The sequence below is a fragment of the Diadema setosum genome, chromosome 18 (genome assembly GCF_964275005.1).
Source record: "Diadema setosum chromosome 18, eeDiaSeto1, whole genome shotgun sequence".
Taxonomy (NCBI): domain Eukaryota; kingdom Metazoa; phylum Echinodermata; class Echinoidea; order Diadematoida; family Diadematidae; genus Diadema; species Diadema setosum.
The window spans coordinates 123,943-268,121 of record NC_092702.1 but is presented as its reverse complement, the minus strand read 5'-3'; the positions used below and the strand labels follow the sequence as shown (position 1 = coordinate 268,121).

Here is a 144,179-nt window from a genome sequence, read left to right as displayed (position 1 = left end):
TTGCACAATGTGACATATCAAAACTTATCTATTAACTGTTATTTTGTGTATGGGGAACGAGGGATTGCCAGTTGAGTAGCACCAGCTGATTTCTAATCCTAACCTGATGCCACAAAGTTCAGTGGGTAAGCATTTCTAAACCATAAGCCCATTCTCATTAGGAATATTATATATGGCATTGATATGTCTATGTTTCACCTTTCCATTTTCACTGCAAGGAGAACTTGAAAAGTTATGGCCCAAGTAAAAAGATGTTTGTCATTTTATGAGCATGGACAATTGGCACATCAGTTTACTGCATATGATTGTGATAATGATGTAAATGATGCAATGATCTGGCTGAAAAAAAAAGCTGGAAAGGCTCCCATTTCTTCTATGGCAGTGATGGACCAGAGTTATGTCATGTTACAAAAATTTGAAGGCTTTTGTTTTTCCTTTTGCAGTGAACATTCTTTTTGCATATATAGAGACAGCAAGTTCCTCATAAAGATGAAGAAAGACATCATACTCCTTCATGTTTTTGTTTTTTTTTGTTATTTTCTGGTGATGCTTTGGTAGCTTTTTGATCAGTTGCCTTGCAACGTTTACCGGTACTAAAATGTTTGCAATATTTTCTGATGTCATAATTTTTCATGTCTACAGTGAGTGGCCCTGATGTATATTTTAAATAAAGACATGCCTATTGAATTCTATTGCATGTATACCTGGGTTATTTGTTGTCCTCAAAGAGTAATATTATGTTGAATTACAGTTAACATGCATTTTTTATGTCGGCTGGTTTTTGTCTTATAACAGATTAAAGATTCCATGCATGCAATGTCATTCTTTTGTCAATTTATGTGTCAGTTCTGTGCTAGACCTTAATCACACTTTGTGTTGCACTCGTATGATACTGTACATTATGAAAAGAATATTGATATCCTGTCTGATATTGGTTGATTGTGATAATATTAGTTTGTAGACATAGGATTCTTCCAGTGGCCCGACACCCGTGAGGAATCAATAAGAGCTGCAGAGAGGGAGGGAGACCGGGAGAGAGGGGATGGGGGGGGGGGGGGGGGAGGGGGAGGGGAGGGGAGAGAGAGAAGAAATAAACCAACAACAAGCAAACAAAGAAGGAGAAGACCAAAAGTAGTTCAGTGTCAGCTACAGGGAGCCAAACTCTTGACTTTTCCCCCAGACGTGTTGGTACTCCATGGATCCAGGAGCTTGGTTGAGAGCTGTTTGCATGTGAGCCGTATGCTAAAAAGAAAACAATCCTTGTTATACACACAGACTAAAGGGAAAAAGATGTTTGCACTTACCGTGCCATAAGCTTATATTCATTGCTGACACATTAATTTGAACATTTTTATGCTTGAAATGTTATTATATAAAATGTGCTCTGCCTAGTTCAACACAATAACATTAGGCTATTTCAAAATAAACATGTAAATACTTGAAGGCAGGCAAATCATTTCATATATATTTTTACAATCTTATGAAAACTTTTGTCCAGTTTAACTGTTATTTCAACAATCTTTAGAATTTAAGTGCACAATAAAAGACAAAGATTAGGCTTACCTGTAGGTAACAGGAGATTCCAGATAGAAACAAATTTGACCTTGAGAGCTCGAACAGATCAAGCCAAATTGTGGAACTATACAAACAAAACACACATAAAAAATTAGACATTATGCTCTTTTATAGCATATTGCATGAAATGGGGATGTGAACCTTTAACCCATTGCTGAGTCTGCTACAACATGCATATCCCATAGATGCTTGCCAGAGTGGGACTCATCCTCAACAGGTTAAAGAAGCAAACTTTGTGTCTTGCAATTAGATTCAATTCATCTCTGCAACTTTTTCTTGCAAGAATGCTATGTTCTTGCCTTAAAAGTACAATAATAACTTGATATCTCTCAAAACACAATGAATATTTTTATCAGAGCAGTGCTAACCTTATACATAATGCTTACCTGTATATATGTATGAAATGTTGAGTGTACACCATCTTTTGCCCTGTCCATGGTAGATCATCGTCTAATGATAGATGCAGTATACTGCCCTCTATAGCCCACAATTATGGGGCTTGTCCAGCCATCAAGTAATTAGCCATCCCCATGTTGTACACCTGTGACATACATACGTCAGTGTGGTACTTCAGGATGTGTTATTAGTTCCCAAGTGAGCTATTGGCTGTGTTCTCATGCATGGCCATTGCTGCCTCCCAAACCTTTTTCATCATTATCATTTGGTGCATACATGCATCACGTCCATGTGAGCATGTGTTGCAGCCCAGTAGATCCCAGTGTAGTGCAGGAGTCGTTAGCATGCGTGGGTGTTGCAGCATAATGTGTGAATCGTGATGGCTGTCAATATTAATACATGCACACCACCACTACCGGTAGATGGAACAGCAGGTTTTACTCAAGGCAGACGCTGCAGTGTAGAAAGCCACTTTTAATGGCTGTGGCTTTACCATGACTACACAGTCTTGTCATCATTAAAAACACTGGTTTGTGTGTGCCTGTCTGTCTGTGTGTATCTGTGTGTGTCCGTGTGTGAATGTGCAGTGTGTATGTATGTGTGGATGTGAGTCTACCTATGTGTGTAGGTTTGTATGTGTGGGTGTGCATGTTATCTGTCTGTGTATGGGTGGGTGTGACCGAGGTTGTTTTTCTGTTTGACTGTAGCAAAAAAATTGTCATATGCAGGGCCTGCATGCTTGTAACATTCTTGACAGTTCAAATAATTGAGACTCGCATTCATATGAAGAGATTTTGATAATCATTAATTTAAGAGAAACATAGCATACGACCTGTATCCGGGGGATAATAATAGTATATGTGCATTTCCAGTGAGAATGCACATGGATGTCATGTATCTGCTGATAGTATCACAGATGTAATTCATCTTTAGTGATTGTTTCTTTCACTTGAATTGACATATCGATGTCTATTGTTATTGTTATTGTTATTTTATTTATTATTATCTTTTTTTTTACCAGCCGGAGAGAAAGCTGTATAGAAATAGTCATTTGTTCTGCTGCTCATGCAGAATAATTGCATTGTAAAGCAAGTTGTGCAGAAAGATGAACTGTCTGGCTGCATGGCTGATACAGTTATAGAGTGGAGGTACAACCAACATGTAGATCAACAGCAACACTGATATGTAAAAGGTTGGTTAAGCCAGCTAATGTAGTCCAAGGTGCTTGTGATAGCAAGCTGAAGTAGACAGTCTGGTTGTAATTGCATTCTGTACACTCTGATTATGGCACATAGTCATTATACTGAATATTGTACACACTGATTATGACATACTGTATTGTTGCTGGGGTGACAAGACCTTGTATCTGAAATTTTGGTGAAAATGACTTTTTTGGATTAATGGTCAAAAACGGGTTAAGTGATGTCCTGTCCAAATCCCAACTGTCTTATTCCAAAAATGAAGCCACCACAGCATGTCAAAGGAAAGGCTATCCCATTCACTATAGTGCTTTGGACGCCATGTTTTTTGGCTCTCCTGAACATTTGACATTTTGTAGATACGAGGTCTTGTCGCCCCAGCGACGAATAGTCAATATACTGTATATATAGTACAGCACAGTGCATGTCTGTGGTCTCATCAAAATTCTGTGGAAGTGTTCTATCATTGCAGTGGATGGTGATGATACAGAGTGGAACAGCAGGCCAAGCACTGATGTGGCTTAGTGGTCAGTTGTGACTTCTTATGACACGTGTCCACTTATAACATGACCACAAAACATCAGTATATCATTATATATATATATATATATATATATATATATATATATATATATATATATATTCATGGCTTATCTCAGTTTGCTATTAAAATGATGGGTACCCTGAGCACTGACACACCCTCATTTGTTAAACTGATTAACCTGTGAGATGAATGAATAAATTGACTCAGAAGGAGATGTTACTGTCAGTGTCTGTGTATAGATACCTGTCATCAGAATTCATTGGTTTCTGTACACCCTGTAGCAGTGTGAATATGAACAGCTGGCTGCCTGGCGCTGGTCCTACATCACACTGGCCTCATATTACTGCAGGATTCCACATCCGCTCTAGATGACGTGACAGCTGATGTCCCTGTTGAAAGCAAGCTCACACACAGGCACACATGGACACCATCACACACACACACACACACACACACACACACACACACACACACACACACACACACACACACACACACACACACACACACACACACACACACACACAATTACAATGAGACACACACTCACTATGACACACACCCACTTACACATAGACTCATACACATGCATGGACACAGGCACACAATACACACTTGCACTCACACACATACACACTATTATCCACCAACTAATGCATGAGGGCACGAAGACAAACAGACAGACAGACGGATGCATGTATACAGCTTTCATGCTGGACTGCATGTTATTTGGCCAAGCCATGTATTATAATGGCTTGGTTTATACAGCTGTACTCCTGCTGTTATGCTTATTACCCACTATAAATGATAAATGTGCAATATTTTGTGATATTGTATTGGTTTATTAACTACCAATCAGCGATTGGATGGCTTGAAAGTGTGATAGTAGACCATTTGTAATCTTTTGTCAAAAGCAGAATATTTAGAATATTCCCCCATGGGAAAACATTTTATGTAAGCAAATAACAAATGATGGCAAATGTTACAAAATGAAGTTTTTACCACAATTAACTAGGAATAGAATTTCATGTCACATACAAGATGATATCCAAGGAACCTATAATTTGTTATGTGTGTAGAAATTTGATTTAGGTAAGAAGGGAGTATCGAGTTGCATGAGCTGCAAAAGCTGCAATGTGAATGCCATGGCTTTGTGAAAATGCTACAAATACTCTAGTAAATGAAATATATGCTGACTCTTGTTTGGGATACATAAACCCTAGTACAGATATACTGTAAAGACTGTTATTATTGTGTGCAGATATTTTTGCGAATGAGGAAGTCACAGACTTTTTGTGAAATGTTGTTTTCGCGATTTTGACACGGAGGCTATTATAAAGTGCATTAATATGCCTGTTTGTGCATGATATTTTTGGGCAGTTAAACTCTTAGCCCAACAGTAACTTGCAAAATTCGCAAAAATCAAACCCTGGTAAAAATAAGAGCTTTTACAATATACTAAACATACAAATATGTACATATGTATGCATGTGTTTGTGTGTGTGTGTGTGTATGTGTGTATGTAAAATCATATATTTCATGCCTGCATCATGCATCTAAAAAAGAAGGAGAAAATCTTTTTTATCTGTGATGCATGGTTATTTTTTATTTTCATTATCATTATTATTGTTATTATTATTATTATTATTATTATTATTATTATTATTATTATTATTATTATTATTATTATTATTATTATTATTATTATTATTATTATTATTGTTATTATCATTATTATTATCATTACTGTTATTATCATTATCATTATTATCATTATCATTATCATTATTGTTATTATTATCATTACTATTACTATTATTATTACTATTACTATTATTATATCCTTCAAATGTGTTGATGTTGCAAGATTTGGTACCTTTTTCTGTACTACCTCTCTTTATTTTCAACTTAGCTAGTTTTGAGGTTGATAAGTTGCTCCAAGGCAGAAGAAATACTTGTAATAATGGTGTTTAAAGACATGTTCATTGATGTAAATGGGCTGTATCACTTAACGAGGTCAAAGGTGAGGAATGGCCTGATAAATTTTCTATCATGCATATCGTCGCTGGGGTGACAAGACCTCGTATCTCAAAACTGTCAAAAAAATTTTTTTAGCTTAATGGTCAAATAATGGGTCAAGTGATGTCTTGGCCAAATCCTAACTGTCTTACTCAAAAAATGAAGCCACCATGACATGTCAAAGAGAAGGCTTTCCCATTCACTATAGTGCTTTGGCTGCCATGTTTTTTCGCTCTCCTGAACATTTGACAATTTTGAGATACGAGGTTTTGTCACCCCAGCGACGATATGCCACCAGTTGAAAGTCCCTCTTTTGATGTTCGTAGCTACTAAACCACATATTGATTGATAGATTGGACTCATTTAACAATTTGTATTTGCATTAATTAAGAAAAGATATAAAGAGGTTTGCACTGCTAGTGTGCCTTTAACAGAGACTTTGCTGTTCTAGTCTATTTCACATGTTTCAGCCATTTTGATGGAAGCACAGAAGTGTCGAGTTCACTGGTAGTTAGAGGTGACATATAACATTTGATGCCATGTAGTACAGTAGGAACATATGCAGGAGATTCGAAACCACAGTCATTATGCTTCAGGCACTTGTGAGGAGAAAATACTTGAAGTTGAATTGATTCACAATTTTACAGCCCCATTTAGCTTGTGGTGTAGAGCACTCCAAAATATGAGTCTGTTTGAGCAGACTAGGCAACACATGCAGAGTCTGTGTATGAAAAGGGAGCTATTTCTTCCCAATTAGGGAGAGCTGCCATGGATCACTGATCACAGCTATTATGTCTAATTGCTGGGAGAAGGTACTTGTGAAATTTTAAAGGCAAGCGAATTTCAGGCTGGCCAGAAGGTGGAGACCACTCATGTGTGTTGACTGAACAATGTATCACCATGATTGGCCTTAGATGTATGAGACTGACTATAAGGAGTCTGGATACTGACTGTCATATCTGTGGTGGTGATGATGATGATGATGATGATGATACTTTTATGTAGCGTCATGTATCTGTAGAAACATTCAATGGTCACAGATCATTGGGTGCCTTAGAAAAATATGCTGACCATTTTTCTCTATTCCTATCACTTGTTTCTCCTTTCCCCATGGTATTACATACTTCCAGAAAAAATGAAGATTATTAGTGTAATGTGATGAAATTGAAACTACTTTTTAGTGAAATGTTAGCAATATTGATAATAGAAATAATACTTATGTATGTATGCATATATATATATATATATATATATATATATATATATATATATATATATATATATATATATATAAACACATGTATATATATATCATTTTATTTTCTCTGTATAACACAAGTAACAAATATTACTATTTTTTTATCATCCAAGGTGTGTAATATCAATTGCTGTGAACAATATACTGTGCAGTGATCTGCCTGATCTGATGAAGGTGTGTGCATATATATGATTATATAAGAGTAGATATAGATATAGATATACACCTATTTATGCATGCATGACTTATTTTTCTTTTTTTATCAATGACACTATTATGTACAGTACAGGTCTTCTTGGGCCCGTTTCATAAAACTTGTCATCAGTGACAACTGCCACATTTCTATTACAAATTTGCTCTCAGCCAATCAGATGCAAGGATTTCTGTAGCTTGTCACATCTATGACAAGTTGTCACTGATGACAAGTTTTATGAAACGGGCCCACATATCTTAAATTCCCACTTGTGTGTGTACTTAGTGAAGATATAGAAGCTGTTGTTGCTTTGGTTGATAGTGTAAACACTGTTTGTAGGCCTTATGTGTAGGAAACCGAATCAGACTTTCAAGGGAGAAGTACTTTGACACCAAGGTAAATCTTTTATGGAATGAATTAATATGATATGAATTGTATGAATTATATGAATTAAAAAAACTAAAACATTTCATTTTCTTACACAGGTATGCAATGCAGTAGTTGGAAAGAAATTCATATGAATAGGAGTATTCTCAATGTCTGTCAAGATGTAACAGACTTTATAGACAAAACTCACACTCGCATTCACACGAGCAAGGTACATGGTAACAGTAGATATTATTTTTACACCGTATAACAGTTATGATGTTCACAGAACAGCAGAATGCACTATCAACAGTAGCAAATTCATATTTTGGAAACAGTTAATTATTCATGAGTAAGTTGCTCTTGAGCTGGAAACATTGCATAGAATTATATAGTGAGGAAGGCGAATGTCAGTGAAAAAATGGGATGCTGACTTGACTTTTACCCCATGGCATAGCTCTTGTATGGAGGCACAGAGCTTCTCTTAGGATCAGTAGACTTGGGCATAGGACTTTGTCTCACATAACACTTGACCAACGTATCTCAAGAATTCACTTGTATCAAGGTTATGGAGAGTATGGGTTGCGTGAATGTGTATAGCTTCACCAGCACAAGTATTGCAAGTAAACACACTTCACCTCCTCTGGGGGCTTATTATGTGGTATGTATAGAAACAGTGGGAAGTGAGTTGTTCACTTCATTAGACAGAGGGGCTCGACGATTCGTGGATGTGTTTTAACATTCTACTGATTCCAACGGCGTCAGGTAGGGAGGTTGGGGGACAACAGAGACGTTTAATTAACCTTTGCTTTCTGCATTTTTCCTCCGAGTGGTTTGAAGATGATGACAGATATTTGAGTCTGGCGACCTTTCTCTTGCTGCAGTGGGCTAATTAGAGCACAGTGCTAGCACTGCTCCTCATCTCCATAGTCACCCAAGAGTTGAAGCAATGAGGTCATGTGATGTACCATGGCTGACCAGCCAAGTCTGTCACCCAACACTGTGTGGCCATCACTGTGTGGCCATCACTGTGTGGCCATCACTGTGTGACCATCACAGTGTGGCCATCACTGTGTGGACCATCACTGTGTGGCCCATCACTGTGTGCCCATGACTGTGTGCCCATGACTGTGTGCCCATGACTGTGTGCCCATGACTGTGTGGCCTACGACTGTGTGCCCAATGTGTTCATCTTGGTCACATGACACACACTGCAGAAAGTAACGCACCTGTCTAAATTATTGTCCTACTCCACCTGGTAAAAGCAGAGCACACTACTGAAGACAAGAGGGTATTATGAGAAATGAAGTGAAGTCTGTGTCTTCTCAGGCTTGTATGCTCCTGTTTGTATTATCAATAAAAGCACTTAGAAGCCTAAGTGTGCTGAACTAAGAGAGAGCACTCAAGATGCTATGTGGAATCAATGGCATGCGATCCAGGGAACAGATTGAGTATAGTAGGAGATGTTCCTCACCAGGTCCAACTGACTTCGGTTGTCACAAATGGCAAGCTTTTACTGAAACTGACTTGTCTGCCCCACATTAAACAAGAGAAGAAGCAGGGATGTGGTATTGCATTCCTGTCAAATGTTTTCTCTGAACCAACAGAAATATATCTCCTCTGTTATTTAGTTCACATGGCCATAGATTTGGTGGCGCAGAATGCTTGCATTCACAGAATGCCATGTCTGTGGAATTTTACTCTATATGATTGTGGTTAAACCTAACTTCAAGATAACAGTATGGCATTGTTAGTGCCACTGTAATTACTACAAGCTAACTCTTGCCCTTGATGGGTGATATTCATTTAGATGTCAAATATGGCCCTGGAATAGTGTTTGCTATGGTGTGATGTATCAAGGGCAAAGAATATGTGGCCTTCCACATCATGAGAAGTGTATCTACTCGCATGTTTATGCAAACCACAGTATCAGTATAGTTCATTATTTCTTTTTTCTTCAGTGCTTTACATTTCTGCCACTTCTACAGTCAAAATGTTTAATTACAGCATGCCTGCCTAATTCCTGCAAAATAAACAACTGAAAAATGCATACTTTGTATGTCATCACCAAATCAAGGTCATGATGATTATAATATGTCAAAAGAAAGTATGTCATTGGATTCAGAAATAAGACTTTTTCTATCAACCATACAGTCTATCATAATATCCACCTATGTGATAACCACACCATACATGGCTGTATCATCTTGTCCACAGGTACTCTGGTCTGCACTGGAAGATGCCCTCTGCTGACTTCTCTGTTTTTTTTCTTCAATATTTGCTACAACAACTATGGTCAAAAGCCAGCTGTCATTGACTGTACACCCTCAAGTTCCCACAAAGCAATTCCAATAGATGGAATATATCAAAATACAATGGCAAACAGTGCTGCTAAGTCCTATGTTCCAGTGGATTAATACATGATGAGCATCAAATGGAATTATTGAAAAGTTTTCACAGAAAGGACACAATAAAGATGAAGAGAATATAAAAACACTTTTTTACACTAAATTCAAAATAATATGGATGGACCATAAGGAATTTCAAGATTTCATTATTTTCTTTGTCAAGCAATGAGGCAGGAGAAGATGTGAGGTTGTGGATGCAGGCTTAGAGTGTTCATCACATCGACATGGTCGAGGGAATGGTGTCATATTACTTCAGTGGGGTTGTATATTTGAAAGGAAGTAACATTATGACTGGTGTTTCTCTCCTGCGACCAGCTGATGCTAGTGTCCTCCAGCTATCTCAAGTTACTGTCTTCATCTGACATCTTAGGGGACACTCATTACCTACTCTTGTAAATCACACCCCCTTCCTGGGCACGTCGAATCAACATCCTCAGTTTATCAGCCGTTTCTTGATTAGGTCTCTTCATGTCTACTCCTTCTTGATTAAAAACGCTCTGAGTATGCATGTCGTCTCTTGGTTATGTGAGTCACTGTAGATTTGTTAGCCTAAAGATGGTTAACATATTCACTATGCATTTACTTTGGCTTTGGAGCAAATTGTCATTTATTTCATTGAGAAGTCATTGAGAATGGAAAAGATGATGATACTTGGCATCTAATGCATGGCAATGACAGTTCATATTAACTCAGGCCATTCTGTGAGAATGAAATGTCTTGTAGCAATTTAAATGTCACTAATTAAAAAGGTTGCTCTTCATTATGCTTATCCTAAGAGATTTGTCTAATTAGCTACATTTTGAGTCATGACAGACCTGCTATGTGGTGCAATGCAATTATATTACAATATTCCATATTTCAATATACTTAGTAAAGCGGTGCCCCCAAATTTCTTTCTTCCCTTTGAAATGAATACATGTATTCTCTCTTAATTTGCATCTGTTATTTTTGAGTGGTCTGATGAAAAGGTAAATAACAGTTGTTGATATATTCTCTGATGTGAACTGCTAGTGAGTGTGATGTACACACATCCACACTTTATTCATCTTATAAAAACCTTATTGTGTGCTCTGTAAGGCTGTCTTCTCGAGGAGTTGTTTGCTTTTTTCTACCTAAATTGTGATTAAACGTCATTGTTGCCATTAGATGTAGTGTACATTGTCGTTTGTTGGGTGAATCTTGTGCTGAAGGGAATGTATTAGATGTTATCTAATTGTGGCTGTCAGTTTTATTGTAACTGATTGATACAGAAATCTTTCATCACACAACTTTTGAATTAACAGTTTTGTTTGAGTTCTTGGCTGCTTATTTGATAGATATCTTATTTTCAGTGGGATATGAATCTCCCAACAATTTCAACAGAAGGCCCAATGTAAAATGCCTGCTGGCATAATTCTAAAATGCAGCAGCATTGTAGCCAGACTTGTGATGCATCATGTTATCTGGGACTCTTGCAGTTGTTGATGTTGTTGATATTCCAAGCAAATGAGAGACGATGCAATTTAGCTGAAATTGATGAGAAAGAGGCACTGCAGGAGAAAGGGGAATGGAATCGACTAATACAAAGCTGAAAGATGATGTGGGAATTGAAGTGATTTTCTCTAATGCTGTGAAGGATTTGATTTGAAAAATTATTCATCCTTCTGTCTGTGCAATTCCATAGATGTAAATAACTGGCATATGAGTCTCTGTGATTGCCTTCAACATCGTTGCATGTGAAATGCACTTTGACATTTCAGTCATTTCTGTCTTTGGCTGTATGTGGGAGGTCCTAACTACAGAGCATTTTTCTTCTCCTTCAATCCTTGTGCCATTTACTCATGGGATTTGAAGAGATCCTGATGCAGTGCAAATATAGAATCTGGAGGAGGCTTTTTTCATTTCTCTTGCTTATTCTGGATAAGTGCAGTCTATCCAGCCAACTAATGGTAGTAAAGCCTTGGTTAGGGTGTGTTGGTTAGACTTGGGCTGCCAGGCTGCTGCCATTTAGCTGACAATCATTTGGAAACCTCAAGAATTGTCTTAGCACAAAAATCTTTAACTAAAACTTCATGGGCCAGATGTCTGAAGTTTTTACCTGACAACCTCAAACAATGTCAGAGAGCTGCCAAAATATATGACATAGTATATGTACAGTAAATACAAGGAATATAAAGCTTATGATAATGGAGGAGGGAGTAAGAGTTAGTATGTGATAGAACCAAACAATTAAATCTCTACAGTATCCATGCAGTTATGCTCATCTATATAGAGCAACATATCATTCTCTTTTTTCTCATTCTGTTCTTGACATCATTAGTCTCCTAAATATGATCCATGGAGACTGTATGAACATGTTATTTTTTACATATGTTTCATGAGATTGTGACTTTCACATCACTAACAAGTAATGAATTTTTAACATATTAAGATACATGTACAACAGTAGATGATTTGTCATTACATGCACGTCATTGTTATGGCCTTAAACTTAATTCATACAGAATTTTGACATTTTTTAAACTATACATACATTTCTGATTTATCTTGTTTTGCATTTATTCTAATATACAGTGAGATGTTTGGATGTGTAATCGAATGATGTAACATTGATAAATGTCAAAATTAAGTGTAAGGGAACTATACAATCTTTCAAGAGGATCATTTATGAAAGGCAGATCTAGATAGATAGTGTCATTCATTCATTCATTCTTTCATAGATTAGATAGTGTCATAAGATTATATCTTTAATTAAAAAACATCTACTGATTTAATTCAACATCAAGTCTCATATTCTGACATCCCTGTGCAATTTAGAGCAAAAAGTCTAGATGTGCAGTGTTGATAATGTAAACATGCTGTTCAATTGCCCAGCCAAATTCAAGAGTAATGTATTAAAAAAAATGACTCTTTCTAACTGTGTTTTGTTGCTAATAAAGGCATATGTGCTGTCATTCTGCATGTCATGCTGCTACTAAAGCCAGGGATCATCTTGGTCCTTCTTAATTTGTCTATGTATACTGGTGGTGTATGCTGATGTTATGACCTTCTCTGACAGTCATGGACCAGTGTGCACCAGCTGTCACAGTGTCCAGCGTGGAGGTACATATTAGACCATTATATCCCTATGGTTACATGGTAGATCATCATTTCACTATGGTTACATGGTAGACCATTATATCACTGGTTACATGGTAGACCATTATATCACTGGTTACATGGTAGACCATTATATCACTATGGTTACATGGTAGACCATTATATCACTATGGTTACATGGTAGACCATTATATCACTATAGTTACATGGTAGACCATTATGTCACTATGTTTACATGGTAGGTGAGTATATCACTATGGTTACATGGTAGACCATTGTATCACTATGGTTACATGGTAGACCATTATATCACTATGGTTACATGGTAGACCATTATATCACTATGTTTACATGGTAGACCAGTATATCACTATGGTTACATGGTAGACCATTATATCACTATGGTTACATGGTAGACCATTATATCACTATGGTTACATGGTAGACCATTATATCACTATAGTTACATGGTAGACCATTATATCACTATGTTTACATGGTAGACCAGTATATCACTATGGTTACATGGTAGACCATTATATCACTATGGTTACATGGTAGACCATTATATCACTATGGTTACATGGTAGACCATTATATCACTATAGTTACATGGTAGACCATTATATCACTATGTTTACATGGTAGACCAGTATATCACTATGGTTACATGGTAGACCATTATATCCCTATGGTTACATGGTAGACCATTATATCACTATGGTTACATGGTAGACCAGTATATCACTACATGGTCTTCTCTCCAAAGCTTTGATACATCATGGAATCATACAAACAAGATGTAACAACAAGAACGAATCTGAGACATGCAGCAGACTGAAATCCTTTTATCCTTGTTATGTCATTTGTCCTCTTGATGTACTCGATGACCATATAAAAAGGAGAATAAATCAAGATTTCAAGAAACTGGTTGAAGCCATGACTGCAGCATATTTTTTCTCTTTTGGGAAATGTATCAATCATTTTAACTTGGCCCTTTCACTTGTGTCCAGAATATCTTGAGGAGGCTGTGGTATCAGAATATCGTATGTCAGATTTTTGTTAAACCATCCATTGCAAAAACTGAAATATACTTGAAATTTCCCTATCTTTCCTGGAATGCTCTAGCATCCATTGTAGTTGCCTGTAAGATGCCAGAAGCATTTGTGTAATCAGGAAAATGGGACTCATAATCCTCAATTGAAAATATCAACATATTTATGGAATGAGGTTTCATTTTGTCTATATTGAGAAATTTCTGCTTCACTTCTGATTTTTTCTTTATGCACAGTAAAACTAAATTAGAACACAATATATATATATATATATATATATATATATATATATATATATATATATGTATATATATATATATATATATATGTATATATATATATATGTATAGAAGGTCCGATATAAGTGAAAAAAAGAAGAAGATATTTATGCTGATAAAGGCTCTTGTAGTGTTTTTTTTTCATGGAAAGTATCATAAGAATTGCAAAATCAATCCTGATCGTTTCACCAAAATTTCTACAGACATAGAGTTGAATATCATGTTTGTAATGATTTTACTTCATTTATTCATTATTATTATTATTATTTTGTAGCAAGAGCCACTCACCAGGCGTGGCTGATGCTATATTCAAGTTACTGTGTACAGTCCTCGTTGCCCCTAACTCTTAATGCTTCATCCAAAGTCCTACCCACATTGAACACAGTCATGTGTCTGGTCATAGTGGACCTACACAGTAACTGAGCCTTCACTTCCTACAATCTACATGGTACATGTTCGTTTTTGTTGTATTTTTTTTCGCTCATTCATAAAATTTACACTTGAATAGACCAACCTTCATATCTGATTCAGGAATATGGTTTGTGTGTATTACTGTAAGTCCTACTGAACTTCTGTACATCAAAGATATCCATGTGATGTGATATGATATGTTATGATATAATATGATATGATATGATATGATATGATATGATATGATATGATATGATATGATATAATATGATATGATATGATATAATATAATATAATATAATATAATATAATATAATATAATATAATATAATATAATATAATATAATATAATATAATATAATATGATATAATATAATATAATATGATAAAAAGATTTGCTCTCAATCTTGCAGGAATGTATAAGTAATGAGTAACATGTTGCATCACAAAGCCACTTTGTCGTCAAAAGGTCAAGAAATGGATGTTTTATTACATTTTTTTAACAGTAAAATGTGCATCATACCACTTCCAAGTCTTCTGTTGGTTTACTTACGAAATGTCAAAAGGCTTTGCTTGATTGAACTGGCATTGGCGAGACTGGGAAGGATAGAGCAAATAGGAAACAATATTCCCCCCCCCCAAAGTTTGATGCATCCATTGTCACCATCACATGAGATGGGTAGATGATAGTCAGTGAGAGTGAAACCAGCTGTGTGCCATACAATGTCCTCTCTACCTCTACCACCGTCCTCAGCGGAGGAAACCAGTGGACCACGAAAGGTGCATCTAGTCACTGCCATTAATCCTCCGGTCACGTTTCTCTAGACCCAAGAGCAATCAGGAGCAGCGCTGATGAGATGAATTGGAAATGGGGAGAGTGATGGAGTGAAAAGGATGGAGAGAGAGGGAGAGAGAGAGAGAGAGAGAGAGAGAGAGAGAGTGATAGACAGAAAGGGAAATAGAAGGGTGAGAGAGAAGAAAAGTAGGGTAGGAAAGTACATATAGTACAGTGAAGGTATATAGGTAAACATGACAGATAGATAGAAAGATAGATAGAAGATAGAGATAAAAAAGATAGATAGATTGAAAGATAGAAGATATATAGAAGACAGAAAGGTATAGAAGGTAAAGAGAGGAAGATGGAGGAAATGATATAATGTGGCTTTTAGAAGACCAAGTTTGCGGAATTCATGATGTAGGATATTTTGGTAGGTTATTTTACAAATACAAAAGAGAAAAAGGTTTAATAGAGCTTGAACAGAGGAAGGTAGAGGAGCGGATCTTGCAGTTTTCACTTTTCCCTCCCATTGAATTTCTACATAGCCCATAATATGAAGCCAATATTGCACTTACAATCAGGTGTATAAAATAGTGGATAAGGAGAAAAGGTAGATTAAGATCATAACTTCAAAAAGTGTTCATGATGTGGGAGGATGATAACTGTTGCTAAAAACTTATGAATATTTTTACAGTTCTACTCTGTTCAGGACTAGTGAATGGTTCAATTCACTTTAAAAATGTGAAGGAAGCTAAGCCATGTTTTTTGGATGTTGTCTTTTAGGGGAAAAAATCACGTGAAAACTGCTTTAGAATGTAGCCTAAATTTGACAGTCATTCTTCTATGAAACATGCATTGCAATTAGTTTATATCATAATTATTCTGTAATGCTTATATGTAATATCTTGCTGTAATATATAACGACATGGTTTTTATCAAAATTTTCCTGTTCATGAGAAAAATCATTCATAAAAAACATGGGTCCACTGATTACTATTTGCTTTTTGCACACATTATCTCCCTGCTTAATCTTCTGCATGTAGATCATTTTCAATACACAGAATGATATAAAAAGCTTATTATATCCATGTGTGGAATCGGTCAATTCAAGCACATGATAGTCATGCCCAAAGTCAAGGATAGTAACTCATGTAGCTATCTTACCATGTCTAGGCAATAATTACTCCTTGTGTAGGATATAGGGAATGTATGTATGTATATATATATATATACATGTGTGTGTGTGTGTGTGTGTGTGTGTGTATCTACCATTGTTTGTATCTTGAACGTAAATGAATGTGATATGTGAGCAGGTCCGGCTATTTAGATTGAGGATATGGGATTCCTTGAGAACTTTGAAGATACTGTCATTACAAAATCATACGATAAAATGAGGAATGTTTGCATGCATTTTGATGTCCCAAATTTTAGGGAGAGCCAAGATCAAAATGCACATGAAAGTTCTTGTCTACACTATACTGTATATGCATTGAATGTGAAAGGTAATTCATGAAACTTTCTTGCTGTGAAAAAGGCAGTTGGCTTCAATTCGCAAAAATCTCATGCCATGAAAATATCGTGTTTTACAGTATCTTATGTAGGCCAAAGTGAATGTCTATGTATGTAAATATAATATGTATGCATACTGTATACATGTATGTCATTGCTTTTACCATAGACATTTACCAGTTCTCTTGCAGCATTGGCAAGTTTCCTTGTGTTCTTACAATGTGGTGCATCATCTTATTGTCCCACCACACAATAGTACTTGTGTGTTTTTTTTTTAACAATTGCTAATGTGTTGTGATCAATAATTTGTATGCTGTTTTGAACAATGTCTATAATGAAATTGGTTCCTGCATTTCAGAGACTGTGCTGAATATTTCTTCCTCCCTCTCCACCTTCTCTTTTAGCCTATCTATATGTTTATCTTTTCTTCAACTAGTCTTTTTTTCAGATTGCCTATTTGTCTGTCTCTTCAGTACTGCATCAGCACTATCTGTTAGTGTGTGAGACTGTTATGATAATATTTTTCCTTCACAATTTCCCAGCTATGCTATGATCATTTTCCCCCCTCACAGTTAGTGAGACATGGTTGTAATGTACAGACATACCATGACATACCACAGCCCAGAGCCTCACTGATTCACTTCCATTAGGCAAACACCTCTCTCCCTCATTCCAAATCCCAAATGTTTGCTTTTCCTTTTATTTTTCTGTCTGCCTCTCAAGCTGGCCCAGATGTGATCTCCCAGGAGATCACCCAGGAGATAGGATGAGGATGTTCTCTCTGGTGAAGATGGAATCCTCTCAAAACAAGTCTGCCTCTCTCCTCTATCCTCTCCCTATCTCTTTGTTTTTTCCTCATTGTTTCATCTCATGCTGCAAGAAACCAATGTGAGAATCAATCTTTCCCTTTCCCAGCATGTTAGTCACTTCATCAGTCCAGTTATTAAAAAGATAATCATACACATATTTTCTCTCCAATCTCTGCTCTATATGTTATCATTGAAACTAGAGAAGCAATATATACAATGATGGAAGTCATGTTTGAACTCAGACATGCTTTATATGCGATGTGGTTTGGATTGACTTGCCCTGCTGAATACTGACTTACCATCTACTCAGGATCACTCACTCTAATTACTACTGTCACTCCTGCTGTGCCCACAATCCATGCATTTATTCCATTCTGACCTGCTGCATCATTCCTTGTGTAGGAGGGTTTATATTTCATAGTAAGATGTAGACTTATTATGCACAATATCATTTTAATATATGAAGATTAAGTTAAATTTACCAGTTAGTAATGTGGAAAACACTTCACCAATATCTTGTTGCATTTTTGTTTTCAAATGTAATCTAATTGTTAGTATTTTACCAAAAGAAATGTGTTTCTTTTCTGTATTGATTTATTTGTTTCGTCTGTGTGATGACAAATGGCAAATGATACATGTTCACTTGCCAATCCATCAATTCTCAGCCCACGGAGTATTGATCACCTTGTTAAAATAATTGAAAAGATATAAAACAACATAAGTCATGTAGATTTTTCTTTTTGTATTTCTGATGTGTAGTATGCTCTTGGGGAGTTAAAAGAATTCTGCTCCTTGGCACATTGGAGATTGAAGAATATTCACAACCTACATTCTATAAGAAATAAATGAAGCATCATATATTTGATGTAAACAAAAACTGAAAGACATAACCAAGGCTGATTGATGTAGTACCAAGCCTGATCAGGGATGTGACCAAGGAATTTGAAAGGTCATATTATTGGAGAGCCTATTGTCAATAATGCTTCTTTGGGTGAATAAAGCCAGTCTCAGAGAGAGTAAAAAAAAATGCTGTTAATCACCATGGTAACTACCTTGCCCACTCCCATGTACGTCAGTATCCAATTGTGGCAATGTGGAGGACTGGGGGATAATGTTTGGAATGTGGACATGATTCCAATATATGAAGGCAATGGGAAGAATAACCAGGCACCAAGGTGCGCATGTTTTGTATAAAGCACAGAAAGGGAGACACTACCTTATTGATGCATACAGAAGCAATATACAGTATCTTATAATGTGCATTACATGTCATTAGATTCCAGTTTGAAAATATGAACGTTCTTCAGCTTGGTAACATTTGTTTGGAAGTTGTAGATGCAGTTCCAACAGTACCTACAAAGCTAATCAATTGCAATTGAAATTTCCTAAATGCAGAGAGAGAGAGAAAAAAAACAACAACAACAAACTTATATCCAACAAGGTATCGTCAGATGATCCATTGGCCTGCCATGTAATATTTATATAATCTCATGTGCTTTCAAGTGAACTGCTGAAAGAATGAAGTCCAAACAATTATGCACCATTCCAGAGTTGTACTGTAAAACAATCATAGCTAACAGAAGATAGCTGAAGCCTTCATAAACAATAAAAAGTATGTCTGTTATAGAATGGCCTCAGATTGATTGGAAAGACTCTACTACATCCCTTCTTCTCTGATTGCCTAGTTGTGGACCAGGAGCTTTATGATAGGTGTGATTTATGTCACTTTCAGGGTATATCTGATGAATGTTGTGACTTTATGACAGAAACTGACTCATAAATCTGACTTCTGTAAGTGTGATTTTTGGATCCCTCTCATGTGTTAGGATGAAACGATGCAGTAAATGTCTATACATCATCTCCACAGCAGTGTCTTTATGAGAGTCAAGTAGTCAACTCTATGTGTGGATTCCGAGATGCTTGGATTTATTTCTCTTTACAATCTCCTACAAGAAACTATTAGACTTGTTGGCAGAATTGCTGCTACAATATATATAACTTGCTGCTATAGTCAAATGTCTACCTAAAATGAATATCAAAAACATGTGCACATGCATCATTGAACTTTGATCAAATGTGAATAATAGTATGGGTAAATTTTTTGTTTTTGCAAATGAACTTAATCACTTGGGATTAAATTGCTGTAATATCAACATATGCATGGAATAACATCCCATTTTATATATTTGTAGTAGGTGGAAATTGTGTAGATACATTTTTCTTCCCGCATGTACATATTTCTTTCAAATTCCCACTAAATGCATTTGTCAATTTAACTTACACAACTGCTGCATTTTTACTCACATTGAGCATTGTACTTGCGGTTTTCAATAGTGCTGATACGATGTGATTTCCCAAAGGGGGGGGGGGGGGGGGGAGGAGCTATGGTTTATCAGATAGAAATGGGTCCAAAAGTCTACACTGATGGTTTTTCTGTTGAGCATGTTTCTGAAGCAGTGTGTGGATGTTATACCTGCTATTCTGCATTCTGTCATTACACCGGTCACCCAGACTGAAGGTGATTTAGGCTGAATCTTGATGTATTTCAGCAGTCAGAGGGTTTCTCTCACCAATCAACGAAGCCATCCCCACCCCACCCAAAGAGAGACTCACAGAGAAGAAATCCCTGTGTGAGATCTGACAGATATCTCTGAAACATTCAGGATTCTAATCTGGGCTAATAATGTGTATGCATTACCTCCCCCTCCCACACACAGGCCTACACATGCACACACACATATACACGCACATGCCATTGTTGTATACTCAGGAACTAATCTGAGACATTCCAAATTGCCTGAAAATCAAGCTATTAAAGAGAAGTCATTGTGTTGATAAAAGAAATGGCTGTGTCAATTCAACATGTTTTATCTTGGAGAGAAAATGTGTTTTGGTGTGATATAGAAAAACATAGCAACATTACATTAAAAAAATTATATATATACATATTTCTATTACCCAACAGGAACATACCATAGTACAGCAACACTTTTTGTACTGCCATTTGATGGTAGTATATGCAGGACTCTACATGAAAACAATATCAGTGAGGGAATATTTTTGAATTTGTATGAGTAGTTATAAGGTAAATACTTATTACCAGTAATCATTATGTGTAATGATCAATATCTGTGAGACAAGACAGTATTCAACAGTGTGAAGTAGTATGATATGTTCACATATCAGTGATAAAGAAAAGAAACAATATATTATGATACCATGGGACACTGTCCTTATCAGTGAATATATTATGAAAACACATGGTTTATGTCCTTTTCCTGTGACAGAGACAACAACAACTAGTCTGTTATAGACTTTTGTGTTAAAAACAATTGGTTTCTTAATTTCCTAAATCCTTTCATTAAAGAAATTGAAACTATGGCGGAAATTGTATTCAAAGTTACAAAAATGTGTAATGCTCTCTTCATACCATCTTTATGAGAGAAATATATACCCACACACATGTATATAAATTATATAGATACACATGCATTATGTAACACATGTACCTTTGTACCAACATACACTTGTAGCTTTGGTTGGCACACATGTTAATGTTTAGTATCCGCTTAAATAAACCTATATTGATAGAAAAAGCTAAATAGTAAGTAGAACATGATGTAGAGAGACCTGAAACTGATGCATAGATTTTTTTTTCATCTTTTCCTTCATACACTTCAAAGTCTTAAATATTTGCAGGCATGTCAAATGACATAAAGGCAATCAATACAGAAAATTGATACATAGGATGAGGCAAATAACCTGACATGCAATTGCCTATTGGAAAAGTCTTATGTAGATACAGGACTGAAATAAACACAGATTGTATTAAATTTGTCCAAATTTGTTGTCTGGGTATCTACCACGTGTATACAAGCTGTGATGAAGAGAGACTGCCAGTGACTTTTTTTTTTGCCTGATCCAACATATGAATTTCCTGTATTGATTGTCTTTACCGGATCCATATGTAAAATGCATTACAAGGTCTATCCAAGGTGTGCATCTTATGAACTCAGCATGTCACATTTTGGGCTAAAGGTGTGTTTAATTTGAAGACGAGCTTCTAAGAGTCCACTGAGATGTGGTTTGATGGAATAGGCTTTTATCAGACCAACGCCCTACTGTGACCAGTCATTGCTGTCAGCCTTCAGGGGAGAGAGGTGGTTTCTCCATCATTCTAGCTGGGATAAAATGAGAGGTACTGTTACTAGAATTTTTGTTGTCTGGAATGAAACTAGCAGAATATAGAAGCAACTGGAATACTTTTGCTTGTTATACGTCTCACTAATTACTGTCTTGATACTGCGGAATTAAAACCACATAATATTCATCTTACCTGGCTGAGAACAAAAAGAAAACTTGCACAAAATATATGCAGAAATAAAACAGTGAATAAACCAAACCAAACCAAAAATAGTATCAGGTCACTGTACCTATGGTATGTCATGGGGTGTCAGGCTGTAACTATCATAGATGCGATAATCAGGTTCTTACCCCATTGAGGACGAGCTGATTTTGCTTCAACAAGCATTTCCCATATACACTTGCCAGAGTATACTCAGGACTCTTCCTCAATGGGTTAAACATCATTTGTAGGAGCAGCATATTCTGTTAAATTGGTCTCATAGCAATAATGTGTCCAGAAACTGATTGGATGTCCAATAAGATGTCTTGCTCACTGCTTGTTTAGAATCATCTATTTGGTTTTACTATTTTTAATCAAATATTCAAGGTTTTGCACAATTATTCTCTTTCATTAAACACAAAACTGAGAAACAACATAAATGACAAATGTTTGTCTTCTGAACTCTTGAGATGATGGCAAGTGCTGATTTAAAGCCAAGTTTCAGACTTAGTGAATACATGTCCCCATGTCTTTAAAAAGGTGCAAAGTAGGAAATATTTTTCATGTCTTATTTCCCAAGAAGAGTACAGGAATTGTCCTTGAATTGTGAGTCACCAAATAATTATTAGATACAAAGAAAAGTTAGTACAAATTCTTATCATCATGGAGATGGAGGGTTAGTGAGCACAAAGACCGATTCCCATGTAGATAGAGTTAGGAGTACAACTGTACATGTGCTCCTGTTTTCTGCTGATAAGTGGAAACCAAATCTCACCAAAGAGGCAAAAAGTCACCTAATTCCTGACTGTGTTTCTCATGTTTACTCAAGAAATGGCTGCACACCTGGAAAGTAATCTACCACAGTGACAAACATGGATGAAATTTCATCAATGTATCCTTGGGCAGTGCTGCTATTTGGGGAAGGAAATGGAAAGTGTGTGGGCTAGAAGACAGACAGTTAGAAAATGAGGGAGAGAGAAGGAGAGGTAGAAGGCATTCCATTTCCTGCAGAGACTAAAAAATAGGCATGTCTTTGAGTTAGTGATTTATTTCAGATAGCATCTAAATACCTGTTAAAAAGTGTAGAAAGAAGAGCAAATGTATGACTTCTCAAGGAGAGTTGTATGAAGAAACAAACTATCAACGTTCAATCTCATTAACAAAGTTTTATGTGTCATGTTTCATACTCACCTATCATTTACATCCTCGTGAATCTGAATTTTTCTCTTGACTGTGCCTCAAGTAGGCCTATGTGTTATGCATGGAACAATATGAGACATGTATAACCATCCAGCCCCAGTGCAACTGATGTCTTCAGAGGCCTCTGCTGCCTACATCATCTTAGAGATGCACCAAACCAGACAGCACAAGGTATTATGATGCTCTTGAATATATTCAGAGCTTGAAGATTCATGACTTTTAAAGGTAGGAGGTTGTTACATGTATTCAATATGCACTAGTGGAGGATGTTGAATTCAAATGGTGATTTGGTATTAAGTGTAGTCTAGCTCTACCACACTCTCCTGTGGCATTGACATTTTGAATCTCTGGATTTATGTTTTGAATGTCTGTGATGTTTCAGACAGAAAAAAAAGGTGTTCAGGTCTTTGGTCCTTTGTTTTCATTTAGCCAAAGCCCAGTATATATCGCAGGGCATGCAAAAACATTTGAGATCAATGACATGCAGCAAAAGCTTAAGTTTAATTCATGTTACTGTGTGTTCTTTTATTATTCAGATAGTGTCAGTGCCCAGAGGATATCTGTGTAGTATGCATCCTGTATGAAAAAAACAAAAACAAACCAACAAAACATTATTTGCACCAGACAAACATGAGATGTCTGTTTTCTTGAATCTATCATATTCCATCTGTCATTGCTTCCACTTTTCCTTATATTGTGTAAACTTAACATTTCGGGTGTACAATGTTCCTGTAAGGATGAACATGATCTGAATAGAGCATGGATGTTTTGATCCCAGTAGTACTATTGCTTACCATGCAGTTAGAGGACAAGTTCACCTTCATAAACATAAGGATTGAGTGAATGTAGCAATATTAGTAGAACACATCATTGAAAGTTTGAGGAAAATCAGACAATCCGTTCAAAAATTATGAATTTTTGAAGTTTTTGTGCAGTCACCGCTGGATGAGAAGACTACTGCAGTGTATGATATTACATGAGTAAAACCATATAAGGAAAATATAAAGAGAATTTCACAAAATTTCATTTTTTGAAAAAAGTACACATTCCCTTGACTCCTTACTGACATATGTTATGGGTAATATTATTCCCCCTGCCTTTAGAAAGAGGCAAGTCAAGTGCTCTTTTATCATGTGAAAAAAGTGAAACTATGTTGAATTTTCTTTACATTTTCTTTATACTGTTGTACGCATATGACATCACAAGCTGTAGTAGTCTCCTCATCCAGCAGCTTCAACACAAAAATTTTAAAAATTCATAATTTTTGCATCGATTGTCTAATTTTCCTCAAACTTTCACTGATGTGTTCTACTAATATTGCTGCATTCTCTCAATCCTAATCCTTATGTTTATGAAGGTGAACTTGTCCTTTAAAGGGATGGTACAGTACTGGTGGAGATGAGAATTGGGCTTTTAACTTTTTGCGAGATACCAAGAAAACACTTATGATATAGTACACAGCATACCATTTTAAGAGGAATTCAAAGTTTATTTGATGAAAATCGGGTTTGGAATGACTGAAACATCCAAAAACAAATTAAAACAAAGCGATTGTAATAAAGCTTGGGTCCCACACTTTATCAGAATCGCTCTTTTTTTTTGATATCTCAGCCATTTCAAAACCAATTTTCATCAGATAAATGTTGAATTCCTCATAAAATTATATGCTCTTTCATATTTCATAAGAGGTTTCTCATTATCTCTCCAAAAAATGTTAGAAACCTGAAATTAGGTCTCAACCAAAACTATACAATCCCTTTAAGATCCTCGGAGTGTTTTGTATTTTATTTGTCTGTTTGTTCATTCATGGTGCTTCTATCTGATAACATGGCAGGACAATTCATGGAGAATACTATTTGGCAAAGTCTGCTAAAGTTCAGGCAAAAAAAGGTCATGACCCTAATATTCTAATGTCAAATAGTTTGAATAATGTCTAGAATAATAATGGTTATATCTTCAACTTTGCGATCACTGTAAGTATGAAAGATTTTATAACTAAGTTGTATGAAGGTCAAATGTCAAGGCCAGTTTCCGTGATGCCACTATTTATGCAATAACTTACAGAAATATACAATGAAGAATTAGAAAATTGTGTGTATATAGATTGGTGTAACAAGGTACCACACTGGATAGACAGTAACCAAATATGACAAATGCCAATGGTCGAAAGTCAAGGTCATTTACAAAATTGTCATAAGTAATACATTCACTTGATCAATAAATTTTTCATTTATCTGACTTGATGCATAGTTGTAATATGATAGTTCTGATAAGAAAAGTGGCAGTATACCTGGCAAAGAAAGGGAATCAAAGGTCAAAAGAATCCCAAAGTCTTGCATTCATATATTAGTACAGATAACATATTTATCATCACTGATATACTATGCAAGCATATCTTTATCAATGTCTTTCATGAAGCACAGATGACACAATAAATATACATGAGATGTCTAAGAAAAGGGATCGTCACTTTAAACAAAGGCTAACCTAAATTTAGCAGAAAGTGATCTATAGATTTACCTTTCATGCAATAAAGAAAAAAATAAAAACAATATAAAGATACTTGTCTTGAAAAACATTGCTGTATACATCTCAAATTCCATCTCGTATCATATCAGTTGCCAGACCTTGTTTTCTTGGCCTGACAACAGTCCACCCCCAAAAACGAACAAACACACACATCTAAAACACAACAAACAAACAAATCGAACAAAACAAAACCAAAACATCAACAACAACAAAGAGCAGAAATAGTTCAATTCTTGAGAGGAGGTTCTCTTGCTTCATGTGATCACATATAAACCTGTCATAGCCCAGAAAAGCCATGGTTTTAGAATGCTTCTAATGATGCATGGCTGCATCAAGTAGCCATGTGTTTTCATTAGCCGTCATTACGTCAATAGGGATCACAAAAAACCCTTCACTTGACTTCTGTACACGCCGCCGTCACACACTCTCTCAGTCATTTGTATGCACTCCTCTTGATTAGATTGCAGTGTTCATAGTCTGCTTAGGTTGTTTTTTTTTTTCCCACCGGCAGGCCGGGGAGGGGGCACTTTTTGCCATAAAATACAGTTGAATTAGTAATCAACAGTCACACTAGGTGTATGGATGCATTGTAAGACAAGGATCTCTTTTCAGACACCATTTGTATGTGGCTAAAACACTGAGTGATCAGTAAATGTTTGATTTCTGAGAATGCAGTGAATCCAAAATAAATGGTAAGGATGTGTGGTTTGCCAATATTATAAGACTACATAGCTATAATTGTTGTTGTGTAAAGAATGAGCTAAATTGGATGAAATTGAAGGGGAATCACAAATCTACATATTTGATATAACTATTACTGCCTTGAAGGTAATTCAAACAGATAAAGTAGCATGGATGTAGCAGATGTAATTATTTCAAAAGTCCATAATGTAGATATCATTCTCTGACAGTTACTCAAAGACTTCTTTGGGCTAAAATAATTGACAAAGTTAATTAGCTAGCAGCTTTTGTAGGTGTACTGCAGTTGAGGGGAAAGAGATCACTCAAAATCTCTTGATCTCTCACTAAAAATCTATTGCAATATGTACATGGTTGGTCTGTCATAACTGATGATCTACTCATAAAGTATAGCTTCTCATCTCACAGAAACTGTAAGATATGTAAGGCATGAAATGTTTAAATCCTGATGATGATTTCATATCTGATTGCTGTACGGGATTTAGCTCATAAAGGTATTTTGTACATTCTATATAGAACAGACTAAAATCTTGGAAATGGAAAATAGGGAAGACAATGTCTCATGTTTCTAAAAGAAAATGTGAGTGGCTAGATGTGGTTTAAGACCTCAACTTGAAAATGAATACTTTATGATGCATTGAGATAGTGAGTTTGATTGATAAGATGCCTTCAGGTTTGATTTTCATTTGTTTAGATTTCAGCCAGGATGGCCATCTGTTCTCTATGGAAGACTTGTTAGGGGATTTCACACCATGTGCATACGTCGGTATTTGGTTTGTGTCCAGATCATTTGAAGTGCTACTGGAGCTGAAAGTAAACACACAGTCGTGGTAATCATAGAGTTGAAATGAGATTTTGTGTTTGTTTCATCGTTAATCAGGGTGACTCGATGCTGACAGTAGCTGTGGTTATTACTGGCTCAACGGGGAGTCAATAAGGAATGTATTTTATCAGATCTTTGTTGTTCTGCCAGTGAGTTAACAACTGGAGAATAAACTGAAATCAGAAACTCGAGTTAGCAAGAAAGACTGTAGTTCAGCACTTCGAATAATGTTAGCAATGATACTGCTCTTTTTTTGAGCAGCACTTAATTCAATAAAATAAATAACAAATTCAAAGGTCAGAATTATTCTGTGGCTATTTCATCTTTGTTATAGTGTTTACATTAACATGAAATGATATAAAGTGATTCTTTTTGGTATACATGATTTTTGCTGTATTCTACTGACTGGTTTGGGTAATTGTGAAAACAATGCATTCCACTACAGTCAGCATTGTTGGTGTACTCTGAACCTTTCTAACTCACACACAGATAGACAAACAGACACAGACACTAATAAATATCTCAGTGTTAGGGAAAAATAGAGAGAAAAGATGGACATATTTTGAGTTGACAGACTGAACAAAGGGTAATTATAATTTGTGAAATGTTGCACAGCAGCTTGCACGTAAGAACATCAATTAGGCTGATTGCTTTTGACTTTTGTGTAAGATGTGGAAGGATATCTATCATGATGCCTCGTTCTAACCATTCAACTGTGATGTATTCATCACTGTAAATATGCCTGTCTGTCATGGAGTCCTTGATGTTGAATGAACTGTGTCTAGAGTTTTACAGTGGCACCTAGACTGACTGCCTGGTTAATATCTGTATATGAGAACAAATGTCCAATCTCATGATATATCCACTGTTACATCCATTCATTGGTGATCTCTATAGCTCATTCTGTACATTTATTATTAATACAGTCCAATATAGAAATGTCAAGTTGTCAACTTGACAGTATTGTGTTCTTTACAAGGTTGGACATCACTTTAAGCAATGAAGTTTTATATTGTTTCTCCCATGTCTTGTAAACAAATTATTAAGCAATGCATGATGAGTAATAACCAATATAGGTTGAACTGTTGCTTTAAGGAAGATAAAACAATCTCTTTGAGACTCATGATATGAATGTGAATATTCCTAATTTCCACCCTGTATTGAAGTGGTCAGATCACAGTTTGTTTATACATGTAATGGATTATTATCATCTTATCCTTATCATCGATTGTTCATTAAGCCACCCCAAAACAAACAAACAAACAAACAAACAAACAAACAAACAAACAAACAAACAAATAAACAACAGTCAAGAAGTACACAGACATCATGCAAATTGTATTTATCAATAGAGGACTATGGTTATTATTACCAAACCTGACTGTACTGAATCATGCATTGTGTGAGCAATGGAAAACTGAAGTGCAAAATCAAAACAATGTAGTACAATGTATGTTGTAAAAAAAATAAAAAATACAATTAAAGGCTAATGTGACAATCCACATGGTAATAAGTAAAAATGTGTGCTTGTTTTGCAATGTGTGGATGTTAACCATTTGGTTATTTGTTCAATGGCATGTGTATTTCCGATCTGTTCTGTTCACATTGTATGGTGTCTTTAAATGTTACAATAATACATGTATTTCCATTGTGACTATGATACTCTGTAATCGCAAATCGTTAACATACATGAATTTTATGAAACAGGTATACAGTTGTGGTGAGTGATGGGTGCCTTTTGATGAGATGGGTCATTCTGCCTTGTTTATCATAAATAGTCTCAAGTGTCAAATTTTTGCAAGAAATTGATTCATTTTGTCTCTAGACTAATAGACAATACCTTTCCTGTTTTTGAACAAAAGTGAAGATATCGAGGATCACCTCTTGTTGTCACTTTTAAGATAAGTGGTACTTTACAGTCATTTCTCCCCTTATCTATAGGCCTATATTGCATGACGGCAATTTAGTTCTCTGATCAGCTGAGACAGTGTACCAGGCTTACTAGTAATGACATAAACTAGGTGAATGAGACTGATGTAAAGCAGGCATGAGCCCTCTACAAGCTTTGCTGATGAATAGATTGCTGATTGGTGTTGACTGATCATGTTTTTTCTTTGCTTCTCCAAGGTTCTGGTAATCAACTGTCTTGATGTGATGTTAAATGTGTGCTTTCTGATGATCATGTCATGCCAACAGTGTCAAATCATCAAACCCAGTTGCAGTCTAAAATTTTAATCATTTTCATGTTCATGTTTTTAAAGACTTGTAGTTTGAAATCATTGACTTCCATCAAAAGGCATTAATTTCTGTGCAAAAGTGCAGTGCTATACTGCATTCTTAAAACAGGAAATTCACTCCTTTTTTTTAACAGACTTCAACTAGCACAAACTATACACTGTTATTTTGATGTCTCAATACTAATGTTGGATAACTGTACATGTATGTCTCGGCTTTGTACATTTTGGAGTAAGTTTACCATGGCACAGAAAGTATAAACTGTAGGCCATACAGCAGGTAAGAACATAGTACTAAATATCTAGTTTTCATGTCATCATTTGTAAAGTTACCTGGGATATTTAGAGTGGAAAATCTTATGAGAGGATTTTGACAAATACAAGCTGCCAATATCTGATGCAATGTTCCATGGGTGAATGTGACTTTTTCTGTTTGTCTAGCTGGATTGATAGTTAAGAATCATTCTCACTGAAGCACAAAATGCCATCCTTGATGAAATATGGTCTTGTCGTAAACATGATGACTTCTACCTGCTATCATTTCACAGAGCAGTAATCAAGCTTGACGAGGCAAGGGTTAATTTGGCTTGGTTTACCATTAGGGAATGCTGTCATGTGAAAAGAAATTTGTGTGGAGAAGTTCACATATGATGTGATGTTATGGCACTGAAGTACAGTACCTGACTGGATGTTTTGTGTATGAACCTAATTTCATGTTTTCTGTTTCAACGATACATAGGCCTATCATGCAAAGTGGAATGTATATGTTTTGCTGTTTTTAAGATCATTAACACAGTGTGACTTTTTTTTTCTGTTCGTATGCCGATATCTATTGATTTCTGCTTTTAAGCCACAATGGGTACAGCTGCTTGATCAACAGCTCATTTTGTGTGTGTGTGTTTTTCCTTCACTGCCAATGTTAACAATGAATGGACCATCTGCCACACAATCAATTAGATGTTCTCGCCTTTATTTTCACATCTTTTGTAAAAGCCATAGAACATTATTTTCATATATTCAATTTTCTTCCTGTGAAAGCTTATAACAAGTTATCACATCCACCTGTGAAAAAAGAGCCTTTATGCATTTTAATACTGCATGTATTAGTTGTTCTTATAGGAACAACCTTCAATATGATACATACATCAAGTTTGTAATATATTACTTGACCCATCTGTTAGTGAATGGGGTTATCCAAAAATGTGAATTTAACTTTCCACAGCATAATCTATATAAATGAAGCTGAGTAGGTTTGCATGTTAATCCCATGATTTGTGATTGAGCAATGATCAAGACATGATACATTGGTAAGATAGTACATCTCTCATGTTTTTTATTTCTAACACAGAGACTTGGAATATGAAGCATGTTCAAGATAAATTCGCAAATAAGATACCCATACAAATATACAGTGCAAGTATGGCTGGAAACAATGAAAAGACTTGAATCATGCCATGACACGTAAAACGTGATTTGAATGTATATATGTAAGAAATTTAACATGTTTTACTTAGTACATTTCATCAAAATACATGTCTTTGTCTTTTATTTTGAGTTTGTAATGCAGCATAATTGGTTAATTTGTTGCACATACAGTCTTACTGTTTTTGTTTATTTCTTGTTGTTTTTTTGTGCTGATGCATACATTGTGAAAACATGGTCTGTAAATGTGCTAGTGTTGCCAAAGTGAACTGTTTCATACACAACAATCCCAATTTACTATAACACTTTCTTAGATGCTTCAAAAAAGATATCTGCATGTGTCTTTCAGTACGATTCACATTTCAATTGTATGTGCTTCTGTGGCATAAAATAACATTCTATAATTATGAAGAATATATTTGTCGTAGATAGCAACTACAAGATTATCATCATCAGGTAGTCTTCACTAGATGACTGCTAACCTTTGACTTTCAGACTGACCAATCAGGTGATAGCTATTGTCACGTGACACTATCACATGACCTTCAACAGGTGACAAATTGGCAGGGAAATATCCAAGTGGGAGAGGAGGAAGATTAAAAAAAAGTAACACAAGTTGGTAAGTTGGTGAGGAGGGATTTCAGCACACTTCTTGTCACTAAGTAAATTGTAGATTGCTGATAAACTTCATAACTGCACAGCATGATGGTGTTGAATGGAAGGCTCCAAAGGCTATGGAATAGAAAGTCTGTTGATAAAGGCTAGAGAGCCATCATATCAGAATGAGATTAAGGAGGGAATGTTTAGACACCAACCTGAGTGGTAACTTCATAAAAGTTGTTTGCATCATAGCTCAGGTGGGCATAATGTTGTTTGATGTTACACACACTAAATAGCAAGTGCATTTATGAATGCAGATGGATCTAGTTTGCATGTGATATACATGTTTAATTTCAGAGCAAAAAGAACATTGTCATTATTTGTATTCAAGGTATTGTTTCTGAGATGCTTTGTTTATGCTAACACCATATCCATTAGCTAGATTGGGATGATTGAAACATTTCATTTTAAATCCGGTCGGCATTACTAAAGATTTTGCAATGGATTTATAAGATAGGAAACATCTCCAATTGGAAGATTGTGATCTGTATAGATCTATGCTTGTCAAATCAGCCTATAAAATATTGTCTGCATTAGTTATGTGTAATGGAATGGTGATCCTTTGAGATGGCTGTGTGGATATCTGTATAAGGGTGTGTGGGTGGGAACTATAGACTCCAGAGTTCTGTCAGAGAGGTACAGCACATGGTCAAAGATTGAGGATGTCTTAGGCTATTGATATCTCAAAGTGTCTGCCTGAAATGCTATACAAACCTTCCTGTATATAACTCCTTGGGTGGTGGATACCAGGCATAGGAATCATTGTCAGAAATGATGCAAGTTTGCCAAAAGAAATGAAGCTCAATGCAAGGATTATGTCGGAATATAGGAATTATTCATAATCATCAATAAGAGATAGAAATGATGATGGTGATGGTAATAATAGGATGGTGAGTAATATGGTGATGGTAGAATCCTGAAAATGATAACAAGTACAAAATAATCAAACAGCAATACAATCATTACCATTATAATTGATATCATTGTCACAAGTGTTACTGTTAGCAATAAATTTGTATATTACATGGGTGTACATAATCATTGTTTGCATATATTTGATATTACCTATGTAACTTTTGATATCTTCTACTTATATAACAATACTATAAGACAACCATTAACAAACGCTAAGAATCACAATTTTTGTATGATGATTATAAGACTGATATGTCTTAAGACTTTATGCAGTGTTTTGTTAGGAACTGGGCGATTTGAAAAGGAGGCGTAGACCTGCAATGTTGGCTCCAATATCCCGCTCTCAAAATGGATCAGCTCTCTCCAAGAGACTTCCGAATATTTGATGAGGGACAATACAGGGGGAGGATTGAAAATTTGAATTTTCTATCAATAGAAATTGTTAAGATATGTTTTTAGAGAGCGTGTTTATGGATAGAAAGAGGATCATGCAAAACACTCAAGGTATAAACAACCATGTTCAACCTGTTGCATTGCTCTGTATTTTATCTGTTTCTTGTCATCTCCACCTCTCGCTATCTCCCTCACTTATTGCATCATGCTGGAGTGTATCTATGCTTGTATGTATAACGTGTCCATTATACACACCCACACCCACACACACACACAGAGGGGCAGTATTTTTTGTGGGGGTGGCTTGTGGTGCAGTGGGTCACGGGTCAATGCTGAGTGATTTCATTTAAAAAAAATCGTTGTATTATACTGTTAATTTGCTCATCAGTTTAGCCTTTGATATTTGGATTTCAAAGCCTGCGAACAGCTTAAGAAATCTTTGAATGTGTAATTGAACATCACACCAATGTCATACATAACTTAGAATAGCAGGAAGTTAAAACCTGATATTTATGCAATTGAAATATCATCATACAAAATTTTGTGTCCATCAGTGTTTGGAGTGGATGCCAGCACTGGATGAAATGAGATGCTTGCGACACGAGCCCCAGGGCACTAGCCCCCGCACTAGCCCCCGCACTAGCCCCCGCACTAGCCGCGGTCACACTGGCAAAGCGCTGCGATCTTTATTCGAACAGTCTTCGCCAAGTTTTCTCGTCCGGCCACACTGGCGGCCAAACTTCTCGAAGTTTCAGTTGCGTGCGTCCAGAGTGATTTGCAGGGGTTTTGAAAATTTCTCTAATTTGAGTGGGAAGTTTCGTGAGAAGTTTCACTGGAAGTTTTGGGAAGTTTGTGGTCACACTGGCAAAACTTTCAGGGCCCCATTTCATGAAAGTTGATTCGATAGCAACTCTTGCTGGAATGGCAACTTCCCATATCAGCAGGCAATCAGGAAGCTGGATTCTTGTCGTTACCACCATGACAATCGCCATTCTAGCAAGAGTTGCTATCTTATCAACTTTTATGAAATGGGACCCAGATCTTAAACTTAGCTAACTTCAAGTTATAACATATTACTTTGAAGGGCTCAAAATGTATCTTCCACCATTTGGAATTTGCTTGCAATATACCGCACAGCTCCACCAAAAACTTGGCTGACTGAGGCAATTTGTCCAGATAATGATATGTTTGTAGTATTTTTAGATGAAGATACGAAATGATAGGAGGCGGTATATCAACTTTTAATCCCGAATAGCCCTCCCCGTTAGTAATTCATGTAGGCATGTAGAACGGTGCTCATGTTTATTATATGATGATCGAATCGTGTCCAATCAGTGGTATCGAATTACAGGCAGACTTACGTGCGATGGATATCGTTGTGGCCCAATATATTGTAATCGATGTAATCGAATATGAAATATCACGTAGCAACCATGATCGGGTAATCGTTGAGATTGTATAGTACTTCCGGCGAAACATTTTGGTCAGTTATTACCTATATCTGAAATGATATTAAGACAGCGCTATTTAACATATTCCTATACAGGCTAAAAAAGATGTGACATGTCACAGCAAAAATACACACTTCTGTATGGCATACGAAAAATATGTTTTGACTTTAAACTCGATGTTTTGCCAGTGATGTGACCGCGGCTAGAGATTGAATGTTATTATTTGTGTTTTAATATAATTATGCTTGCATGTGCGAATAGTATGTCTGTGTCAGATATTCTGCCCATGTGTCTTTGTCATGCTTCCTTTAGACAAATTAACTGGCTTTATATCATTTGTCATTCGTTCACCTGATAACACTTGTTTTCTCATTATTTTCACTCTTTCTCTTGCCTTACTCTCTATCTTGAGTTGTCATTCATGCATATCGGACGTGTGGCATTGAATGTATCACTGTGCTGATTAACACAGGAGCCTAGGTACCACATAAAAAAAAACTAAAGCCATTTTGATAAAGGAAAACTGATTTACATTGTCCTAATTTTTATTAACTATAACCATTGTTTTCAAATAACATTGTATTTGACGACGAAAACCATCCCTTCAATCATTGTGACCTTTCGACACACCAAAGCACATTGTATACGAACGTGCCAACATTTTCCTTGCGGCAAGGGTGGAGCATGATCTATAAGCAATACGTTTGGACTGCATGGATGGCATCCCTCTTTGCCCATCCTTGTTCTCGTCACCCTCCTGAGTAAAGTCCACATTCCTCCTAATTTGTCCGTTTCTCCATTTGGACGTCCCACTGACATCAGAGATCGTCGTTCCTCCGACCCGCGTCACCAGACATCTCATGACATTTTGGAGCAAAGCGCGCGAAAGTACAAAGCTCACTTCACGTGCTCCCATGATGAGAAACAAACACACTAAACGTTGATGGACCATTTTACAGGGGAACTATGCCGGCTATGTGCTACCCAAACAAAGGGGGCTAGGCTTGCAGGAACGTCAAGAGTCATATTATATATTGTCTGTTGAGGTGACTTGTCCGATGCAATACACTTTCACTCAGTGCTCAAGTCGGCCTCACATTTGGCGCCAGTTGTAGCCTTCTTTGAGAGTCAAATGGTTAAATTAAATTGGACACGTTTTATTCACTTACATACTAATATCTCCTCTACATGCCTTATGGATGTACTAAAGACAATCCCAGGGTGTTAAAGTGACGTAAATGGCTACCGTTAGACATGACGTTGATCATTCACGAGGAGAGACGTATATGAAGCTCACGCCACGATGACACGTGATCTGAAGAAAGCGATTAAGGGAGGCCACGAACAGGTGAGCACAAACAGAGGCCTTGTTCATCTATGTGTGTGCCTGCATGTGTGAATTCTTCATATCAAAAAAGAAAGAAAAAGATGATATAAAGGAAAGAATATCACAAGAAGATGGCTACAAGGAGAAAGGCATGGGTGGTGTGATCCACCCCAAACAGCTGTCCGTCACCATTATGATTCTGTGGTTACAATGTTCTGGCATTATGCATGTGGCTGCCAGTGTTTACCTCCTTTTTTTTTGGGGGGGGGGGATTGATGTCATATTGGTTCCTCTAGTATCTACATACTGGTCCCATTGAGCAACAACGATAGAATAAAAATCTTCATCGGCTGAATTAAAGGAAACCAAAATCCAAAGAGAAATGTGGATTGAGTGAAAGCAGCAACATAAGTAGAACACATCGTTGAAAGTTTGAGGAAAATCGGACAATCGATGCAAAAGTTATGAATTCTTAAAGTTTTGGTATTGGAACCACTGGATGAGGAGACTACTAGAGGTTATGGCTTCATGTGTGGACAACAATATAAAGAAAAGATAAAGGGAATTCCACAAAAAACAAAATCATTTTTCATGAAGATTACACATTCCATCAACTTGATGCTGACTTATGTCAAGGGTAGCAATTATTCCCCTGCTTTCTGAAAGTGGTTAGTAAAGTGCTCTTTCATTACGCTAGAAAAGTGAATTTTTGTGGAATTCCCTTTATATTTTCTTTCTATTGTTGTCCATACATGACGACATAACCTCTAGTAGTCTCCTCATCCAGCGGTTTCAACACCAAAACTTTAAAAATTCATAACTTTTGCATCGATTGTCCGATTTTCGTCAAACTTTCACTGATGGGTTCTACTAATCATGTTAATGTTGCTGCTTTTACTCAATCCGTTTCTCTTTGGGTATTGGTTTCCTTTAATATCGATGGAATACTGAATTTAAAAAGAACTGTGTAGTTTCCTGACGAAGAACAAAAAAGTTTGCAAGATTTCCCATGCAGAGAAGCTGCCCAGGCACGCCGATGCCTCATCAATACCGTTATTTCTTTTCTGTTACCCGTTTTCACCTGAAGGTGTTTAGCGGTGGTGGGTGAAATGCAATCTATATTTAACGGGAAATGCATTTCGCAGCCATGCGATGGTAATAATACTGATTAGTAACTCTAATGATTCGCCAGCCAAAACCACCTGGGGGGCATTTCATGAAGGAACTTGTCGGATAAAATGTCCGACAAGTCAATTATATCCGACAAGTTCAGAGAAATCATCCAATCAGACTAAAGAATTTCTCTGAACTTGTCGGATATAATTGACTTGTCAGATATTTTATCCGACAAGTTCCTTCATGAAATGCCCCCCTGATCTCTCCTCTCTCTGTCGTGTAGACAAGCCATCATGTGTTAGCCAAAGTAGAACTCATTTCGAAATTATACCACTATAGTCCCTGAAGGAAAGCTTACTAATCCAAAGTGCAACGCAGCGAGGCTTCGTTTTCAGAAAGTGTCGTCAACATTATTTAGTTCGTAAAGTAAATCGAGCATAATACATCAGCACTACCTTATTAATAAGCCTATACATAACCCCTGCACTACTGTGAGAAAAGAGTGTAGACGTCGCTTTGCAGCTCAGCGGGAATGAAAACTTCAACTTTGCCACATACATAAACTCAATATTCTATACAGTGTGCATGTACACCGATGTCTTCCTTGCTTAGTCGTCTACTTATTCCTTCGTACAGCAAGTCTTGTCGGTAATTCAAAAAGCTGAAGAATTTCCGAGGCGACAAACAAGGAGGAAAGTATTATCGTGTAACCCCAACCTGTATTTCAGGCCAGGATGTTTTGAGGGCTTGTTTGGAAGATTGCCCGCGGTCTCTCGTTGTCATAGAAACGACAGACTGCGTAGCACCGCCTACATCCAAAATCTGCATCATTCACCTCTCATTGTTTGTCACTCTCTTGTTTTCTCTTTCTCTAATGAAGAAATCTGTGTGGACAAGCGTTGGTGTGCGTGAACGTGTGTTTCATTATTCCTGTGCATCTTTTAGTCAAATTATGGACCGACAAACGTTGCACATTATGTGGTGTAGTAACTGGGAGGAGGTGGGTGACAAGTGGTATACAGCAAAGCATCTTGTCGTCATGTGAAAGATGGATTTACACTCACACCACAGGGGCTGCGGAACCAGGAGGGTGGGGATGGAGACTGCAGCCCGTTTCCTCCGTTTTTGGCTCTTCAAAAAGAAGAAGAAGAAGAAGAAGAAGAAAAAAAGAAACTACCCCCCCCCACGAACCCATGACTTTCCCAGAGTTCCTCACGGAAAGAAAGGATGTGGTGTGATACATCGACACTTGACAATTCCCGTCCCTTGGTCTGCAGCCCCCTCCTAAAAAAGAAAACAGGAGCAGCAGCAAACATTTCGGTCCCCTGCACCAGAGAGGCAGGAGTTCAGGCTGAGATCTGGAATGAAGCATGCACACTCAATTACACACCACTCACGTTTTGCGCCGAAGGCAATAATCATGACATAATATCTGGAATAATACACGAGTCTTGTAGCAGAGAATCCGAAATTAGTTTTGCAATCCTAAAAATTACAATTTCTAGCTTCGCAGATATGGTAGCGTTGAGAGCACATTTCTACATAAGCAGATATATATATATATATATATATATATATATATATGCTGATGTAAATATGTCATTATATATGTGCTAGTCTTTCTCAAAAAGGAACACTAAACAACCCTCTCTCATCCCACGAACACATCCCATTTGATATTAATGACTTTTCATATACTGCCTTTCCACGAATGTAGTCTTCATGATGTGAATAAGTCAGGAGGGACGGCTGCCGGAGTCGGGCGCCAAACATGTTGCATGCATAAAGCCATTCAAGCCAGCACAGTTTGAGTAAGTACACAGGGTAATTATGCTAAAGTGTCGAGCACGTTGAACTGGAGTCTCTACTGAGACCGAATTTCTAATTGACCCCACCCTTATGGTAGTCTGCATCATGTTCGTACTTTTTTTTTTTTTTTTAACCCAGTCCCATCAATACTACTGTTAAGTGTATAGTGTCTGCGTGGGTGTCATCGCAGTAAACTCTGGCTCCATCCTTGATATCTGATTCAAACCTTGAATCACAACGTGCAATGAATAACCCGATCATGTACTCACATTATAACAGTCGAGATCTCATGACTGTACAACACGAGTTGTCTTCGGCCTGTCACGTGTCTTCCTCAATCCAATGATCTGGCTGACCTTGTGCAAATATCACCAAGGACAGACTGCAATGATAATCAAAACTCGTTACCTTTGTATCATAGCACGATTCTCTTCCTCAATCAATAGTGTGATGGTGAACACTCCATTATGCTTGCATGCGAACTGCCTTTGACGTCACAACTGACTTTGGTCTGCGATACACTTCGTCTGTGGTGGGATGATAGACTACTTGATATTTTTCTTTTATAAGTCACTAATCCTCATTCACTTGCTCATAATCAATGACGATGATATCATTCATAGCTAAAACTGTAAACGTCCACTCTGAAACCATCTCATCCAAAATACATTTACACTCTTTTGAGACTCTTTGGCTAAGCAAGTGAACAAGAACCTTATTACTTCTAGTCGTATAGCAATACTTCTCTATGTGAATTATCTTTTTTTTTGTGGTTATTTTTCTCCCTCGCCGTACCATTTTCAGGGGATGGCGATGAATGGTTATATCAGTCCCGTAAATCCCTCCGAAATTCCCTATTCTATATAGAGACATGGTTCTTTCATTCCGTTTCATCGCCCAACTTTTTATCAGCAGTTGGATTCTAGCTTAGTTTTCTTCCGATTCAGCTTCTTCATTGTATCAGCAGTCAAATTTAGAGTAGCGATGTGTGATCCAGACATCCTCTCTGTCTGTGTCAATTCAGAACAAGAATTGAACTGTGTTTATCCCACCGGGTATGATGTGAGAGACAGCGAAATCAAATCTTTTACCCCTGGGCTCCATTTTCACTCAGACATTTCATCGTGCTTATGCTGAAATTTAAGACAAGAATAGTTAAGGCAATACTCGACTTTATGTTTCATCTTAAGACCGCACGACTCACTGCAGGCTTTAATGGATGATTCATGCATGGCTAGAAGCAAAATGATTAACAGTTGAATTTTTGCGTTTTGTTTCATCATTACCATTCCCAGGATGGTCCATATTTTTTCTCCTTGTATAAGGTGAGTGAATCGAAAAACCGCCATTATTCCTATCCTCGTAAATTGCAGATTCCAGAGATACTTCCCAGAGTGGTGGAATGTAAAGGGGGAAAGATAGATACTGCAGTCTTTGACCAATTGTGGGCTTTTGGAGTGCAAAAAGATATTGCTGTAAAAAAAAAAAAAAAAAAAAAAAACCAAACAAACAACCAAAACAAAACAAAACAAAACATCAACAACCCAGAAACCAAGCAATCCACAATCCACTATGTAAATGTAAATCTTTCTTACAGAGTACCTATATTTTAAGGTACTTGTACTAAAATTTCCCTCCACACCGCTTTCAAAAGATGACATCTTAATTAAGATAAATGGTAGCGTGTGTTTGACATTACTTTTTATATAGATAGTTACATCAAAGTAAAGAAATACGATCAAACTAACTAAACACCTTGTATAAACAATATCATTATTACTCCTTCAGAACATCATTAGAAACCTCATATAGACTATGACCCATGAACTAACCAACAGTCTTTCTTCTTCTGTATCGTATTATAGTCAGCCAGCATTCCTCTCACGATCACATTGTCTGTGTTAGCTCCCGTAGATATGAAGCTAGTCTATCTCTTTGGCTGTACTCACTACACCCTGACTCCATATTCCTCGTTAGAAGACACTGTCCCTATACGTGACGATCATAACTCGTATGTCAATGATGTTGCAGCGCGCCACAACCCACACATACATGACTCGTACCAAATTATGCAATTAGGAAAATGCATTCTTACTGAACACGGTCACTTTTCGTATTGAAAAAAAAAATCTTTTTGATGAGGTACCATGAATGGTGTTCCAAAGATCGTAGTGTCATTACATGATTAGATCAAACGTTGTTGACGCGGTAAACAAACGTGTAATCATTCATGCAATTTGTGGTCTGTGGCTTCCTTCTGCGACTTAATTTCCATAGTAACCACATGCAATGCATTCTCTCGACCCCATACACGTCTGCCACAGTCCTTCAAGGAGGCCCTTTACTAGCCTCTTTTCAAGATACCTTCAAGTTTTCCTATTTGATGTTGGAATCGTGCAGAACAGAAAAGTCAAATTTTGTAACTTTGTTGTACCATTCTATTATGTGTGAAAGAACCATGAATGTATTGTGAATATACAGGGCATGAGAACTGTAAACAAACACTGTATAATCTGGAGATCAAAGTGACACAGCACCTCAAACAGTGAGTAGAGCCGTCATGATAAATAGCAAACTCGAAACAAGACCAGTGTTCATTCCTTATCTCCTGTATAGATGATGCTGATGCATAAGATCTCTACGTTAAGGAAAATGACTACGAAGATGATTAGTGTTCCGATATCACAGAGGACTATCAAAGCCATTCGATTACTTGTGCTATATGAGGTAAATAATCTCCTGCCATGAATATTTTTGACGCGGATAAGGTCTTGATTGATCTTCTCCATAATGTGAGTCTCGCCAAATCCCACAGCAAGGCCACCAGCTGTGCCTCTCTATAGCACCCCAGACGAAATAGGAGAAGGGTATACACTGAGGAGAAACAGGATGAAAAAAAAAAAGAATTGTTTGATTCCATTTCATCCTTCAAATACGACTAACACAAGTAGATTACGGAGGATTTTTTGCTGCATCGCTTGAAAATGTCAAGATATTACACATCTTTTTAGTGTCATCTGAAAGGTCTTGGCAGTGAGAGCCAGTTTTAGCAAGAAGTTGGAATGCGGAAACCGTACGTTGAATCGTAAATACCCTCTGTGGTGAAATAACTATTAAAGTGACTTCATGGTGTAAGATCTATCAATATTCTATAGAGAGATAAACGTCGGCTTTACCATAAAGAAATATTGATTGTGGATAGTGTTCCAAGTGTAATCTCTGAATCTTTTTTTCTGTGAAAATAATGTATTGTTTACATATTGACGCGTATGATAAAGTAGGTTTTCAATTGCAAAAGTTACAGTACAATATTTGATGTTAAACTATAAGGAACACATAAGTTAGTATAAAAATAAAATGAATGCAACGTTCATTAAAGCGCATTCACTGACAAGTATAGTCTTCAAACGCGTAAGATACGGAGAGACATCTCTCATTTCAGCAGAATGCATAATGATAAGATTTATAATAGGCACTGATTTGTGGAGATTATCAATACAGTGTATGTTACATTTCAAAATATTCATACTTATCCGTTCCATCATGACATACTAGTACTGCCTACGGTGGTCATTCTATCAAACTAGAACCCATGGTCCAAAATTTTCAGTCACGTTCTCTCATGCTATCATAAATGGCTTGATTAGGAACATACCCTCGTTCTTCTCTTCAGATAGTGACATTAACAACAGCGTGTCCTGAAAGGCGAACTCTTCCTCTACTTCTCTCCTTCCATTGCATATTTCATGAATTCCTAGTTTAGCCGGGTATTCCTCGAGGAAAACCATCCTAATTGAATTCAAAATGGGTTTCTGCCGACAAGTGATTCACCGTATCAATCTCTTGGGTGTATAAAAAAGGAAATATTAAAGGTAGATGTCTATTTTTCAAAATACCGCGCAGTCAGATTAAAAAAAAAAAATTATACTTTCGCAGTCACGTGTAGCATCCCACTATATTCAGCGAACAAGCGGCGTGTACAATGTGTAAGTGTATGTGTGTGTGATATCAATACATAGCAATCACTGAAGTAAATCAAACTAGGTGATGGTGTCAATGCCTTAGAAATATCTTATTGACATGTTTTCTATGTTATCTTTACTAAAGGTCTTGTTTTGACACGGGGGGGGGGGGGGGTATCCAGGAATTCCGTAAAGGGGAGACGCCTTTACACAATTAAAGGGGGAGGGGGCGCACGCCCCCCCCCCCCATTTATTCGTTTTTATTTCTTTTGTTTTAACGAAAAAAAAAATGAGGGGCGCGCACCCGGTGAGCTCCTCTGGATCCGCCGTTTGCAATGTGACATGAAATAGATAAAGAAAGCTGTGTTTCAGTTTCCTCATAGGGACGAAGAAGTTGTTGCTGAATGAATTGTAGACCTATAACATGGTGTTTATGCTATCTAGTGCACAAACAAGCACTAGTGACTTTTGTGTTGATGATATCGTCTCCTCAAAATTAATTGAGTGCAACTAATGTCTCAGACTTCTTCCAGTTCTTTGATTTATTTTGAAAGCCTACTCGATTATCATAGGCAATCGCTCGTTAAGACGCACTTCACACTGGAACGCAAATCCATAAAGCATTGATGTGAATTATACGCTTTAGTTCTTTATACCAGTTAGAGTCAAAGAAACTCCTTTTATTCGGCCACAGGTTGAGCAAATAGACCTAATGATGCAAGTCAAGGGGAAAATGTATGTATAACATCTATACAATGTAAAGAGAAGGTTTGAGTAAAACTAATCTAGTACTGGGGAGGCTGACCTTGATATTGGTTTTGATTCATTTTCGCCCAGTGAGATAGTTCACTGATGGCCTTTTAAAACGGAAGCACGGAAGGAGTCGCAGAGCTCCCTGGGATATGGGAAAGTGATTAGTTTCATGAGAACATGTCCTGGACAAGGCTTATGTCTGAGTGTCCCCCCCCAAAAAAAAAAAAAAAAGAAACAGAAAAAAGAAGAATGATTGACCATGTCCTGTCATATATATTGAGTTTCCAGTAAGCTGAAGTTAGCGGTCCGATATTACGATGTTGTCTGAACTGCAATCAAGTGATTTATTTCTAAGAGTACTGATGACATGCTCTCACTGAATCAACTCTCTACGAAGTAAGAGAGAAAGAGAGAGAGAGAGAGAGAGAGAGAGGGGGGGGGGGAGGGGAGGGGGAGGGAGAGAGAGTTTGAAAGGAGACGTAAAGTAACACTGTTGCCGTTATTCAAGAGAATCCCATGCAGTGCAGTGAGGTCTGTTTACCTCTAATTACCTCTAATTTATGATTGTAAAATAATGGCAAATATCTGATTCTGTCAAGATACGTATAAAAATGACCCATCACATGCACACAAACCTGTAACAATGTTCATGTCACATTATTGGTCAGTTGTAGCAGGAAGGTCACCTCCCTGGCTGTAACACAGGCACGACGGAGAAAAATTTATTATCACATTATTGTAGTGCATGAGACGCTGGATCTAGTACATGAATAAGGGATATTTGTCAAGAAGTGACAGCACACGTGATTTGACTTTTGACTTTTTTTTTAGACAGTATGTTATAACACAGACAGTGACATTCGGAAAGCATTCAATGCAAAGAGAAGATTGCTATAACACCCGATGCTAACACTCCTACCATACGTCCTAACCCCTCACTTAGTATCACCCCCAAAAATGCGGAACAGTGCTAGAATCATCCTATAACATCAGATGAGCTCTCATCACTCTCACCCTCTGTCTCAAGATAGACAACCCAAATCATCTTCCCTTCTTTCTTTTGATGTCTTACTTGATTTTATCTGCTTCAGATATCTCCTCACTCATTTCTCGCAAGGTGCTAACGCGCCCTGCAGACATTAACAGTTGGTGAAGCTTGTGTCTGGCAATGGCAGAATACACAGCGCTACGGGAACAGATTATAGATGTGTATACGGGAACCGATTACTGGAACAGATTACACGCATAAATTTCGTGTGTAGCCGCAGACGAAAACTTTTCTGCAGCATGAATATTTGGAGGACATTATGGCAACTTAGATTACTGTAAGTCGTCCATGATTTGCCTCAGTCGATTTATGCAGGATAATGAAAGCTTATAATGATACATATTTTGACGCCCCAAAACATGCATATGTAAAAAAAAAAATAAATTACAAAAGACAGCATAAGAAAGCGTATAGAAAAGCGCTAAATTTTCACGTTTTCAAACAGTGTCTCTGAACGGTAGTCTGATGTGTTGTTGTGAAAATGTTTCAGCATGAACCTTATGTATTTTTGACTTTACCATTAAGAGTGGCAAAAGCAAGAAGCAAGCTAAATATCACCGCATTCTTTTAGCAAGAATCGTCTCGAGTGATACCATGCAAGTGTAAGAATGATGGAAGTAAAACATTCGAACTTTACATTTTTATCTTTACTTCAACACAATTCCATCAGTAATTATTGTACCAGTATACACGCAGTCTAGACATGACCTATATGTCAGGGCAGTCTATCCTTTGTTTCAAGGTGGAAACCTAATTTAGCACAGAATATATGTATATAATTTCGACAGATTTACGCGTAATTAGGTAAGCATGAAATCAATTATCAATTATCAATTATCACCTGTCTGCAAAGCATTGTCAGTTCTTTGGAATATTTGGTAATCTTAAAAAAATGAAAATGAAATTGAGCTGAATTCAATAGCATCAAACAATAAAACTAGAAAAGAAGAAATGGACTCGTTGTTTAGAGAAAGAGATAGGCATGGCAAGCTTAGATGATATTCTGGGAAAGCACACATAATAATATGGCCAACCTCGGATTCACACTTGCTTTTACCTTTCGCTGCTCCTCTCACACGGTTCAGTGCTGGGCGACCCTGGACCTCGCTGCCAGACGGGAATTTAATGACGTACAGTAACGTGGTACTCCGGCATGCGGAACGATTCTCCCACTTGGTTAAATGAAACACTCGTGTGTGTGTGTGGGGGGGGGGGGGGGGGAGGTTGAAGTGTGTCTGGGTACACCCCCTTCGTGGTTTGTACAGTCCCATGAGCATTTTGCAGATCGTCACGTTGCTTGCAAGACAAATACCAATACATTGTTAAGCATGCGTAGCACCAAATGAACTGATTTGATTTGCAAGACTTTTCATCATATATTTAATGATTACTGATAGATGTTGAGACTTATTTCAACACCCATACTAAGTTCGTTTGGTTGTACTAACTCCAAGTTTGGCCGTACTTGCCCCGAGTGAGGCTGTAATAGCTCAGAGTGTATATTTCAAGCCACTGGCAATACAGACAAAATATCGTCTTCTCAGTTCCTTTACATGTCATTTTGTTTGCTTGTTTGTTTGGTGTCATCCCATTAGACTGACACTCATGAGTCATACAGCCCACAAGTTCGACATTGAAAACAGGTTCACGAGTCATACAGCTCACGAGTCTTACAGCCCATGAGTTTGACACTAGGCAAATAAAGCCCATGAGTTCGACACTATGTATGTAAAAACAGTCCACGAGTTCGACAGATACAGCGCGGGGCATAATGTGTCGGTCTCGTGGGCCTTGTTAGCTCAGTGTCGAACTAATGGGATGTATGACTCGTGAGCTGTATGCTGCTGTATGACTTGTGAGCTGTATGACTCGTGGGCTGTATGACTCGTGGGTGTCGGTCTCGTGACGTGCGCCCGTTTGTTTCAGGGACAAATATGATATGCTAAAAAGGTTTAGGCAATAGTATTATATATATATATAGGACCTATATATATATATATATATATATATATATTTTTTTTTTTTTAATTATATATTATTGTATTATTACATATAAAGAAACCGTAGTAATTATCATGAAAAGAGAAGAATTGGTCATGTAAAGAGCCATTACTATGTCCGATAAATGCGACTTTTAGGACAACAGATATCAATCTCTGTATTACAAGTATAGCGGTAATGAACTTAAAAGTGGTTATGCTAATGATAATAGCAGTCACAATGATATCTGTGGCAGTAATAGTTGTAGTGGTAATAGATGCGAAAGACGAACAGTTTCTGTTGTCCTTTGAACGTCGAGATCTGCTTACGATGTGAGCAATGTATACTACATCAAAACTTGAGACTGAACCAATCCTATCTATCTACCTAAGATATGAACACATTCTTTAACTTTGTAAGCGATAATTCATCTACATGGAACAAAAAGGGATTTCAAACATCCCATGAAAACCATTGTGAAGCACGTATTAGATGAACCTATCTTACAATGTACATTCATTATTAATATTCTTTTCGCAATGATTCCAAAGTGTCAGAGCTGCCGCTGACTGTTTTCTAAGTTGTTATTCACGCTTTCACCTACCTCTTCATGGAAAACGAAAAACAAAAACAAAATAAAACGACACTCAAAGAAATGGGTCTGAAGAACACCTATTATATGGGAAATATCGAAACCCATCATAGCTGACCAATAATGTTGTTTTCAGGTCTACTGAAAAATCAGCCTATATGCGACTCTGTGTATGTGGTGCATGGTCGCATGTTGAATCCCAAATCTATAACATACATAAAAACTATGAAAGGAACATGAATTACAACTTAAGCATAATGACACACGTCTTCTTCTTCTTCTTCTTCCTCTTCGTCAAATAAAGGCTCTTTTGTGTTTGTGTTTGTGTTTTATAACAGCAGCCACATTAACAGACAGATAGGTGTATCCTATGCGAACTATTGCTTCTCTATTATCTGCGTATTGAGCCTCTGACTACCCAACCCTCTCTCACGCCATCAGTACATGATGCAACACGTAGTGAACTTCAGGCTTAGACCTTGACGGTCAATAATGAAGGAACTTGATAGCATTTCATGAATACTTTGAGTGACAATTGCGTGTTTAGAACGAATGGTTTTGAAGGTCTTTAAGGGATCGTCACAGAACTTTCGTCAAATGATGCGCAGTCCGTTTGGCGTTGATCAATAACGTACTATCTTAAATTCATGCAAACACATAAAAAACACTGTCACGTGAATATGGCCAATTTACATAGCAGCATAAAGATAACAGGAAGGGTAAGAATAAATCATCTCTTACTGGGTTTCTTTCATTGTTGCAGGCTATAGCCTGCGGGTGAGGTTGCCCGACACTAAATATACCAGACTGACAAAACGAACAGGAAGGCAACGTTCCACTTTTGCTCTTTTCCTGACATTTCACTATAATTATGCATTCTCTGTTTTGCATATAGATGAAATCCAGCAACAGTCCATGAAATTGGTTCTATATTTATGCACACGGTCATAATTGTCCAGGCCTATACATGTAGGACCTACAGAGAGTCTGTTGTCCACGTGTTTGTGACACATATTGGTCACTGAATGCAAGAAAGGCTTTACCAGCAGAGCGATGAGGTGAATGCTGGGAACTTTAATCCATTATCAGCAGGAGTCATCTTTATTAACCCAATGGGGAAGACAGCCTGACTCATCTTTTACTCGAGTCTTTGATACCACACAAGTCATCACACTTATTATTTTGTTTTTATTTTATTCTGAATTTTTAAAACTGTGATATATTCTTTTTTTCAGGTGGAGTGGCGATTGTCAGTGACGGGGTGGGTTTGCATGCACTTTGAGTTATGGCGTCGTCTGCCATAAATCTTTAGCTTGTATGTTCCTAATATCTTGGCGTGGGAAAGAGAAGCATTCCATATTATTGCCCTATATGCTGAGACAAGGAGGCAATACTTAGCAAAATTTTAGTTAACAAGTATACAACAAAATTTATTCTAAAATCTGTTCTCATCAATATCCTTACATACAATAACTTTGTAGGCCTATATGAAATATTACTTCGGTATAAACCACTTTATCAGCAATTCATTCGGTTTTCCTGGAATTGCGTGACTGCATAAATCTTGACAATGACCTATGACTGTTTTGTTGTTGTAGTCTTTTGTTGTTTGTTTCAGGTAGGTCCTAATCAATTTCTTAAGTTCATGCTAAGGGAATACGTATCGTGTTTATGCACGTAACGGAACCACGTGCTATTTCCTATTACACCGTCCCACATGGAAACAGGACAAATCCCAAGCATTCACTTAGGGCACAAAAATCAATATTTACTTTCGTTTAAATGTCCCGTTACATTACCATGGCAACACGAACCGGCTTTATTAGCTTGCTGTCTGGTAGCATATAGTATGTGAGTAGTCTGCGCCCGACAGCCAACGCGATCGTAATTTAGAGGACGCATCTATAGCAGCACGCCCGGAGCACTATAATAAAAACCATGTGCTAAGATGGAAACAATTCACAAGCGACACGCATTCCGTTTAAATCCATAAATCTAGATAAAGCCCCCTCGGAGATAGTGCTACGCCGAAATATGATTATTAGTCACTTGATAAATCTCACTCGCCGTAATATAGTGATAGTGCTGGACATTGACACTGGCGAAATTAACAGTTTTCAAAGAGCGTCGGCTGAATGGCTTTGATGTCACATAATTATGAATCATGCCCGCATGTTATGTAGAATGCGTATTATGTGATTAAGATTTGCAGAAACGAATTTAAGGGGAAAAGAAAAACGCTGTCACTTTTTATCTTTCCCCATTATTTGGCGCATATTTTCAGCACGATAAGGGATGGCTTTCAACAGTTTAATGTTACCCAACGAAGCATATTGTCTGAAACAGTGAATAGAGCAGCAGCAATAGGTCTGACTGATCGAGTTGATACTAGAGCGCTTAATTGCGATGATGCTACGCTGCTGTTGATGAATCATTTGGTGTTGCCTCCTTCCCAAGGTAATCTCAGAGAGGTAGTTGCTGTGAAATTATAACCTTGTCCTTCAACTCGACAGAGTATTATCTATAGTAAATCAAACTTATCGGTGAATGATAAACAATATCAGTCGTAATCTCTGAATTCACCTCTGAAAATCACGAGCAATGAGAATGCGGTGGGAACAGGAAAATAGGAATGAACGGGTGTTATAATGTTGTAGTGTTCCTATAAGTTCAAGATTTGACACTGAAACCCTTTCTGATCGCTTGGTTTAGCAATGCCACCCCTTTGCTTCTCTCCCAACAATATCTTGTTGTAGCTACAGATATGATTTCAAACTTTTTCTGCGGCAAGACATTACAACGTACCAGTGCAGTATGTAGTGATTTTCACTTTATTTGACACCAAAACCCTATACTAAAGAACACCACAAGTGAAATCCCCACGACGCTAAACTCTTTGTATTCTCGGGTTTGACTGCAGGATTTGTTAATATTGACGATTGCTGATATCGTCTAAACATGCCATACAAACTACGTAATAACGGTCCTGATAATGCGCTGTCAAAGATACGAACTTCGCTTAAGAAAGTACAGCATTGCTTTGGTGGTGTGGTATTACTTTAATCATTATTCATAAAGTTTCATGCCAATACGATTAAGTAAACCGTTCTCTTTTAGTGGAAATTGTGGAAAGCTGCTTTACATGAATCATTATTTGATTTCATTCTGTTACTCTCTCCATTATATAGATCTCGATATGTGTGAAATCTCATTTACCTACTATAGAAGTAGAAATAATAATTTTGAGCTCAAACAGCTGTGCCAGTACATTACAGGTTTGCTGGCACACCTTCACGTCGATATAGTCTTCATTAGTCCGTTTCTTCCGGAACACGACCTACAGTTTTCAAAGAGTTTATTGACAATAATGTCCAAAATGTCCCCAAATTTATTGTGTCAAAACTTAAGATTATCTTTACAGAGACTGAGATATAAATTAAATGACATCATCCCACGAGACCGACACCCACGAGTCATGTACATCCCACGAGTTCGACATTGAAAACAGGTCCATGAATCCAGCTCGCGAGTCATACAGCCCATGAGTTCTACACTAGATAAAAACTGTCCATGGAACGAGTTCCACAGTGTATACAACACGGGGCTTAATGTATCGGTCTCGTGGGCCTTGTTTTCTTAGTGTCGAACTCATGGGCTGTATGACTCGTGAACTGTATAACTTGTGTATAACCATGATAACTAATGGGCTGTATGACTCGTGGGTGTCGGTCTCGTACTCATATTTTGGTGGTGTTTCATAACAAAAAGCTCTGATGTTTCATGTGAAAGCCAATCAATTGACAAAGGTATGTCAAGTTCATGATGCTGTTGCCCAGCGCCTGCGAAGGAAGTTAAAATTCACCCATGTTTATGCTTGCCCTTACACAGCTGCGTTTGGTGGCCAGTATGCTAAAGTTTAAACTAATGATCTCGTTGCCAACTTGGAGGAGTTGTTTGCGCTGTTTGCGCTACTCTATGATTGCAAGCATTTCCCTTTATGTAATCGATTTTGGTTGTGCTAGAATGTAATAGGGAGAGAAGGTCTACGGACTGTAATAGTCATTAAATTGACTTTTCCCATTCCAAGCAGCCCAATGTAGACTGATACAACAAGACATTGATTTTTGTTTGTTTATTCATTTGTTTTTCTTGCGTTGGAATCTGCCACGCATGCTAAAACATGATTTCAATTTCAAAATTTTCGCAGAGCAGATAAATACTAACTTGCAAGCATAGAGAGATAGTAAAGCAGTTAGCAACGTCAGCATAATCTACATGAAATATGCAGCTATCTTGAGAGATGTGTTCGAAATAGGTTATAGATAGCACCGTTGATTAACGGATAAAAACAAAGATATGTAGATAAGGGGCTCTTCTACTTTGATAGCCTTTCCAAAATAGTATACACATGGGTCCATGCACGCGGGATCTATGTCATAGGCCAAGAGGAATCGGATATGGAACAAATATTGACTGTTGGTAACAGGTGGTCACACAGCCGACGAAATGACTCGGATATGATCCTGTCAGAAAAATGAACGAGTTATCTTTATTTATGATGAATGACAACAACAAAAATTAAAGACATTTTTAAAGTCATGTCCAATGTTTGACAACAGTGAAACTACGTATCTCAAATTTGTCAGGAGAGGAAAGTACTATCCAGAAACTTAGTCTTGGAAGACAAAATGGAAGGCACCAGGCTGTGAGTCCTGGTTGACGGATGGAGCTTTAAAAAGAATGACCTCTTCCATGCATTCACTTCCTCTGGCACGGTTTGCTCACTATACCAACGGCATCCTCCTCGCGGTAGGTCACGGATTTTGGTGACACCGAAATAGCAGCTAAATCCTTGTTCATAACAGCGTACAATGGCAGACTTATTCCTCGTTTTCAGCCGTCTTGATTTTTTATTTCTTTCTTTCGAATAACGATCAGGCTAAATCACACGTCAGTTTCCTTATTGTTCTGCTTGATCTTTTAGTACATGTATCATGAATAACCTGCAGAAAAAAGACACGGCAGAAGAAAGATTAAAGGACAAGTCCAACTTCATAGACATGTGGGTTGTGTAAATGCAGCAATATTAGTACAAAACATCACTGAGAGTTTTAAGGAAATTCGGACAATCCGTTCAAAAGTTATGAATTTTTGAAATTTATGCTCAGGCACTGCTGGATGAGAAGACTACTACGGCTTGTGATGTCACATGCATAGAATGATATAAAGAAAATATGAAGAAAATTTGACATATTTTCACTTTTCTTGCATAATGAAAGAACTCTTGACTTGCCCTTTTCAGAAGGTAGGGGAAATACATCAGTGACAATTTGAGGAAATATGACCTTCTTTTTTTTTAAATAAAATTTTGTGAAATTCTCTTTATATTTTCCTTATATCGTTCTACGCATGTGACATCATACACTGTAGTAGTCTTCTCATCCAGCAGTGAAAAAATTCATAACTTTTAAACGGATTGCCTGATTTCCCCCAAACTTTCACTGATGTGTTCTACTAATGTTCCTGCATTCACCCGATCCACATGTATATGAAGGTGGACTTGTCCTTTAACTTCAATACAGATACTCACCCAAGGAAAATATTGTGAAGCATAAAATTCTTTGAATATGAGAGAGAAAAAAAGAATATTATTTTACTTGATGTTTGCTTTGCCAACGATCAATAAATCAAACTTGAATTCTGTCCTTCAGTATAGTTCAGCTTTTCGTTCATTTTCTTGTCATGTCATCAGATCTATAGGCCTATATATCTTTAGTCATAGGCCCTCTCACAAGTTGTGCCCAGCATAGATAAGCAATTTCTTTTTGTTTGACTCCACGTTTTACCATAATATTCTCAACGAATGGCTTTAGAGGGACTATCAAGACCTTTCTCAAACTCACTACACCCAAGGGCGGCAGAACAGAGATGGGAAAAGGTCGACATGCAAACATTTTCATCTCAGGTTTCCGAGTAGAATAACACTTCTTCTCTTGTCATGCATACGTCCCTTTAAGGGATCTATCTTCTGAAACATTAAAAAAAAAATCTTCTGGAGAAGACCTAGATTTGATAATGATTTCAATAAAGGGTACATATAATGCTTAGATTGTGCCATGGGGCCTTAAATCTGCTTTAAAAAAAAATAAATCTGTGTACGCAATCCATTTAGATACTTTTGTGTACAAAGAATGATAGATTTCAGTTAGAGGGTTTTTTTGTTTGTTTTGTTCCTAACATGCTTCATACACACAACCCCATTTGAATACAAGGTTAAGTCTTTGGCAGAAATACTATGCATGTATAGGTCCTTTACTGCTATGATCAGACGGTGATATTACGTGTTAAAATTTAAGTTTGACATACTTAATTCTTAAATTGTGTGTGTGTGTGTGTGGGGGGGGGGATTCTGAGATGAGATCCAAACAGAACTTCATGCGTTGTAATTTTCCTTAGGATCCCTACATGTTATACGTCTGTTCTATTTCCCTGCATGTTCATTTATACGTCTTGTCCTGCATGGGCAACATATTGATGTGATGATTCTGTTATTTCTGTTGTGTTGTTACATCTTTCAATATTTCCTTTGTTTTTATTGTGTGATTAACTTCAATACAGTGATATGATTGCCAGTGATGACATCCTGTGGTTATGAAAATACGTCAACTCTCTGTTTTTTTTTTTTTTTTTAATCCCAGTGAAATGGTTATAACAGCTCAGTTCAAAAATTCCCTCAAGTGACCTTTCCTGATCAGAAAAATTTGTTAGATAAAAAAGAAATGCCATGAAACATAGGCAGGACTTAAAGGGGATGGCTAGTAACTGATCAGTGGGAATCAGTGGGAATGCTGAGGGATGATTGTTCCAATCCTTGTGGGATTCATTTAAGAGTACATTATATATCTACTGTTGTGTGTAAATTATTTGCTTCAGAACGGTCTCATATTCAAGTAGTGTGCAGATTAATGCCCCGTCACTGACCAGGGACGCATACCTGGAAACATTAAACTGCACATTACTTGAATATGAGACCATTCTGAAGCAAATAATTTTCACACAAGAATAAATATATAATGTACTCTTAAATGAATCCCACAAGGATTGGAACAATCATCCCTCAGCATTCCCACTGATTCCCACTGATCGGTTACTAGCCATCCCCTTTAAAAGAACTGCTTATCTCTTTCTCCAAACGAAGTTTTGATATAACAAAATACAATTGCCGGTCCCGGGGACTTCGTTACAAAGGGAGTCCACTGTACATTGCTAATCCATTATGTCAGGCATGCTGGTTGTCATACACGTATTTCAACATCTCACCTTGAGATGCATGCTGTCTTTAATCTATCAATTCTTTACTAACAGGCACACTTTTACATCGAATGAAATGATTACAAAAATGATAGCTAGGCTAATCTGTCTGATGCTCTCATAATGGCTATGTAAGGGCTGTATGTCCAGTGCTCTCATACTGACATGATTTTGAGTCAGTCATACAGAACGATATGGCTGAATGAAGACTCACGTAATCCTCTTATAGTGTCCGTTTATAATGAAGCAATGATCTATATATGTATCAATTGACCACAAACATGACGCATTGTCGCATGAAGTTTTTAAATAGGAACATCCAGAAACATACACACACAATACACACAGACACACACACACAGACACACACACAGACACACACACACGCACACACAAACACATAAACAAATATCATAGTGAAATGTCATTTCAATATACTGTACATTAATCGCATAAGAAAAAACAAAACAAAACCAAAAACAAGGATTTTCATGCCATGCTATATTATCAGATGAAACCAACACAAAAGTCTTGTACTGAAATGTTTCTCCCTAGACAATGTGTTTAGACTTTAAAGGGAAGGTAAACCCAAAGAGCAATGTGGATTGAGTGAAAGCAGCAACATTAGGAGAACACATCAGTGAAAGTTTGAGAAAAATCGGACAATCGATGCAAAAGTTATGAATTTTTAAAGTTTTGGTGTTGGAACCGCTGGATGAGGAGACTACTAGAGGATATGACGTATGAGTGGACAACAATACAAAGAAAATATAAAGGATATTCAACTAAAATTCACTTTTTTAGAATTATGAAAGAGCAGTGGACCAACCGCTTTCAGAAAGCAGGGTGAATAATTGCTACCCTTAACATATGTCAATATCAAGTTGATGGAATTTGTAATTTTCATGAAAAATTGATTTTTGTAGTATTTTCTTTATATTTTCTTGATATTGTAGTCCTCTCATACGTCATAACCTCTAGTAGTCTCCTCATCCAGCGGTTCCAACATCAAAACTTTAAAAATTCATAAATTTTGCATCGATTGTCCGATTTTCTTCAAACTTTCACTGATGTGTTCTACTAATGTTGCTGCTTTCACTCAATCCACATTGTTCTTGGGGTTTATCTTCCCTTTAACGAAGACTAAATAAAAGCTTTTTCTGCTGAACTACAACAATCACTGTGCAGCTTAAAAAAACATTTGCACTGTGGAGGTTTAACTTTCTTTGGCTTTGTAAGTGTATCATCCATTATCACTATTACTAGTAGCAGCAAAGGCACAAAATGCATGATGATAATGTAACAAACTGATGTGTCACAAATGTACACACAAGTATAGTTATGTACATGTATCAAGGCTGTATGCATGGTTGTTTTAATGTGTTGCATGGTTGTTTTAATGTGTACATTGTATGTACACAGGGTGACCAGCTTAATGGAGAACATTCTATATGATATAGATATACATACAGGCTGACCAGATCAGTGGAGAATTTTCTATGTGGTATACAATGTAGCTACAGTACATGTATGCATGTGACAGGAAATACATTATAGCTCACTCAATCTAGAATGATTTAACCCATTCCAGAAAATTCTAGGAAGTGCTTACATATTTGGCTGAGTGAGGCACTGTCCCTGTAGCCCAATGTGATTGGTAGTTAATTTTGGCAATGATGTTATGCACATAGTTAGACAGTGAGTCATCCAGGATTCCTTGAATTTGGACTTGCTAGTATGTTCAGGTATGTGGCCCCAGGTTGGAGAAAATTACAGAATGTACTAGAAAGGGGTTAATGGATAGTATATAAGTCGGAGAAATTCTGAGGTAGGCAGAGTACCCAACACCTCTGCTCTGAGAGTTACGTCACTTCTGGCTCTGAAGCGACTTGTTATAGTCAGTCCTGTGTTACCTGCTGACCTGCTATACAAACTGTGTTTGTGGAGATAAGGCCTGGGAGACATTTTGCCTGCAGAGAATTAATTTGCCTACATTGGAGATAGACTCCATATTTTAGTGTCAACTGACATTATTACGGCAAAGCTTTGACGGGCTGGATTCCTTGCTGGACATTATAAAGTGAATCATCATTCAACGCATCAACTGGACGTGGTCGTCATAACGTTTGGATTTTGCACGTTTCGCCGTGGACATATATCGTGGACTTTACCCCGGATTTATAACGTGGATTATTGCAACCTGCGCCTCTGGAGTTACGTCGGAGGAATCATTCATCGGTGCATCAAGGATCACTCATCTGTGCATCGAACATCTTTTCTGGACACTGTCAAAGGATTACTTGCTTTCAAATTTGGCTGTAATATGTGTAAGTGATTCCACTACCGATTTATAATTGTTTCTATTAATTATTATTGTACTGAAGTGAAAACCGGTTACGAGTCTGTACCCACAATATCACTGTTAATAAACCGCCTGAACATTAGTTGATTGTTTCTTTTGTGCGATCATTCTCAGAGTGATTTTGGTCGTAACAGATGGTAAAAGAAATGCTGTGAAAATTTATACAGCTCCTGAAACTGTTATACCCCATACTTTTGAAAGATTGAAAATGTAAATTTTCTTTCAGATCCCACATCCCTGCTTTGTTTGTTAGCCAACTCCAATGACATTTTGGTCAAAAGAAGATGACATATTCATCACCCACCAGGCCCCGGTCACAATCCAGGAGAGACTAGTCTAGAATCATCCATCCATACCACAAAGTTAAATGCATAACTTGCTCTGTAAACTCTTGATCTAAAAAAAGAATCTATATACATGTACCCCCTTATATACTTTGTGTATGCGGGGTATATAAGATATAAATCAGTATATAACATTTAGATATTTGTGTGCTCTCCTCAAGCAGGTAAGTTCTGTCTGTTCCCAAATATTTGAGAAAAATGAAAATATATGGAATTTTGCATACAAATACAGAGAACTGCTAAGCACCTTAATCACAGAGTTACCTATTTGGCTTACACTCAAAGCTTTTAGTTCATAACATTTTGTGTCTGATTCTTCCCCTAAACTTTTCATTGATTTACTTCCCAGATTTTTTTGTTTTGTTTTGATACATAAGTATAATGAAATATCCTTACTGATGATGAAGATCATTAGACTCGAATGAATAACCAAAAATAAAAAAATATATACGTAAAAACAAAAAGTGCATTACAGCCACATTCACACTATCAGAAATAGCGGGATAACAATCATGATCCCAATCCCGAGATTTCTTGCAAGCGTTCACACAGACAGAAATGCCTCGCTAATTGCTGACTGTGATAATTTGCCAACGAATCTGCACATGCATGAAATCTGCCAAACAGGCACACACAGTGCACTTCACTGCATGCGCTCCTCTTTGCCCTTGTTCGTCACAGTAACGTGATGTGCGCGCAGTTGTTGTGGTGCTCAAAAGAGGTTAAAGACGTCTTTGTAGTGCCATTGTTGTTGTGATGTGCGCTTAGAATGGTGGGATATAAAATCTTGAGATTATTTGGAGAAGTGTTCACACCGTCATCATGGGCGAATTAGATCGCTAGTTCAGAACTACTGCGCAAAATTTTCAGGATCAGCATTGCGATGCTGATCATGCTAACTGGGGGATTATTGTGTCCACACGTTCAAAAATCTTGATATTGTGATGGTGATACAAATATCTGAGATTTGTATCCCACTAATTTCTGTTTGTGTGAATCCAACCCATTGAGAATGACTACATCCACAGATTACATCTAATGAGGTAATAACAATGCTCGCACTCTTGACTTGAATAAAAATAATGACAGAAGTGACATGAAAGAAATGCTGTAATTAGCCTTCAACATTTATTTTGAGGTTTTCACATCAAGTTCAAAAGCAAACAAACAATGCCCAACTTGTGCAGAAAATGCAACCACAATGTTTCATCTCTTTCTCAATATACACATGAATAAGGATATGAAGATTAGTATAATGCAATATATTTGCACTTTGATTACAATCTGGTTTTACACAAAATGGGTAAATATGTGACTTGTGACTTATCCTGACAATTTGCTGGTATTGCAATCAGAAGTCTAGATCTATAAACCACTGAGAAACATTCAGGGTTAAAGATCTGACAACAAATTATGTTTTCAGCAACAGGAAACAAGCACTGCTCTTTTTTTTTTTCCATCATCTGCCTAAGTGCTAAAAGCAAGTTGTTTTCTAGATTTCATTTGCAACACCAAAGACATTATGTGTATACATAAATTCTAATCCATTACATTCCTTCCAGACCCCCTTTTCCCCTACACACAAATCAGAATGGCAACAGCCACTAGTATTCTAATCAAATCCACAGTAATATTTCTTATATTTTCTGCAACTTTCCCTTCAATATTGCATGTACGTTACATGAAGAAGTATACTAGTATTGCATTTAGGTATAATGAAATTGGATCATCTACAATTAACTTGTGTGTTATATTATGTAAAACAAATCTTCATATTTATCCATGTGTTTATCAAGAAAAGCAGGAATCTCCCTAGCAGTCTAACTGGAACATTTTGATGAACACATAATAAAAAAATGTGAAAAAAAAATACAGAACTAAACTGCACAAAAACAGTGCCTAAAATTTTCAATATCATTACAGGAATGTTGTAAAGCAAGTTCCAAAAATAATGAATTCTCAAGTCTTTCTTCTTTTGCCTCTGTATAACAAAAATTCTGGCAATCATCCATGCTTTACCTGAAAATACAAACACTTCATTCAAATATGTGTACACAATACTATATGCAGTAAGAAGAAGAATATAATGTCACAAAAGTTCTATGAAAATATATAATATAGCTACCACCAAGAGTTGTATAAAAATCTGCCCCCGAAAACCAGGCTACCAAGCTATTACTCTGAAAGTGACACACACGACATAACTGCTATCAATAAATGAAACCTTTTCACACTTTGACTACATCTTTTTTTCTTTTTTTTAACCAGGATTTAAAGCATGCATATCATTGTAAATATCCCATATGTAACAACTGTCAAAGTTAAATATCCCATACCTAAACATGGCCTCCAATTATAAAACAATGAATAGTTTAGTATATGCATGCTTAAAAGCTTTTAATGATAACTTCTTCCAGTTGTAGCTGAACCTCCTATGACATGATTGCAGCAGTCTTTGATTCTTTCTGGGGCACACTGCTTTTCAACTCCCAAATAGTAACTTTAACATATGCAGGCATAGTGTATGTGGTTCCCAAGGCAATTTGCACTTGGGCTAAACTAAGAGTATAAAGTAAGCTTCTGTGACGGATCAGATTATTTTTTAGTTAGTTGGAATACAATATTGACTGTGGACTATGCTATGCATTGACTAGTGTGCAAGCTTTTTCTCCATATATTTCTCAAACTCTTGAGGTCTAAACAATCAATTAAAAAAAAAAGAAAGTACCACTTAAACTTTCTACATATTTCAAGGAATAGAGATGATTTGCACACAATTCTGACATGTATTGTAAGGGGAGGGCCGGAGGTATGCTGAAACGTTAAACCTCACAAGCAAACAAACAAAAACTCAGTTTATGGTACCACTAAGAATGAATCAATTGTGATTTGCACACACCCAGCAATTGGGAAATAACATTGAAGCACTGCTGATGGTCAGTGAGACACCTGCAGCTCGTTCTATGAGACAAGCTAGCAAAGTAAAAACACAAAGTCCATGAAAACACCTCATGATGATTACATATTTACAGTGTGTAAATAAAATTCTAACATTCCAAAAAGCAGTCAAAAAGTTGTATGCAAAAGTTCATCCTTTAAAAATGATGACAATTGTAAAAAGCTAGCAAAGATATCCTTCATATAAAAGCTAAAGTGAAAATATTTTGTTATGCAAAATGTAATAAAATGGAAGAGCTATGCTGAACTCTGCAATAGTCATTATGGCAAAAATTAAACACTGTCTGATTGAAAATACTCAGGTTTCAAATAACTATTTTCCACATTAAAGGCAATGACTGTCAAACTGTGTTTTCTTTTTTTTTCATCTATGCCAATTCAATTGCTTTTAATTCACTAAAGTTTAGATAAATCTTCAATTGACTGAATGTTGTCAAATCATTTAAACAAAACATTGTGCAGTACAGTACAAATCAGGGCTTAGATGGCAATAAGTTAATAGACACTACAAAATTATTGAATCACTTCATATTGCACTGAAAAAAAAACAACAACACCCTCCAAAATGAATAAAGAACAAAAAAGATCAAACACTTCTGGCAGAATCCTCACAGCATAACGTCTACTTCTCACACAGAATCACAGACTAGTGTACAATGTAGCACCAGATATAATAATAAACATATAATACCTACTTTAAGGACTTATACACTACTACCCGCTGTGTACAACCCCAGATGAAAACATTGGCAATATTTCTATCTTCACAACACACAGGAAAAGTAGAAAAGATAACGTAGGCAAATGCACAATACTTACAAAAAAAGAAAGAAACCAACAACAAAAAACTGATTACATTCTTCTTTTTTTTTTTCCAAACCATATATATTAACTCTGTCTTTGTATCAACAACCTAGCCAATAATAAAAAGTTCAATACACGCTCTGGAAAACAGGCAATGTGAAAATTTCTGAAAGTTTTTTTTTTTCTTTGTACTTTTTTATAACATTAAAGAAAAATAAAAAATTACAAACTCTGAATCACATCCATATGCAAATTTGATAATGTTTGTTTATAAATAATTAAAATACATGCATATATATAAATTTCAGTGAGAAAGGATATTTTTTTTTTCAAAAATTTAATACTAAAGCATTTGCAAAATGTGTGTACGAAATTTTATATTCTAAATCATTAAGAAAATTACTTGGTTCTGTATAAAAGTTAAGAGTGACTAATATAGTGTAGCAATTGTAACTGTTACTAAAATACTGTACCAAGAAAAATAGGTATAGATTCAAACATATATATCAAATACATTTGTTCCTTGAGATTATATGCTAAGAACTATGGATATAAAAAGCAAAGAGCTGAAAATTTATCACTTCTCACTACAAATTCAAACACTCGTGCACACATACATCATATAAATTCAAAACCACAAATTCTACAAAACCTGGAAAATGACAAATATCTCATTTGAAGATTGCCAAAAATGTGGCCAATATTCATATGTGTATATATGTATACATATACAAAACACATACTTTGTGAAAACTGCATTCTTCTACATTCCTTTTAAAAACTCATATCCTATTAGACTTATTTTTGCTTGCTTGTTTTTGTTATTTTGTATTGCAAACCACCACTTACATTCACAAGACAAAACAATGAAATGAAGCAGTGGTTAATCATGTACAATACACGTACATGGATATTTTTCTAGGTATGCATTTGTATCACAAAAGATAACACTTCCCAATGATAGGAAGGCATACACTGTATGCTCAAGTACATGTGCTTGCAAGGAAACCACACATCATGCTTTTGTAATCAACTGTTTTTTTGTGATGAAACATGAGATTATCATTATTATTCTTTTTTTAACAATTCACACTCACTACACATGCAACACTACTACCTGTATCTTAGTATTCAAATATTTGGCTATGTTATTTTGCAATGACACTACAAAGCCATATTTTGTCCCCAGCCACACAATATCAGAGTATTTTTTCAAAATTAACATCATAGCTTTGTGTGTCAATCCACATTATGTCCATTAATAACCGAGATATCTTGTACCAATGTTTTGTATATATCAATATCATATATATATCAAATACAATGTATAAGTTACAGTTAATACCACAAACACCTTTTGACTGTTGTTTATATGCAGTACATGAGAGAATCTAATACACGTATTATTTTTTCCTTTTTATTGTTTTTAAGCATTGCATTCATGCATCAACACATGTACATGTAGTTTTTAAAGAGTAAATTACCTTTATGTCAAACTACTTAAGTCCTCAAAATGTATATTCTATTTCAGAGATAAGATTTCTTGCAGCAATTCTACCCCACAGTCATGTTACAACCAAAAACATTGCACAGTAACTTAACAGAATCTGGACAAATTTGTAACATCTCTCTGACCTACATGTATATTGTGTATTGTATAACATCTGTAATGGCTTGAAGAAATTGTGTCCATTATGGGCTTAACTGGCAATAATCTGCTCCTGTGATAATATCTTTGAAATAGTCATGTTTATAAACACATACACACATTCACACACACCCAAACACACTGATACATGAGTATACTATATGTATTGAGCAGCATCTATTAGACATTACCTTCTTAAATGAATGAATGATATAAGGATGCTCTGATATAGAATAGACAGTTTAGACAAATATCCAGTTTCATCTAATGCACTCAAAAGAAACACTGACAATGACTATTTCAACCCACTTCATAAAATGAAATCCTTTGTCCCTGACACATATTCTTTTTTTTTCTCACTGAAAACAAGCAAACAGTGACTTCACATATTTTTCCAAAATAATTTTAGAAATATAGATATATATATATATGAAGAATACATAAAATACGAAAATAATGAAAATGGCATTCTATTTTGTTAGATGTGTACTGTGATTACACAAATTGCACAGAAATAATATTTAAATAGAGGCTTTGGCATTAATGCTCGTGCGATTCAAGAATCTCATCTTCCTGGGTCAATGTCACATAAACAGAACTACTCCAGAAATGTTTGCTACTTTTTTTTTTTTAATTTTTTTTTTCCTGCTTTTGCATCGCCCCCTGCATAAGAGGGAAAAAATGTTATAGCATTTCCTGGATTACAAAACGTCAATGTAAAAATTGTGTAAAAGCTTCCTCAAAAAATAAAATCTTTCATATAGTGTTCTAAAGACTTCTTTGCACAAATCTGGCAAGAATCCACTTCTTGTAAGGGAAATTAAATAGTGGAAAACAGAAATTCCTCCAACAAATACTGAAGTTCTCCAACTTCTGAAATGATCACACTCACTGCTTCAACAATAGATATTTTAGCTTCTCTCTATCTAAAGAAATGACTTTCAAACCCGGCTATGGTACATCTGAAAGAACAACACACCACACACATGAACACAGAAATTTGTAAATGTACTACATTCATTTATGTCACAGCTGGTTGCTTTGCTCCATTCTTGTCAATGCCCTTGGGCTCTCTATCAATCACAAAGAAAACACTTCACACATTATAAGTATACTCCTTGTAATTCCCTCAACACTGAAGTAAATGTGAGGTGCTCATAGTCTGCGTGATCCCACATACAGACCTACCAACGAAATGGAAATGATCGTGGGCGATCACCCCCCTCTTTGACAAGTGGCTTGTGGAACTCTCGGCCAGGTCGTGAGTGGATAGTGGCCCAGCAGAACTCACAGTAGTATTGCAGGCAGGTGACATTAGCACAAAAGAAGGGTGCAAACTTGCCACCACATCTTGTGCCCTGACACTCGTCACACATCTGGTCATCCAACACATACGGCTTGACCTCGACCTGTGGAATGGCATCAGAGAAATATTACTGAGTGTGGTAGGGTATAATGACAGCTTTATGGAGCACGAGATTATGCCTTATTTGTAAATACAAGTACAATGTTGAATACTTTTATGTAACCTCCGATGATATTCATTGATAATTTTATCTTTGATTGCATTTTTAGTTCTGGTTTCAGCACGAAATGCATAATTTTGTTAGTCATGTAGGCCTACATCATATTCTCAATAAACATCATGTCAATCAGTAAAACACAGCCGCTACACAGTGTGGACCCTATGGTCAGGGTCACAGACCAACAGCTGTAAATTAGACAGTTTAACTTCTAAGAAGTAACTTCCAAGAAGTAACTTCCAAGAAGCTCCTTCTGCCTCTTTACTGTTCCTTTTTTCAGCATGAGATGAGTAAGTCAAATCTTACTCGCTTGTACACTGGTCAGTGTGATGTCAGAAACTTTATACAACAGACAATAGCTCTATGATACCTTACCATCAAGTATTTTACTTTGTTCCACATACATTGTAAGGTATAAATCCCTTGCAAATAGGGAAAATTACAGTCTAGGATGTTGTCTGACACTGCAGTAATTGATACATCACGATACATAGGAATAGTGAAGATTCATAATGCACAAAATTCCCTCAGTAAGATGCTTTAAAATGCAATATGTCACCTGAATCATTATTGAAAATGAAATTGCAATGTCCTACACTTCTTGTTATGGTACCAAAAAAAAAAAAAAAAAAAAAAGAGAGAGGAAAGAAACATTCATAAATCTAAGGTAAAAGTAGGAAGGCCCCTTTTATGATGCACAAGGAATGCAAAGTGAAGCCATAATTCTGAGTTGATTTAAATTGTCAAGTTTGCACAACACATATAATTCACAAAATTCATCTTGAATACCAGCATGAAACTGCACAGTAATACACCGTCATCAAATTAATCCCCATATCACTCAATAAAACATACTCATTCATTATGACATATCACTGTGCAGGGAATAATTTTCCTTCTCAAAATTGAATAGCAATTTTTGTCGATGGACATACATTTTCAACAAAATGGTGTACAAGTCTATGTAATGAAACTACAAATGCAAATTACATTTTGTATAGCAGTCATACCAAAATGCATAGCAAATTGCTATGCGATACCAGGAAAATTATTCCCTGCTGTGCCTGTTCAGGCTATCATGCTTAATGGTACAAATGTGTGTCAAATGTAATACTTTTGGGGCAGTGCAGCACAGTGAGTCTAATCACTGCAAACACCATGAAGAGTTGCCATGGTAACTGCTGAGAGATGAATGATGCCTACCCCTACAGCTAAGTCAGACCAATAGATCTGCCTCTTGTTCGAAGCACTAAAGCTGTGTTTTTGTTTCATCTACAAATGGTACATAATGCCTTTAACAAGAGGCAGATTTACTGGTCAACAGGCAAGTTTAGCTGATAGCACACTTGTATGATGTGGATGTCTTTGAGAGATGATACACAGTTGTTGATATTCTGCTTAACAAGGTTTCCATTATAGTGGAAAAGTGTCGTGTAAAAAGCTGGTCAAGTATCACTATCATCAAAATTTTAATTTAGATTATTATAATCACATAATAACCAGAATTGTTTCACTGAGCATATAAGCTCATTTCCTAAGTTCCCTCAGTTACAACTGCTCACAAATGGCTACTTGTACAACACATTGTGCATATGGACAACAGCATATCGTTGCTGAGGTGACAAGACCTTGTATCTGAAATTTTGGTGAAAATGACTTTTTTGGATTAATGGTCAAATAATCAGTTAAGTGATGCCCTGTCCAAATTCAAACTGTCTTACTCCCAAAAATGAAGCCACTGCAGCATGTCAAAGGAAAGGCTATCCCATTCACTATATAGTGCTTTGTCCGCCATGTTTTTTGGCTCTCCTGAACATTTGACATTTAGTAGATACGAGGTCTTGTTGCCCCAGCGACGATATAACATTGCAATTCATTGACAAATTGCCCTTCATCTAAGTAAATAAACATTGACCACTTTTCAGTCATTGATATGATAAAAACCATAGGCATAAAAACTCAGGTCGGAATCGAACCAACAACCTACTCACTGCTACAAGCAGGCATCATATCCACTTAAGTACCAAGCTCCTGCCTGATAGCCAGAGATGGTGAACTGATCACTTATAGCAGCAGGTACTGCATATCTATTCAAATTAATGATTCTTGTTTTGAGCTGTTTTTATTGCAACTGATTGACAAATTGCCCTTCATCTGCTTTAATAAGACTGATTATTCAGAGGTTTTAGTTAGTAGCTATGATAAAAATCATGGGCATATATAACGTTGGACTCGAATCAACAGCATCCTAATTGCTAGACAGGTGTCATAGACTACAGAGTTTCTGCCCAATAACCAGAGATGGTTCTGATCCCTTATACGGCACTCTAGAGCAGGTACGGTGCCATGTATCTGTTCAAATTTAATGACCAACATGTGCTAAATTTCTTCGGAATCACTTTAATACAAACCACAGGAGCATTTCAGTCTGCGAGACATTTTCCTGATTTGGGAGTCACACAGTGTGATGCATTGGTAATATGGCAGCACATTTTCAACTGCTCTTACAATTTTTCCTGCATCCATGCTCCCTGCTCTTTGCGATGAATAATTAAAGTGGGATCTTTTATGTACATGAGCTGTGACTCTCTCTCACATGGGACCTCCATGTCCTATATGAGGCAAAGAGTGTTTTGCCTCTTACTAGACAGGATGGTATGATTACACAGAACATTGCTCAGCAAGACTAAGGAATTAGACCCGAGCCACTTAGATTGGGAAGTAGACGTGCTATCGACTGAGCCAAATCACTCTGGCATTGCCCTTTCCAGTACTACTGCCAAATGTGTCATGCACAAAACTACATTGAACGCAACATGCACACCAAATTTTGGGTACATTACTTGAAAACTGGAGTAGTTAAATCTGCAAGCCTTTTACCTAATTTGGGGGGGGGGGAATGCCTTGGTGCCATGGCAACACACTTTCCAATTCTCTTTGAAATACATGACTTTTACAACTTATATCAAGTTGCTCATGTGTGCCAGTTTTCTTGTGAATCACTGTAACACTGGAGAGGTAGTTTGACCCACAAGCCTTTAAAGAGAAAATCCACCCCAAAATGAATAAACTCTAAAAGAAAGAGAAAAAAATCCCAATAGAACGTTTAAATAATGACAAAAATCAGAAAAGAAATTGGGAAGGTATGGACATTTGAAAAGTTACATTTCTTCAGAAAACATTTCTTGACCAGTCCCAGTCAAATGAGTGAATTGATGTCATGCCTGCATAATTTTTCATGTATGTTATGGATGAAATTTGAATTTTTTTTTTAAGCTAATAAAGGTAAAAGCCTATTCCGATACTAAAATATATCAATTAACATTTGTTATTTTTCATCTTGGGTGGTACTAAGGCAAGTTTTTTTTATTCATACAGCTGAAATATTCAGACATTTGTCATTTCTGTATATGAAATGTTGCACTGTTCAGCAAGTAATTATTTCTCTTACAAAATTGGAAAAAATGGAGTGGGTCCTTCTTTAACTGATCTTGAGGGGCACACTATGCTGTTACCATGGCAACATTCTTTTCGCTTCTCTTGGAAAATGTGTCTTGCACAACTTTACACTGAGCTTAACATGAGTGCCATATACCATGTAGATCACTTGAAAACTGGAGAGGCACTTCAATCTGCTAGCCTTTTTCGATTTTGCGGCATAATGTGTTGTTACCATGCTAATACACTTTCTGCTACTCATGAAAAATGTGTCTTGCATAACTTTACATTGAGCTCAACATAGGTGCTAAATTTTGCTTGACAACTGGAGAAGCAGTTCAAGGGTTGCCATGGCAACATAGTTCTTGACACTCACAAAATAAGGTGTCTTGCACTACATGATACATTGTTCACATTTGCTGAATTAAGTAAATTGCTCATAAACCAAGATAGTACTTTGATCCACAACATTTTGGTATGATTTTAAGAAAATTTGTTGTAACCATGGCAATACATTACTCAATACTGACAAAAAAAAAAGTGTCCTCTACATCTACCTGTAATGGCTGTCACAGATGGCCAATTTTTAGGTCAATTGTTCAAAAAATGAGGGAGTTTGATCTGCAAGATTTTGCAATGGACCAACTGACTGACCACCTGACGGACTGCTCGACCATCCAACTTTGGGGTTATTCCTTTATACCCCCTTACACAATATGTGTTGGCCGGGAAATAACAACTCGACACACGAATAATTAATTTGAATAAACACACAGTACCCACTGTTACAAGGGATCAGAACCATTTCTGGCTATAGGATAGAGGCTTGGTAGTCTAGTGGGTATACATGCCTGTATAGCCATCAGGAGGTTGTCGCTTTAAATCCAACCTGAGTAAGATACAGTGTATAACATGTCACAGAATGTATTAATTTAAATCACAGTTTCTCATATTTCACATTTGCAATAAGGCAAATAAGAGACTTTTCACATATATCATAGGTACTTTTCTACACTTTAAACTCTGATACTGATAATACAAGATGATTGAAATCTTGATAACTTACTCTCTTGTCAATGTCACCATGTTGAAGCTGCACAAAGCGAGCACTGATGGCAGCAATGTAGCTCTGTTGGCTGGCAAAGGCCACACGCCCAGCTCCCTTAGGGTACTTCAGCTCAGGGTCAGTGTCAATACCAGCATAGCACACTCCACCATACAGACGATCCATTATCATGGCTAATTCAACTGCAAGAAGAAGAGGCAATTACAAATACTTTTGACAAAACAGAATGGGAAAGTGTCAAAACAAGAGGGCTAAATTACCGGCATCTCTTGCACGGAAAGTGCACAGCCATGCTGTAACAGATATTTAACAGGCTGACCTTAAACATTCCACAAACATGTACATTGTATGTTTAGCATATTCAATCTATACCAAAACTTTCATAAGACTATTTTCCTTGAAACAGTGTGACAAATGTAAATTTCTTTGTGTACTGAAAAATTTGGCCAAAAACAATACAGTTGTTTTCAAACATTACATTTAAAACTTAAAACAAAGACTTCTGCATGCTCCTCACATGAAGACCTGACTACTGTATCATGTGAAATGTACAATGATGCGACTGTCATCGTCAAAAAAAAAAAGAAAAAAAAAAGAGAGGAAAAAAAAACAACAACTTATGGTCCAACTACATGTACCATCCAGCTTCTTTCCTGTGCTAAATCACTGATGCCCTGTCTGACCAGAATTACCCTGACAACACATGCACAACGTCCGCACAAGCTCTCCTTACTTTGCCTAATATGTTCCTTCATTGTACGTGTTGTCCAGAATGTCATGGAAATTCTTGCCAAAATCTACTCTAGGCTACCTTGGGTAATTACACAACACTGGACATCTGGACAACCCTTTTATTAGATCGTTCTCAAAGTCAGATTCAGCTGACAAAGGAAATTGATTTACTGTAAAAGTGGAAATTTTCGCGCATTTCGCACAATCAGAAGCGAGCGCGAAAATAAAAGCACGCGAATGTTTTTGCGTGCCGTATGCTCCAGTAGTTGATGTCTTGATTCCGCGGAATTAAAAACACGCGAAACTCTTCTTACCCGGCCAAGTGCGAAAAATTAGACGCGCGAAAATATCCACTTTTACAGTATAACACACATGTACAGAATGACACACCACACCCACAACATGTGCAACAATCACAATCCTGTCTTGTTTACAAACATTGTTCTCTGCTTTAATGTTTATAGGGCAGTTTTGAATTTTCCATAACACTAAAAAATAAATGTTAATTAGAATGCATGTAAAATTCTTCTTAGAACTTTATCTAAATCAATTTTATCAAAACATCTTTACATGCATTAGAAGGCATTTTGTTAATGAGATTTTCTGCGCTTACAAAAGTAGGTTTGGATGACACATAAATGGATAGGTTGCCATGGAAATCTACATACAGAGAGTTTATCAGTGTGTGTCTGTCTAGAAAGCATCTCGTTTTCTTCCCTTGGTTTTATTTCCTAGGAGAGGAATGTTACCATCTGTTTGTTCTCTGGATCTGAATGTGGTAGAATCATACGAATAACATGGCAAGGGTGCTGTTTAAAGATGTCTAAAAGTTAATTTTGGACATAATCATAAAAAGATAGACACATGTCCAGACAAACTCTGTTATAACATGGCTCTATGCTACTTTCCTTTTTTGTTTTATTCATACATTAACATGTGTTTGTCTGCAGGAAAAATCTGTATAATACCAAATTTTAGAAAATGTGGAACAACACTCGTGTCATGTTACACATGTACATCACTACCACATTCGGGCTTACTAATGCATTCAGAACCCAACTTATTCATGAAAATCAAATGAAACTCTGTCTGATGCTTACCAGAAGACAAAGCAACAACTATTTGTGCAAACCTGACTCTTAGTATTGAAAAGCATTGTCATGTATTGAGTACATGTACTTGTGAATAGAGCAGCTTGTACAGCAACTAAGTCCTCTGAGAAATATATCAATAAATTATAAACATTAGCAAAGCAGCCACTTCAATTAATCAATTAAAAAAAAAACAGTTGCAAGCATCATTCACCTCTGTTTTCTACATATCCTGTCATGTTCACGACAAATGCAAATTTTGTGATGAGCTTGTACACAATGGTATTTGTAAGCTATGGCAGCCATCTCCCGAACACACGTGATGAATGCCGGTCAGGCTAACCTTCCTCAGATCTAATTATGTTGAGTACCCGGTGAAGGCATTCAGCTACACCACGCAAATGACACATGTCTAGGACCCTCCCGTGTGTGTTGCACCATAATGATCCAAACCCTGACCAAGTAAGTGTGAGTACGTGTGTGTGTGTGTGTGTGTGTGTGTGTGTGTATGTGTGTGTGTATGTCTGTACATGTGTGTTTCTTACAGGAGTACAAGCATCAGATACTGGTATACCACTGAGGTACATATATATGTTTCAATGCCTGTATGTTTTATTTGCCCTTGTGGGCCTCTGTGCAAATCCAATGTCTGATGGGCTGTTGTCTGTGTTTCATGCATAAGCCTTTCTCCAACTACCAACCATATGTTTGTGTGTGCACAAATGTGTGTGTATGTGTGTGTGTGTGTGTGTGCATAGCATTTATGTGGGCATGGCTTGCTCTGAATTCACGTCACAGGCACTGCTGAAAATGCCATGGCATAATAACCCCCTCTCTCCCCTCTTGATTGGCAGCCAGTAAATACCCTTCTCTCGTCAGCTCATCCATCCTGAGAATTTAACTGAGAGCATTTTCAAACACATTCCTCTACTCCAGCAATGCACAAGCAAGCTGGCCATTCCTCGATCCAGCTGGCTGCCAGCTCAATATGGACTACAATGTACTTCGTAGCATGACATGGAAGGGATTCAACATACATTAACATCTCATTTGCATCCCACTTTACTCACAAGCATGCATCCCACTTTACTCATGCACAAGCATGCATACCGTATGCCAGTTATGGCACTGAAATGGAACAGCTGTTTTCAGCTTTCATTTACAATTCAGTGTAACCTACTATATACTGAGATCAATATCTCTTTGTATGCTACCCATGAGAGTAATGACAAGGAATGCAAGCTGTGATGCTAGTTAGGCCTACAGTATAGTCCCTCGGTACAAATGGTAAATGTGACAGCACATATTTTTTTTTTTTTTTTTTTTGGGGGGGGGGGGGGAGGGGACTATTTGTGCATGACTGCCAGAAAGCGAAAAACAACACAGATGTTCACAGATCATTGCCAAGATGTATGGACATTTAAGAGAGAGAAGGAGAGAAAGTGAGACAGATTAAAGGGGAAATGTTGATTTGTTTCATGACTACTGTTATTTGGTGAAAAGTTGTCTTTGTAGATGGAAGACGCTGCAGTTAACTATACTACAGATGTATATCCTACACAATTGAGAAAAAACAAACACAAACAAGGTACACATGTTTGTATTTGTGCCTCTGTATGCCTGCACATTCTACCATCAAGGACCAAAATTTTGCTATTTCATTCATTACAGCACCAAGAGCACACATTTTACATAGGCCCTAAAATGTCCATGCACTATGATACGCAATCAATCGACTGTTTCTGCACAACTAAATAATTACCCTCGGACAGTATCGCTAAAAAGTCAAATTCTAAAAGGAAGAAGTTTCCATAGTAGTGATGGTCACATGTAAAGCACTGAATCTGAACATTTGCATGTCCATACTTTAGTGGATGGGCATGGCATACCAATTTGTGCAGGATTTTTATCATTATGAGGGTCTGCAAAGGGATTTTGAAATGTTGATGACATGAGTACTGCATTTATGTACTCTACATAGTATGTCCTACATGCATTGGAAAATAACCCTTCTTAATATGCGAGATTTACAAAAACTGTATTCATTAACCTCAAATAAACATACTCTGCCCACATTTTACTTGAATTACAGAACAGCAGAATAATAATACCATAATCATAATGAAGTCCATAAATTGAATGCATTTCCACCATGACATCAAAGATTGAAATATTCAGGACCTGCCCGGTAGGCTTTCATCAAAGCTGTGCTGAATGTAAGAAGTTTCCTTTGAAAACACACTGGTGTATCTTACTATCCCGAAGCTAACATAACAAGAACTTGAACCTACACAAAGGAAGAAAGGTGCATTACCGTATGTCACATGATACATTCTCTCTAGCAGATAAGGATACTCTCTTGTAATGAGTGATGCTAGATAAGGCAGAAATGTATAACAGCATCTTTAACTGATCCACATCCTTCCACACACTCGGCCATGACAGAGATTTTGTTTTCACATTGCAAGAGCCACTCTACTAGAATCATCCCATTATGTATTACTTGTGCCAAGGAAAATTCTTGAATAGTTGTACAGATGAACAAAAGAATACAGCACAATCGTAAGACACCAGTACAAAAGCCTGTATGGATGGGAATTACTGTTTACCTGAGCTTCAAGCGGACCTGTGGTGCCTCTTGATCATTTTGTCTTAAAATGAAATGGAACAACCTCTTCAAAGCTCTTACAAATAAAATACATCCTCCACTTTTTGTTTATCTGTACAACTACAGGAAGAGGCATTTAATAATAGAAATAAGTAAGCCTCAGAAGCTCAGGCCAAAGCCCTCATTGATGATAACACATGCACAAACCCTGTGGATGATTTCTACTTATGGTGTACATCTAGTTTGAATGCATCTGGACAAAATGATTAAACTTTATGGCCCGAATTCATGAAGGTGGTACAAATGAAACCATGGTTGAAACTATGGACAAAAACCAAGGAGTGCCAAGTGTCGCACGGAATATTTCGTTACAAAATTGGTCATTTTGTCAACAAAATGACCGTTTCGTTAACGAAATTATCATTTCGTGGAAGAAATGTTCATTTACTTGCAAAATGTTGTCATTTCGTAACAAAATAATCATTTCATCAACGAAATGACCGATTTCGTAGCGAAATATTCCATGCAACACTTGGCGCTCCATGGTTTTTGTCCATGGTTTAAACCATGGTTTCATTTGTACCACCTTTGTGAATTCCGGCCAATAGGTCATTTCCATCAGTGGAGCACCTCCTTAAAGATAATAAAAAGTTTTGGTACCTCAAAACTTTCCCTGAATTTCCTTGTCTTGGTTTGTGTTTCAGGTTAAAGTACGTTGTCTGTGAGAATTACTCGCCCCAAAGTGCTCTCATGTCTTAGTAATCATGCAATAATGGTTTCGTACCAGAGCCGTCGTGGTACCGCGGCGAAAATTATAGTACAATGTATACGTTGTACGAAACCACTGACTGCGACCAGCACCGTGCAGCCCCATACGCATAGCTAACAGCGACCAGCAGCCCCATACGCATAGCGTAATGGGGCTTCGCATTGTAGCATCCAGGATCATGAAAGAATTAGTATCGCGGGTAACAGTCAGTTTAAAATCCAAAAGTTTCTTCAATTTGAAGACTTACCAATTAAGTTGAAGTATTGAAAACAGGCTTCGGACAACATTTGGTCTGCCAATAGTCCCTTTCTGTTCGAATTGATGACTGAATGTGACTCGGTCGAGAGGACCTTGGGAGAGCTACATACACTGAAAACTACGGCCAGCGCATGCGCACACAAACATCTTATCCGTTCATGGATTTGAAATCTGTGTGCATGCATGACTTGTGATGCGTTCTCATGCACTGGCTGTAGTATTCAGTGTACGTAGTTCTCCCAAGGTCCTCTCGACCGAGTCACATTCAGTCATCAATTCCAACAGAAAGGGACTATTGGCAGAACCAAACGTTGCCCTAAGCCTGTTTTCAATACTTCAACTTAATTGGAAAGTCTTCAAATTGAAGAAATTTTGGGATTTTAACTTGACATGTACCCGCGATACTAAATCTGTCATGATCCTGAATGCTACAATGCGAAGCCCGATTACGCTATGCGTATGGGGCTGCTGGTCGCTATGCGTATGGGGCTGCTGGTCGCAGTTAATTGCATGATTACTAAGACAAGAGAGCACTTTGGGGCGAGTAAGTCTCACAGTGTTAGTTATATGAAAGGTACTTTAACCTGAAACACAAACTAAGACAAGGGAAACTTTTGAGGTACCAGAACTTTTTATTATCTTTAAATTGTCATGGACAACTGATATAGTTTCCCAACATGACATATCTACACAAAATATCACAAAGGGTGTATACATAATTGCTTGATCTAAAGGAGAAGTTTGCTATCATCATTTCTTTTGGACTTTTCTTTAGTGTGTGTGTGTGTTGGGGGGGGGGGGGGCATTGCTTAAAGGGAACCCAAACCCAAAGAGCACTGTGGATTGAGTGAAAGCAGCAACATTAGCAGAACACATCAGTGAAAGTTTGAGGAAAATCGGACAATCAATGCAAAAGTTATGAATTTTTAAAGCTTTGGTGTTGGAACCGCTGGATGAGGAGACTACTAGAGGTTATGACATGTGTGGACAACAATATAAAGAAAATATAGAAAAAATTCCACAAAAATTCACTTCTCTAGCATAATGAAAGAGCACTTGACTACGCTTTCAGAAAGCAGGGGAATAATTGCTACCCTTAACATATGTCAGTATCAAGTTGATGAAATGTGTAATTTTCATGAAAAATTAATTTTTGTGGAATTCCCTTTATATTTTCTTTAGATTTTCCATCATAAAATATCATGGGCATACATATTAGATAACAAGATATTAAACATTGTCCAAGACTTCTACAATATACATCTGGCACAATGAAATAACTGACCATGCAACTTGTATAAAAAAAAATATTCTAATATAATGTACTACTGTAAAACAAGATATATTCGCGGCATGAATTTTTCGCGAATTGGAGCCGACGGCCTTTTTTGCGGCATGGAATTTTCAAGAATTGCAATTGGCATTCAATGCATATAGTGTAGACAAGAACTTTCGCGTGCATTTTAATTTCGCGAATCTTGGTGCTCGCGAAATTAAGATGCATGTGAAAATTCCTTGTTTTACAGTAAACCACTGTGAGCGGGGATTAAATGTCTGTTTGCGCAAGTTTGAGCTGACAAAACCCGTCTTGATTCAACTGTGGGTTACACATCAACATACATGTACGGATGTCTGATACAAACCAGCTAGTACAAATAGCTAGTGATAGGAATATGGCTCACATACTGTGGATGTACCAGCATAAGTACTGAACCAAACCTGTTCCTGGTTACAATGCATCAGAAACCAACTTCACTGTCTTACTCACTCATGATCATGTAACCCTTAAGTATTTTGTGTGTCTGTAAATCAAGTACGAACTGTGTTTGACCTGAAAATGTGCTAAACATCAACAACTTACGAGGAATTACTTCAGCTTCACATACAGAAACTAATGTCTACTGTATATCTGTATGCATCAGTATGCACTCATACACAGTTGAACTCTTTTCAAACAGAAGATTGACAGTACTGAGGGAGCCTAAAAACAAATTCACATCTAATTTGATGATAAAGATATTTGAAAAGTTAGGTTATGAGCTACCTGTATATGACTTGACCTTATTTTCAAGATAATGACGACTTCTAAAACATGTTTGGGAATCAATACTATATTTCAAACTTTTTTATAACCATGAAAATAATTGCATAAATTACATATATACGTATATAGGATCACTTCACTATTTCTTATTTGATCACTTTACATGAGACACATAAAAGGTCAAGTAAAAAAAGAAAGAGGTTTATTGTTCAGGTCTTCGGAGAGAGATGATGCGGGAGGTCCTTACTATCTGATATCTTGATATTTTTCTGATCCAAGGCCCGTGCATACATGTGCATTTGCAATCTAATGCAAGGCGCTGGCATAATTTCGCACTGCCTTGTACAATGATTTTTAATGATGTACTTGAACTAGTGTTGATCAACCCTAAACATTTCATAACCTAACATACTTGCATTTGAGCCTCCAGAGTTGGGTAAAAGCTGAAAATTTGCTGTTACTTTTGATACTTTTACACATATCAGAATTACTTCACAACGCAAATCACTTGATACGTTCTACTACATATGTACATATTGCACCGATGACTGCACTAATGTGTACACTGTACATGCATACCGCTATTGACTGGAGAGAACAGTGCAGAGCTTCAATTCAAGCAACCAAGTTTATGTGTAAAAGTGTCTAAAAGTATTTTGACTGACTTTGCAGACTCAGATGCAAGTGTATTAGGGTTTTTTTTTTTTTTTTTTTTTTTTTTTTTAATATTTAGAGCAAGTTTGGACATGTTTGAAAATCACTCAATAATGCATACAATGTATGCGGGTGTGCGGAGACGATGTACAGTTGAACCTCTATTATCCGGCCTCCCTTTATCCGGATCTCTCTATTATCCGGACGCAATCTCGCCGTGATTTTTTTTAATAATTACGGGAAGAAAGGGGAATTCCCAACTCCTTGAGAACTCCTACCCAAACACATATGAATTACATATTACTTCCAAAATGATTAACATACATTGCATCAAATTTCCCTCCAAATTGCTTACCTTCAGACATTTCAACATCCCGAAACATCCCCAAATGTAACAATGAAAAGGTTGCAGTATACACTTTACTACATGTGGTACTACAATGAGCTACATCAGTACATGTGTATGTATATGTACATGTATAAAGCATTGAGTCTCCCGTATCCGGCCAAATCCCTTATCCGGATGAGCCCCGGTCCCGACTTGTCCGGATACGAGAGGTTCAACTGTACTTTGCTGTGTCAAGGCCCACAGTAGGACACTACATACAGCAGCTGATTTGGAAATCAACAAAATCCAGACAAGAATTTGCACTACTAGTAACTTTATCTTTGCCCACATCTTGGTAAATGATCTAATCAATTGTGTCTAGGTCTCTCTGATATGCAGTATACTGCTGTTCACTAAGAAGCCTGTCATCATGTGTGATGCATGTCATGTCTTCTTGGACTTATCCGGGCGCATTAAAAAAAACTGGAACTCTACAATATGTTGCATAGAAGTATAGGACCTGTTGGCCATACATTGTATGTGAAGCTAGACACTCTAACCTACAATAAGATACCCAGGGAAGATGTCGGCAAGGGCATACAAAATGCCTACAGGAGGAATGACACAATCCCCCTACAGTACTACAGAATGCCTGACGTACATTGTATGAAGGAATGACTATGAAGAAGATACACATGTGAGCCACATAATGAATATTCAGGCCATATGCACGGCAAGTCGGGATGACGTGCAATATTGCCATGAGGGTGAGATGGCTTGAGGAGAGGGGGCCTAAAAGGTGACTGCATGCACAAACCACTGATTCTTTGCCAATCATCATCTCATTGCTCACCAAAGCCACTCCTGCTCATGATGATGAGCATGACATATCAGCTATTTATTCTTTTTTCACATTTTATTTCAGTTTTCTGTTTATGTCATGAAAAACTCAAGCTCATGTTTGAAACCCTGGTGTGGTACATTGTAGTATCAACAACTGACTGCCCAGTACTTCTACCTATAAAACAGAAGGTGAAAGAGATGAGGATTCAGGGCAAGAAAATCATTGCATGGATGACACTCCAGACCAGCCAATAGGCCCTTGCATTACTCTGGGGGGAAGTGACATTCAAAGTATGCATTACTCTGTCCTTTGTGATGGGATTACAATATGAAAAGGTCCAAGTAAATAAAGGCATGTGAACAGGTCATATCATCTATAGATTACATTGAACATGAACAATTTTTCCAGAATGAATTGCTTTATGTGTCCAAGGGCAAAACTGTGCAATGTGAACTCATACAGCAATGCTCAGTATCATACTTTACATCTATTTTCACATCCTAACCTTTGCAGAGTATAAACTAACAGTACCCTACAGCTTATTCTTCTCTCTTAAATAAAAGCTGTATGGACTGCAGGTTTTAGATGCCTAAAACATTATTTCATGGTAAGGTTAGAAATGGGAGTGCCACATACACGTTTGCTAAACTGTTTGCACTTCAGGCACATCCTGAACAGACACACACAAGAACAGACACTGTCTGCACTAATCTCATCCTACACTCCATGGCGACAGGTTGAAGGAGTCATCCTAATGACAAGAATTGCAACTTGAAGGGGTAAAAGGGGGGGGGGAGGGATGGGAGGGGTATTTGGCAACCTGTAATTAGATGTTGAACTATTAACCTGTTCCTCTGTAGAGCAAATGACAAAACTATCTCACTTACACTATCCTTCTTTTGAGGATCACTTTCACCTGCTTAGCATGCTGAGCACTAAAGAAGTCCACCGGCTTTAAAAAAAGATTTCCGCATGTAGACAGGAAGCTGATTAGAAACAAGGCAACTGCCAGATTGTGCTCACCCACTCAGAGCATTTTCAAGGGTGCATTTCAATGTGAAATGTGCTTGTGTTTGTGCATTTGAAGTTTTCTTACATGGCCATTTAACACTAAAAGACTGTAAACAATACTGTAACTTAAGGACTGGGCAATGAGAGCAAAGTGCCTTGCTTAGAGAGCAACCGCTGATGACTGTGGTCTTGAACCAGGGACCTTAAAGTTGAGATTCCCTGGGTTGTGCAATGAGCCACAATGGGTTCTATTAAAATTATCATTAAATGAATAGTGGATGCAAGAAACAAAATCTAAAAATAAAATGTAGAACAAGAAATGTAAAAGGTATCCTTGGTAACTGCATGGTTGAAGATGAGAAACATTTCAACTGTGCAAGTTGCCAAAAGGAAAGTATATTTTTTACTTCAATCATTTACAGTGGGGAAAATTGAAAAAAAAAATGTCATTATGTATAGGGAAAGGGAAATATCAAAGCTTATAAAGATGATAATCCATGAAATTTGACAATGGCATACATGGTGTAGGCCTATAATATATGTACTTCCCCTATCAGCACTATAACATATAGGTTCTCACAATGCATCACTGATCTGCACTTGGTTGTAATCTGTATTTGCTTTGAAAAGTTATGTATTAAACAATAGATGGATACCATAAATGATGTTTAAAGTTTCATACATGAATCTTAGACACAGACAAACAAACAGACGGAGGGAAAAAGAATCATTTAACACTTGAGTTCACATAATACAACTAATATCCTGTTTGGCTGCAATTAGTCACTGCATTACAGTATCATGGATATATGAAAAACAAAGAGTTTTGCTGGTAAACTTCAACATGTGACCTTAATGACCTTCAATCCAAGCACAAGCCCTTGGACAGCAACACAAAATCAACATACCCCATTGCATCTCCTACCCAAGATTGTTCACAATTGGTAAAATGGTTGCAATGTCATAAAGAATGTTGCATTTGAGCTTGTACAGTATGTGATCTCTAATGACCCCTTGACCTATACACATACAACTGTAGTCCAGGATAATCCTCATGTGCATCACAACTCAAGCAAATACAGCTGTACATCATTTCACCATGATTGAATCAATGCAGCAAAACTTATTCTTGAATCGCATCATGTATAAAGTTATCTTAGCACTAGACCTTAAGGTTGGGTTATTCTGCTGTTCGAACTTGTAATCCAGATATTGTATATCTCATGGATTTTCTCTGTAGTTCTTTATTCCAACACCAAATGTTTTTCATTCCCTAAAACATTTCTTGAATATACTATCAAAAAGACATCGTAAGTGTTACTTTGCCAGTCACCCTAAAGTTTCCTAACATCATACCAAAGTGCATGCCATCTATTTCATATCCTATAGCCAATTATAGTCAAAGTCTTGGATAATTGCTTTTTCAGTGATTGTGTTAAATGTTGAATTTCAGACTCTGGGATTTTAACTAATTTGTATATTCAGGTTGTACAGTAAATCAGGTTTTCTGTGCAGATCATTAGCTGCATTCACATGTACAAAATAGTGGGATAATAATTGTGATCCATATCTCAAGATTTTGTGCAAGTGTTCACATGGACAGAAAAAGCGCAATAATGATCATAATCCAAAGTTCAAGATTTGTTCACACAGACACAAATATCCCGCTAATTGGCGCACACAGTGCACTTCACTGCGTGCACTTCCCTTTGCCCTTTATTCTTGCGTGTCAGAGAGGTGTGGTGTGCACGCTGTTGCGGTGCACACGCTGTTTTGATGTGCACTTTGAATGATGGGATATACAATTGTAAAATCTAGAAATTATTTGGTCCACTGTTTTCATGGTCACCGCAGGGCTAATTATTGGGATAATTATGAAGTGCAAGATTTCTTGGTATTTGAATCACAATGAAAATATAACAAACTGAATATAGCATTCACTTTAGAATATTCTATGATAGAACTTGTGTTCATTGTGGTCTATAATGCTACACTAATAAACATCATTCTTATTTTGAACATACTACATGTAATGTAAACACTAATGCTGTAGTGTGTCTTTAGATAAGTGTAGGGAGTAGGAATGGATTTTAAAGTCAAGTGGATTTAAGTCAAGAAGGAAGGAAGTGGGTAATTGAGACTTCCTATGACTCTGACATTGGTAGCAACCATACTCTCTCACTATGCTTCAAGTAACTCTTGACCAACACTACACTGAAATTGACTAGGGTCTCTAAAAGCCCCCAATGATTCTCCTTTTATGTGAAGCTTCCCTATTCTTGAGAGCACTGCACTGCACATATGATGAAATCTTTTGAAGAGAGTGTCCGGAACAAGTGAATATTGAAATATGAACTTGGCATTTGACCCCTGACCTTCATACTATATTTGCCAAACTCTGGCCTAACCCATCAACAGCTAGTTGTGATGTTTATCCTATATGAAAACAAACTTAAATTGGTTTTATTTAGCTATGATATATTCAGAGTTACAATTTAGAACATGAAGTCCAGGTATCATATTTTTTACTTTCATTCCTAATCTACGATTTGATACATTACGCCTACACTAAGTACTAGGCTTCTCTAATTCTATCCATATCTATATCAATGAAATAATGTCAAATACACCAAGTTTTGTCAAACACTTCTAAACATTGATATAAATTGAGTATTGGTTCCCTAATCATTACAGTGTACCATCAAAATTTTAATCTACATGTACACTGCATTCTGTCATACTGGGTGGTCATACAATCAATTTCAGACTAAAAGAAAATAAATGTTTAAACTAAATCATGCGCTGCCTTGCGATGTTAACAAACGTAAAGATCAGAATTCAATAATCATAAGCAAGAGAAATGATACCTGGTATAAAGTTGTCACTGTTGTAAAAAAACAAACAAACATACAAAATAGACTTGTGAAAAGACATTATGGACATCATTGAGCACTATGAAAATCTAACAATCTTTACTAGATGAAACAGGAAAGATTTCACCATTACCGCTATTTAATGTTACATGAAGTATTTCACATATCACAAAAATACATTTATCATTCTCTGAAATGTCATGATATGCTTAAATATTTGGAAGAGTAGAAAAAAGTAAATAATTCTATTTAGAAGACTCAGATTGGTTAGGATAAAAGTTCAGTAGTATTTATTTCTAGACCCTTCCCCTCTATGTGGATATTCCCACATGCTTGTTTTTGTAGATGTAAAAAGTTTGATGAAATTCTATAAACTACTATTCAGGTGCCCTTTTGTATTTGATCTTGACCTTGAATTAAACTTCTTAAATTACCTTTTCTCCTTGTGCCTTGAACCAGCATACTTGATGCTTCAACAAATCCTATTTTTCTTTTCATTTTTTTTTTTCAAAATGAGATCAATTACATGCAAGTCATGATTCAGACACTGAAAAAATTGCCACATATCTGGAGTTGTGATAATGTCAACATAAAACCTAACAGCATAAACAAGAGTACGATGAAGAAAGAGCTCAAGCTGAGTCACGCATTTGGGCAAAAACGGGAGTTCACAAGCAAGAAGACAGCAAGAAGACATGAAACAATGGCTAGGAAACAACAGCTCACAAGTGCTTTGCTTAAATCCTAAATGCAAGGCCTACAGTACAGTCTTTCCTTGTTTTTCACTGTCAATAGAAAGCAGCGCAGAGCCAGTATGCATACCTTAGCCACTGGGTACCTACTGAGGTGACCCAACATGCTCTTGGCTGCTCCACCCACTGGGTACCTACCCAGGTGACCCAACATACTCTTGGCTGCTCTACATGGTGTGAGTGAGCTTGACTCCGCCTGTCCAAGTCCTTTGTAAATATTTGTCTCCAGGGAAGTAATACAAACTTACTTTGTCCTTGTTATTGCTAGTTTTGCTACCAACAGGAATATAGCAGCAAGCAGGCATTTAGCAGGAATAGATGAACAGACAAGTGCAATGCAAGGGTAAGAATATTACTATCCACACATTACGGCAATAAAAACAATCTGCTTATATTAAAGCTGACTGAAAAATGAATGAATTAAGCTCGAACAGAGAGGGTGAATCACTGAACACGAGATGAAATGACCCTTTGCACTTTCAATCAAGTTTTCATTATTATTATTATTTTTTTTTTTTTACATTCAAATGTATGGAAGACATTGTGTGCAACACAAGACTGGCCAGACTCTTCTGCTAAACTCAAGAAATGGCTGTGGTACAAGTCTAACCAACGAATTGTCTGCCTGCGGCTTCCTCATGAAGAATGCCCTCTAAAACACGTAAAAATTCTAATTTTAACCAAACTATTACAGGAATGGAAAGTTTTTAAAATTCATATAAAAGATTATACATGCAAGTAATAAATCAACCCATGTCATTCACCATCATTTTGACATCATTCTGTGAATGTGAACAATCATGCTATTTCTAGGACCTGACTATACAGCTGTAAGTTGGTACCAAATTGCCATGTCCTCTCACAGTGACATCACCATACGTTTTGTACGTCTCAAGCTACATCCAAAATTTAGTTTTTTTTTGTTTTTTTTTTTTCCACAGATGGGGCTCAGCAAGTATAATATTCTGGAAAACTGGTGGAATTTATCCCCCCCCCCTTTTTTTTTGCTCAAACCAAAGATTTCCTGAAAAATGTTAGGGTGGATAATATCTAAGATTAATTACAAAGGACTAAAGGCTAATTTAGCAAAAAAAGCTGCTAAGCTATTGTAAAGGCTAATTTAGTTGGAATTCTGTGGACCTTAAAAGTATAGGCAACCCTGACTTGATTTCTTTTCTTTTTTGATGCATCTTTTATTTCAAGTTTGATGTAATGAGCTCATCTACTTTAAAGGTGCATGGTCCCGGTGTTTTAGTCAAATGCGTACGCGGGCGCATGGCGCAAGTTTCCTATAGAGACCTACGCTATTGACTCCTCTTTAACGCTTATGCTTTGGCCCACTTTCCCCGAGTCCGAAGAAGTCCGATTCACTGTAGTCAGTGGTCGGATCACAGTTCGGCTCATGATTCGGCTGAGGGGGATGACAGCTTTAGCAAACTTCTTTTGTGATGTCATAATAACAAGCACATATGCACGCACCCTGGCATTACTACAGACTGCGCGATGCGCAGAGAAGACAACAAAGGCAATGTTACTTAGCAACACCTACGCACTTTACTCTTGATGACAGCTAAACTTCGGTAATCTTCGTATCAATGCTAACGGTGATCGGCAGTATCATCAACAGCGCCCTCTACACTACCGGGAATATCTACCTTTAAATACTGTTTATTCTTTTACGCCATGGCTTCATGGCTACTGCACGTTTTTAAGGATGTATTGTACCAAGAAATGGCTGCATTCTTGCTTAGCATGTTAACACCTCAGTTCTCACATACGTCATGCAGACTAACTTACTGATACATTTCTATATTTACTCTAACATAATGGGATACTATGCATGGAAAACAAATAAATAGGTGGTAACTCAAGAATACCTGTCTTCCTGGAGACCTTCCCTTGTATACAGTATTAGGCAACTGGTTAGTTTGCATATATATGCACTGTTGACAGGATAAGGCATTGCAAATGTACCAATTGGTGAAAACATTTAGTTTGTTGCTGGTGTTGGCAGTTGTCTAGAATGTAGGCTTTTGTCACAGAAACGTGACAAAAGTAAATCTAAGGTCATCCTACTCTTTGGCTTCATGAAGGTTGGCAGTAGTGGCTGTGATGCCACTGCTCCATCAATCACATTGTGTGCAATAGAGCACTTCATCATCTTGAAATTGTGCTTCATTCATAAAGAATCCTTCTTTTCATGAGTATTTACTTAAATTAATGAAACCTCTGCTGGAGACACTTGAAAACAATAATATTTCATGCATGCACATGTATAACCCAACAATTGAAGATCTGGATCTCTGCCAAAATAACTCTTCCATCTGTGATACATGTGAGTCATGAAGTTGTCCGTAGGATGCAACAGGCAAGTTGTACTAAAGGGCAGAAATATAGCCATATCATCCATCTCTTTTACTGCTAACTTAAATCATTTCCACCGGTCACGTACAACCTGTAATGGCGTTTGTAAGCTGTTGGTGCAAAAGGCTATTTTAAGGAAATTCACTCAACTCTGCTTTCTCGACATCAAATTAATGTCACTGACACTTACATGTATGAGAAGAAACTGGAGAAATGGTATATACTATAAGTCATAGGGTATAATGCTTCCAAAGACAAAGGAATATTGAATGGGACCTGATAGATAGTTGTGAACTACTGTAGTCTAACTCTCATAAACCTATGAATGGGACAAATTATTATAACAATAAAAGTTTATTCTTATATAGTGCATTTCAGGTTTGTTATACATTTCAATGTGCTTTACAGACTACTAGTACTCTGGTAACTGGATTCATAATTTCCAACCAGCACAGACAGTGCCCACTCTTCACTCCCTGGGGAGTATACCAGCCAGTCACCATTTTACAGGCGCACACATGCTGATCAACCAACATAAACATTTTCACTTTACCACATACCCATTTATACTCCCGCGGGAAGAGCAGTAATGTGGACAAAGTGCCTTGCTGAAGGGGAAATGTGTCGTGCTTCATTGTGAAGTACAATGAAGTATGTACGCATATATGTACGGCATTGATTGATCTCACATAGATGTAAACCTATTCTGTCAGTTGTAAACTTCAAAAGTGAATGCCAATCCAAGCAACAGAGACAGGAAGTGACCCAAGGAACTGTGACATGTCAGGTCAGAGTTCACAGGCTATAAAAAGCTCTATAAATGTACCATTTTCCAAGTTATTTCTGCTCCATATTATCCTGTAGATCGGTGATTGCAGACTTTGCTTGAACTACGGGATATCCCGTAGATTGGCAGATAAATGGTTAAAAGCCTCAAATTGTTATGCGAATAGCATTGGTAGATCCTTCTTGGCAGCTAATCAAATACTTGATGTTCATGGAAATAAGATTAGCAAAGCATCAAACAGACTGAAAACTGGTTACTTAAATCAAACTATTTCAGATAGGTTTTACATTACCTTCCCCTCTCTCCCCCTCCCCCCCCCCCCCCAAGAGATCCTTCCCTTGTTCTGATTCATGATTACCATGTTACCAGGTCCTTCAAGATAAAGTGATAATGTTAGCCTATTTCCTACAAATGCTACAAGTTCAATGAAACTGGAACAAATTGTTTACCTGCTCTCAATGGTCTGGGAACACCTCCAACAAATATGGTTTTCCTCGGATCCAGAGGCTGAGATCCATCCAAGACAAAATCACTGTCTGCCAGGTTCCAGGGACGAATTTGTACCTGTGGAAATAACGAGGTCACTCAAATATTTGTTTCTTAGTGTGCCTTGGTGCTGATCTGTAGCTTATGACATACAGATGTATAATATCCATTTTGACGCGATTTGTTCATCGATGATTCTGCTAAAACACAAGGAATACTCTGTTGACAGTGACTCAAATGAGCATAAATCATTTGCCAGACCTTAAAAACTTTGGCAAATATGTGAAGAAAAGTTCTGCATGTATGAAGTGTATTTACAGTGTTATCATTTACGATACAGTTATACTTGGAAGAAAACATAAGCAGATCATCACAATAGAAAGACATACATACATACATACATACATATAGTACATATTAGAAAACTAGAAGCAATCACCTCACAACTCTAGAAGTGGTTTGTACACAATATTCTAACCTAGAGCATGTGCACACAGTCAACTAGGATATCTCCACTTCTCAAGCAATCACTAGCTGCCATGAGCTGTAACTTTCTCTGCTGGAATTCTCAACTTTATTTCTCTCCATTACATCAACTAACATAATTGCTATTAAAACCTTAACCTTAAGGAATTGATAGTCACAAAATTTCATTTTGTGCACATTTTGGTGAACTTTGATCTTGATTTTATACCTTTCCCTTCTTTCTGTGCAATGAATAAAATATTAATTTCAAGCCCTCTCACCAAATATTGCAGATTACGTTCTAGAATAAGCCATAGCTTGAGAATGGCATTTTTGCAACCAAAGTATGGTGACCTTTGACCAACTACTGCTATCTTACATTCATTTTGTAATTGTGACCAAACTACCACGATACTAAAGTACATCATCACTGGACATTCAACCTGTAGTGCCTAGAAATGCATTTTATATTTGTTGCAAAAGTAATGTGACCTTTTAGTGGAAGTATTTGTCTTTTCATTTTGATCTTTTTAACAAATTACATTACATACAGTTAAAGTGGAAAATGTCATTTTAGATAAAGTTTGGTGACCTTTGACCTGGAGGGATTTTGCTCAACAACTACTCATCTCATCTTTTTATCTCTTTTCATATTATCTCCTTTCATATTTGTAATGGTTCATTTTTACTCAAAGTATGATTGAAGTTCATATGCATCTAAATGTACCTACAATGTATCTAATACAGTATTATATTGATGTGAACCACACAGAAATATCATAGACAATTATAATGGGCTATTTATATCACAATTTATCCAATTACATATACTGTCGTACATGTTTTGAATTGATTGTAAGCGCTTTGGGCTTTGTGGGAAAAGCGCATTATAAATAATAGTAATAATAATAATAATAATAATTATCATTATTATTATCTATATATACCTCATGTATGTTTTTAGTCAAATAATTAAATAACTACAATCCCTTTTTCCCCAAGTAATATTTTCAAGGTTATAGCAAGACTACAATAATTTAATGCCAGGATAGAACTTTAATATTCTTGTTGATTTCGAGCTACAATAAGAAATAGCACAAAGATAGGAGTATTGGTCAATGGGAGACTTGGAGGTGACGACATCATTCTCTTCTCTCGGTTTACTCTATTTAGCAATGCCAATTTGAACACTACATGTATATTTATGTGGAGATGCACTTTATTCAAATTCATGAAGGTTTTTCTTTGATCACAGTTTTCTTCATCACTGGCAAGAACGCATTTAATTATCTTCATAATCACATTCATTAAACATACTACCATGCAGACACATGGCACACTTTGTCATTACAATTTCTAGTTACAATACAGAGTGTGAAATCATTCCATATCATTGAGGAGCTGTCATGACCAAGTTGTTATAAAGATTATGATAAGAGTGTGGCTTCCATGCATGTGTTAAGGTCCCTGGTTGAAGTCTAAGCACAGCAGTAATGCCCTTTCACAGCCCCTTATCCTAAATTGCAAAGATTTTCAGAGGAGACTTAAAGCCATCAGTCCATTACGAAGAAGAGACATACCATATGCATGTAAAAAACCCACTCCATTTCTTATAAAGAATCAAAGAGAAAAGCTGCTGAAGTGGTCAAGTATACAAAACTAGCAGATATATTATTATACATATTCTTTGGTGTATTCACCAAAGAATTAATCACAATCATGATGAAGATATGAATATACTTCCCTGGAATGAGACAAGTACAAGTACTGTCACAACTGAATGAATGAAAAGAAGTGATGGAATTTGAAGGTGAGGGGGAAAAAAATGACACAAATTGTTCAGCAAAGTCACTTTACAGTACGAAAGGAGCACACAAGCATGTACCCCTTGCGGTAGTACATCATCAAATATGGTGGGATGACATACAAAATACATGTATATATGGTAGATGAGCTTAGGACTTACTGGCTTATCCTTGATGGTAGGGCTTGACACACAGAGATAGAGCTTATCTTCTTCCTTGATGCACGCATCTATCAGAGCTTGGACTGACCTCTCATCTTGGAACAACAGGAATGCATAACCTGGACATTGGAAAAGAGAAACAACTTCTCTGTGCATTAAGTACATTCTTTGTTGATGTAGCAAAGCTTTCAATGACTGAAGTATGGAGTGACCAGTCATGTTGCAGAGCATACAATTCACAGAAGCATCATCACAAGATTTAGTCAAACAATGGAGTGGGGTATCCAAAATCGTGCACTGCAACCATAAATGCACCTATTAAAATGCAATCTTGTATATGCTGCATATGATGAATATTTTAAGAGGTTTCTGTTTTCCTGAATTTCGTGAGTCAGGTACAATTTGCAAATTTAAGAACACAGGAAAATATTAACTCTGATCATGACACGAGTGTTGCATGCTTGCGTACATTTCCCCGGTAAGCACTGTAATCCACACCTGCAAATTTAACCACTCGCAAAATTGCAACTGGTTGACAGATTGCCCTACATCAACGTAAATAAGCACTGAATTGATCAGTGTTTTAGTAGTAGCCATGATAAAAAAAATCATGGGCGTACATACTCGAGCAGGATTCGAACCTATGACCTCCTGATCACCGGACAGGCGTCATCTCCACTAGACCACTGAGCTTCAGCCCGACAGCAAGTGTTGGTTCTAATCCTTGCAGTATGCAGCGGGTACTGCGTAATTATTCAAATTCATGAAATTCGTCCGTTGAGATGTTTTCATTGCAACTGATTGACAAATTGCCCTATATCGACGTAAACAAGCACGGAATTGATCAATGTTTTAGTAGTAGCCATGATAAAAATCATGGACATACATACTCGAGCAGGATTCGTACCTACGTCCTCCTGTCGAGCAGGATTTGAACCTATGACGCCTGTCCGGATCAGGAGGTCATAAGTTCGAATCCTGCTTGAGTGATTATACGCCCATGATTTTTATCATGGCTACTAATAAAACACTGATCAATTCAGTGCTTATTTATGTCGATGTAGGGCAATTTGTCAATCAGTTGCAATGTAAACATCCCGATGGAAGAATTTCATGAACTCGCAAAAATGTCGGGAAGTCTCAATTCGTGAAGAATTAGACTTGCTAAATGTATGGCATATACAATATACCTCAGGCAATGCCTTGACAACTATATAAAAAAGGAAATGAATAAATAAATAAAATCATCCCGTTTGAGAGCTTAGTTTATAGAAAATAAAGGTTATATACACTAATAAAAAGCCATGTGTACATTTGTATATTTGAGGTTAATTTCTCTGTAATGCTTTGAAGATCCAATTGGACCACCACTGATATTGTCAAAAACAATTTATTACCTTTAAGAGGAGTTTACATACATTATGACTCTATTATACTACAATAGGGGCTAACTGAACTGTTAGAACAACTTTGGATCCTGTACCCCCAAATGAGTCCTGCTAACTTCGGTTACATCAGACCATATGGTTTGAAGAAGTAAACCATGGAAATGTTATGGTTTATGGACAACAGAGAAAAGTTGGCATGTGAAAAGCAAATATTATTTACTCTTTCTTGAGCCTGAAAACTTTACAAATTACAGTCAGTTTGAACTTTGCACTGTATGAAATATGAATTTTTAGGCATATTCTACGGACATGGTAATTGCAGCTGTGAGTTATTATCACAAAATCGTCTTATATAGCAACGCACAAACTCAGGAGTCCCACGTTTGTTCTCTCTCTCTTTCTTTCTTTCCTGTTTTGTTGGGGGGGGGGGGCAGTGATTTCAGTGGATCAAATAACTAACTGATAAGATAAGGGTCTAGTGAGAATTTGACCTACACAGTGCAGTAGTTACATTATCTTTATGGCAAATGAGTTCATGTGAGGACTCTGTGCTTTGTAAAACATCCTTCATCAATGGTGGGGTACTGTACACAAGTCTGAAACATTATTTTATTCTCACCAACAAAACTTTGAAAAATGCATTACAGCCTTTAAGTGACAATTTAAATGAACAGAATGTGAGTGAATTTACTGAAATTAATCAGATATAATAAGAAACTGTAATTTTTCGAAGGTTCTCTGTAATGAAAAACATCAGCAGTCACTTTGTTATATCATCAAATGGGATTCATATATCATGCCACACTATTTGGGGAAAAAAATCAAGAAATGATATGGATTTACATGACTTGAAACCTTTTCCTTAAAAAAAGGAGCTTGATGACATTAAGTGACATACTGTAAAACCACAAATTTTTGCATGCATTGTAATTTTCAGAATTTTGCAAAAGCCAAGATTCACTAAATTATAATGCATGCAGAAGTTCTTGTCTACAATATATGCACCGACTTCCAGTGGCAATTCCCGAAAATTTAATGCTGTGAAAAAGGCAGTCGGCTCCAATTTGTGAATATTTCTTGTTTTATAGTAATAATGTTGAGGAAACGGACCAGTTCACTAACCAAATTTCATGCATGTAATAATAACCAAAGTTGTTCCTGACACCTAGATAGCTAGCTGGAGATTTCCTCAGAATGGTAACAACTAATTCATGCAGACTGGATCAGAGTATTGAACTAATTTAGTATTGAAAGGTGGAAAGAAAAACTTGTTACTGATTGTTAGCAGAAAAAAACTAGAAATGTCGCTACGGCGACTGGTGTATGCCTCCGCCATAATGCATGGTTCTCCTAATAGGTCTATAGTACAATGTCTTGACAATGTGTGATGACAGTTTCACACAATTGGCAAAATATTAAAATGACAGGTTTGCCACAAATGTGCCGAATGTTCACTTTCCTAGAACTAGGTTCAATTGGATGAATGATTAAAACGTCAGAGTGCAGGTATTTGGGGGAACTGATGATTTTCACTTGACTTTTGACCCTTTTACAAGTTTATGCATTGAGTAATTTTCAAGGTATTGAGAAAAAGTATAATTTCAGTATCAAATGGTAAAATAGTATTATCAAAACCTGGCCTTTGACCTTTGACCCCACGGTTCCAAAGAGAATCACTGTTAGGTAGAACATGCATAAATATGTAAGTTTCATGATAATACCTTGAGTTACTTCTGAGATATGGAGGAAAAAGTGCAATTTAGCACTTTCACTTGACCTTTGACCTTTTGACCTTTGACCTTTTGGCAACAAACTTCCCACAGAATATATATTGGGTTATACATGCATACATCAAGTTTTAAAAAAGTCCTTCAGGCATTGCATAAATATAAGGAAAGTAGTTATATTTTGAGGAGTTGACCTTGACCTTTGACCCCTGACCTTTGACCCATGACCCCCAACTTCCCTAGATAATCACTGCCCATCGGTACAAGCATACATACTAAGTTCCATGAAGATACCTTGAACCATTTGCGAGATAGGGAGAAAAACATGAAATTTCAATTTTTTTTTCACAAAATAACCTGTGACCTTTGACCTTTGACCCTGTGACCCTAAAATCCACACAAAGTATCATCCCCCAAGGATATACCCTCATACCAAGTTTGATGCAAAACCACCACACGGTTCTTGAGATATTGACAAAAACAAAACGGGACGGACGGACGTACAGACGTACGGACGGACGGACGGACGACCCGAAAACATAATGCCTCCGGCCACTTCGTTGGCGGAGGCATAAAAAACCCATAGCTTGGATTTCATTTTAATTTAGCCTCTTACAATCAGCAACAGTTGGTAGGCCAAGCTGCCTCTATTCCTCATGATATTCAATGGTCTGTTAAGAAGCAGAGCTATCTATTCAAGAGAAAGTCAAAATTTGCTTAAAAATTGTGATTTACCATTAACTGTTCAAAGCAAAATTTGGTTAAAGCATGATTCAACTGAAAAAAGAGGCCATTCCTTCAAGTAAAAAATGTTACAACTGCATCATAGAGAGCATATCAATCTATCCTTTAATTATTCTAATATTAGGCATATTTAACTCAACACTGACTTATCTTTGGTCAAATTCTTGTCCAATTGAATCAATTTAGCCTGAAACAGTTTCCCACATGGCGCCAAGTACAAATCACCATAAGTTGGGATGTATCTTCTCAGTAACAGACTAAAATATAAAGTATATTTGACAGAAAAAAAAAGCTGATAATCAACAACATACCTTTAGGGGGAAAGTATGATTTACTCTCAGCTTTATGTGGCCAATCTACTACAAGACTGCCGAATCGCCTGAAGCTTGCAGTTATCTCATCTGGAAAGAGGGAGAGAGAGAATGAAAGATGTTCAAATACAAGCATAAGGTCAATTAACACACAAGAATTATTACTGCCTAGATTACAATGAAAAAAAAAAAAATCATATACTTGCAGTCATCCACTGATTAGCAAAAAATGTAAAATGAAGAAAAAAAAAATACCTTGGCTACTGTAAATCTCTGTGCTGCACATGCCTATTACTGTAAAAGTGGAAATTTTCGCGGTGTTGAAATTTTCGCGCATTTCGCGCAACCAGAAACTAGCGCGAAAATAAAAACACGCGAATATTTTTGCTTGCCATACGTTCCTGTGCGTGATGTCTTGATTCCGCGGAATTAAAAACACGCGAAACTCTTCTGACCCGGCCTAGCGCGAAAAATTAGTCGCGCGAAAATATCCACTTTTACAGTAAAACAATGATGGAAACATGACCTTACCTGGCTTAGTGCATGAAGTTGAACCATTGGCAGGGGACCCTCTATTTTTGTTTAAAAAAGAATTCAAGATGAACCTAATTTTGGATTGTGATGCAGATTGCTAAAAAAATTTTTTGTTTCTCTCACTTTGTGTGTTTGTACAACAGATTTTTGTGACATCTTGATTTCCAAAAACATTATGTGTGTGTGCGTGTACAAGTATGTGCATAAATCTACATTATCTTGTCACACAGTTCTTCATACACTTATGTGAGTTAAATTGTTTGAAAATGCAGTATGGGCAACTGCCTGCTGGCCATGGCAAGGTCCAATCAATTCTGCATTATAAGTCACATCCTCTGGGAAGTTTAGAAAAAGCTTTGATTCCATTACATGATGTATTTAACCTGCTGCCTCCAAGATGCTATAATTTCCAATAGATTCAGTACATACTCTGCCAGGTTCCTGCATGTACAGGGCTAACACACACTTTTCATATTTTTGTATTAAAATCTATTTTGATTTAATCGGAAATTAGACTTAACTGTGATTATAGTTTCTGCAACATTTACTGCAGTGTTAGCAATGAAAGAAGATGACATTGACAAGATGGCCAAAACAATATGACAGTGAATAAAAAACATCATTATCGAGGTCACTGCATTAAAATATGCTGTATTCCCCCAACAAGCCCCAAACAACAATCATAACACTTAGTAGTTCTATAACTGTAGTTATGATAATGATCATCCTGATACTCATACTAGGTTAGTCTTAATCAATCTATTTACAAAGGATTGGGGACTTGAACTAATACAGAGAATATGATAACAAAAGCATGTTTCTATTTTTGAGAGAGGGTCAGAGTAACCCTCATCATAAAGATAGAGTGACACTACAATGTATGTACAAATGTAACAGTTGAGCTACATCTGTGGTTGTCAGAGCAAGAAAAAGTTCAATACCTCATGTAAAGGAAAGTCATAGTGGTAATTATACCCGATTTCCTTCAAGACATTACAATTTCATAAAATCACCCTTTATTGTGCCCCTGTGACATCCCTAAGATAAAAGAACCGGTCAGAGTGCAAACTCACTGCACTGGTGGGGTGACTAGGCAACTTGATAGCAAGGTTGTTATCTTGGAAAACAGTGCCCTCAACTCTGATTTAAAATCGAGCTCATCTAAGTTCAAAGTTCATGTTTGTATAGCAAGGTAATACGTGTTTATCTTAGCACCATGGAAGCAACTGTATTTTCTGCAGTCACCATGCACAGGCAAATGTAATGTCATTAGCTTAGAGATGTACAAAATCATCCGCACACTTTGGCAATGCACTTGAATGAAAGCAATGATGCATACTTTGGACCAGAAATTGGCCACGGCAGATAGAGTACAGTAACACATTTCAAATTGTGCGCAGTATAAATTTCTTGATTTGATTTTGTGTTAAACACATGCACACACACAAAAAAAAATAATTTGTAGATTGTCATGTGCCTGAAGATATGTTTTAGCTTCAAGACTTGTTTCAGTAACGCATATATTGCATATCATTGATAAGATTAATGATTCACAGACTTAGCTATCACCTGAATGAAATAAAAGTCGAAGAAAGATGACAAATCAGACGTTGCAACATTACTGAATGTTCACCTCCTTAGACACATTATCCTCTCACTTTGATGTACATTATTTTAATAATCTCTTCTCTTTTTAATAGTCTTAAATTGGGTTCTGGAAAATGCCAAGTCTGGATGAAATCTGTCTTTACCTTGACAGTTACAGTGCAAAAGCCTTTGGGCAAATTGACTCAGCTCTGATAGATGGCATATCATTCATAAATAAAAGTCCCATCATAGAGTGCCCTATCATACATGGTAACACATCATTCTTCTGTATCACATAGCACAATTTTTACAAGCGAATTCACTGGTGAATGCATGCATTTACAGAGTCACTGTGACAAGGAATATTTCAGTGGACAAGTAGGATGCCCCTTTTCTCCTGAAAAGTATAGAGTACCAAAGTGATGATGTCACAGTCTTTTGTTATGGCTTGGGTGGGAACCAGGTGCCAGCATGAATACCAACAATAGTGACAGTGTTAACAGATATTCGCACCAGGTAAAGTTGTAGAGAACCAGTTTCCATGGCGATGAACAGCTACTGTATGACATCACACTTTGGTACTCTATAACATGGAGGTTTCACAACAAACGAACAAAGTCATCGCAGTGAATAGTAACTTGTCAGTGCCTATGCATGTCTACCCAACACAATTTGCTTAAGGGGATTGTAAATATTGGCTGAGGTGAGAATTCAGCTTTTAACTTTTTGCGAGATACTTAGTGACCACTTATATGACATGGTGAAAAGCATACGCTTCTAAATGGAATTCAACATGTATTTGATGGAAATCAGTTTTGAAATGGCCGACATATCCAAAAACAAATTAATACAAAGAGATCCTAATAAAAGGTGGGTCATTAGGATCCCTTTGTTTTGGATATCTCAGCCACTTCAAAACCAATCTTCATCAAATAAACTTTGAATTCCTCTTAGAATTATATGCTTCTTTGTATTTGATAAGAGGTTTCTCATTATCTCAAAAAACGTTGGAAGCCTCAAGCCCCATCTCAAGTTTCTTTATTTTACCAAAGCAAAGAAGATATGAAAAAACAAACAAACACATACAACAACATTAGAAAACAATTACAAACATATCAGTTAAAAAGTGTAAAAAGAAATGCTATGGTAGGCAGCAGCCAGAAAGGAAATGTCCCTTATTTTCGGCTGACCTAAAAACATTCATTAAGGTTCTATTACCAATGTGTTCGAAGCGAGTAAAACATAAGAACAGGACAAGACAAAGACAAAACAATCAACATACAATGGCAAATAACAAAATACATGATGTCTCATAATACTTCATAACACAACATCTCAACTGAAACTGTACGTTGTACCATCCCTTTAAAATTGTCACATTTTTAAAGCGTATCTTGGCTATTTTATATCCATCAATATCACTTTATGTGGATTAGCGTCGATCCTGTCAGTGCCAGATTTTAGAAAAGTGAGGTTGGACTGTAATACCAGTACTACTCCTTCTGTTACAATATCATTACAACAGCTTCTACAATTCATGAAGATAAGAAAATCATAAGGCATTTGTAGAATCACATGATGTACATTGCACATAAAACATACAGCACCTTCATCAATATCTGGGGGCAATCCTCCCACAAACACCTTTCTGGAGTATCGCTCTCCAGGGTAGTCCACAGAGCGTGGTGAGATATGGCCAGGAGAATTCAGCGATGGAACTATCTGGTCATGACGACCATCATCAAGCAGATTGTCTGAGCCTGGGAAAAGGGCTGAGCTCCCTGCAATGATCAAAGGGAAAGAGAGATTACATTGTGTACGTAGAAATTAGAGACAGTATGATGAGATGAATGAATGCCTCACTGGAGTATTATGGTGCATTCACACTGTATACATCTACATGTAAATCTCTCTAAGCCAATATTCTACAGAAATTTGAGACAGTATGCGGAGATAAATAAACATCTGGTTGTAATACACATGTATTCTGAGGCATTCACACATAGAAATCACTATGTACCAATATGCCACATAAGTGTTGGCATACAGGAAAGAGTGCTTTGAGTGTCCTTATGCTCTATATTCAAACTTCATACTTAAAACACTGTACATACAAGATTAGCTTTTCTACATGAACAAGTACTTCATGTATTCATTACTGTCTATGTACATTGTGTACATGTAGCTTTACTGTTCCTTTACTAAGAATACAATAATCATTGTTCGTAACACTACCTACAGTGTACAGTTCACATCTGCAATTGTACAATGCATTCATCTGTTAAAATAATCCCCATTTAGTGCAGAAATAAAAATTCAAACCTTATTGTAATGAAAAGTTGTCCTATTATGTATACAGATATGGAATCATGGCCCTAAGCCGCACCTCAAGCCGCACCTCAATTGCGGGGCCGAGCCCCGCAATTTTGTCTGTTTACACTGCCGGGCTCGGCCGCGCTTTTAATTCAAACCTTTCAATATTTTGTTGTAGTGGCGCTCTGCTGTAAACAAATGCAAATTGGTATAGTCTGGTTTTCAGACCCTTTGCCAACTGGATTCCGTGGCGACAAAGTCGCCATTCGGGCAAAGGCCTTTGCCGAAGGAAAAATCCTTTGCAGGACAAAACCACCTTAAACTATACTAGTTTTCGACGTTGAGGGGGTTAATATCCTGAATAGCGAAATAGTATGGGCAGAGGGTCTGGAAGCCAGACTAAAACTGGCCACGCATTTGGCCCAGTTTGTGTTTACACTGAGAAAAGGCCAGGCTCAGCCGTGACTCGGCCGCGGCCGAGACCACCTCCAGAGTGTGGCCAAATGCGCAGCCAATTTTGGCCCCGCATTTGGCCTTTTGCGCGTTTACACTGAAATGAAGGCGGGCTTGGCCGCGGCCGAGCCGCGGCCCAGCCCCGCACTGTAAACGGGGTCTCAGAAGAAAGTTTGTGAATGCATAGATATGTACGTACTGAAAGGGAAATTCCTAACATGTACTGTATATTGCTTTGTATGAAAACAGACAAAATAGATAAGGAGCGGGTGTACATTTTAGAAAAAATCAGACACACAAAAAGTTATGAATGGTAAAAGTTTTGAGAGGAAGACAAATTTGCAGCTTTGTGTGATCAAGATGTTGAGTAGCAATCCATTCAGGTTATACCAAAAAAAAAAAAAGAAAATTACCAATTTTCATTTTTCTCCAGAGAATTAAGCACTGTTCTTGGTGTGTACAATGATAGTAATATGTGTTTACATATATGACAATGATAGTAATATGTGTTAGAGTGGATATTTTCGCGTGACAAATTTTTCACGCTCGGCCTGGTGAGAAGAATTTCACGTTTTTAATTCTGCGGAATCAAGACAGTAAGTACAGGAACATATGGCAAGCACAAATATTCACGTGCTTTTACTTTTGCGCTAGTTTCTAGTTGCGCGAAATGCATGAAAATTTTAACACGGCAAAATTTCCACTTTTACAGTTCTCCTCAGCAGGTTGAATAGTTCTGTTAGTGCCATAATAAATGACAAAATGAAAACGTTTTCATAAGTAAAATTCTATAATTCAATACAACACAAAAAGAGAGCTGCCAACAAACATCTTCAATATTATGAGTTGTCGCTTTGTGTAATTCTCTGAAAGTTTCAAAATTCATAACAAACTGTTTGTATGTGTCCAACTTTTCCCCTGAATTTTCACTGATTTACTTCTCTACATAATGGATGTACATATTGTAGAACTTATTACCGGGCACCCATCAATCACTCTTGAAGCCACATGAGCAGTACTTGGTGTGTCACTTTAATAACCCTTTTTTGCTATTTGGCCGGACTCACTAATACATGTAGCAGCCGGATTTGAGTAAACTCTAACTTTACTGATGGGGTATTTCATCTTGTGTTCATCTTTTCTTTCCTGAAGAGGCATAATATACATATGTACATATGTACAAGTGTGTAAGTACTGTACAAGGGCTTCCATGAACAAATATAATATTCATACACAATGGGTTAAAATCTAATACCAAAAAGCCACATCTCTTCTCCTCACTCTCAAATACAAAACTGCAAAATTAGCGAAGCCTTCTTCAGTCATGTGTACTAGTGATCAAATTGAAATAGCGTAACTGTGATTCAGCAAATGTGTTTAAATTTCTCCAAATGTGTGAAAACCACCATTAAAATACATGTATCTCATATTTTGTACCTGATACTGTGTGTATGTATTTTCTTTGTATATTCTTTTTCAATGAACAAGTTGCAGATACCAACAAATGATGTGATGGTTTTCCTTTTTTTTTCACACAGAGCAACATAATATGTGGATGTAATTTTTCTTGAACACAATACAGTACTTACATACATTGTAGCAAGTAATCATTCAAATTTTTTTGAACACGTATCTCCCCCACAATCTGCGGTTTGGAGGGGACAAATGAAAGGAAGGACATCTATTACCAAGGTTGGACAAAGGTGTCCTACCAGTATGTTTTCATCAACAGTCAAAACAATGCCATTGTATTTGAAACAGATCTTAAGAAAGTGACTTACCAAGGCATCCTTGAATCAGTAGTACAAATTGATTTTTGCACAGACGTATCATTGATTTCTCTTCCTACCTGTGTCTCACAAACAAGTGTGTCATGTTTGTCTATGACTGGACCAGTCTCAAATAAGGATAACAATGTGACAATCAAAACAAAAGGAAACCCATTTTCTTTTCCTGCTAAATAAACCGAAAAAAGAAAAAAGAAAAAAAAAAGAAGAAAAAAGGACCAGTTCAAGACAAGATAAAATCCATCTTGGAAATATCATTTTATGATTTTGACTCTCTGCTTTGATATCATAACTTAACATCAAATGTAAGCCAAAGGTATGGAAGTGTATCCTATTACCGAGCGATTTTTATTTAATATCTCCAAACGGGCAACACTATGCATTAATTCAGCTAAAGATCTCCTTGCAGATAAATGAAATGCTGATCGAGTTTAGCTGTAACGGTATTAGGACTATACTTGAAAACTAAGCCACGCACTTAACAAAATCCGTATTTCAAATCAGCCTTCCACAAAAGCCGTCTCTCTTTACCGAAACAAATCATATCGTATTGCCGAACGTGTGCCTTCTGTATGGGGAAATTTATGCATTGTATTTTCGATCAATGTTATCAGTGCAGAATAACGAAAATCGAAATTTTAGCGATTATTACTAAAATTTAAGGTAAATTTGTACTTAAATTTTTTTTTGCTGCAGTTTATCAATTTTTTGCACTGACTTCCCTTGTGAGATACAATGTAACAGCATGTAGTGCAATGAATGCGTATGTATACCCGAGTCGTTTTACGGGCTTCCATTGACAATAGGCGTGTCTTCATCAGCCTGAAGTTTCAAAATAGCGTGCTATCTTGCGGTTACCAAACTAGTCCGATGTCAAAATAGCGCGCTATCTCTGTAGTGAAGATGCAAATAGCGCGCTATTTGATCGGGAAAATTTCCCCCAAAATCTTGTTCTAGTTCGTCAACTAGAGCGCTAATTCGTGAAATAGCGCACTACTGTAGTATTTTGGGTGCGTCTCCATCAGTCCGAAATTTTCTTGATCCCTCACCGCTTCTGGTTAGCCAGCTGGCAATGGAAAGCGCATGTACAAGCTAGTGATTGTGTATAAAAAGTACATTACACGCACGGTGTATTCAAGGATCACATGTGTGTAATATAGGCCTACTGTTGTTGTCATCTTTAAAACCAGCGAGGTGATTTCTCTCACCTCCCTATTAAAACTCAATTCCGTGCATGCTAGCTGTTTTTTTGTAAACTTCTTCTTCTGGTCCACTCTACCTTAGCTGAAGATTCTTGCAGATTGTGTGCATTTTGGATTTGTTTAAACATTGCAATTCGTTAATTTCATATAAGATGCCTCACTGGACAGAAGAAAGAGTAGTGTTATTAATATCCCTTTGGAGAGAATTTGCTGTACTGCTCACCTCCCTGGTTGTAGAATCGTACATATAGTGATATAGGAGATTTTGAGCAGGGAAATCCACTTTCGAACCGCGAGCCAGGCAGAGTAATATTGCAAAGTGCCCATGCGTCAATTTTCGGACTAATTTCCCGAGGCAGGCTGTACGAGCTGATGAAGACGCACATTCGCTGTATCGGGCTATTTTCTAAGATCGCAAAATGTCCTGCTAGTTTGAACTTCGGGCTGATGAAGACACGCCTAATGTACGCGTTTGGTAATAGGATACCTGGTATACTACTTGCACATACTCATAATACCATTGACATCACTTCAAAAGATTTTAGCTATTCACTTGGTCTACTGCTCATCACGACATGCAGTAGCAACCTAAACCATTGCACTCTGCTGCTATTGAGAGTACAGTTTTTGTTGAACAGTTTTGGACATTGCATGCTGATATTATCCATTTAACAGTTTGTACATATATTGTATAATCTATGTACTTTTGTGATGGGCTCACGATCAACTTGCAGTTTTGCACCATTGCATGCCTCTGATGTCACAATTTATACAACACACACTCACTTACGTACATTGCATGTATTACGTACATACATACATACATACATACAGTGTACATACATGTAGAGTGCGCACTCGGTCACTCAGTTGCTGTCACTTTTAACTGATCACTTTTGCATCTGTGCCTCAATACAATGCACATGTGCAGTGTTTGTACAACCAATAGCCTACCATAAAAAATGGTTGTCATACATAGTTCCTGTATCATATTCAAGAATTGAAGTGGATCACATTCTTTGACAACCGAAGTGTTACATACAACATTGTATAAAACAATACTGTTTTTTATAAGCTGTTGTTTTCGTGAGGGTTTAATTTTTTGAGAATTTCATAAATTACTGGTGGACCGCAAATTTAACAAGCAAAAATGTTGCCCTACACTAGGGTAATAGGGCACTTGTACGATAGCCTCAGTTGTCAAATCACGAAAACAACACGTTGCAAAAATGTCTCTGACCTCCTCCTTCACAAAAAATATCTGTATGCATGCAAATATCTATACAGTACACGTAGTTTCAGTAGAGCAATGAAACAAGGTTTTGCACTTTGGGAAAGATCTTATACCACTGCACTTGTGACCAATTACTACGTACGCAATGGTGAAAGTCACTGTATTTTTTCTTTACAAAAATGACCTTTGCAGTCAAGAAACTCAGGTAAAGTTGATGACAGCAAACATCTTGGCAATACTTGACACATTGCATCATACAGCCTTCTTTTCCGAAGCGGATTGTGCATGCAGCAACTCCCCCCCCCCCCCTTTATCTGCACAAGTCCATTGCTTGAAAAGGCCTTCAAGTTCTACATGTTGGTACCTGTATTTGTTTGTTTTGTCCCATACCACATGGTCTACCGGGTAGTCTTTGGATATAATGTATAAATGGAGGCCCCATTGACATTTCCCTTCGTAAAGCATAACGTTCAAATGTGCAGTATACCTGTGTACGTGCATTTAACACGTATTGAAGATTAGTCCCGAGTATTCTTGGACTGGGGTGAGTGGGAATTGCGTGTTATAGGAAAATCAGTCAGTTTTCAACAGGTAAAGCTTATTTGTACATGTATGGCAAGCTACACTGTACTACAATGTAACTTCACAATGATGAGTGCTATAGAATTGCATTGCATAATTTCATTAGAAAAAGTACAACTCAAGTCAACAAAAATAGAATTTAGAAAATCACCCTCAACCATGGACATAGCACAGAATTGTACCTGTAGGTCTGAATGACAAGATACATGTACTCCACAATACCAAACTGGGTATTTGTGTAATAATAATAATAATAATAATAATAATAATAATAATAATAATAATAATAATGACAATAATAATAATAATAATAATAATAATAATAATAATAATAATGATAATGATGATGATAATAATAATAATAATAATAATAATAATAATAATAATAATAATAATAATAATAATAATACACTACATTTGTAATGCGCTTAGTACAATGTTTCTAAGCGCACAGGGAAAAGACAAAAGGACAGATCATATGAAAAATGAGGGAAAACAGACATGTCATACTTTCTTAGCAGCAATTGTCAAAGGTTTGTTATTTTGCAGTTACCTTCTATCAACCATGAAATTACTCCTGGAAACATTTTTAATGCAAAATTAATGATTGCCCCCCCCCCCCCAAAAAAAAGAAAAAGAAAAAAAAGAAAGAACAATGGCAATAACAAATTCCGCAAACATTATCCACACTTGATAATCTTTAAAAAATTGAAAAAGCTTTCAATTTTGAAGTCCTGATGTGCCGAGTCTATGGATGTTGTATTCCTCTGATCATAAAAAGGCATTACCTTTATAGGAAATTGTATCTTTTGCGAGGGGGTAATGCTTTGTGTGTGTCGTCATCAAAGTTATTGCCTGTGGAATTTTAAGCTGCTGAGTCCTTATGTGTCTTCTGAACATGCTTACAATGTAGAAAAGCCATGTGACACACATCACTCAAAGCTTTATCTTTTGTACCCATGTCCTTAAAAGCACTTTTAAAGTACAGTATGTCACATTGTTACTAGTACATGTGTACATCAATGTACAGTATGTTGGATTTCATAGAATGATCATGCAGCCTCCTGTGGAAAGTGTTCATTGTCGGAGAAAGCCAAAATATACACTATGGTGGTTGCTACATGAGTCAACAGCATCTGACACGAGTCTGGACTATTTGCTGCTCCTATTTCTATCCCAGGAAAATCTACCACAGCAACTTAACCTCCACTCATTCCTGTGACTAAATATGAGTAGGCAGAAGCAATCATTAATAGCACAGGAAAGTGCTAAATTGTCTGGCACGTGCTGGCCAAGACAAGGGTAAACTTCATCCCAAGCAGAAGAGAACAAACTCATATTAGTTTGAAGTTTGATCAACAAAAGCCCTGTGGTGACAGATTCCCCCCCCCCCCCCCAGAAAAGAGGGAAATATAAAATACACAGTGCACAAAACAAAGACAATATCTAACAAAATTAACTTTGGTGTTCGACATCCATTTCTTCTCCTCTCTCTCCCTCTTAGTCTTTTTGTCCTCACAGACTAGACACATATCAATTAGTCCTGAGTAATATGCCTGGTACACTGTATATCATTCATCTGCATACCATCCAGAGTGTGTCTTTGCCTGTAAATCAGCCCTTTGGATTATAATCTTAAAGGGAACACAAACCCAAAGAGCAATGTGGATTAAATGAAAGCAGCAACATTACTAGTAGAACACATTACAAGTGAAAGTTTGAGGAAAATAAGACAATCGATGCAAACGTTATGAATTTTTAAAGTTTTGGTGTTGGAACCGCTGGATGAGGAGACTACTAGAGGTTATGATGTGTGAGTGGACAACAATGTAAAGAAAATATAAAGAAAATTCCACAAAAATTCATTTTTCATGAAAATTACAAATTCCATCAACTTGATACTGACATATGTTAAGGGTAGCAATTATTCCCCCTGCTTTCTGAAAGTGGTTAGTCAAGTGCTCTTTCATAATGCTAGAAAAGTGAATTTTTGTTGAATTTTCTTTGTATTGTTGTCCACTCATGTGTCATAACCTCTAGTAGTCTCCTCATCCAGCAGTTCCAACACCAAAACTTTAAAAATTCATAACTTTTGCATCGATTGTCCAATTTTCCTCAAACCTTCACTGATGTGTTATACTAAAATGTTGCTGCTTTCACTCAATCCACATTGCTCTTTGGGTTTGCGTTCCCTTTTAAGTTAATTGCCAGTCACGTTTCTTCTTGTCTCATGACTTTATTGAACTTTGTTAGATTCTATACATTTTGTACATGCAAGTATCTTTATTAAAAAAAAAAAAAAAAAATCTATCCAGCTTCATACAGTCTGTAAGTACTTTACAGACATGCCTGCTACTACGTACTACACAATCGGTTACATACACATGTACCTCTTGCATTTTTTTCCTTTACACACATGTACACATGTATTTGTTGGTTTTGTTTGGAACATGTAGTCTCTGGCAAGTACTGGAAAATACAATCTCGTTTGTTGTTAGAACAGTCCAGTGTATTACAACTGTATAAAGTGGACTCCCGTTATAACCAAGTCCTCGAGACTTATCGAAATTTCGTTATAACTGAACAAATAAACAATAAGAATAGATGGAGTGGATAATGCTGCGGCCCCAATTTTTACTTTGTATATTAAACTGGAATTTTGTTATAACCGTGTTCGTTATGTTTGTTGTAATGTTTGTTATAAACATGGCCATGTTTACCTCAGACGTTAGGGACCCTAAAGAGGTCAAAGCACAAAGCATGAGTCCGAGGTGAGTCTGACGTACAACATACTATGTAAGTCTGAGGTAAAGATCATGCTAGACAGCCTAGAGCAACTCTAGCACAACCTCCCGAAATTGTGAAGACTTGTGCTAGATGAGAGGACTCTCATCTCAGCATGAACATGGCACACACTTCTGGTAATCTGTGCTGTTTGTGGCGGAGTGTGCATACATGTGCAGGAGAAACAAACTGCTGCATCTCTGGAGGATAAGTGCATGACCACTAGTTTCCACAGAAATGTACACCAACCTTGAGCTAGATGACCAGGGAACTCAAAATGGGGGTTCTCTCAACCCCCACTGAATTCAATAAGTATAAAAAGTGCTCATTTTCGTCTGCCATTTCCTCCGGAGATCTTCCAGAGGTCCTCTTAGACAAGGGGACTTTAAAATGGGGTATTAGTCATACAACTTTTTGAGGATTGTTTGATGCCCTACATGCGGTGGCAATTAAACGAAAAAATAAGGATACAAATTATAATAAAATGTATAATAAAAGTAAAAGTAACGAATGAAAAACTCACATGTACCACGTGTGTTAAACTCCATAGAAGGCCTGTCTGCACTTCGCATGATGTCAAACAGCTGATGTTCCAGGGAGGCCAATTTGAGGTGGTCCATGGTGGCAGTCTGTGTTTGCTGTCCTGGATTATCCTGATAGAAAAAAAAAAAAAAAAAGGTAGCAATTAATGAAGTGATTTATATGGATAAGAGTAATGTCAAAACAAAGAGACGAAAAACAAAAAACAGACAAACAAGCAAACACCTCCACACACACATGACACACAAATATCAACAAGGAGGCCTAAAATCTCTAGCATTTGAAGATCTGTGATACTTAATGTGCAAGACGGAACAGTCACAGGAAATTGCAATGCCACATCAAATATTCCTATTTGTTGTCCTTCAACTATCTGTCTATTTTCTTTATTCCTTGCATTTGCAATACAAGGAAATGGTTTGTGCTGCATATTGACTCTCTGACTCTGTCATGCAATCATCTTAAATACAATTTGTAGCTGTACCACATCACTAAAAAGACATGACGACACTATTGTACCTGTAATTTTTCTGTACCTCAGGCCCACAAGTCCAAAGAAGTGTGAATTTTTTTTTATTGTAAGAAATAAAGATGGGATGACTTCATCAATTCACCAATCTAACATCATCAAATGCTCTAACTAAGCATTCATACTAGACTTAGAACTTTGGAAACAAATTGGTATTCACAGGGAATAATTTTCCAACTCAAATTTTATTAGCAATTTCAGCTGATGAACAATATTTTAAATGGTATCCTGTACACTTCTATGGAAGAAAACTGCTACACAAAAGTTAGTTTGTATTGTATAGTGGTATGAAAAATGCATAGCAAATTGCAATGCGATAGCATGAAAATTATTCCCTGATTCAAGTGATCAACTGAGGGACATGTATGAATCAGTGCATGCCATTCCCCCTCCTCCCCCCCCCCCCAATTGGCTGTGAAATGAGATCTCTTACAATTTTTAACAGGTACACTTTGCAAATATTTCACATGGTTGCAGGCATCTGAAAGTGAACATACATTATATTGCTTTCTATTCTAAAGTACATGTAATTCCCCCCCCCCCCCCAAAAAAAAAAAATTGCATGAACTTCCATTTCTACCTTGAACACAATGTTTGATCTATTTAGTCACCACCCCCCCCCCCCCACACACACACACACATATGTACACACACGTTTACGGTGCATGTACAAAATGCAAGTGAACAAGTTTGACAATACAATTCCCCCGTTGTACTGTACACTGTACATACATATATGATGTATGTATTATAATGAAACTAAGGAACGCACACAATAATGAATGCACCAAAGATTCTTTGCTCTGGTCTCCAGTCTGCCACAGAATTATGAATGAGGTTCCGAGATCGTTACATGTGTATCACAAAGCATTTAAAGGTAAAGCTCTGGGGCCCGTTTCATAATGTGACAAGCTACTGAAATCCTTGCATCTGATTGGCTGAGAGCAAATTTGTCATAGAAATGTGGCAGTTGTCACTGATGACAAGTTTTATGAAACGGGCCCCTGATTACCATACCATTATTGAACTGTGGAAACTTATATAATGTGTTAAGTAGCCTGTGCAATGTAAATCGTGAAGATCTCTAACATAAATCTTTAACTTTAAATAAATCAAACTCAGACAAACCAATACTCTGAAAAACCTCAAACAAATTATGTGTGGACACTGAACATGGATGATGACATCTTGGAGGCTCACATATTTCAGAAATGTAGCAATGTACCAATTCCATTACAATACCACTTGCTGAACAAGTTCACCTGTGTGGAATTTATGCATGCTTTCTTATTTTGTTATGCTTCCTTGAGCCCTCACTCATGCATCTTTATGGTGAAGCTGCCATGTTCTCATCCTCGTTCATTGTGATTTGCTACAACTTCTGAGAACACTCTCATTCCTCATCACAATGACTATAAATGCTAAACCTGGAAGGAATACAGGAAGGGATACGGGTATCGCTTAAACGGGTACTCCGTTTACTTGGGTAATAATGTGTATTGTCAAAATCACTTCCAATGCACATTATGATTACCTGATAATCGGGTTGCCTCTCCGCATAAATGGGTAAATAATTTTCTTCTAATCTAATTTCTACCCACATTTTATCACAGATATATCACTTCATGAAATCATGAATGTCAAATTTTCCACAGCAAATCGCATTGTCTGCTTAATTTGCAAAGAAGACCGATCATTTGGGGAGTGATTAAACATGAAAACACATGTAGCTGGCCCTCACAATTGCATAGACAGACAGGAGTTGAACACACTTGCGGTCCCCCCTTGCTCTGCAACAACATTCACCATACGAGAAGTTTGCAACAAAAATCAGGCCATGGACCAGCTCCATAATTTCGCTTTTTCCCAGTCACTTCTCGCAAAGTAACCCGACGTTCTATGTGACTAGTGCAATCAAAGGGATGTGTTCATTTCAGAAAAGGCCTGCGTGTTACCGAGGAGTCTATAGTCAAACTACAAAGTATTCCGAAGACATATTTGTCCATAAAAAGAGTGTAAATTATTGCTCGTGACTGAGCAAGTGTAAGGTATGTATACTGTGACGTGCAAGCACGAGTGTTAAGCATAGTGCATACAGTGTAGGTGTTTGGCGCAACGTACAATGCATATAATGTACATTGTGTGTGTCAATTGTGAATGAGAGGTGTTCTTCTGTTAATTGGGTACTTTGCTTGATCGGGTAAGAAACGCTCTGCCCGAGCCCACCCGATTATGCAGAGAGTACTGTACCTACGTTGTAGTATAGGCTATGCCAAGGCATGCATGAGTAAGAAAAACTGGATGATATTGAACACTAACTTGATGATAATTCCCACAAAAGACTTGAGTGCCAGACTTGTGTAGGAGGTGGGTGCCCCTAATAGCATTCCTCGAGTTCCAAACAGAACATAAACAAAAAGTGTGACTACACATCGTGTGTACACGTATAACATGTTCTCTTGTATGGGAGATCTGGGAACAAAGATGAATTGGTTACAGTAAATGTATATATCGCCGCTGGGGCCACAAGACCTCATACAATTGCTACAAAATGTCAAATGTTCAGGAGAGCAAAAAAACATGGCAGCCAAAGCACTGTATCCAATGGGATAGACATTCCTTTGACATGCTGTGGTGGCTTCATTTTTGGGGTAAGACATCTAGGATTTGGACAGGACATCACTTAACCGATTATCTGACCATTAATCCACAAAAGTCATTTTCACCAAAATAGCAGATACAAGGTCTTGCCACCCCAGCGACGATATGTAGATGCTCATCTGAAGTAAAGAACCCTTTGCCATTGCAAACATTTGCTGTTGTTTTTTTTCTTTTATTGACCCAATTAAAAAGACTGAACAGTCGATTTATCTGTTTGAAACTGTCCCTTGATTAGAAAAATAAATCACATGTCCAGAAATAAATATGAAGAGGTCGAATGCCAAGGCAAATTCATTTAGTGATGCTGTCACAGTTGCATGCTGGTGTACTGGTAATACAGTACATGTAGATGATGACTGGTGGGGGAGGAAACATACTGAATGTTCCACCCGAAGGGTTTGAAATGCTATTGAGGGAGGTTATAAGTCCCGAGACGAAGTCGAGGGACTTGTATAGCCTCCCTCAATAGCATTTCAAACCCTTCGGGTGGAATGCTTGGTACATGTTCCCGACAACAAAAGTCATCATCTGTTATATTATATGGGTTAGTCATGGGTTAGGCAAATTTATCCTTATCGATTGCGTGAAAAATATGATCGTTCAATCGCTTGGTATCGTTTGTCATTTGTTGCGTGAAAATGTTTTCCCATGGGAGAACATTACAAAAATGTTCTGCCCATGGGCAAACATAACCAATATGCCTCCATCACATGACTGTGTTTAGCCAATCACTAACCGGTATTTGACTAACCCATTTAATATTGTACAGGGCTCACACCTATAAATAAAATGGACTGTCCCAGACCCCTTCACAAATTCGTACCAAAGATACCAAAATAACTGAAGAAAAAAATTAATTAAAAATCAATGATGTAGTTTGGCAAAAAACTGAATAGCTGTAGACATTGAGTATGAATTCCTCTACAAACTGCATTTTGGTTGGAAGATGAAGCTTCTCTGATGGAATTTGAGGGGACTATATTTCATTGGGTACGTGTACGGAAAATAGGTGATTTTTTGAGTGACAAGAACTCGTAGTCTAGCTTTGCGGACCCTTGGACAGAATTAGAGCAGAACAACCCACCCTGGAAATTTGATGGATTAATGGGTATATCTCACTTATTCAGGTTAGTGAAGATGAACACCTCATTTCTCCCAGCTATTTTACAGAATTTTTTGAAGTTTGAATTTTAACACACGTCTCTATGGGGAATTATTTACCCGTGTGAGCCCTACAATGTACTACTACACCTCTGGATACAGATCCTTGTCATTTGATTGGTTGTTTGCTATTGATCATTCATCCAACTTCAATATTACAGTGTACCCGTACATCATAATTCGAGCAGTTGGGACTCATTTACCATGAAATTTTGGATCCATACGATTTGCTCCATTTCACGCAAGCCGAGAGCCCGGCACACTACGCATTATGTACAATTGTAAAACGCTCGCGTTTGCAGTTTGTATGCGACAGCACGCTAGTGAGTAAAGAGCTCAGCGAGTACTCTCTTGATCTCAGATCCTGCATATTCTCTCGTTTCTAAATTCATAAAACATAAAATGACACTTGAGGATCCTACTTTAGGTGTTGAAGCAAAATAATAAATGTTTTTCATTTTTGCAATGGACAGAATAATTCATTTGGTGAAAGATGAATTATTGGTCAATTCAACCAGGTGCAGCCGAGTTGAATGGATCATTCAATCTGTCACCTCATGAAATGTCCTGTCCATTGCACTCATAAACATTCAGTATTTGTATAATATCATCCAGTACAGAGAATGTTATTGAGTGAGTGTGACCAAGCTTCACATACAAACTTACACAGCATGACCATCAAGCAGGGACATCTCACTCTGTAAACTGTAGGCCTACCTGGTACATGTACATTGTAAGCACTACAGTGTAAATATGTTTCGCACATCATGCCTAGCAAATGCTGGTGATTTGAGCAGCTGGTTTGCGCCAGACCAGTGCAGAGCAGCATTACTGCCAACAAACGCTGTATACTAGTCATTAAAACTCTTAAATTTGAAAGAAAAAAAGGCAGTAAAAATGGAAAAAAAGATCCAAAGAGGAAAGCCTCCCCATTATCACTTTATATCCATTTGAATCTTAATAAGAAAATATTAAACTACAAATAAAGAGACAGAAATTGCTTTCAATCATTGACATGAAGGCCTACACAAATTAATTCACTGAGCAGAGTTCGCAAAATCTTTGCGTGAGGTCACATGAAATGAACACCTTTTTTAACGCATAGGGCTCATTCACGCTACAGTGTACATCCAGACACCGTCTTTTCATGACTGTTTCGCAGTTTCTAGACTCACTAAAGTGACAGTTCTAATAACATTTCATTGCACTCTCTGTGTTCTGAGCTCTCCATTGATGTCTAAATTGCCATGCATACAGTGTACATCGATGTATCTAAGGTTTCCCTTTGACTGCCTGCTTCAAACATTATCTGAATCACTGATAAAAAAACACAATGTAGGCCCCAACAGGCATACAGTTGTACTTTGTATTCCCTGTGATTCTCTGTTCACTACAATGTACACTGTACAAATGTATGTGTACTGTGTGTGATGAGACCAGTACTTCTGACAAAGGTACTCCTGGGAATTTATCATCTGTGTGCCGGATTCTTTGCTGACACTACATAAATTTCTAACTTTTTATAAGCATCGTGGACATATAACAGCAACTGGTACACAGCTGTGAATCTCTAATGGCGTTAAACACCACATGGCCTTTACTACATATAGCGTGCAGTACATGGCACATTTTTTTGTTCACACAATGTGATGCAAAGCAGCTCTGATGATGCATGGAAACATGCTGGTGTAGTGGTGGATACTATAAAGTGAATCTGATAAAAAAATGCCTTTGCTGGAATACCAGTATGAACTGCTACAACACCATACAATAATTGTGTACATGTAGGTTTACAACAATTCTACAGGTCTTTGTTTCTACATTTAACCACAAGCATATTACAAATTGGCCATCCCAATTTTGTCTTGGTGATTCCAGACACTACTGGTACTTGAATTCACAATCAGGAACCACAGTGAAGGAATGAGACATCAATCTCTTTTTAGGAGAAAAATGAGAGATCTCCCACCTTGGAAATGGTATTCAGTGCATTTGTGCTACAGGAGTCAATTCAAAGTAGTTTCATATATTGTATACGCCAAATATTTCATGAGGTTTTTATTTTTGCGAATTTTGCGAGTCAGGTGCTACAGATTTTATTGTATTTGCGAAATTAAAGACACGCGAAAATATTGACTCTGATCCCGATGTGAATGTGACGTACGAGTGTACACTTCTCCGTTCAGTACAGGACTCCCCGATCGCGAATTTCACCACTCGCGAAATCATCGGGAGTTCCCAATTCGCGAAAAAGACACACGAAATATATGGCGTATGATCAGTTCCTGAATATCAGTTGACTCTCTGAATTTGTGAAAACAAGGCAAGTGCCAAAATGTGACTCGCCTATTCGCGTAGAAGAAATTAATGTTTTTCCAACTCCCGGAAGTTCATTGACCCCGCCTATGACCTTTGACCTTGTGGTGACCTTCAACTCCCCAAGGGACATTTACCAGCCAAGTTTGGTCACAAACGGACATGGATCAAAAGTTTGCTGTATGAGCCATAATCGAAATGCACCGCAAAAACTTAACATTGGGCCCTTTAAGTTCATTGACCCCTGCCTGTGACCTTTGACCATGAGGTACTTGGTACCCTTCATGTTAGTTAAGATGTGTAACTTTGTATAGAAATCCTAAGTAGTAGTTTTTTGTAGCGTTACGGATGGACGACAGACAGACGACGGACAGATGCCACAGGCGATCCCTCAGTCTCCCCTCATCTCCGGAGGGCTCGACAATAAAACTATCGGTAGACAATGACGTACTGTAATATGGCGATTGGTATGCCTCCGCCATAATGCATGGTTGTCCTAATAGGTCTATGGCAAGTCAAGTTTCATTTTACAACTGTAGTAACGCTGTCCACAAAATCAATTACGAATGGAGGGACAGACAACCATCAATTTGAAGATAGTGCCATCCAAAATCGACCGCCTGCTACAAACTGTAGAAGCTTACTTTCTACCCATACTCTATAATATGCTTTTGCGCATGGTCGAACCTTGGCAAGGGAGGTCGAACCTTGGTACAGGTGCTGTAATACAGATGTTCGCAGCTCCTCAGGGTTATCAGATGTACTGTAAGATTATGGAATCTAGCTACTAGAAGAGTAAAACCACCAGTTTTTGGCCACCCTGCAGAATCCAGACACTTACATTGTATCACATATCACAAGCCCGCAAATTTTATTGTCACAACACACACATACGTGTATCACATCATTTCACATACAATAGTGGCACTGCCGTTCACAATGGGGAAAGTCCCTTAGTAGTCACCTCCAAAAATCTATCTAAAATTCCAAATTTCGCTGTCAAAAATGCAGAATTGCGCACCTTTTCCAAAGTGCATGCGAATTAAGTCCATTTTTAAGAATCAGGGTAGCCGAAAAAGCACTATAAATTGAGAAATACGCAGTTCTGTTGCGAAATTTTTTGGCTTACTGTAAAACGAGGAATGTTCGCTTGCATTTTAATTTCATGAATTTCGTGAGCGCCAAGATTCACAAAATCAAAATGCACACGAAAGTTGTCTACTCTGTATGCACTGAATGCCAGTAGAAATTCATGAAAATTTCATGCGGCGAACATGTCATATTTTACAGTATCTCAAGCTCAGACTAAGAATGTGATGGTTTCCTCAAAAACACAAAAGAAAAATAAAGTCTCCATACATGCCAATGCAATAACTGAATGTACAGGGTTGAATGCAAGTGCTGACTTGCCAGAATTCGGACACTAATGGGTGCTGCAACGTCCTCGATGCAACCTTGCACCAAAAAGGTTAATGGCGTGGCACATTTTTCAGTGGCCTTGTAAGTTGTACACAGTCACTGTTCGTGCATTGACATTGAACGCATATAGCCCCTGTGTGTTCGGATTCTGGAGAGGCCAGACAGATTCTGGTGGATTATCAAGGCGATAAAATTTTAGGATTTAGTGAAATTCTACGTCTTAACAAAATCAACATTGAGATAAAAGTAGTTTGATATAGATCCCATTTTACATCTAGATTCTACATTGTGGTAGATACAATTTTGTATGTATTATTTGAGTTGAACAAATATCATTGCAGTTAATGATCTTTGTCTTACCTGGAAAGGAAACAAAGTGCTGTTAGACAGGTGATTGTTGGACAGATGATGGGTCCCATTCTGCGTTCCATTGTGTGTATGGCTCTGTGCATCTCCACCACCTCCTACATCTCTTGGGAAATCAAAGGTTGTCTGGCCCTGGTGGGTCGGATGAGAACCTGCTGTTGAAGGCAGATGGGGTTGAGAATAGCTCTTGCCTGGTAGCGAAGTACTGCGATGAAATTTGGGGGGTGATATGATAGGGTTGCTGGTTGCTTTCATCTTGTTTGGAGATAATCCTAGCGAGTTTTGGGAGGACTGACTTGGGGTTGAAACATGGGTAGAAAGTGGAGGCATGGAACGACGATGGTGACTGGTCTGAGCGGCAGATGATGGGGATCCCACAGTGCCCCATGGATTTGTCTGTTGTTGCAGACTCTGTTGGGCAGTATTCCATGATGTTGGCTGTCCTGCATTCCAACTTAGATGCTTGTTGGCCAAGAGCAAATTTCCAGCTTGTAATTGTGCCTGTTGTAGCTGACTTGAAGTCGGAAAGAGGTTCTGCTGTGGGGCACTTGGCTGTGGGGGCAAGCTACGACGGTGAGCTGCTTGCTGCATGTTCAGCTGAGCCTGGGCCTGGGGTGACAATGTTGGACTGAACAATGGAGATGAATTCAGGGGGAAATTCTGGAACTGGTGCATTGCTCCATTCATGGCTGGAATATTCTGAAAGAAAGTTTCATCAGAATTAGCTGTTGACCAGAAACTCGGGGTATTGAATACACTAGAAACTGTAGCTGTGTTGCTGCTTATTACACTATTAGCAGACTCTTGCTGATGCAGTTGACTCAAGCTAACTGGCTGCTGTGGGTGATGTAGCCCAATGCCCAACTGTTGTTGTTGTTGCTGCTGCTGCAGAAGAACTGCAGATGTAACAGATGGGTGGTCAATGTCAGGCTGACTTTTATTCTTTTCGGGAACAGTTAAAGGGCTTGAATCTCCAGACTTTGCCTTTGAGACAGATGAAAACTCCTCTGAGTTATCTGAACTTTGGTCGGGGTTTGGAGAGAGCTGCTGCATATGCAGTTTTCCTGCACTTTTTTCAAGCAACATGTCATCTTGCATTGTAAGTGAATCAGGGGAAAACAAAGACGGACTGCCCAGATTTGGATACAATTCCGGCGGTGACAGAGCCCTCGTATACGATAAATTCAATTCGAATTTTATATCCCCCATTTAGTGGTGACAATACAACAAAAGGTCCTCACCCTCGACTTCGAAAGCTCTCCCATAAACGACGATTTTAGCAGTCTGAGTTCAGCCGGCGCTGCGAGGCTTGTGTTTACTTCGGCGATTACCAGTTAGAATAGCACTCCTCGTCTCGGGATTCCACCTCAGCTCCCTCAACTAGCTGTAGATCTAACTGTTATACGGTTTTTGAAAGCGGTTTCGTGAGCGGTTGTACCATGAATTACAGCACAAAAAAGTGTAAATTGAAGCCTAAAATGCAGTTCGCTGTCAGTTCGTCTGTCGACCGCAGAAACTTGAATTGCATAGACAGCTAGAGGTCTAGTACCCAGCTATCTTTGGCCAGTTCACCCTGCCCGCGGTGTACTCGTCCAGCTCAAAGTCGTGAAATGAACGGGTACCGGTAGACCGCACACAGCTAGCTGCAATGAATACGCTGTAATACCGTACACCTACAGCTACCTCGTCGTAGCTTGCTTGTACGTACGTAGGCGTTCTTGTCTGTGCACCACAATTTGCGAGCTGGCTGGATGAACGGAGTACATCAGGATGCGCGCGTGTACGTTTGAGTGAAATCATACGTACGCGCGCAGACTACGAGCGCGGTGGATTCTGTGGGTTGTGTATAAATGTGTGTGTTTGTGTGTATGTGCGTAGCATCAAGTGGCGTGTAATGAATATACATACGATTTGTACATAGTGTATCCAGCGGTCAGTATGGTACAGTACGATGCAGACCGCGTACAAACCTGTACGATATCACTCGCTGAACCAAAAAGGTATTGTTACCCACCGGTACTACCCACAGACGGTAAGAGTTCTGTGGTACTACCCCCTTAGCTGAACTAGGGAACATGGGAATAATGCATCCATCTCCTACACGCGTATCTGTCACGCGCGTTCATAGGGGGCACACACTGTATACATCAACACACACACACACACACACACACACACACACACACACACACACACACACACACACACACACACACACACACACACACACACACACACACACACACACACACACACACACACACACACACACACATAATATGCACGAGCATCGCATGCGATATGCCTAAAGCGGAATTTTTTTGCCCACACATGCTTATGACAATACTGTTATTTCAACTGTAATCGTGATGCCATGTAGGGGGAGTATACTATAGGGAGAAGTGGAACAAAAATTGCGATTTGATGAATTTTCTTGCATAACTTCTCTGATATGTAGAATGGACACTCAAGTTTCGGACTCAAAGACTATTGGTGCTGGGCTACATGATGGGTTGTTATTTCTTATTTCTAAAAGTCTCGTATTTGTGTTAGGCCTAATATTGATTTAAAAAAAAGCTTCTGAACGGGGTGAATTAGGCCACCCCTGTGAGAAATTGGACACTGGTTGGGGTAAAGTGGGACAGACAGTAACATAACCTAGACAATTATTACAAGTATATTGTATAATTATATATATATATATATATATATATATATACATATATATATATAGACGATGAAGACAAACAAGTTGACATAATGCATTAGAATCCAACTTCATTTATTTGTAAACCAAATTTTCGACCCTTGCACGGATCTTCCTCAGGGTAACAGTGATATTTGTATTTGAAGCTCAGCACAGAAAAATAATAATAATAACAAAGAAAGGCGCCTGGTTGTCAGCTTAGAGTTTGAGCTAGCAACCAACACGCACGGTTGTTAGCTCAAAATTTACGCTATCTTCATGAGTGCAAAATCCTTAAACTCAATTATGACGTAACAATGTATCATAAAATGCATAAGAAGTAAGACATAAGCCGGGTTCACACGTACAAAATAGCGGAATGACGATCGCGATGCACATCCCGAGTTATATATATATATATATATATATATATATATATATATATGTGTGTGTGTGTGTGTGTGTGTGTGTGTGTGTGTGTGTGTGTGTGTGTGCGTAGACCTTAAAGTGTGTGAGTGTATGTGAATTTTTACACTTGAAGAGTTTCAGGGCGAAAGACGTTACACTAGTACAAGAACGTGTAGGCTCCTATATCCATTATTGTCCGTCAGAGAAAGTTGCATTTAAAGCATCTGAAATTTAAAGCAAGAAAATCTTTGATATTTTTATCATAACTTTGAATGAAAGGGAGAAGTGGGACAGTGATGATGTCCCAGTTTACCTTGGCACCCCAAAATTCAAAATGGCGGCTAACACCCGAATTGAGCTAATCCTTATCTTTGATGCAAGTTATTGGAATTTAGGACCTACAATGCATACATATAGCGTGCGAATATACCTGCTCGAGCTACACGATGAATTTAAAGGACTTCACACTGATCGAATTCAAAACTGTACCAAAAAAAAAAAAAGAAAGAAAGAAAGAGCGTGTCCGAAAAAAACCCTTCTAAATCAAACTTTCCAGCAGAGTTGTTGCGGAGCAGTTACCATGTGCTGCTGAGGCCAATTGCCTAATATAGGCGATAAGACCTAGGGGTGTTTCGTCAACGTTAGTCAGCGCTGACAAGTTGCGCTGACAAACGTTGATGAAACACCCCCTGATTAGTTCAAAACTTTTTATACCCCCACCCACACATAGTGTGTAGGGGGGGGGGGGGAATTAGGAATCACTCTGAGGTCGGGTGGCCGGTCGGTCGGTCGGGCGGTCGGTGAGTCCCTTGCAAAATCTTGTGGATCGAACTCCTCTCTCATTTTTGAGCGATTGACCCCAAATTTGGCATGTGTGACCGCTATATCCCACCTCCCTGATCAAAGGTAGATGTGCAAGACACCTTTTTCGTTAGTATCGCATAATGCGTTGCCATGGCAACGGCATATTTTCATAAAAACCTGTGGATCGAACTACTCTTTCAATTTTGAGCAATTAACCTCAAATTTAGCATGTGTGACCGCTATCAAAGGAAGATGTGCAAGATACCTTTTTCGTTAGTATTGCATAATGAGTTGCCATGGCAACGGTAAATTAAAAAAAAAATCTTACAAAATATTGTGGATCAAACTCCTCTCTCATTTTTTGAGCAGTTGACCCCAAATTTGGCACGTGTGACCGCTATCAAAGGTAAATGTGCAAGACACCTTTTTCGTCAGTATCGCATAATGCGTTGCCATGGCAATGGCATATTTTCATAAAATCTTGTGGATCGAACTACTTTCTCATTTTTTGAGCAATTAACTTCAAATTTGGCATGTGTGACCACTATCACAGGCAGATGTGCAAGACACCTTTTTCATGAGTATTTCATAATGCGTTGCCATGGCAACGGCAGATTTTCATAAAAATCCTACAAAATGTTGTGGATCAAACTACTCTCAGTTTTGTAGCAATTCAATTTGAATTTGTTATATGCGATCAATGTAATGTATAGTTGTGCAAAACACATTTGATGTGTGTGTTAATAAATCTGTTGCCATGGCAACAGCATGTTTTTTAACCAATCATACAAAAATGTGTGGATTAACCTAACTCCTTCAGTTTTTAAGCATTTGGCTTGAAAATTGGCACATGTGACCATTATGGTAAATAGATGTGCATATTTACTCTTTCGTCATTGTTGATCAATGCGTTGCCATGCATGGTAACAGCATTATAGTTTGAATGAAAATCATACGGAAATATTGCGGATTCAGTTAACTCCCTCAGTCTTAGAGCATTTGACTTGAAATTTAGCACACATGACCACTGTAGTATATAGATGTGCAAACTTAATCTTTCGTCAGTGGTGAACAATGCGTTGCCATGGTAACAGTTTTTTTTTCCAAAAAGCATGCAAAGTTATTGCGGATTCTGCTAACTCCCTTAGTCTTTGAGCATTTAGCTTGAAATTTGGCAGACATGACCATTGTGGTATGAAGATGTGTAAACGTAATCTTTCGTCAGTGGTGATCAATGTGTCGCCATGGTGGTTACGGCATAGTTTCAATGAAAATCATATAAAAATATTGTGGATTCAATTAACTTCCTCAGTCTTTGAGCATTTGGCTTGAAATTTGGCACATGTGACCACTATATCGTATAGATGTGCAAACTTGATCTTTCGTCAGTGGTGAACAAAGTGTTGCCATGGTAACAGCATCTTTTCACTAAAATACATACAAAAATATTGTGGATTCAGGTAACTACCTCAGTCTTTGAGCATTTAGCTTGAAATTTGGCACATGTGACCATTATAGTACGTAGATGTGCATACATAATCTTCGTCATTGTTGATCAATGTGTTGCCATGGTAACAGCATATTTTGAATGAAAATCATGCAAAAATATTGTGGATTCAGTTAACTCCCTCAGTCTTTGAGCATTTGGCTTGAAATTCGGCACATGTGACCACTTTAGCATATAGATGTGCAAACTTAATCTGTCATTTGTGTTGAACAATGCGTTGCTATGGTAACAGCATCTTTTCACTAAAATACATACAAAAATATCGTGGATTCAGGTAACCACCTCAGTCTTTGAGCATTTAGCTTGAAATTTGGCACACCTGACCACTATGGTACGCAGATGTGCAAACTTAACCTTTTGTTTTTGTTGATCAATGCGTTTCCATGGTAACAGCATATTTTGAATGAAAATCATACACAAATATTGTGGATTCAGGTAACTCCCTCAGTCTGTGAGCATTTAGCTTGAAATTTGGCACATGCAACCACTATAGTACAGAGATATGCAAACTTCATATTTCATCATTGTTGAACAATGTGTTGCCATGGTAACGGTGCATTTTGAATGAAAATCATACAAACATTTCGATTCTCCTATCTATAACTCTCTCTGTTTTAGAGCATTTTGGCTTCAAATTCGGCACATGTTGCCTCTACATTACCTAGCCCATGTGCAAAAAATCTTTTGTCATTGTTGAAAATGTGTTGCCATGGTAACAGTATATTTTGAATGAAAAAGATACACTTATATTGTGAATTCAACTAAGCCCCTCAGCCTTTTAGCATGTGGCTTGAAATTTGGCACATGTGAAGGCTATGATATATATAGGGATAGTTGCGCAAACTTCATTTTTTCTTAATGTCCAACATTGTGTTGGTAACACAATTTTTAATGAAAGCCATAGAAATTTTTAGTTTATCTATCTTGCTCACTCAGTTATTGAGCACTTGACTTGAGATATGGGACATTTGACTAACAGTGAGCAATACATTTATTCACTGTTGAACAGTGCATTGCCATGGTAACATTTTTTTCCATTAAAAAGTGAAAAAAAAAATAATCCTGGTTGAGCTAATTCCCTCAGTTGTGGGTGGGGGTATATTAATCACAATGAGTGATGGTTCTAGTCGAGATATGAGAGGTGTCCAACTTCTCCCGCGTAGGCCCGTAGATACAGTATGTACACCCCACTCTCCCCTATCTACGTACAGTAGACGTAACCTGCAGTACAGTATTTCTCTCTCTCTCTTTTTTTTTTTCAAGTTGGGGGGGGGGGGGGTGGAGGTGGGGTGCATAGGGTGAAGGGCTTAGCCTCCACCCATTTGATTAGAATAAAACAACAACAACAACAGACAAGATAAAAAATAAAACAAAAGTGTTAATTTTCTGCGATTCTTTTTTTTTTTTTTGGGGGGGGGGAGGGGTACTGCAGGTGTATCTGCTAAATTTAGGCCTACTCTATACATTTTTTTTTAGCTGTTCGGATATATGATGATAATTCATAATAATTCGAGGGGAGAACAAGTGCAGTGCGATGATACAATCACAATTGACACAAAGCTAACTTTCCAGTCACCTAAATAGAATTGCTAGGACTGCCTCATACAATATCTTTCATACATTCATACAATATATTTCAATACATGTTAATAAATGTTCAATACATTTCATACAATACATTCACTTGCCTCATTCGAGGGGCGGCGCGTGCATGTAGTCAATTCAGATAAGACATCATATAGAATTATCTACCCCCCCCCCCCCCCCCCCTTTGCCTATATGATGACTTGCCTACGTAGTTTGGCCTAAAATTTTACAGCTTTCCCGTTCTACAGTACGGGTCTTTGTCTCATGGCTGCACTTTGTCCACGAGATTCTTTGTGCTAGGGATAAGAGGCACGCGACTCTGCTCTCTGAGTAACCGCAACTCTGTTACGTAACTGATTTTAAATCGCCTGTGCGTCTCTTTGAACTTGAGCTTTTAGCACAAAGACCGGCGAGAAAAATTTAACTGCACCCAATTAACTGCCCGGACGATCTCGGCACTGACCAAAAAGAGTTTGTTGTTGTACATGGAAATTGAATTACGTTCTTTGTCTAACACTGAATGGCGTTGTATCGCATGCTGTTTGCAGGAAGAGCAATTTTTTTGGACTCCAGACGTGCCAGAGCTTTGTATATTCTACTGTATACTCGAAGAAAACTAGAAAGATAAAGCTGCGAACACTGAGGGTCAGCTGTTTCTTTTTATACTGTAGTATTGGTTCCCCTTTTTTGCCTCTAATGATAATGGCATTATAGAAAGCGACATTTTATTTATGTCAACTTTGCAACATTGTTTGCTTCAAATGCTATTAATACACACACACACAAACAAACAAACAAACGCACACACACAGACCTATGAGAGACGATGATTGTTTCAGAAGCAGACATAAATGTGTCTTTTTCTTCATTTCATCTCGAACCTATGAGTCGATGAAAATTCTTAGGGCCTATATACACGCATGCTATGTTTGGGAAAGAAAAGCAAAAATCCAAGGAGGGCCAATTAGTCCTGGTTAGCTCATAGTACGACAAAATTATTAATGCCATAAAAGGCTTCGATATACTTGAATCTTTAAACGACTATCTCAAAATTTGTAGAAAGTATAAATAGCATGAATTAATCCGAAACAAAGGAATACATTTCATTTAAGCTTGTTTCATTTGAGAAAGAGCATGACACATCGATAAGGAAATTATAACGGCACGCAACATAAGAAACAGAAGCTTGCTCGCTATAATGATCACAATATGAATTGTTGACCAAAAGTTTTCAGAAAATTTTGATGTTGTTAAATATGTATCCCAACAATGCATTTGTATATAATGTGTATTATTCATATCCCAATGCTTGTCATTGGACATTATTTACCATTTGCAGATGAAACAAAAACCCATCTTTAGTGCTTCAGAATAGTTTTAAAATGTGAGATATAGGGATAGAAACAACCAATGTTGTATAAAATGTTAATCAATATTATGTATATGAACAATAATAGTTATGATAAAATAAAACTTTGTTGTTGTTGTTGCTGTAAATGATACATAGGAATTTGATAGGGTCTAACACTGGCGCCCCCACTTTTTTTCCAACCCGGAACTGGCACCAGAAAAAAAAAAACCCAACCCAACAACAACATCAGCAACAATTAAAAAAGAGAGAAAAAACAAAAACAAAACAAAAACAAAACAAAACGTGGTTAAAGGGGTGGTCTATTATATCGGTTGCGCGATGAGGTTTCAGCCTTTAACTTTTTTTGCAAGATTTTTCATAGGCCTACTTAGAAACCTCTTTGTGAGCAGTTAAAGAGCACACAATTCGAAAAGGAATCCAAAGTTCGTTTGATGGAAATCGGTTTTGGAATGACTGAGATATCCAAAAACAAAGTAAAACAAAGCGATTCTAATAAAAGGTGGGTCCCATCTTTTTAGGATTGCCTTGTTTTGGATATCTCAGGCATTTCAAAACCTATTTTTATCAAATAAACTTGGAATTCCTCCTGGCCAATATGCTCTTTCATATTTCATAAGAGAATTTTCTCACCAAAAATGTTAGAAACCTGAAATTAGGTCTCAACCAAGACTATACGATTCCTGTAAGCCTTTTTTCTTCTTTTTATCTTATTTCATTTAGGCCTATCTATTTTTTTTTTTTTTTGTGCCAGAGAGGCTTTAAAAACGTGCGGGGTGCCGGCTACGCACCCTGTTGACCTGTAGTGGTAAATGAAACACGGCATGTATACAAGAGGGTACATGGTTATCAGTGACTCTTATTAGTAAATTTGTAAGATTTGGAAGACAGTTGATTACGAAATATCAGATGATAGCATCTATAAGTCTCAATAGGCTTTACGCATTTAGGCCCATTGCATACAATTTGACTCATCAATGATTGTTACACCCCATTTCAAGCTAGAAAGCGATTTCATCTTCGATTTGAAAATGAAAAACGTACAGCATTACAAATCTGGGTGAAACTGATTCGCTCGAGAATGCTTTGTTGTTAGGCCTAGAATACTGCTGGTTTTAACCAGGGAGGTGGGTACCACCTCCCTGGTTGAACTAACTACTCTTCTCATTCAGTTTCAAGGTTGTGCTGGCTTCGTATACAGTTACTAACCAAGGGGGTATTGTACTTGGATCCGTCAAGTTGAAATGCACAATACCCGTTTACCCAGTAACCATGAAGATGCACGGGCCATGGTTTAACTATGGTGGAAATCATAAATACGCATGAAGGCCACCCTCGCGCGTGCGTGTGTACTATTTGAAGTGTGTGCAAGTGTGTGCATTAGCCTAAGTCTGAACAGGTAATCGTGTAATGATCGTGATTGTCTATCTGTCGTGTTGGCGAGGAGAGGTGTTGCGTGGGAGTCCCTTTCGTGTGCGTTGATCGTGCGTGGTAAGCTGCTTTTCGTGTACGCGACTTGAACGCTGACACCAGGCACGCGACAGTGATTTATGAATACTGTAGCTAGATGTCCTCTTTTAACGACTGTGGGCTAGACTACGCAGAACTTTACATGACTCACCTCGACTATTTGTTTTTGTTTTTTATTTTCAATCCGCGCGGAAAAAGAACTTTCGTGACATACACGATCAGAGCCAGGTAGGCCTCTGACATAACTAAGTTTTCTCAACTTGCCATGAAGATTCCTTGACATTGATCTATTAAAGTTAGGACAAATCTTTGAATGGATTAGCATCGGATTTCACTTTTTGAAGTTAAAATGAGGATACGGTGGCGGTATATGTTCTGGGGCTGGGTGTTTCTCTCGTGCACAACTCTAATCACGATTTTCACAGTGCTGAGGGAGGTTGACTTAGTCTCTGGAGTCGAGACTCTCCATCAATCTTTCCGACAAACTTTGCAAAACACTGATATTTTGAAAGGAATTAATTTGATCGGAGGTCAAGAAGGCTGGTTTTCTGATCATGAGAATGCAAGTGGATATGACCAGTGGATACTCTCCAATCGGAGGCAAAAACATCACTGGGAGGCCAAACCGCTGAACAGAGAGAAAACCAGGTAGGTCGCGATCATAATAATTATGTTGGCGGTCGCAGCGCTGCCAACATTGGAAACTACATGTAGTTGAGAGTGAGACTCCCATAGGCCACTGCTATAATTTAGGAGTCAAAATGAGTGAGATCAATAGAAATGCATGCAAATGAAATACAGTTTTAGAGTGAGAAAGGACCAAAATGAGTGAGTCTCACTCTCAATGAGTGAGAGTTGGCAGCCCTGCGGTCGGCCATTGTCAACTGAATTTGATTTGCTGTAGGCCTACTAGTATTGGGTCATCCAAGTTTTATAATATAAACAAGTAGGCCTATGCAATGCCATGTTATGAGATTGCATGTGGGTTTAAACTTAATGACAACATTATGTTGTTGAATTCCCCCACTCCCCACACATCTTTATGTATGTGAGCTACATGCCTGCTGGTATTTCCACTGGTGAAAGGTAGGGCCTATTTTATGAGTTGTGCTATATCCCCCTTTTCACTCCTCCCTCATCATGAAAAAGTATTGCCATTGACTATTGTATTTGTCCTCTAAAAGGCATAGACAGTACATACATTTATGTAGTGGTGGATCCAGAGGGGGGCGCACAAGGTGCGCACCTCCTCTTTATTTTTTGTTAAAACAAAATAAATAAAAGAAAAAAAGGGGGCGTGCGCCTCCCTTCAATTTTGTACGGCTGCCTCCCCTTTACAGAATTTCTGGATCCACCCCCATTATGTGAAGTTGCAGGAGAGAAGGTTGTACCAAATGAGGTCAGATGATTTCTGTTTAGATTGATGCTTCTGTCATTTTATGTAGGGAACCTACATATGCATATACAGGACTGGTTTTGTAAGATCAAAAAAAAAAAAACTGGAACAAAGACATAAATTATGTTTATATGTTTTATATGTTATATATATATATCATAATTATATATATGTCTGTATGTGTGTGTGTGTGTATGTCTGTTAAATGTAGTTTGGTGTAGTCTGAGTTTGATGATTTCTTAAAGTGTTTATGAATTTGAAATGAGCATCCACCTTCTGAAGGCCTACTGTATATACAAAAGTTTCTTTTTTTTTCTATGCCACAAAATAATGTTGTTGCATTCAGGCACACATGTATTGAACATGCTACAATCTTTGTATTAAATAGTGTATGGATGTTTTGTGTATAAATGATTAGCAATTTTGGAGGACTCATTTTAAAACAGAAATGTAAGTACTAGTGCTTATAGAGTTTTGATGAAATGTACAATATACAGTGTATACAAGTACACTGTATATACATTGTACAATTGTATATACACCTGTATATTGTATGTCACACATACATGTACTTTGCCTCATTTAAAATACTTAATTGCCTTTGGCCAGCACCTCCCTGCTTTGGCATACAATTCTCTCTTACATGCAGTTGTGGTCCACTTTCAGCTGTGATATTTTCCTTTATCGTTTTCTTAACTTTCATTTACTCTGGGTATTATTCTTGTTTGATATCAGTCACAGAAAGGTCTGCAGGCCAATGCTTATTTCTCCACTCTTTTAGATGTCTAAGTGACCCTGTATTTGTGCATTGATTGATTAATTGATTGATTTATCTATTTTTGTCTCCAATAGATTGTAGATGCACAAAACAAATGTTTTGTCAGTGTTGAACAATATGTTGCCATGGTAATAACAACTTTTTCAATAAAAAGCATTGCAAAATATTGTGAATTGAGCTAACTCCCTCAGTTTTTTAAGCATTTCACTTGAGATTTGGCACATGTGACCACAATAGTATGTAGGTGTGCAAACTTCATAAAATTGTCATCATCTATCAATGCATTGCCATATAAATAACAACATTTTTTGAATGAAAATCATACATTGACTTCTATAGCCAGAATGATGATAATGATTTTAGTATACGATTGGTGTCATATGATGTTTGAAATGAGGAACAAACTATCTGTATCTAAAATGATAATGATATTGAGTATAATATAATGATTTTAATATACATGCAAATTATAATCATGATGACAGTCATTTACCAAGTTTGATGAACATTATTGTCATCATTATCACATAATTGTTGCATCTATTATTGTTACTTTAATCATTGAAATAGTGTGAATACTTATATGTTGATGATAATGCCTGCTCCCAGATTTACAGATTGACATTCTACCTTTCCCTGTCAGTAAAGAGTGAATATGATGTGGCTAAAGGTTGTAGAAAAACTATTGTTTTGCTGCTGCTAACAGGTCTCTTTCTGTATTTATCAGCAGACACATGCCAGCCTGGCAGCGTTTCTTTGATGACATCACCCGAGATCAGATGTACAGCAGAAATGCAGGATACATGTCTGCACTGCTGAAGGAGCTTGTCAAAACAGAGATCAAATCTGTTGCTCTCTATCATGGTGGAAGTCAGCTGAAATTGCAAGTTAGACTAGCTGATGGAAATTATGCCATGCTGAAACCAATGAGGTTTGTACCCAATAAACATTTCAGTATCTTTTAATTACAGTCACCTGAATGGCTTTGATTTGTGCCTCAAACCTCCTTGCTCATACAAATATACTGACTCATTGATTACTTACTTCTTTTGATCACAACTTGGGGACATTTTTGTGACTGTAATGACATACAGTATGAAGGTATTTTGATGTCCTTTTAGAAATCATCTGAAAATACACTGATGTTGTGTAAATACATGTTAACAAAGATTCTGCCCAAGTGCTTTGCTTCTGCAAGAGATGTGAATTTAGTGTCAGTGAAATGAAAGCTTTAAAGCTGATTTTATAAAAGTTATTGCTCCTGAAGTGAGTTGTAAATTTGTGTCTTCTGGTCCAATTTCACTCTTTCATTTGCCTTTTACTGAGATGGTAACAGCCTTGGAGACAAATTTACTGCCAGAGCATGCCACAATGGGTCATTGACAGTTGTTTAACTTTGAAAGAAGTTTGCATTAATGACACTATGGGACATAATATGGAATGGATCAAAATGAATTTATATACACTATAGCATCACTTCTAATTTGTGACTGTGAGAATGGAGTACAAAATGTACTTCATACAACCAGACAATTCCTACTCCTTTGAATCAAGACAGGCCAACAGAGAATATCCAGGCAGATAGCATTTGGCCCATTTTCAAGCTTATTGCATTATTCCTTTTCAGGAATCCGAGGAAGTTCGTGTATGGTTACAATGAAGATCAGCCATTCTGGTTGGACATTGAAAGACATAATGCAGAAGTTGCTGCATTTCACCTGGACAGGTAGATAGAAAAGAATAAAATCCACTCTTCTTGCATGATAGATTGTTAACTTTTTGTTCTTACGAGTATGCTCATACATGGTATATCTTGTGACCTATAACTATTAAACTCTGATTAATTGCTCTAACATTGTATCTATTTCCATTTTTAATTTATTCTTAGTTCTTCAGATACCAGACTTTCCAGTGACACAAAATTTATTCCAATTTATTTGCAGAAACTTACCATCATGGGAGCAGGAAGCTTATGAATGTAGAAAATTGATGTTGGAGCTTAACTTTATGCAGTAAAGTAAGAATAGAATCCTGCAAGTTATCACAGAAGATAAATTTGAATTGCCACATTGACATGCTTTATCAAACCTTAAGTTCTTTAAAAGGGAATTCAATGATCTTGATGTTGTGTTGCTTTGCATTATAACAGAAAAAATCAGGAAAGTAGATCAGTGATTTGTGTGTGTGTGTGTGTGTGAAAAAGGCATACATGCGGGTGGGTGCACGCGCGCGCAAACACACACGCACAATACACACACACACACACACACACACACAAGTATGAACTTTTTTAAAGTTTAGAGATCAAGACAAAAATGGGCAACTCTGTGTGACATACATGTTTAGCAGCTCTTCATTCCTTTTGTTTACATAAAGTAGCAAATTTTAATTTTCTTAAAAGATTTATTTTTCTTCAGATCTCTTCTTGGCATAATGAGAGTAATTTATGTGTTTGGGCAGTAGTAAGTTCTCCTCAGCAGCCAAGTTCTGCCTCTGCCTAAGTATTTGACAAAAATGAAAATAATTGAAATTTAGCATGTATGTAGAATGCATGAAAAGCTGCTCAACACCTACACCTACACGACACACAGAGTTGCCAATCTGTCTTATTCTCTAAAGTTTGTCAGTTCATGACTTTTTTGTGTGTCTAATTTTTCTCCTGAATGTTCACTGATCTGCTTCTCTGATTGTTCTGTTCTCATACAAAGCAGCATAATGTCAGGATGGACTTTTTCTGAATGTTAATTGTCTCGCCTACAAGTCAACAGATATTTTGTATTGGTAAAAACAAAAGATGCAAAACCAAGAATAGTCAATTTATAGTGTGGTTAAGTTTTCTATCTTGTTGAGTTGCAATCATGAAAATATCCATATATATATACCTGTATTACATTTGCCTGTGCCTGTCTGTGTGTGTGTCTGTGATGCTTCTTGACTTGTGCTATCATTCTTCTGAAGCCTGACGTCAAATCATTTGCTCAAAGTAAAAGTATTAAATTTCTAACTCTGATTAAAGAAAAAACACCAAACAAGCTAAAACCATGCAGGAATGACTCAAAGAGGTTTACAGTGTATGAGTAGGGCCTTGTATGTTCAGATGATTTAAAGCTGCATTCAATGAAATATTATGAATTGCCATGCACATTTAGTAACATATCAGATTTCAACCTGTTTCTATTTTATCCTCAGGATTCTCAATTTCCGCCGATCCCCGCCATGTGCAGGCCGTGTTATCAACATGTCCCGTGACATAATGGAGAAGACAATTGACAAAGAGCTCCTCAATACCTTTTTCACCAATGGTGAGAAATTGATAACTTGTGTAAATATTGCATAGCTACCTTATTCTTGTACAGGTATATTCTAATCAGTATCATTTGGATAGACTTTATACTGTAGGCATGTATACACACTGTATCACACTCTCATCTGGAACTTACTGTTTTGAACATTATCACATTATCACTTTCTTGCTTTTGGCAGATAAGTTCCAAAATATGTCTAAAAACAGAAGCATGAAATACATTTTTGTGTTCTGTCTTTAAACATCTAAATGTGACATATTCATTAGTGAAACCATAGCTATGGAAATGATTTATAGTTATGACACATTCTTTTACTTCTGGCATTTTCTGTACTTTGTTGGTCAGTCAATGTCAAAGATCAGTAAAGCAACAGTTCCTAGGCAAATGAAATATTGAAATTTGACTTGTGCTTGGCTGATTAGCCAGCATATTGCAGGACGCTGAACATTGTTTATGACCTCTAAATTTCACCACAACAGTGCATCAAACTAATTGCTGAGCTGGTTTCACCTTTTTTTTTTAAAATTACAGTATATCCTTGTCCAAGCCTTGCTTTGGCTTCAGTTCCACTCCACAGTCGAGTTGACATAATGAATTATATGCTGTCAAAATCAACCAAAGAATGGCAGAATTTTACAAGACTTGGACATGCATTATAGTAGAAAAGTTATCAGATTTATATGCTTCAGATATTATCTATGATATTCTTGATAAATTCTGTACGCATTCCATGGATTCCTCTTCACAGAAACCCTAGCCATAACATAGACATTTCATTAGCATGTGTTTTAAAGCAAAAACAGATTGACAGAAGTCTTTCTGCACCCATTGGTAACCTTAAAATAATTCTTAATCAGATTCTTGTACAGCAAATGGATTCTATTGTGGTGGCATGCAGGATTGTAATTGGTTTTTTTTTTTCATTTTCTGAAAATTGATTTGTGGAATTTCCTTTTGAACGTGCACACAGGCATCAACCATTGTTTCACTGGAAAATGTGCTCCATGGTTTTGTAACAAAGATTACCCTGTCTGTGGTAAAGGGGAGATGCTAGAGGTGTCTATGTGCCAGTTTCTGCCAAACTACAAAAGTGATGAGGATCCTGTTATGGACAAGCCATACCCATGGAGCCATGGGGTCAGGGAAGCAGCTGTGTAAGTACATTGATAGTGTTTTGTTGCTTCCAGCTAGACCAAAGGCATTTTGTTTTTTGTGTTTTGGTCTATCTGTCAAGGGGTCCATCCAAAATGTCCACGCCGCCGTCCTTCCAGCAGACTCTCATCTTGTTGAGATTTAAAATACTCATTGGATTTTCTTGGAAGCAGGCCAAGGTATGCTACATGAGTTGAAGTTGCACTTATTTTGGGCAAATATCTCTTAAGGTCAAAGGGCAAAGGTCACTGATCTTTTATTAAAAATGGCATGTTTTAAATGAAAATTTATCTAGAAATGTTCGCTGGTAATTATTTGGAAGGTGTGTTAACAAAGGGGCATTTATCCCATGACCTTATAGAGGTGAAAGGTCAAGGTTAATGGTATACCTGTACCTAGAATAAAATGTCATTCTGGAGCCACAACTCCATTTGTTAATATCACTTTGTAACAGGGAAAGGAATATATGTTAGTCCAAAATCATTTGCTTGAAATGTCAGGGGTCAAAGGTCAAAGTAAAAGTTCACCAGAATTTTAGTTATGATGCATTTTCTGATCATATTATGTTTTTACATTGTATTTGTTCCCATGTAGTTTGTGTTTTTATGCAGTTTATGTTTTCATGTAAGCCTATACAGTAGTTTGTGTTTTCATGTATTTTGTGTTCTCATGTGATTTGTGCACTTATTCAGTTTTTTATGTAATTTGTTTTTTATGCAGTTTGTATTTTCATGTAGCTTGTGTTTCCATGTAGCTTGTGTTTTCATGTAGTTTATGTTTTATTGTAGTTATGTTCTCATGTAGTTAATATTTTTATGTGGATAATGTTTTCATGTACAGTCAGTCCGCAGCACCCGATAATTCGCTCGTATTTATTCAACTCGTATGCAAGCCCGCTCTAGGCTTGCATACGTAATGAGCTGCGTAAGGGGATTTTGTCCTTGGGATTTCGGCAACAAAAATACACCTTATGTTCACAAATCTGGTATCAAATTCAAGGAAAATATGTAAAATATCGTCACATGTTACTCAAATTATTGTAAATGAAAAATATCATAGCGTAATTTGAGCTTGAAAAATGATGAAAAAAGTAATTCGTGCAGTACACGTTCAAGACGTCAAAAAAATATCAAATTCACCTTGCGTCTCAATGAAAATGCTTTATTTGGTAGTCCATCTCCTAATCTTTGTATCCATGTAAATGTCTTGACAATTTGTTGCTTAATCCGGTCAGGAACCAGTAAAATATACATCGATGTCAGTGCTGATCAGCTTGAAACCGTGCAATCTCAAGAGTAAGCTCTCTCATTGAACAGCGCTTGCATTCAGCGCTTGCATTACGTCATTACGCTGCTACATGACGGTTTCATGCCACTTGCGGTTTCTTGGCACGCGTGTAGTTCAAGCGCTGAATGCAAGCACTGTCCAATGAGAGAGCTCTTTCGCGCCACTGTACACTTTGTGTGCAGCATACATGTACTTCCGGCTTAGGAGTGAATTTTACAGACATTTCAAAACAGAAAAACTAGTATAAATCATGCTTGCGTCTCCTTGACTCCAATATATGATGAGCATCTAAGTTTCCTCTCTACGAAAAAGCCAAAATCAGAAACAACAGTTTTTTAATCCGGTCAGGAACCAAAAAAGAACTTTAGACGTCAAAATCTTCCGTGAAAAGCAGGTAAAATTTACGCAAATTCAACTGATTATATAGTCATGATAAGATCCGATGTTATACGCAAATTTAGTATCAAAATAAAGATCAAAGTCTGGAGAACAATTTACTGTGACTTGTAGCCATGACGAATGTATGTACAAGTCGCTACACTGTGAAAACCATAGCCCTATCAAAGTCTCGCAAAATCTCGCACGACGAGACAACTTTCGAACGCAAAGATCGTCAACGAGAGTGCTGAATAAATCTTGCCGGATCGGCTCATTAGCATACGTGCTGCGGACTGACTGTGTAGTTTATGTTTCCCCCAGTTTTTGTTTTCATGTATTTCATATTCTCATATGTACTTTTGTGTTTTCATGCAGGTTTTGTTCCCACTGTGTAGTTTATGGGGTTTTTTTTTAGCTTGTGTTCCCATGTATTTTTTCATTGTTTTCATGTAGTTTTCGTTGTCATGTAGTTCACATCTTCATGTGGTTTGCGTTTTCATGTATTTTGTGTTTTAATGTAGTATGTACTGATTAAGTTCATGGTGGAATTCAGATGCAAGCCTTTGTGTCATGACATGTATTTTATAAGAGGATTCAAGTACATATAGGTTTAGATCAGAATCACAGAATTTGTACACTACAAAGGGTAAATGAGGACATCCTCAGAAAAGTAAGTATGAATTATAGGCATTAGAACTGTTTCAAGTGTGTGCTGTGTGATGTGCATGAGGTCTATGGGATATTGTCTGTCTAGAATGAAAAAATACATTCCTTTTGTCTCTGTAAAAAAAGTTTAAAAACAAACAAACAGACACTATAATGTTTTGTATAGTTTTGGGCAACAACCAGGTTTAAACATGTAATATGCACATTTATCAAACATGCACAACATTGACTGGCAGTGCACAGCATTTTCATTGTAACTCTGTAACTGCATTGTTCTTTAAAAAAAAACAAAAAAACACCCATTTAAAACATTTATGGCTCATTAGAAATATAAGTAAGAAGAGAATAATATCTTCCTGTCTTTCTTTTTTTTTTGTACCATAGTATGAGAGGATTCCTAGCGAACTTTTTCAGGATAAGTATTCAAATTCCTTATTGTCTCCATGTCACAAATTGCATATATTCAAGATTTTCCTAACTATTCTTGGTTATCGTCACCTATGTACACACTTAGAATCCCATAATTTTGTCTTCATAACTAGTTGTTTCTTATTCAGACACATGTTCATTCATCATATCTCATTTGTGACCATGCATCACAAAACCAACAAAAAGTTGACAGACATGAAATTTTGGTTAAGGGCAGATTCTGCTTAAGGAGACTTTAAGCTTTAAAATGATATATAACTCAAATTAAATGGACTTTCGTGACCTATCATATTATTTGAAAGAATGAAGACACTCTTGAAAATATCATTGAGTAGAGAGGCTCTAAAGTAAAGAGTCTATTCAACACTTAATCTTACCAAGCCATGCTGGCTGTGCAATGAATGGGACAAAAGACAGGTTGTAAAATGCCATGGCAACAACAGTGAAGGATTATGAGATTAAGCCGAAATAAAGCATCCTCTATTAACACATTCTGTGCATTACTAATGCCAACTTTCAAAGCAGTAGCACCATCTTTTCAAAAGTTATTAGAGTTGAAAGTAAAAAAGGTGTAAAGGATTAAAAAAAAAACTGAAAAGGAGCCTCTAAGACATACCGAATCATGTTATTATAAAAAGTGTCCTAAGAAAACTGCTAAAAACACAATTTTCCATTTGTTTTATGATCCAAAAATTTAGAAGAATGTAGAAGAATTTCTCTCACAGAAAATATGAAAAACTTTAGATTGATTAGCTTGACCCATTTCACTTGTTTTGAGTCCTCATGTAAAATCAGGGAGTGCGACTTTTTGTTAGTTTTGTGATGCACATGGTCACATTTAGGCTCCCTTACATGTATAGCCCCTCTTACTGCATTTAAAATGACTGTTGTTATGTCATATATCTTATGTAATTTGATCTGATATATCCTCAGTGTCTTTTAGTTCATATTTCACTATCATTATGGAATGATATTCCTAGAGGAATTCACTCCTTATCATGCCAGAGCAGGGCAGACTGGCATATAAAGTGGGCATAAATCACTTGGGTCATCTCTGACATTTCATGAGGAAACAAACTTGATATCATATGCTGGCAGTGCCAATGCGTTACCCAGTCCTAACTCAGATCCCACGTGGTATGGTTGATAAGACTTGACTATGTGTTTCTATAGACACCCGACTTTACAAGTAAAGCTATGTATTTCTTCTGCTCATACAGAGTTGTGTTCAAATTGCTGAATGATATAGGTATAGGTCCTACCTGATCAGTCAGGGGGAAAAATGTCACAGCGAATAACTACTGGTGTAGGCCCTATATGGTTACTGACATGACATTCTTCTCACTTGTATCAAGATCATATCACAAAACTTCGGTGCATTTTCAATGAGAAGAATTACGTATGGTAAAATGATTTCCATGACATTTCAATCCTTATCTGTGCATGATATCACCAAAATAATATGTAAAATGGTGGAGAATGTAAATCTTAGTGTAGCAAAAAAAAAAAAAGCTGCTGAAAACTGCTTATCGAGTAGTACTGGTGAGCCAATGGAGTAAAATGGAGTCAAAAGGGGCTTGAGCTTTCGATCCTAGCAGAATCTTCATCAGAGGCAAAAAGACAAACGGGCAGGGAAAGCAATCACATATATTATAAGAACTTCACACAACAAGAACAGTCAGGGACAGGCTAGGGACACGGAACAAAGAAAACAAAAGGAGAGGGTAGGAGGTCATGGGCAAGGAGCCCAACAGGTAAAAGGAGGGGGATTAAAGCAGGAGGGTGGATAGACAAAAGGCAGGGGAGGGTTAGTAATGGTCGTGAGGGCCAGGGGGCAACCATTGAAGAAAAAGGATGAATAGGGAGGCAACATCAAACAAGATAAGGAACAACAGAGGGATAAAGAAAGGAAAAGAGTAAAATAGCAACAGCCAGGGGAAGGAGATGAGCAAACAGGGAGCCCTAAGTTGTATCAAGGAGAGGCAACAAAATGAAAGTGAGAGTCAACCAACAAATTCAAGCAATCAAACATATCAAAGTATGAGACAAAATAATGATGATAATAATAACAATAATGATAATGATATTGAGAAAATAAAATAATAATAATTAAAGCACATATGAAAAGGGGGAGGGGAAAACAAAATCCAAGGGAGAGAAAAAATGTATATGTTGATAAGCAAGCATAAATGAGAATAGTAAGCACAAATATGTATAAACACAAACAAAAACAAGTGTGTGTATGTGTGGGTGGAAAAAGGCTGTATAAAAGAGACTCTGACAAGAGGAAGGAATCAATCGAGAATAAAAGGGTCTGCAATTGGAAAAAGTGCAAAGAAAGAACAAAATAAAATCAAAAATAGAAAAGAAAATAATAATGATAACAATATTAATAATAATAATAATAACAATAATAATAATAATAATAATAATAATAATAATAATAATAACAATAACAATAATAATAATAATAATTACAATAATAATGATAACAATAATAATGATGATAATGATAGTGATAATAATAATAATAATAAAATGTAATATATAATATGTGTGAAGTCCTTATATGTTATAACTTTCCCTGCCTGTTTGTTATTTTGCCTCTGATGAAGATTCTACTAGGATCGAAAGCTCAGGCCCCTTTTTGACTCCAATGTAAATCTTAGTTACAATAAATGTTGCTCATATGGTTCAAGTGAATGATATTTCCCTATTATCTTTTCTGATAACAGACTGGATTTTAACTGGCCATTAGTAAATATCACGTTGGAAAATCTCAACTTCAACTTTTCTTTACACAGTCACTTCATATTGTGTCCGTGTAAAAAAATCAAGGAGTGTATCCAAACAGGACACTCATAACATGATTGACTATTCTTTAATTCTAGAGCATGATATTCTTTATTATTGTGGTCCTTTATACAGGTGGATGGATCAAAACATTTGTGAGGACTTACTGCATGTAAGTGTATGAATACATATTCTAACAACAGACAGGATTTGTGTTAACTCTGTTAAATAAAGTGGGCATCTTCCATATTTATTTTCTTCTGACTGTAGGGTGCTATGCAGTATCTGTTAACTTTATGCACATTCAAATGAATGAGTGAATAATGATCGTGTCAAAATGGTTTGAGTCCTATTTGAATGATAGGAGACAGAGGGTTCAGGTAGATTCCAGTATGTCCAAGGAGTTTGATGTACCACGGGATGTGCCCCAAGGCTCCTGCCTGGGTCCCCTTCTTTTTACTTTGTATACTAGTAGGTTGTTCCATGAAATCCAACACAATTTCCCAGAAGTAATGTGTCATACCTATGCGGATGATACACAGCTGTACATATCTTTTTCACCTACTGCAGCAGATGAGAATTATTCTGTGTCCATTATAGAGCGATATATTGTGCATCTTCACAAATGGTTATTATCCAACAATCTTCTTCTTAATGATAAGAAAACCGAATTTGTAATATGTGGCACTCAACAGCAAGTTTCAGAATTACCCACTGAAAGCCTGAAAGTGATTGATGTTGATATTTATCCTGTTGATTCTGCACGGAATCTGGGAGTGTGGTTTGATTCACGCCTAGCTTTTGACAGACATATCTCTGAAGTATGTAAGAATTCATTCTATCATTTGTTTAATATTGCACATATTCGGAAGCATTTGACACTGGAAAGTACTGAAAAATCATCCATGCGTTTGTCACAAGCAGATTGGATTATTGTAACAGTTTATTTTATGGCTTACCTGATAATCAGTTAGGTAAACTACAAAGGGTGCAAAATGCATGTGCTAGATTAGTTTGTAATTCTCCTCGTTTTTCTCATTGTCGTCCATTACTATGTGCATTACATTGGTTGCCTGTAAAGCAGAGAATCGTATTCAAAACTCTGCTAATTGTATATAGAGCTATTCATGGTACAGCACCAGTGTACATACAGGAACTTGTAGAGTTAAAAACAGCATTTCAAACATTTTATCATCTTCGAAGTTCACGGGATCAAACATTATTGAAATATCCATCAGGGAAATCAAAAGTTAATCTTGGTGACAGGGCATTTTTGCACACTGCACCAAAATTATGGAATAATCTCCCTTTGTTTGTAAGACAAGCAATTACAATTAATGAGTTTAAGGCCAGGTTAAAAAGTCATCTCTTGAAGTAATGTATTTTCTGTTTGAATTTCTTGTATGCATGTCATTTTGTAATGCGCAGTACAGTATATTATTATAGTAGCTGCGCAATATAAATATCCTTTATTATTATTATTGTTAAATGAATCAAGTTGAAAATCTGTCTTCTTGTGATATGCTCCATGATTTTGAAATATATTTCATATTTCCCAAAGCCAGCATTTCAGAGAACAGTGAAATTGCCAGCTTGGGCATGGAGTTAGTTTTTCCTCATTTTTTTTTTGGGGGTTTTTGTTTTGGTAATGCTACTATATGGGGGGGGGGGGGGAGGGTGGGTTACAAAGGAATAGGTAAATTGCAAACCGTTATATCTAGACATGTTTCAGATACCTATTTGTGTATGTACAAACGGTTACAGCTCGTTATTCCGAAGGTTCGTTATTCCAAAGGCTCTTCAGTCCGAAGATTCCTTATTCCGAAGGTTTGTTTTTCCGAATTTCATATTTGGATGAACAAATCGTCGGAACAACGAACCTTCGGAATAACGACACAAATGTTCGGATTAACGAACCCTTTTTCATTTTCGGATTAACGAACCTCTAGGTATAGGGAATTTGCGTGTTTCGGATTAACGAACCTTCGGAATAACGAACCTTCGGAATATCGAACCTTCGGAATAACGAACAGCACCCATACAAACACAAATGTCACGGTTACATTTAAAAAATTGACCTTTAATAGCAAATGGAGTGAGCTATCTATGAGAATTAGGTAAATTGTGTGGTCGATAGGAAAATAATGGTGATGGATGGGCAAATTTGTTTGTTGCAATATTAACCCTCTATCTTTTGAGCTTACAAATGTTGAATAAAGTGTAATGACCACAATACGTAGCAATGCAATTGAATTTAGTGTCTTTTTCTCTTTGATGATATATCACAAGCAACTGCCAATTTGAACTCATTGTAGTATTAAAGGGATAAAATCATTGTAAATTATTGAAAGAACAATGCCACAAAATTTACTAACTCTTTTACAAACAAAGATTCTTAAACAAAGTGGCAATTTATGCCCATATTTTGCCCAAAACTAAGGTGTTTGGATGGGGATAGGTGTGACTCTGTCATATGTCTGTCATATCAGAATGAAATGAGCATGGCTGTAGGAATAAGATTTGCATGCATCTCGTGGTGGGCTGCAAGATGGTCGGTCCTTATTATGCACTATCATCTTTTCACACTTGAGCAATAACTTTCCCTTTTACGCCTTATCTCCCTTCTTTGACATTATGCAAGAATACTGCAAATGCAGAGGGCCGATTTTTCCTGGATTTGATTGAACAATCAATTTTTGACTTTCTGATCAGTAAGTATTGGTATTACTTCAGTCAATGCACACCATGCAATACAACACACTGGCCGATCAATACTTTACAATGAACACATTGGATGGGCTGTTGTGCACAGTTAGTTTGCACTGGCAACAAGATTTTAATTGCTGTTCTTGCGCATAACCTTTCTCAGAAAACTTGTAGTAATATGATCTCAGATTGCCAATTATACATTTTGAAATATTGCTTTGATGTTTGCTATTTCTGTTTGTTTAGATATTCAAATTTGACCATTTCAAAGTCACTATTATGAAAATTATTAGACTCTTGCTGAAATCTTTTTTTTTTCAAACCTTGAAAAGGTGGAAATGATTACATGAGACATAGAAAAACCAAGTATATGATGCTCTCTATACAAAACAGATCTCATCAACAATGCTTGACTCCACAGTCTGACAATTGAGATCTAGTAATTCTGCATACCACTGTAAATTACCAAGGGTGAAAACTGGGATTGGTGAGCTTTAAATTATATTTGCTAGTGTCTGATGTGGCTATGACTGGGAAAAAAGCTCACTTTGTAGTTTATAAGGGATTTGTGTCAAGAATTTAAGTGATGGGCAGTCTGATGTGCTAGGATCTAAAGGCTTGGTGAACAATGGGTACATCAATTCTATAGCCATCTGTCTTCATTTTATGTAGCCAGTGATATCAGTAAGCTTGTGAAAACCATTCTAGTATTTACAGAAAGCTTTAAATTGCTTTAATTCTGGCTTGTACTTGTAAGCCATCAAAAGGGGTGTATGGTCACCTAGCATGGTCGTGGATGATATGGCTATGATAATGTTTCTATTCGACATCTCATTTGAAGTGTATATTATTTAATATATATGATGCATTTCATTTCACATTAAATTAAGAAAGTGAAAACAATTTTAATGACATTGTTGAGTAAAGATTAATATTAATCAACACTTCTATTCAACAAGTACTTTTCTGGTCATCTTTTGTACAAAGGAAAAGCGGATTAACATACAAGCAAGGACTTATGATTGTAATTAATTTATAAGACAAACGCAAACAGAAGGAAACTGACCAGAAATTAATATGATTTATTTGTAGAAAAATGAGCAAAGAAAATGGGATGCCGTCAGGATGGAATCTCATTTCTTTGCTTATTTTGCCACTAATAAATCTATTATATCATTAGTTTTTGTGGGCTTTGCTCATACGTGACATACATAGCTTATGTACTCTGTAGTTTGAGTAATACATAATGCAATGATATAAGGGTGGTGATATTACAAATGAATCATTATTATGATTAAAAGAATAATGATAACCATAAATAATTATTATAATCATAATCATTGTCATTGTAATTGTATTAATTGTCATCCATGATTTTGAATTACACTTGCTGCCATTCTAATGGATTTAACTTTTACTATGTGCTGAATAATGCTGCTCTTTCTTTTTTTTTAAAGCAGATCATTGCAGTTATTTCATTTGATCTATTGGCCAAATTTGCCATTTCACATAAAGTTACAATAGAAATCCCTTAAAGACTTGGATATATGTGTAATGACATTGCAACACAACTTATGCATGTATTTGAAGTTAAATAGGGCTTAAATGTATTTTATCTTTTAGTTCAAACCTTAATCAGAAATGCAATGTTGATTACATGTTTCAGGGAACTATGACAGACATCACTTTCACATGTTGAGACAGTTTGGCACCAAGGGCTTTGTGGTTGTGCTTGACAACGGGAAGGGGTTTGGCAACCCATACACAGACGACCCTTCCCTGCTCGCCCCTCTTGCACAGTGCTGTATGTAAGTAACACTTCCTGAAGGGTTTGACACTAGTCTCTGCTTGCAGACCCAAATTACAGTCATACATCATGCTTGATTAATTGTACTTCCTATGACTAAGATATTGTCCACTACATTTGCCATGTTGGTAATGTGTCTAATGCATTTCATATATGTAATATAGTCAGTGAGAAATAGTAAGCTGTCAGTGAAAGGATGAAACAAATATGTCACTTACACAACACATCTATCTGAATATTTAAAATGTTGGAAGTGGGCAATTAGCTCTTGATAGCACTGCTAGTGCATGAGAGGAGAAAAAATGATTCATGCTGTTAGTTTTCCTTTTGAGTGTGATGGCACACAGAAAACTGAATTGTTGCATTTCTTTCCTCCTTGGGTCTCCACAGTTTGTTCTCTGATGTTGAAATGACAGACCACCTTTTATCATACAGGATTATTCACCCCATTTTAGTCACTATCTTTCTCTGCCATTCCACTCTAAGAAGGCTGGAAATAATGAGTGCAGAAAAAGTAGTTGAAATAAGCCTCTAGACTACAGAAATATGTGCTGAATGTCTGTTGATCTATTCGAATTGATAAAGGTTTATGATACAACCACATAATTACACAAAACTCCAAAGTCAGATCCAGGAATTTTGAAATGGAAGAACAGAATAAGGCTTGATCATGATAACTTGCTACCAATACAAGAATATGTGGAGATAGAGGTATTTGAATGATGTGCACAAAGAATGGAGAGGGTTTCAGAGGTTTCTGACAATGACACTGACAGTAATCACAATTGTTTAAATGTACCAAATTTCCCTCATTGATTCCCCTTATGGCATTGTTTCTGTGGACTTGTGTAGCTTCAACATACACTCTTCTTGCTATCCAGCATGATAGGGAGAGGTGAATTTGGCTTTTCCCCTTAATAGATCTTTGGACCATACCTTGGAAAAATAAAAGAGGAGAGAGTTAAAACAAGAGTGCTGTTAGTTTGTAAATACAATTGACTGCTGTAAAAAGGAACATCAATACAGAAAGAAGCATACAGACTGCTGATGGTTTGATTTACAGACACATCCTGGGTGTGGAGGGGGAAGTATTCATTTGGTTCATTGACAATCCTTTAATACTGCCTCAACAATAGACACTCCTGTGGGAAGTTCCCGTTGTTACTAATTGAGACACTTTACTCAGTGATATGTCTGGCCCATTGAGACACAGTGATCAACAGAAAGATGAAAGTATAGATGAAATAGTGAGTACTCTTTCGTGTATTTTTTAAGGCTTAGACAGAAATATAGGTAGATGTGGTTTGTAAGATGCAAGGTGTATTTTTTTTTTCCTTGCAGGGCTTCAAAAGCTTAGGTGAATGGAGTTATGTCTATTGAACTTCACACAAAGATACAGTTTTACCAACATTAAATTTGAACCAAAAGAAACTGAGAATGTAGTGCCAAATTAACCTGAAGTTTTTAGATATAGGCCTATATTTGCCTATTGCATATTCACAACTTAGAAAATTGAAATTCTATGCATTTTATACTCATCAGCAAAGGTTGAACTAACCTCCCTCTCTTTCTCTTTGGAGCGAATGTTGCACAAAGTAAGATTTACTTTCAGGGTATATATTGAGTGGAAGAAGATATCTGTCTATGTGGAGATGTCTCGTACGTCTCTGTTGTTTCATGCACACAGAATCCGGCAGTCCACCTACAGGTACCTGGACAAGCTACACAGGAACAAGCGAGAGAGACTTAGTGATCACATGCGTATCGTGTTGAGCCAAGATGCTATCGCCCCTGTGCTGACAGAGGCTCACCTAGAAGCCCTGGATAGGAGGTTAGCTATAGTCATAGAGACGGTTAGAGACTGCATCCATCTCCATGGCTCCAGAAGGGTGTTGGTGGAGCATCTCCAGATCCCTGTGAGTGAGAACACTGGAAGGACAGAGACATGACCATCACTCCACTCATCAGTGGTGGGAAATTAACTTGCTTGCCTTTCATATACTGTATAAGCTGTTATTTTTGTAAATTTCGTGAAACACAGTTGGATCGCCAATTTAACAACACGCGAAAATGTCTTTATGTGCTACGAAGTAGGAAAATAGTGCATTTATGTTAGCGTCGCCGTCGATTTGCAAAAACTACATCTCGCGAAAATGTCTATGACCTCCTCATTCGCGAAAATCTCTGTACGCGAAAATAACAGCTTATACAGTAATAGTGTATGACTCTTTTTAAGGAATGCAATATGCTATTATGTACCATTATGTGCGATTCATTTATTCAGAAAGAGTGTTTAGTACTTAATTTACTTATTTGGCTAGAATGCTAGGTATTGAAAGTTAATACACAATATAGAAAAGACTAAGCAGGGATTATATGAGATGATGGTCCTTTCATGCAGCGCATTACAGTAATAATGAAGAACTCCTAATGCTGCAAGACAAAAAGAGAGATTGGAAGGAAGAGGAATAGAGAAAATGAGATCATAGTGAGGGGCAAAGAGAATGAGAGAGAGAGAGGGGGAGAGAGAGGGGGGGGGGGAGAGGGGGAGATAGATGTAGAAGTAGAAGGGGTGGAAAGGTACAACATTTTCAAGTCTAATTACACACTATGTTCAAGTTTGCTCCTTTAAAGGACAAGTTCACCTTCATTAACATAAGGATTGAGAGAATGTAGCAATATTAGTAGAACACATCAGAGAAAGTTTGAGGAAAATCGGACAATCCGTTCAAAAGTTATGAATTTTTGAAGTTTTGTGCAGTCACCGCTGGATGAGAAGACTACTGCAGTGTACAACTGTATGATGTCACATGCGTACAACAATATAAGGAAAATATAAAGAGAATTTCACAAAATTTCATCTCTTGAAAAAAGTACACATTCCCTTGACTTGTTACTGAAATGTGTTATGGGTAATATTATTCCCATTGCCTTTAGAAAGAGGCAAGTCAAGTGCTCTTTTATTATGCGAAAAACGTGAAAATATGTTGAATTTTCTTTACATTTTCTTTATACTGTTGTACTCATGTGACATCACGAGCCTTAGTAGTCTCCTCATCCAGTGCTTCAAACACAAAAATTTTACAAATTCATAACTTTTGCATCGATTGTCCAATTTTCTTCAAACTTTCACTGATGTGTTCTACTAATATTGCTGCATTCTCTCAATCCTTATGTTTATGAAGGTGAACTTGTCCTTTAAAGAGGGTAAACATAATGGTAAATTGGCACCTCGTCTACACCCACCCTGTCCACTGTCCACCTAGTCTAATGCCATCTCGTCTAAACCCACTTCGTCTACTACCAACTCGTCTACCAACCATTTTGTCTATATGCCAATTAGTCTAATTGTCATTCCGTCTACTAGCCATTTTATCTAATGTCCAATTCGTC

At 37.2% G+C, this 144,179-nt stretch overlaps 2 protein-coding genes across 3 annotated transcripts; one reads left to right on the top strand and one right to left on the bottom strand.

The window, feature by feature from the left end:
- Nucleotides 1–58,257: 58,257 nt before the first annotated feature.
- Nucleotides 58,258–115,878, bottom strand: LOC140241752 (cytoplasmic polyadenylation element-binding protein 3-like). Its single transcript, XM_072321502.1, has 8 exons — nt 114,253–115,878; nt 105,790–105,919; nt 96,519–96,692; nt 92,791–92,880; nt 88,621–88,739; nt 86,153–86,267; nt 68,589–68,770; nt 58,258–63,970 (listed from the first exon to the last, which is right to left on the bottom strand). Exons 1-8 carry the CDS (start codon nt 115,465–115,467, stop codon nt 63,746–63,748), a joined length of 2,250 nt encoding a protein of 749 aa, XP_072177603.1. The 5' UTR covers nt 115,468–115,878; the 3' UTR covers nt 58,258–63,745.
- An 8,560-nt stretch (nt 115,879–124,438) lies between these two features.
- On the top strand, nt 124,439–142,839 carry LOC140242001 (extracellular serine/threonine protein kinase FAM20C-like). Of its 2 annotated transcripts, none has more exons than XM_072321744.1 (9): nt 124,439–124,737; nt 126,994–127,194; nt 127,891–127,989; nt 129,453–129,565; nt 130,539–130,722; nt 136,409–136,445; nt 138,915–138,984; nt 140,646–140,787; nt 142,474–142,839. In XM_072321744.1, the coding sequence occupies exons 1-9, from the start codon at nt 124,439–124,441 to the stop codon at nt 142,733–142,735; spliced, it is 1,407 nt and encodes a 468-aa protein (XP_072177845.1). In that variant the 3' UTR covers nt 142,736–142,839. The 2 variants fall into 2 exon arrangements, with proteins under 2 accessions (XP_072177845.1, XP_072177844.1); XM_072321743.1 differs by having other exon boundaries at nt 126,991–127,194.
- The last annotated feature ends 1,340 nt before the right edge of the window (nt 142,840–144,179 follow it).

Coding starts and splice junctions, on each gene's coding strand:
- LOC140242001 (XM_072321743.1), top strand. CDS start 124,439: ATGAGGATACGGTGGCGGTATATGTTCTGGGGCTGGGTGTTTCTCTCG. Junction 127,990..129,452: donor GCTGCATTTCACCTGGACAG/GTAGATAGAAAA, acceptor TTTTATCCTCAG/GATTCTCAATTTCCGCCGAT. Junction 130,723..136,408: donor GGGGTCAGGGAAGCAGCTGT/GTAAGTACATTG, acceptor TCCTTTATACAG/GTGGATGGATCAAAACATTT.
- LOC140241752 (XM_072321502.1), bottom strand. CDS start 115,467: ATGGGGGATATAAAATTCGAATTGAATTTATCGTATACGAGGGCTCTG. Junction 88,740..92,790: donor ATCATACTTTCCCCCTAAAG/GTATGTTGTTGA, acceptor TCCAATGTCCAG/GTTATGCATTCCTGTTGTTC. Junction 86,268..88,620: donor CTACCATCAAGGATAAGCCA/GTAAGTCCTAAG, acceptor TTATTTCCACAG/GTACAAATTCGTCCCTGGAA.